At 43.8% G+C, this 144179-nt stretch overlaps 2 protein-coding genes across 3 annotated transcripts; one reads left to right on the forward strand and one right to left on the reverse strand.

The window, feature by feature from the left end:
• Positions 1-1878: 1878 nt before the first annotated feature.
• Positions 1879-8023, forward strand: LOC308325506 (transmembrane 6 superfamily member 2-like; the record flags this gene model as incomplete). The annotated part of the gene is made up of 10 exons (XM_080778024.1): positions 1879-1970; positions 2475-2578; positions 2690-2787; positions 3865-3968; positions 4932-5014; positions 5130-5254; positions 5715-5816; positions 6670-6762; positions 6957-7076; positions 7814-8023. 10 exons carry the CDS (start codon positions 1879-1881, stop codon positions 8021-8023), a joined length of 1131 nt encoding a protein of 376 aa, XP_080634150.1.
• A 2542-nt stretch (positions 8024-10565) lies between these two features.
• On the reverse strand, positions 10566-119131 carry LOC308324979 (neurocan core protein-like). 2 transcript variants are annotated; one of them, XM_080777344.1, is made up of 20 exons: positions 119021-119131; positions 81479-81555; positions 68456-68665; positions 67908-68090; positions 64156-64330; positions 62228-62355; positions 60110-60397; positions 56519-56665; positions 54881-54982; positions 54182-54348; positions 53644-53806; positions 51667-52749; positions 35192-35308; positions 26197-26310; positions 21512-21563; positions 21128-21234; positions 20875-20957; positions 17623-17767; positions 13823-14005; positions 10566-12485 (listed from the first exon to the last, which is right to left on the reverse strand). In XM_080777344.1, the coding sequence occupies exons 2-20, from the start codon at positions 81549-81551 to the stop codon at positions 12370-12372; spliced, it is 3636 nt and encodes a 1211-aa protein (XP_080633470.1). In that variant the 5' UTR covers positions 81552-81555; positions 119021-119131; the 3' UTR covers positions 10566-12369. The 2 variants fall into 2 exon arrangements, with proteins under 2 accessions (XP_080633470.1, XP_080633469.1); XM_080777343.1 differs by lacking the exon at positions 119021-119131 and adding an exon at positions 100819-100914.
• Positions 119132-144179: the final 25048 nt, after the last annotated feature.

Here is a 144179-nt window from a genome sequence, read left to right on the forward strand (position 1 = left end):
CAGGCACAGGGTAGAAGACATGGTTGAAGGGTTCAGATTTGTGGACTGTAGGAAAGCTCAAAGGGAAATACTTGCCATTAATATAGTGGTTGCAAAAGGTATTAATTGATTGCCTGAGTCCCGTGGTGGGAGTTCTGGTCTGGTTTTGGTGAATATTAAGCAGTTCCAGTCATTCGGTGCATCACTAGCGTCATTTGTATTGTAATATTGACTTCTACCATACAGAGCAACTTTCGTTCAAATTTGACCCCTTTGCTCTGTCACACATGGGTTTGTGCTGCTGGCACTGGACACAGTGATACTGGACACATAAAATAGTTCCATGTGAAAGAGGGGTAAAAGTTGAACAAAAGTTGCACTATATGGTTCAAATACAGTAGGTCAACAATATATAGTTTTGTGGATTCATTTATTTCTTATGCGTGTCCCCCAGACCCACACCAAATGACGGGAACTATACTTAATATTCACAAACCCAGACCAGAACTCCCACCCCGGGCAATCCATTAATACCTTTTTGCAACCACTATATTAATGGCATGTATTTCCTACAACAGCTTTAAGTCCAAAAATCAGAACCAACCCTTTAAGCAAATGACAATGGGATTGATATTTAAGGGGACAGCGCCCTCACTACCCTCATACATGTCTGACTACTTCTCCAAAGCCAGTGACGGCAACAATTAACACTAGAGGGAGCCACCATGATGTGGTAACACAGACAATTAGAACAAACATTGGAAAAAAAATCTCATTCTACTACTCTGCCACCAAAATGTGGAACCGATTTGAGTTAAATTTGGATTAAAAAAAATCCAGTGGGACGTGCATCGAGGACTTCCCTAGGGAGACGCTCGAGAGGCATCCTAACCAGATGCCCGAACCACCTAATTCAAAATAATTTTATTCTGAAGGAGGAATATCCAAAAATATGTTTTACATAAGTCTGCCTCCTGGTGGCGGTATAAATATGAGCCGAATGCGAATGAAAATGTACACACACACACACACACACACACACACACACACACACACACACACACACACACACACACACACACACACACACACACACACACACACACACACACACACACACACACACACACACACACACACACACACACACACACACACACACACACACACACACAATAAATACAATCTTGCATGAAATTACCACTAATTATAGTCAGTGGTAACTGTCCACCTGAGGCACAGAGTGAGAAGACAATACTATAGTACCATCTTATAAGTGGGGTGAAGTGTTATTATAATAAACAAACTAATGTATTTATCTCCACTATATAGCCTACTGTTTTCAAATCATTAGAAATAGCCTATCTCTGTCTGCTATACCAGGCCAAAAGAGTGACTGTCAATATGAATGTTTTGCTGTACAGAGTACAGACAGTGAGCAGAGCATTTACATGGCCATGTCAGGCCCTTGATCAGTGACAGGCCTACTGTAGGCCCAATAGCCAACAGCAGTAGCCTAGTAAAGAAATGGCTGTTGTCACTGATGATGCGACGGCCCTGCAGTGACAAACATGAGGAGTGAAATGAGAGAAACTCCCCCGTGTTCAAAGCTGGTGACCTTTGAAACCTGCAGATAGTGAATGCATTGACGCATGCGTCTGCCTGGAGCAAAATGCCCCACAACTAATCACAGAATCTGGAAAGTAGACCTATGGAATACGGCTGACACACCCTTTGCTTTTCAACACCGTCTTGGCTGTATAGAGGAGGATACGAACCTAGTAATATGCTTCTGATCACAACCCGAACTGTTTAAGACGACTGCAGTTCACTCTCGTGTCTGGATATTTTATTTATTTCCCTCGGCTGACAGGTCCAGTGACAGTAAAACTGTGGAAGATGTGGCCACCGGTTGAGCTATTAGTTTTCCTGCTCTCTCCCCTGGCCCCAGGAGTTCTGTACACCATGAACAATGTTCCTCTGCTTCAGGAGTAAGTGAACACTATTTTACACCTTTTCATGTTCTATAGTAGCCACGTGTTTTATGACTATACTTAAGAGGGTAAAAGACCCTTTTAATTTCAAGGACCAGCAATTTGATGTCTTAGGCCCTACACAGACCCAATTTGATTATCATCTCTGCATGGGACCCTAATCTGAGAACAGTTGATTATTTTTATAGACCTAAATAGGTTCCGTTTGGTCTTTTGGTCGGTATAGTAAAGTAAGTAAGTAAGGCAGCTTGATGTACAAGTACACCGGGACTTACCCCCAATCCAAGTCTTTGGTATGACCCGGCCGGGGATTCCGTTCACACAGTGTTAACAAATAAAGTGTGGAAAAGCCACCACAACCAAAGGCATGCACCCCCCTTAACTGTATGAATGAAAGAGGGGGGGGGGGGTTGAACTGTGTAGGTTAAGTTTGCTCATTGATGTCCTTCTGTACAGTGACATAGATGAGTTGTGTTATATTAATTATACTGTATTCCTCAGACCCCTGCCTATCCTGGGAATGGGAATGTTCGTCCTGGGTTCAGTAGTGCTCCTGCTGCTCCTCACTGTACGACACAGGAAGAACGTTGACCCCCTGTTCTATGGTACAGTATAGCTGCAGTGCACAATACAATCATCCGTGTTCATTTAAATAGTGTACAAAATGGATTAAAAAAAGATGGATCCATAACGTTTCCTTCATTCTTGTGGCCCAGTGTTCGCAGCGTTCTCCTTCACCTGCTTAGTGAGCCTCACCAACGCTCTGGAGCAGGATGGGTACATATCTGGTTTCATGGGCTTCTACCTGAAGAAGGTAAATTATAAATCTTTGCCATCGTTTCGCTGACCTCAAGCCCTGATGTCAAAGCTTACAGTAACAGTATATTCCCCGAATGTACAATTATGTCTCTGTCTTTCAAATGTCTGGTGGGCTGCCTTGTGTCTAAAATCACCCGCTTGACCGAGAAACTCAACCTCTCTGTTCACTGTTCGACCCCAATAAAACCAAAATTATCTGGGACTTATTTTAATGAAGAACATTTTCCAATCAGTATGGTAGAGTATGTTAATACAATATGAATGAATACATTTTCAACATTGTCGGATCGTAGCCCTGCCTGGAGCTCATATAAGCGCAGTATCTCCCCTGGACAACTTAAGCCGAGATTGGATGAGCAGTATAGAAATTCCCGTGTAGGACATAGGAGATACGGATTAAAAGATAAAGTTAGATAAAGTATAAAGATAAAGTATATATAGATATATAAGCTCCATAAACCGCCATAAAGAGCGCCTGTCTGCAATTTGGTTGGTAAAGACCTTACTGTATGTGCTGTCTGGCACAACGAGGATTAAGTAGATATTGCAAGTGGTCTGCAATTTGCAACTGGATCTATTACAGACAAGTCTTCTTTGTGTCCGGGTAGCTCAGTCGGTAGAGCTCTCAGCTTTGGACCACAAGTTCACGGGTTCGATCCCGGGTATGAGTAGCACGGCCTGGGTGCGGCAAGTTGGGCGGGAAGTACTGGGAGATGATGGTATGTGGCGCTCCACCTCAGCAATCCATCTCCCAGTGGTCTAGCGGATTGTTACGGGGACAGACGCCCGCGTGTTACCGGCTGATACCGACAATAAGACACTCCTGACCTCCGTCTTCTAGCTTGACAAAATAAATGACCCCCCACATTATTTTTGATGTAAATAAATTATATATTTTTACTGCTCCTAGTATTGATGATCACTCGTATAGTATATGTCTTGAGTAATTGAATACACAGCACAATGGAAACAATTAAGCCCCTCAGGGCCTTTGTGATATTTTTAGCATTATATTGTGTTAACTGTACCTTTTTGAAAACTGTCAATCATCAATCCAAACTGTGTGCCACAGGGGGAGCCTCATCTGAGTTCTGCCTACGCTGTGATGATGTGCTACTGGGAGGGCGTGGTTCACTTCCTCCTCTTCCTCACCATGATCCACCGCATGTTCAGCGGGTAAGCTGTTTATTAACTTTACTTCAAAATAGCTCACGTGTCATGTGCCCCTCCTATGCCCAGCTTTGAGTGTTTGTGTAAACACAAACATTGAAGACAAAAGTGAGGACGCAAATTGTGATTGGCACGGAATGAGGTGATGTATGATGATAAGAGCGCCCCTCACTTCACACGGGTGTGATTTGTCTTTTTCTTGCATGTAGCCTATACACAGGGGGTGTACAATGCACATCAAACTGCCTCACACTACATAAACAGAAGCTAGGCTCCTGCCCTATGGGCCTTCATGGCTCGGCAAGGCTTACTTAATAGAGCACGCACGCACGCACAGTGTAATACTTTTGGTGAGATAGATTGTATTGTATTTTACAGTTACTTGAAGAGCTTGAAGAGATTAAAGAGCTTGTGTATTTTGCAAATCAGAGGCTACACGGTCAATGCCACACAACAAACACACACACACACACACACACACACACACACAATAACACCCCATATCTGCACGGCGGCAGCAGCAGCAATAAACAATAATGTATGTCTTACCTGTATTTGTGAGAAAGTGCTATCCCTTTCCCCATGAATTAATCCAACCGGGCAATAGTTTATTAATTGAGTTTGCAACTCCCTCTCCAGCTCAAAAGTGAACAGCGGTGCAACCATTAAAAGGTTCCTGTGTCACACAGTATACCTGTTACAAAGGTTCCTACTACCTAAGCAACATAGACAACCATATTACTCTAAACAAACCTTTTTCAACATCAATTGTATTAATTCCCCAAAGTTAAATACATTATCGTTGTAATAGATATAAAACTTTAATAACTTTTTATAAATAAACAACCAATCAAACAATCTCCCCCAACCAGTGCTGCATCGACGCCCTCAGCACCCTCTTTCCCTGCAGGTACTACTTGAGTAAATGTACTTCATAATAATAGTTTGTATTCTCTCTTCTCTGCGCAGGAAGTCCTATCGCAGCATGGGACTGTTGTGGGCGGGGTCCTTCATCGCCCAGCAACTCGTCTTCATCCCTGGGGTGGCGATTGGTGAGAGACACACACACACACACACACACACACACACACACACACACAGTGTGCCCCTGCCTGCCATTGATATATGATATATATCAATATATATTGAATATTCTCATTTGTTCAGGTAAATATGGGTCTAACATTCGCCCCGCCTTCTGGAGGAACACCCCCTTCCTGTTGGTGCCCATCTGGGCAGCCTCCCTGCTCTTCAGTAGGCCCAGAGAGATGCCAATCATCACAGCAGACAAGGTGAGTTAGGGCACTGGTTCTCAAACAGTGGGTCGGGACCCATCTGTGGGGCACGGACCAATTGTTATGGGTCACAACACAAAACCTTCTTGTCCTATATCATTTTATTTTACATTAAAAAAAAGAAAAATACATAAACAAAGAATCCCATGAATAAAAATAAACTAAAATTATTAGAAAATAGCTGATCTACAAGCTCGCAACATGACGCGAGGCGCCGTGTTGTGCTCATTTTCACTATATAGGGTCTAATCTCTAGCCGTGTTTCGGCTTTGAGCCCCAATGAAGGCTCATCCATTGATTTGAAATTTTTTGATATACCTTTTGGGGATTTGTTCATTTCCTACTTGTGATATCTATGTACTGTGCTTTTGTCTTGGTTGGGTCTTGGATTTACAGTGTCCCAAAGACACATGAAGCGTGTATGGATTATAACAGGATTTGTGTCTGTGTGGAGCAGGTGGCCGCGGAGCAGAAGAGAGGCCTGCTGTCTCGTCCCGTAGACCTGCTGCTGTCACTGATGCTGTTGGGGGCCATGGCCTTCACCGTGTTCAGAGGTTTGGTGAGTAAACGACACATGAAAGCCTTCTTCGCACCGCTACAGTATTTTACCCACAATAAGCCTTACAGTGAGGTATAGGCAGTTGGCACGCCAGACATTAGGCCTAGTGCAAAGATATAGAGAGAGCCATGGGGAGAGCATTTTTCATCCCAAAAAGTAGCTTTATTCTGAATGTTTCTGTCCAAACTAAAGTACCGGTAAGTCAAAATGCTGTGTTGTTAGAACAATTGGGCCCTAAAAAGTCCACATGGAAGGCTGTTTGAGGAAGAGCTCAAAGCTTGAACCACGTACGCCACATTCACAGCGGCAATCCAATCCCATTTGTCTTCACTGCTTGGTTTATTCAGCACTACACTTGCTAATAAAATAAATCCAATCTTCTTTCCTTTTAGGGGCCCCTTCCCCCCACTGTGAGTCACCAAAAAAAGACTGTTTCAGAAGCATTTCTTTCAGGCAACCTCCCCCGAACAACACGTTTGGTGTTGCTCTGCTCTTCACCATGTTTGCAAAACCCTATTGAACAAACAAATGATGTCGCTGGCTTTCACTCCTATCTGCTTGAACTAATCAAATCAATGATGAGCTCACTGTATGCTTTCTCAGTCAGTCATGCATGTCTCTCGCTCACGCTTTCTTCAATTCAAAGGGGATTCATTGGAAACACATGTTTTGCGTTGCCAAAGTGAAAAAAATAAAACGGATTATTGTACACTACAGTTGAAATATAGAATATAGGCATAATAGAATAAATACATGTAATATATATTTGCAATATACAATGTAGAATACGTAAAAACAAACTTTTTAATACACTCTCTCTCTCCCCCTCTCTCTTGTCCCTCGCCCGCCACAGGTGGTGATGGACTGTCCCCTGGATTACTGCTTCACTTATATCTACCAGTATGAGCCCTATCTCAAAGACCCTGTCGGATTCCCTAAGGTCACGGTGAGTCTGAAGAGACACGCGCGCGCACGCACACACACACACACACACACACACACACACACACACACACACACACACACACACACACACACACACACACACACACACACACACACACACACACACACACACACACACACACACACAGTATCGTACAGTATCCTAACCCTGCTCCTGGTTTATCGTTGCTGTAGATGCTGTTACATCTGTTCTACGCCCTGCCTCTGCTGGCTGTCTTTATCTACGGTCTGAGGACGCCTGGATGCAGCTGGATGCTGGACTGGACCCTCTTCTTTGCTGGTGCAGTGATTCAGGTACATTGTGTTTCTTCAGATCATTTGCTCTTATAGTGTGTTAGATGATGCGTGCTGTGAGCTCGTAAATGAGATAGATTTTCACTATTAGTCGTACCACAAAGTATAGGGCTTACGTGACTAATCGCTGCAGCCCGCATCATCACCAAAACCCCTGCCATCTCCCACATCACCCCCGTTCTTCACCAACTCCACTGGCTACCCATCAAATACCGCATAGATTACAAGATCCTCCTCAACACATTCAATGCCATCCATAACCTCTCCCCCCCCCATACCTGTCTGATCTCATCCATATCAACACTCCCACCCGGTCACTTAGGTCTGCCTCCTCCACCAACCTCACTGTTCCCCCAGCTCGTTTGTCCACCATGGGGGGTAGAGCTTTCAGCCGCTCTGCCCCTCGCCTCTGGAACAGCCTTCCCCCCGACATTCGAAACATGGACTCACTCCCCACCTTCAAATCCCACCTCAAAACTCACCTATTCAGACAAGCTTACTCCCACCTTCAGTAAAAGTCTGCTGCAGGCCTTTGTGTGTATTTTAAACTTGCTTTATTGTATTGTATTTCTTTTCTGTTTTGTTAGGCGACCTTGAGTGACCTGAAAGGCGCCATATAAATAAAATGTATTATTATTATTATTATTATTATTATTATTAATCTTCTCTTCTCTTCTCTTCTCTTCTCTTCTCTTCTCTTCTCTTCTCTTCTCTTCTCTTCTCTTCTCTTCTCTCAGACTCAGTGGTGCCACCTCGGGGGGGCTCTCCACTCTCGAACCCCCTTCACGTACAGGGTCCCTACAGACAAATTGTGGTCGATCGTCACCGTGAACGTCCTGTACGCCGTCGTGCCCGCTCTGCTGGCCCTGCGGTGTCACTTCAGCCCGGCCTACTTCATGAAGGCCGTTCCTAAAGGCCAGACCGGCGACGACAAAAAGAAGAAATAAACCACACTCGCGCACCGCTGGCCCCACAGGATTGTCGAGGCTTCAGCCATGAAGACTGTTGTTCTCGTGCTGTGTGTGACCCAGCTTAAGGTCACAAACTGCCTCAAACAAAACATCCGAGCGCAGAGAAGAAATCTGCTGAACTCTTCAAAAAAAAAATTAAGCGCCGCTTCCTGACTCAACCGTTCCAAATCACTGTCACCTCGCTCAGCACTCCCTGCATGGACTATTGAACCCTGATAAAGGCTGTTTGTGTGGAGTTAAGGACCGTTCCACATGGCATCTAGCCTGGAAGTGCCGTATATACACAGGGACCCATTTGCCATCTAACATCCAATAACTATAAACTTAGATCAAGCACAGCCCAGCGGTACGCTGGGAAAGACAGCCACGCGGTTATTACAGAAATCCATCTGTGAGAGAACAATACTCAGCAATCCTACTGTTTGTGTTTTACACACAACTCGTCTCGTTTGAAATGCTTTACCCCCCCCCCCCCCCCCTCTTTGTTTTTCATTGATCTAAATCTGCCTTGATCGATGAAAACTACTCACTGTATTGGACTTGGAATATGTGAATGTTGGAGATGCTCGGCATAACTTGAAGAATGTATATTGAATGTTTGTGAAGCTGGATGACTGTATGGATTTGCTGATAAGGGAGATGATAAATGCAGTTTCACAACTTGGTTGTGGGTGAGGGGTTGATCAGGGAGAGACCCTCAAATGTATACCCTCTGTACATTCTATAAAATGATTGCTAATATTACATTTCAAGTGTATTGGCAATTTCTGTCTGTTTTCATCTTTTGTTTTGTGTAGTTTTTATGTATACTGTATATGGGATGCATTATATGAGTTGGCTGTTTTTGTTTGATATGTGAGTGAGAAAATAAATCCTATGCCCCTTAATGAACCCTTGCTTTTGGGTTGCTGTATTCAGGTCATGTCGGTCACCTACTGTCCTACTGTACCATGTCCTTACCTTTAGACCTTAACAGACATTATTGATCTGATTGTGAAACACAGCTGGTTTCATTTTCCAGCCAATTTAATGTTCAATCATCTGATTTAAATCCGTTGGTTTGACACGACTTGTTATCTTGAAGATCATTTCTTGTCGGCAGTGGAGGACAGTAACGAATAACCTTTTTTGAGTAGTGTACTTTAAATATTTGAAGATTTGGAGACTTGTCACTCTATGACAAAGACACATATTGTACTTTTTACTCGTAGTTGCCTTGTAGCTGAGCAGTATTGTGCACAGTTGAGTACTTTCTCCACCCCTTTGTCGGCCAGTGTCAGTGATAGTGTTGTGTGACAGAGTATACATTATTAGGCAATAGGACCTGATTCGATGTCACCCTGACCCCTGTGGCCCACAGTAAACTCTGCTCTTCCTGCCTGTGATTGTCACACTGATAAGAGTTGAACCCTGGATAGTGGCAGCCTGTCAGACATAGACATGAAAAGGTATGGCAGGGACCCTAATAAGAGAACGCTGTTTTTATTTTAAACGGTATAGCAGTGATTCTCAAACATTTTCATTCATGGGACCCCCAGTTTGATATGCATTAGGGCTATGGACCTACTATTTTGATCTCTGGGACCCCAATTTGCACTGTATCATCCGTGTTAGGGTCCTATTTTAAAAACTAGAGCGGTGACCGTTGGGCACTGGCCTACTTGGAACGATGCAAGTTGGAAATGCATGCCCCACTGTTATGTCTGTGCCCCTTTTATGCCCATAGATGGTGTCAGTACTCTGGCTGGGGACATTGGAAATAGTTGACAGTAACCACATTTTGTTATGTTCACATTCACCTGCTGGGGGCACACTTTAGCCACATTCACCCTGGCATCAAAAATAGCAAAAGAAATGGAGGAATGGCAGATCTACAAGGTCACAACGTATCGCAATGCAACGTCGTGAGCTTGTAGATCGGCTATTCTCGCCACACAGTAAAACAGGGCCAGTCACATGAGGAAATTGCTCCTTGTACCAGACAGGATAAAGTCATTGTTCACAATCACTGATCACACAGAGCACTATGAAGTGAAAGGCACAGAACAGAAAGCTGGCTGAATAAAGGGCGATCAGATAAAGACTATAGCTTCTGATTGGGTTTCTTGTGCTGGAGTGCCTCAGATAGAGACGATACAAATGTGTATCGTGTGTGTGTCTGCACGTCATCTACTACTTCTCTGCCAAAAGAGAGAAGGATTACAGGCAGGCGTGCGCTTGTGTCCACAAGCAGCTGTAATATACCGTGATACATGCAGCAAAATAAATAATATGTTGTTAACTGACACCAAAGTAAAGACTGAACAACTAACAATGCAAAACTAACTCAAATCCAAAGTAACTAAAATGAAATAGAATTGTAAAATTAGGCTATATTTCTAAGACTAAGACTGAATAAAGTAATCTTAAAACTAGTACTAAACTACAAACCTCATAAAATGATCTAAAGGGAAACTGAAACCAATCACCAAACTGAAAAACTAAATAGAGAAGCGAAATGAATGAATATACGCATATGTGCATTTTATTCCCCCACTTTATTAAGAACGTAACACAACAGCAGGACAGGAAGTCATAAACTAAAGATTCATTTATACTCTGTCGTACGACCGTGACGCTTTGAAAAACATAACCGATTTCCAAAGCTTATACGGTCCTTAAACACATTCCATGTAATTCATTCGCCCAAGGCAAGAACAAATACTTTTGAACCGCTGTTTGAGTACATCCGCACAGAATTTAAATGCTATACACGGAACAACGTGAAACTATTGTTATTTGGAATGAGGTTGATCATTCATCACGAATAAAAGGCATCAACCCGTATATGACTGAGACATATCGACTATTACTTGCCAGCAGTATTTGTATCATTTATTCATCACACCATAAGGCTTGACAATCAGTTGTTGTCAAGGGACACTGTCGTGTGACGGAGTATGACATTAGTCTTCAGAAAACAAAAACAAAAAATATATATCAAAGAGGGCCTAAGACAACAGTTGTGTAGTCTCACCCGTCTGTTAATATAGCCGTGCAAAGACTGAGAGTAGTTAGCGATTCAGATACAATCAAGCAGTTATCTCGGGACAGTATTGAACAGAATCCATCACCACCAGTCTAAAATCAATGGGACTCATTCATTAGCTGAGAGCGCTGCTTACAGTGATGGGAGGGGGGGGTTCTATCTGATTGGAGAAGGTCCAGCTATTAATGAAGAATCAGCCAATAACAAACAAACACCACAATATTTACAGTAACGTTACAGAGATTAGAGACAATCAAAAGGATTAATTCTGTTACCCATTGACTGTACGAATGGGGCCACCGGCATATATAAAAGAGGACGTTTACGCCGGCTGTCTAAAACAGTTAAGTAAAAAAGAAACCAAGCATATTCACTAGCAAATGGGTTGATAATAAATAGTAACATTACACAAAAAAAACATAGCAAATATTAGAAAACAGCATGTACAATATATAGAGCAAAAAACAGACCCGCTAGCCAGGCGTTCTATGGGGAAAGGAACAATTAAAACCCGATTTATAGTTCGTCGGAACCATGCCAAAAAACACAGCCGATGTACAAGCTCACAATGGGTGTGACGCGAGCTTGTAGGTCGGTCGCTTCCGGTACGGGACATAGTCACACGACGGAGTACGAATCATACAAAAAAGCTCAGGGGTTATTAATTTGAGACTGAATGCTATCTTGCATCAATTACATCTGTGCTTTGTAAACAGAATACTAGAAGGAATACCGTTTTCCACGTAGTAGGGCGAAGACTAAATAAAACTGCACCTCACATTTTCCCTCTTACACATCACCTCACGAACGAGAGCGCGCGCGCACACACACACACACACACACACACACACACACACACACACACACACACACACACACACACACACACACACACACACACACACACACACACACACACACACACACACACACACACACACACACACACACACACACACACGCGCAAGGTTATTTATGAATAGGTTGTCGATCTACTGAGATATTACAGACCTTGTTAGTCGGACAAACACGGTTAGTGTTCACATGGACCTGGGCTAAACCGGCCAACCACATATATGAGACCCCCAACACACTAAAGACCAATAAAAGGGGTTATGGTGGTGATATGTGTAAAAATACCTTAAAGAATGCAGTATCCAACCGTAGCGAGCTAAACAGAGACAAAGGTAAGAAGTCGACAGGAACATCATCGGAATGGATCTGTTGAACTATTGTCTTTATTATGGGTCCTGGGTTGGCGCCAGGCATTGTGGGTCTTGTAGTATAATTTGGTTCAGTAGTGGCTGTGTGCGTCGTCCGCGCCCCGGTGTCCTTCCCCGCCGTGTCTCCTGTGGTTCCGGCGTTCCCTGCGCTGGCGGTGGTGGCGCCGGTATCGGTGGGACCGTCGGGCTAAGGAGAGGAAATTAATGAACGCCTGGGTTGATATGATATCGTTGCTGTCGCCGGGCAGAAACCACCATATTCTACCTGTAAGCTGACGGCTGTTCTGCACTGTGTTATTCGTATGCTTCCAATTTTGTTGGGAAACCATTGTTTTTCCTTTAAAGGGATAGTTCACCCTCAAAATGACTTTTTTTGAGGAGACTATTTGTGTCTCCAATAGGGAACAAAGGAGGCTCTTTGTGTCTCCAATAGGGAACAAAGGAGGCTCTTTGTGTCTCCAATAGGGAACAAAGGAGGCTCTTTATGTCTCCATCAAATTACTGGCTTAGTAAAGCGACAAAAACGAATTTGTTTTAAAAACTTTTTTTTTTTTAGGTGAACAAACCATTTAAAGCAAAGCTTTAGGCAGCCACCAATTTGCATGGTTGCAAACTGCATATTTGCTGCCTTACAGATTTGAGGCAGAGAAATAAGGAACCATAATTATGGAACAGAGGTATTGAGAGTGTGACATCTAGTGGCCGGTTGTCTACGACGCCTCATGTTGCGAGGAAGCTTGTAGATCAGCTATTTTCTAAACGTTTGCCTATATTTCTGACAATTAGCCCTTCGCTAAACGCCACCCCAAAAAGCTTGCCATTGCTATGCTGGGAAAACCTTTGTCACCTCATAGTTGTCAGTGTTAATTTGCATGGCTGTGTTGTTGAAGCCATACACAGCTTAACGTCTGGAAAGTTACACGACTGAGCCACCAGGTGATGGCAATAATATTAATCACTGTAGTCTGAACACTGTCAGACGGTTGTTAAAGTTGATTGTTGGACACTGTTTCTCCCTCTGTCATTTCCTCGTATGTATACATTTATCCAGTGCAAAGCCTACTGCAAGCCTGGTTGACTAGATTTAGAATACATTCTGAAGCTCTTTCTACTGAAATGACCGATTATTTATATGGAGATATCCCCGTCATTTAACATGCAGCTCAATGGCGGAGGCCAGCTTGCCATGTCTCCTCAGTGATAACGTGCCTATTGGACATGAACGGGCTGGGGAGGGACTTAGCGAAGGGCTAATTTGGTCAATGTTTGACCAGTTTTTATAGTATAGTCTTTTGATTACTTTTGATGCAGTAATATTTTTTCCCCCACTATCTTTCTCCCCCCCCGGTCTAGTCTAGTGCACCTTTAACACATTCCATACGTAGGGACGTCTGGAAACGTCATAGGGGGGGTTTCAGAGTAAAAGCGGCCATGTCTTTCCGGCACCCCGGAGCTTCTATTTTGAAGGAAATCCCGGCGCTGATTGTGTTGAAGCAGAATATTGCGAGGGGCGGGGCCACTCACACTTAGTACAGATGATCTTGGGATGCTCCCAGCTGCCGTCGGTGCGGCAGCGCGCGGTGGGGATGTGCCGCTGGTAGAAGCCGTCGGCGCACTGGTAGCGCACCACCGCGTGGATGTCATAGTGAGACCTGCGCCGGCCAATCAGATGGGCGTTCTCCACCGCAGGCGGGGTTCCACACAACACTGTCAAAATACGATTGGATCAAAGCACTGTTCCATGTCAGGGTTATACAGACATAATGTGTAGATTGTGTCGAGGAGAAACAACGCACACACATCTATTATCACATTGCTTGGTCGAGTGATCGATTCCGATTGGTCAGTCATGGTATTCTGCACTGCAGCCTTTTGTTTTTTGAGGGGCGCTAGCCCCCCTCAACGTCTGGATTTTGGAAATGAAGACATATGTCAAGTCTATGGACTTTCAATGTTTGTTTAGAGTACGATGTTTGTTTAGTAAGAAGTAAGGGTGCCCCTCACTTCACACATGTGTGATTTTATTCGTCTTTTCATAGCAGACCAGTATGCATTCATAATCAGCTCATTCACAATCACAACGCATGCAACTATAGAATCTAATGGACCATTTCCTTCCTTCCTTTTATTTTAAATCAATACAATATTTTTGTTGTTGTGTCAAATGATTGATTCCTGTATAGAGTAGCCACAGGATAAAGAACAGCGGGGAGGTCATTATTGGTAAATAAAGCCCTTCAGGGTGATTCAAGCCCCCTCTCTGCTTAGCATCGGGGTCCTGCATGCATCACCCTGGCAGGGTTGATTTCTCAATAATGACCCCCCCTCACTGTTCATTATTCCGAACTGGTAAACCACATCATTTAGCTTGTTAGTTACAACAGCTGGTGGTTTATTGTTATACGTAAAGAAATGACAAATGCATTTAGATTAGTTCAAACCTCTCGGTCACATCAGATGCATGATATTATGACACAATGAGAGAAGAGATAGTTAAGCATTTGCAAGGTTGAAGTACTTCACTGCCTAAAGGATTTTCTGATAATACATCCACATACATCAATTTTTTTTTTTCTCCGCTAAAGTGAGTGATAATGTTCTACCAGGGCTAAACATAGCAATAAATAGCCCGACACATGTGACTACACTTACAACAAGACTATACTTTCACCCCGCTATTAACAGAAAGTAATTTCCAAAAGAGCAGATTAGATGAGTACTCGGGGAAAGAGGAGACAGCGGCGCCGTAACACGATTGAGTGCCCTCGTCTGGCTGACATTTCCGGAAAGGGCTGACGAGGGACAAAACACCAGAGGACGGCGATATTACAGCTCAATGTGGCAGCTCTTTATTGCGTCCTTAGAGATGACAGCGTTTTGCTGCTGAATCTCCAGCGAGTCGGGGGGCTGGTACTGTAGCATATAGCCAGAGGGAGCTAATGGGGCTCTGCGGAGGGCCGGGCCCGCAGCCAAACCACGCAGCCATGAGCCCGTTTGCCAGACAGTGCTGAATCCCTTCTCTTCCTGAGCCCTATACTCCACAATACCCTCTCTCGCTGTCTCTCTCTTTCAAGCCCCAATTTATACTTTGAGGCTCCACGGTGGCGCTCGCCGCCATCTCTATTTTCGGCGAGTGAAGTTGTCATACAACGACGGAGCACACATTAAGCGTCATTGTTAAACTGCTATCTTTATTTAGACTCCAGTCTGTTCCTTTCAGATAATATTTTGTTATCCTCTCTTGCCCATAGCACTGAAACTGAGATTTATGGTCTCCGAGACAATGATTCTATGCATTCAAACATCTGGGGTTGCTCCGAGGGAATCCTATATAGTCAAGCTCACATACAGACAAGACTGGGTGGGGCAATTATACTCAACACAAACACCTGCTATAATGCTTCAAGTGGGCATGTCACATCCCGCCAGTGAGCAAGGCACGGGCTGACTATAAATCTAACAACACCCCTATCGCTGCTCTGGTTTAGTTTGTGTAAGGCCTCGAGTGGAAGATACAACACCGGTAGACACTAGAAGGAGACCGATCTTGGTTTCAGAGCCAATACAAGTTTGACAAAGAAGCCGTACTTCATTCAGTTCGTCTGTTCATCAATCTTCAGGACCATCTGGCGTAATGCCATTTTATGGAGGAGAGATTGAACACACAGCTATCAAAGTCTACCCGGCTGTCTATCGACTGACTTCATGGGCGATGTTAGTGGGTTGGACAGAGAACGTTCTTCTCAATAAAAGAGAAGAAAAGGGCGAGAGGCAGACAGAGGGAATGATGCGGCTGGGTGGTCACATGGCCAATAACTCCGGTTCAATCAAGACAATTGCCAATGTTGGCAAAAAGCAATATCTCTACTTGAATTAGAACACTACTCTATTAATACAGTACTTTAGCTCCACTACTGGACGTGTCAAGTCCCGAGTCAAGTGTGCAGTTGGTCCTCATCCTCACTCACACTCAAAACAAAACGATTAGGCACTTGTGGACTAAATACTTTTAGTTTCCACTCCACAAATTAAAATGACCTTCAATGGAACAATTTGCATTTTAACTAAATAACGAATGCATTTTTGAGTGGTGCAACCACTCCAAGGAACAGCAATGTCCGTGTCCGCCTAACTATGTGACGTTAACCCAACTATGTGACTGTGAGCACGAGTATGACTATTGGTACCAGTAGGGGCGCTGTTGTGCCAGAAACAGAGAGAGAGTGCTGCACTGTTGCCTGCTAATGAGAGAGAGGAGGGGGGGGGGGGGGGGGGGGGGTTGCACCACTCAGTTCACACGGGTGTGATTTTAAACAAACAACTGGGTATACTCCATAGACTAGCTGTGTTCTGTGTTTTACCACTGCTAGTCTACTGGATCACCTGACAGTTAGGATCCCTCACAGTAAGGATGTGGCGCCTTCATTCCTTCATCCTTCCATATAGGAGTCACCCTCCCTGCCTTCCTGGCTACCTTTCCCTGAACACGGCCAATCGTGCAACACTCGTCCAAGTCCGATGCACCACCATCACACTGTTGACAGGTACTTTTTGTCCCTGCTTCACCTGAGCACCCAACTGACATATTTTCAACTGAGTGCCGTGGTTTTGTACTTTTTCTGTCACCCCCGGGTGTGGTCTGGTCATAATATTCAAATCTTCCCTGTGTATTTTCGTTTCTTAATGAATGCTGATCGAGTCTTTGAGTCAAAACGCCCAATCGAAATACACCACTTTAGTGAAATCGTCCACTCCCCGTAGCCCCTCATTATCAGGTGGTGCGGTGGTGGCAAGGTTGTCAGTTCAAACCCGGGCTCCCCCAGAGTTAGTGTCGAAGTGTCCTTGAGCAAGACACTGAACCCCTAATTGCTCCTGATGTGCTGGTTGGTGCCTTGCATGGTTTCAGCTGCCATCGGTGTATGAATGTGTGTGTGAATGGGTGAATGTCATGCACATGCGCAAATTGCGCATCTATGTAAAGCGCCTTGGATTGGCCTTTCTGTACACTTTTTTGAAAATAATGTAGTATTATAGTACCTGATTATCATGTTTTAGGGCCGGAAGAATCACGGCACTCCATGATCTTTAAAGTCTTTGCTGGAGTCAGATGTACTCATTTTTGTTATTTAAAAAAAAAGTTGTTCTTTTGTTTTGTATTTGTGCTGCCATGTGGATGTGGGGGGGAATATATGTGAATAATTGCTTTGAAATTACTATGTTGTAAAGAAAAATCAATAAACATATGTTTAAAAAGAAAAATGAGTCATGTGATTTGGGGCACAATAACCCACAGTGGGGCATATTCCGGTAGGCCTTCTACATACCTGTGCCCTTCTTGCATATGTAGGGCAGGTTGTAGTTGCAGGGTACATCGTTCCACTTGCCGTCCTCATGGGCGATGGTCAGGACACAGTCCTCCCCGCCTGCGAAGAAGTTGTCCGGCTGGCTCTCCCTCCAGTTCTCATACACCTGCACAACCACCACAATTCACAGTTCAATTCCACATGGCCATGGACGTAATGTAAATAATACATTTAAGTGCCTCTGTAGACCCGACTATTAAAACAAAACTGAATGACTGGAAAATGGAAATTAAGAGTTTACATAGAACACATGATTATATCTGGTTTCAGTATTTATTTATGACGTATTATCTATTATTAAGGTTATTGTATCATGTGATTTGTATTGGGGGTGGGGAGGGGGCGGGGGTCGCAAGACATGGCCAAAGCATTTCCGGGGGTCCCCAGCCAAAAACGTTGAGAACCCCTGCTTTAGACGATAACTTTTACCTCTTTTTTCCCACAATTTTGTCTTTATGCTAATACATTCCTGCCCACACATTTCCGTGTTGCCACTGCTGTTGTATAGGTCCACCTGTCTATGAGGAGCCCCCACCGGGAGGACGTCATAGTGCCTCCGTCCTAATCCTCCCGCTCAACAACCCCTGCTGACGACCTCAGTCCATAGGAGTCATTGCGTGATGGCAAAGATCGCCCTCCTTGTCGGCGTCCCTTCCCCATAACACGAGCACACATATTGCCCATTGCTTGGCCATGACGGATGCACCGTGGGGGATTCAAATTCCTAGACTGGTGGAAAAGGTACTTTAGCTGTGGCGCCATTATTTCTTAAATGTAATGTCAAGATTTTGCGCTGTACACAACATTGGAGAACAGGCAGACATTAGCTTCAAATAGTCATATTATTCCAACGCATTATAACATCATAACCAATATATTATATAAAAATTTTACATTCTGGACCTATTTATCTCTAGCATCAGACGAGAAACCGCCTCCATCCAGTAAAGTGGCTTGGCAGAAGATGCACAAGATGGATTTCCATGACTTTAAATAAAACAACGACTTGTGAGTGGGTTTCAAAGGGCCATCGGGTTCATCTGTGTAAAATAGACTCTTGAGTTCTCTCGAGTTCACATAAAGTGGTTTTGAAGGGGATGAGCACAACAACGTTGTTTATCAGATGGATGTTCATAAGCATTTGTACAATGAGTAGGTTTCAAAATGCCATTGGGGTCACAGCGGTTCCTCTGCACTTAAAGAAATATGAAAACTTGAAGTTCAATTAAAGCAGAAAAGAACTAGACCTACTGCATAGCGGTTGGATGGTTCTGACAACCGTGTCTGCCCAGATTCATATACAGTATAGCATAATTATGTAGTGAATGAAGACTTTGAAGAAATTTAAACAATCCTGGCAGCCTCGGTATATTGGATATATTAAAACAGTTTAAGAGCCATAAACGTCAAGACGTCTAATTGCCAATTATGTACCGGATGCCACGGACGACAAGACGTCTTCCCTTGGGATTTTTCATTTTTATATATTCTCTTTTTCTTTTTTTCTTTTAATCCATATTTTGAAAATTCCTCTAATCTTGTGTACAGGTGATGACATGCACATTACATGCATAATAGAATTACAAATTATTTCTTTCTTTATAATGGGAGAATTGGCACTCAAAGCCTAAACTGGTGACCACCAGGTGGCGCTGAAAGAGTTAGCCATCAACGTGTTTTAATTAACCCGTTTTAAATTGTGAGGTTCCAGTCTCAGTGACATTGACCTTTGAACCCCTACTTCTGATCAGTTCATCCTTGAGTCCGAGTGGACGTGGCAGAGGCTCAGGGCAGAGTGGCCGCTGCCACAGGGCTCCCCCAGAGTTAGTGTCCAAGTGTCCGTGAGCTTGACGCCGAACCCCTAATTGCTCCCGAAGAGCAGGTTGGTGCCTTGCATGGTTTCCTCTGCCATCGGTGTCTGAATGAATGTGTGTGTGAATGGGTGATCGTAATGCACAACCTATATGTAACGCGCCTTGGATGAAGGCGCAATATAAATGCACCATTTACCAAATGTCATGGAATTCAAGGTGCTCCTGGCATATACCGCGTTCACAAGGTTGGAGTGGACGGACGGACGGACGAGCAGGCGAACGAACGAACAGACAACCTTGAAACAAAGTGCCGCAGGCACGGCTGTCCGCTGGCAGAGGTAGCCCACATCCAATAAACAGAATGTCCATATTGTGCTATTGTAACAATCTCGGACAGTCAAATTGAATTCAATTAAAACACAGAAGGCCGTTTGTCTAATCTGTAAATCAGAGCAACAGGACCTGGATTTATGTCCTCATCAGGTGTGACACTGAGATTCATTCACTGTGACACTGACATTCAGTCACTAATTCCATTGACATTGAATTAATGACCGACTGACAGTCTCTGTGGGCTCGTAAGAATTTATGCTCGCGCAAAAGGGTGTCATTTGAACGCAGGGCTTCCATCTGTGAGTCCCTCATATGATCCCAGTGAGATCGACCAGGGGTTCTGTCACACAGTGGCACAGCGGTCTAGGAGGTGATTCATTATTGTCGCTCTCGGGTGTTAACCTTGTATGTCCAAGACAGTTTTTACTTTTCATGAAATGGACAAAATGAACCTGTGTTCCATTGTAGATTCACTGCAGATATCATTTAGTAGGGATGTAACAAATAGTAACGGCATCGATATATATATAAATCGATTTTAATTAAAGAAAAATCAAAGTATATCAATAGGTAAACAGCAACAAATCGTATCGTTTGACTTTGTATCGTATCATTATTGTTTTGCAATGGAAATAATCGGTATCGAATTGTTTTGCAATGTCAAATAAATAATTTAACTTTTCCATTCAATATAGCTACACGTGGACTAAATGTGTGTATTCTCTGTGTTCATGTCAAGGTGTGGGTTTGTCCATATGTGTTCAAATACAATGTATTTGCCAGAGAATCACTGTATTTACTTAGGCCCCCTTGTGTGCACATAATATGTCACTGACGCAAAACTAAATAAAAACTAAGCTATGATGACAAAAACTACGACTAAATATACTGACGATTTAGTCAACAAATTAAAGCTAGACTAAAATGTTAGTCATTTTAAGTTTGGTTGTGTTTCTCTCTGAAAATAGCAGATCTACAATCTTAGCAAAAAAATACATTTTTGTAGACAAAATCAACCGTATATTTAGTCGACTAAAAACGAGACTAAAACTAAAACATCTCTAACCAGGTCGTTGCTGTCGGTCCACTGGAAGTCGTCCTCCACGGTGCGGTCGTTCAGGCCGATCCAGGCGTTGTCGTGACCCAGGCCTGCCAGGAACACAGGACCTCATTACGTCATTACCAACAGCTGTCTTACATGCATTTACACGTGCACACCAATGCACACATTTGCACATGAATGACATCGAGGGCTGTCGGATGAATAACACGTGCACGCACGCACGCCCGCACGCACACACGGACACACAGACACACACCGTTGATGAACTCCTGCTCGGTGGCGGAGGTGACGCTGCTGAGGTGGGCGCTGTGCTCTCTGCAGTCTTTCTCCGCATCTTCCCAGGTGTGTCTGTGGGTGAAGTACCTGGAAGAAGAACATACAGTACATACATGAATGAATGAATGAATGAATGAATGAATGAATGAATGAATGAATGAATGAATGAATGAATGAATGAATGAACGAATGAACGAACGAACGAACGATCTAACGAATGAACAAATGTTTCCTCTCGGCTTGATTACCGCAAGGCACATTTTTATGGCCTGCCAAAGAAAACAACTTGTTCAAAATGCAACAGCCAGAGTTTTAACTAAAAACTGAGAAAACAGACAGACAGACAGACAATCTTCTGTCCTACCTGTAGCAGTGACCATGGAACTTCCTCCAGCCGTGCTCACATCCTTCGATGTCTATAGACATGGACCGTCAGAGAGAGAGAGAGAGAGAGAGAGAGAGAGAGAGAGAGAGGGAGCAGAACAAGTACAACATGGATGAATAAATGATTGCATTGAGTACGCAGGAACATAATATAAGCTACTGTATAGTGTTGGTCAGTGGTCCCCAACCCGTTCTGGATCTGGGCCCACATGAAAAGCGAAGCGGCCCACTCACCTGACCACTTAAGATTGGGGAGGCCCACTTGCAATACCCTCATGGTCCACCAGTGGGCCCCGACCCACATGTTGGGAATCGCTGGTGTATAGGTATAGAGGGCCTATTATTATTAGTATTATTCTTAGAGAAAAAGGGAGAGACACGTACAACAAAAGAGGTGCTGCCTCACCCACACAAGCCCAGGACGGGGCTACGGGCTACGGGGCTACGGGCTACGGAACTCCGTATATAGAGAATGTAAAGACAATGGAAAGCATAGGAAGGAAAATTGACTATGATTGACCACAAGAAATGAGATAACGTAAGATAAGGTATAGAGATGACGTAATTTACACATCCCCATTCTGAATCCATAGAATTTTTTTTAATATCGCATCAAAACAAATGATCCAGGCCGTTCATTCTTCATATTGAAGAATCAACTGACGCTAATGTTTTTGCTGCCGAATTAGTTACATTTTCGCCAGAAACAGACCGTATCAAATATGAGTGACTGACTGTCGTTATAACGATACAGAGTCAGCTCCCCGACAATACCGCAGAGACAGTTTGTTTATTTTTGGACCACAATGCTACAGCATATGAGACCATTTTAAGATGTTATTCTCCATAGTAAAAACCCTCTGCAACCTGCAGGGGGATGAAGGGGAGACGTCAGGACTTCGGCCCCTAGAACAGCATCAGTTCTACAGCATTCTGTGTCTCTCTCAAAGGCACTCTAACTGCAATTAGTCGGCATGCAGGCTCCCCCTTTCAATGCATGCACACATGGACCTGCCTTTCTCTGCACTGTAAGAGGGCTGCAGATTCATTTATAATAGATAATAGATATTCATTAATCCTCATTACTATTTGTTCAGCGGCATACACAGGGGAGGACAGATGTGAACCTCCAGGTGCCTGGAGCTCAGTGAGCTGAGAAATATGTGTGCGTATCTGCGTGCGTATCTGTGTGTGTGTGTGTGTGTGTGTGTGTGTGTGTGTGTGTGTGTGTGTGTGTGCGCGCGCGTCAGTGTGCGTGTCTGTGTGCGTATCTTTGTGTTGCGTGGCTGTGTGTGTAAATATGTTTTTGTGTGTAAAAAGCTAAGAGACTCTTTGGTTGTACAGTTTGTAGCAAAAAACTAAACAAAAACACATTTACTATAGATATACTGTATATGCACAAAATTAATTGACAAGGGACGAAGGACACTTTATGATTTCAATTTGTTAACTTTAGTTACTATTTGTCTAAACACAATACAGTTTCACTCATCCTTTGTAATGCCTAGTTTAATATTTTTTATTTCAGTTAGCTAAAAATCTTTTTTCTCCCATTACTTTTCATTAATGATAACCTTGGCTTGCACACGTGTCTCTCTGCATGTATGAGCACTGCAGCAAGACAAGATAAGATACAGTATGTGTGTGCAAGAATGCATGCGTTTGTTTGTCTATACTGTATGTGTAGGAATATGAATGTGTGTCTCCATCTGCTGTAGTTGACATGAATGTTCTCAGTCTCCATCTGTAACCCTAACGGCTCGGTGACAGATACAGACACACAGCCCGACAGTCACAACATCCTTGTGAAGTTGGATGTTGTGACAGACTCAGCTGTAACCGATACTACACAACGACCGGGGGTCATGCGTACGACCGCAGCGAGCGAGCATCAGATTACGCAGCACATCAGCAAGGTCAATGCAGACGCTGCGAGCATGAGTCATGCTCCATTTATAGCCTGTTGTACGCCAGTGTCACTCGCCCAAAATAGCTGATTTACAAGCTCAATGTTGTTCGGGCCGTAGCTGAGTAAGTACAATGGCCGTCGGGGACTTGCAAGGTCGCTGGTTTGACCCCCAGTGCGCCCGGTCTATGCTTCGATGTGTACCCGAGCAAGACACCTGACACTTAACAAATGTGATGCGCTCATCTGAGCATCCATCGGCTGGGTGGATACGGGCGGAAATGTCCTGTCCCCTGAGGACCAGTAAATATATCCCTTTCCCTTTCTGTTCATTTAAAGATGTCCTGGTGCATCCACTTGCTAAGAGTGTTCTTTTGTTTCATTTTGGTGGGTGTGTGTGTGTGTGTGTGTGCCTGTTTATTACAATGTGCTTGTCAGGATTGTCATTGGATAAGTTTGTCACAGTAATATGTTTATCCAGTAAATACATGAAACTGGAACAAGAAATGGGAAATGAAATATAACCACAGACATAAATTAATGAATAACAATAATGCATAATGAAGCTGCTCACATGGTTTCCTCTCATTTGAGTACTAATGGGCCTGTTAAAGAACGGTCCACCCTCCCCATTTATCCAACTCAGAAATGTTAAAAGAAAATTGCTCCTACGGTATCTTTTACTTTACAGAATCAGAATCAGATTTAAGGTTTTTGCACACTTCTTTTCAGAAGAATATCGGAGCGAATTTCGGGGGACGTAACAAAAAAATCAACTTGATTGATTTTTGTCAATCACATTTGCGAATATTTCGTGTGTTTTTTCGGACAGTGTTTCTAGTGGGGTCTAGTGGGGTGTTGGTGACAGGCTTATGATATCCACCTACTTACTTTCTGATTCGCAAAATGCAGCAAAAGGCACCAGTGTGCAAACACCTTCATTGTCAGGTCACAGGGTTACAGTGGTAACAAAGTCTGTGAAATTAGTTTTAGTGCGGAAGCTCCATCGTTTTGTTATTTCCAGAATGTAGTGGGCTTCGTTAATTCCAGGTTTTAGTGACCTAGAAAAGGTCAATCATGCTTTTGCCTCCTCAACGTTCAGATGACTCCTTAACCCCCCTTTTGTCCTGGATATAGTAGTCTCTCTCACTCTCTCTCTCTCTCTCTCTCTAGACAGACAGACAGACAGACAGTTGACTAACATCAAAAGAGGGCGCTGTTTTTCCTTTATTTTTTGTCGATGTGTTCTCAGATTGTGGTAAAAACAACAAACAGAAAGCCACAATGCCAGCCGGTACACAAAGCAGCAGCGAGTGCTCTCTAAGTGCTGCTTCATTAGTGCGATCACTGGCCCATTTCCTCAGCCTCTTTGCATTGACTTCCATTTAGTTTCTCAATTGATTTTTCAAGTTCTCACTTATTACTTTGAGGTGCTGCACACGTCTTTCAGACTACCAACGCCCACACTTAACTTAACAAAATACATTGTTCATAATTATACGTTATCTGTTCACACAGACCCACACGACTTAACACAATACATTCCTCATATACAGTATCTGTTTACAAAGTGCAATATCCCACACATTTACAATTAAGAATTATCACAAATTTGTCAGACTTCAAGGTTTAACAAAATACATTGTTCATAATTATACGTTATCTGTTCACACAGACCCACACAACTTAACACAATACATTCCTCATATACAGTAGGCCTATCTGTTTACAAAGACAAGTGCAATATCCCACACATTTACAATTAAGAATTATCACAAATTTGTCAGACTTGAATGATCATTTTGGTCACTTGTGCTGATCGACCCGGCAAAGCTGCTGCTGTATTTCTTACCGTCCTCTCGCAAATCTTTCATTCTCCTCTTCCTCCCCAAATTACCACCAGCCCCCGAACCAATACCGCTCGGTGGCAGACGTAATTACTCTGTGATTGCTTTTCTTTGTGATGACAGACAGCACGCGAGCTTGCCAAGACGAGCCCCTCGCAAAACCGTGTGACCGTATAACTCTCGGGACGGCCGATTCCGATTCTGCAAAAGCCTTGCTTCGTAATTACATCTCGGGACCTTTGAGCCCGCTTTGATGCAAATACACGGCACGTACAAACGGGAGGCGGAACTTTGACCATTCTCAAAAGTCTAGACGGAAGAATCAGAGGACGATCAGAGCCTTGCCATCAGGGCCAATTAGACTCGGGAACAATCTGCCTCCGGGCGCTTAAGGAAGCAAATCAGTGCCCTCCTCTTAAAAAATCTCCACAGACTGATGTAATGGTGTTTGGTATTCTCATCACGTACCTCTGAATGGACCCGCAATTTAATTACCCGCAAATTAACACTCGGGATTCGATTACGTGGGCTTGGCTTTTTATTGTACCGTAGTTTCATCATCATCTATATTTTCCCTGTGTTTTTGTATGCTACGCGTTGCTTTCTTTCATGCAATATTTTATGCAGATTAACATGCACTGCCCAACCCCAGGTAGAGCCAATATGGATACCTGAATGATTTCATTCCACTCACACACACACACACACACACACACACACACACACACACACACACACACACACACACACACACACACACACACACACACACACACACACACACACACACACACACACACACACACACACACACACACACACACACACACACACACACACACACACACACAATTTCACAAAAAGTCAACATAGGGAGGAGTGTAGAAACAGCCAACCCCATCTCTCTCTCACCTTTCTCACAGGTGTCTCCTCCATAGCTGGGCAGACAGAGGCAGATGAATGAGTCAACCTTGTCAATGCAGGTGCCTCCATTATCACATGGATCAGACTGGCAGTCATCGACATCTGAGGGGGGGGGGGGGGGGGGGGGAGCAGGAGAAAAGCACAGCTCATTATGACAAAAAACATAAGGACATATAAGGACTGCTCAATAACTACTGCAGTTAGCAGGAAGTGCTTTAACCGCAAGTCCAAGACAAAGCATCTATTAAAATGAATAGATTTTCAGCCCTGGTCATAAATTAAAACTGTAAAATGCATCGCCATGGGGCCCACTGCGAGACAGTCAGGCACATCCTGTTCCACCTCGTGGAAGTGTAATAGTGTTTTAGCATTTCTCCTGACTTATGATCGTTCTATTAGAAAACAGGACGGCGTTAGAGGACCTTCATTATGCCTCGTGGAGTTTAACGTCTGCTATAGACAGCCATCTATTTCTCTCTTCCTCTCCTTCTCTCTTTCTTTGTTTTTGCTTTTTTCTTTGTTGTAATTCTTTTGCTCTCAGGGCTAATGTATGCGTTGCCGCATGACCACCACGTTGCTCGATGAACATAAGTGGTTTTTCAACCCACTTCCGACACGTCGTACCTTGGCCACGTGACGGAGTTAAAATTAGGCTTCAACTCCTCCGTGACACTCTTTTTAATGACACATAAAATGATGAAGTAGCTTGGCCAGTTGAAGAATGGTATATGTTTTGGCTTTTGTTCACAGCCATTTCCATTCATCCTGGTCTGGTTTGTGCGCAAGCTATTTCCATTTTAACCATTAAGGTCTGTCAGCAGAGTGGATTTGTTCTCCATTTAATCTGTTAAACATTATGTTTATTTTACAATATCTCCGAGACAACAACACATTAAAAGTCACAGAAACAGCATATGGATGAACGCTTTAAGAAGCTCAAAGAACACTCTGCCTTAAGGGTTACTTAAAGACTGGCATAGGAGTCACATGCAGAAATACCTGATCTAAAAGCTCACAATGCCTCGCATTGCTGCACGTTGTGAGCTTGTAGATCTTCAATTTTCGGCGCGCGACTCCCGCCAACCCGGCGGATTATAAATGAGGCTTAACGCTGAGTGACAGCAAAGAGCTTAAAACGCACTCGGCACACAGAATTAACATGGCCGATAGGCCCCCTTATCCAAGTCAATGACAACTCTTTGCACCACAAAGCTCAGTTATTTCAGGGGAGGGGGGGGGGGGGACAGGTTGATTGACAGTGTCTTTGTTCAAATTAGGGGGGTAGTCTAAGTCTAGTCGGCAGTGGCTCAGGGAGTGGAGCAGCTGTCTGTGAACCGAAAGGTTCCTGGTTCGATCCCCGGCTCCTCACAGCCTCGTGTCAAAGTGTCCTTGAGGAAGACACTTATCCCCTGACACAGTGGTGGTTCTCAGGGTCCAGGGAACCCCAGGGGTCCTTAAGCTGGTTCCACGGCGTGGGTCCACAGCTATATTGATAGTTAGGGACCAAATGCACCCGTACGGACGGGCCTGTAACTCTGAGAGTGTAGTGTACGAATGGAACCAAATGGACCCGTTCTCAAAGTGCAAGTAAAGTCCTTTGATATTGAAAAGGTTGAGAAAAGCAGAGCAATTACTGTATGTGGTGGGACACTCACATTCTGTTCAAGGCAGGAAGGTGACATGATTAGGGGACCATTGCCTCTGTGCCGAGAGGCTGAGAGCGGCGGCTTCAAACATTTTAAGTGGCGGATAATGCACCTGAAAATTACTCGCTCCGGTCAATAGACTGACTGGCCTATACTTTGTGCAATGATGGGATGATGAGCTTCACTTCATGTCATGATAGCAGGGTGTGTGATTATAGATTACGGATGATATAATCCCCATCTAGGAGAGTACAGTAACAGTACGTCAACATCATGGAACTTGAAACATGCCATATACTGATAGATACTGTATCTCACAGGCTTTCAAAAGCGGGGGCTGGAGGCCAATTGGGAAAGCAATGTAAAGTAAGAAATAAAAAAACTTGGCTGCTATATGACGTACAGTAAGCCAGACGTTGGAGGGGCTAGTGCCCTTCTAAAATATAGTCGATATATACGCATTCAAATGCTCACAAAATGTCATGTTTTATGATTTGAGACCTTGTAGATGGGAACTATTTAAATCTTTTGTTTACCATTTCGCAAAATCGCAACAGAGGCGAAACGTTTAGGAAGTTTGGGAACCCAAGAGAGATCTTATCAACTGACCTCTCACCTCAGCCTATATACTATAGCATGACCTCATCTCACTGCCCTTCAGTTCACCTTTCCACCCTGGCCTGCACCCACGCCGCCACCACCACATCCACACAGCCCAAAGAAAGGAGATCCTCTCATCCACCTCATCCATTATGCAGGGAGAGAAGAGAGAAGCTGCTCCTCCAGAGACGGCTGTGCAACATTTCTCAACAAATCCATAAAACGGCGCATCAGCTGCTGTCAGTCAGTCAGCGCGTCCCGTCTCCATCAGCGTGTTATCGGGTCGTGTCTGTCTCTCACAGCGCTGCCGTTTCGGTGGCGCTGTACGCCTCCGTTCATCGGCTCCCCTCTCACCTTCCTTGTCGTCTTTGATGAACCTCCCACATATATCCCTCCCCTGCTGTGCCTGGCTGCCGTGTCAGCGTGGCAGGATGAAGTGCCAAGCGCGACGACGCCCGCCTCTGCTTCGACGTGCCCTCCTCCCTCGTGAGTCACGTCGGGGAAAATATGCCCAGAAATATGCTCACTGCATGGAAGTTATAGAGATGCCTCTGACCTTTTGACAGAGACATACAGAGTGACAGAGAGAGATGTGTGAGGACGCTGGCGCTTGTTGGACGCCGCTTCTCCATCTGAGTTTTAGATTATAGTTTTCTACATTATTTAGCAACTCCGTTTTAATACGGTGTCCCCCAGGGCTCAGTATTTGGCCCCCTCCTCGTCATCATATACATCCTCCCTCTCTAGGTCAGATCCTCCGCCATGCCACCATGGACTTCAGTTCCACTCCTACGCAGACACACGGCTGTACCTCTCCACCAAAGCCATCACCAGTCCCCAGCCACCCACTCCACTCTCACTGCCTGCCTCACAGACATAAAAACATGCATGACGCAAAAGAACTTTCTCAAACTAAATTGCAATAAACCGGAAATCATCATCATCGGTCCCAACTCCCTGCACCAATTACACCAGAGGTTTTTCACTAAACATTGACGGATCCACTGTCACACCCTCCTCCACCCGCATCCGCAACCTTGGCATCATTTTTGACCCCACCCTTTCATTCCTCCCCCATGTTAACATAGTCACCAAAACCGCCTTCTTCCACCTCAAGAACATTGCCCGTCTCCGACCCTCTGTCATTTTCCGCAGCTGAAACACTCAATCCACGCCTTTCATCACATCCCGCCTTGATTACTGCAACAGTATCCTCCACGGCACCACCTCCAAAGTCCTCAATAAACTGCAACATGTCCAGAACTCAGCTGCCCGTCTGCTCACCAGTACCCGTTCCAGAGATCATATTACACCAGTCCTCTGTGACCTTCACTGGCTACCGGTTAAACAAAGAATCCACTTCAAAACACTCCTGACCTACAAAGCACTAAACAACCTGGCTCCCCCCCATAATTCTGTGACCTCCTCAAACGTCATGATCCCTCTGGCTCCCTCAGGTCTGGTGATGCAAACCTCCTCAACGTCCCCAAGACCAAACTCCGTACGTGGGGTGACAGAGCTTTTTCTGAGATGGAAAAGTAACAAAGACTTGGGCTGCATCAATTATTTTCTTATCGATGACTTTTTCAAATTGTCAAGAAGCACAGTTTTTTGGAGGGAGAATTTTGTTAGGAACGAATCAACAAGAAAGATTATATAATTCTCCCTATAGCTTTGAATATCTTTGAAAACAAAAAATAAACATTTTATTCCCCCCAAAATGGCCTGTTTCTTTATAGTCAACTAAACAGATACGTTGGCATAACCTCTAATAAAGACAGAGAGAGACGCTAGAGACACGAGACAGAGTGTGGAGTGCACACACTGCAGACTAGGGACAGACATTCCATCACTGTCTCAGTGTCTGTGCACTCTGTCTGTGCTTGCAGCTGTGTGTGTGTGTGTGTGTGTGTGTGTGTGTGTGTGTGTGTGTGCGTGCGTGCGTGCGTGCGTGCGTGCGTGCGTGCGTTGTCATTCACATTGTCCTGACTTTGTCCTATACCCTCATGTCTGTCCTCAAATCTCAGCGTACAAAGATCATACTGGTGGTGGCTGTGCATGTTCAGCCCACTTTCTACGAGTCCTCACGGTGTACTCGACATCCACTGCCAACCATTTTCCAAAGCATACTGACGTTTATAAGTTGAGGGACTTGTGACGACATGTGGCGGCCACAGTAAAAGGTGCCCCGCCTCACTTTTACATTTTTAATTTTATTTAATCTCTGGATACGGTGGGATCCCTATCTATCACTGTACAATCCTGTGTTCATTTAACTCTCTCAGAGTTACAGAACCGTTAGTCATTTAGCAATTTACAGTAAGCAAATGTCAAATGCAGAGAGACAGTGTACTGTAGTGCCTCAGTAAACTAGGATCACAGGTAAAACAAGCATCTAGTATCAGTCGGAACAATTTACTACATTGAACTATCCGTCTAAATATTTAAATATTGCATTTATATAGCGCTTTTATCCACTTTACATAGATTGTGAATTACATTCACCCATTCACACACACACACACACACACACACACACAATGGTAAATGGTAAATGGTGCATTTATATAGCGCCTTTATCCAAGGCGCTTTACATAGATTGTGCATTACATTCACCCATTCATACACCGATGGCAGCGGAAACCATGCAAGGCACCAACTAGCACATCGGGAGCAATTAGGGGTTCAGTGTCTTGCTCAAGGACACTTCGACAGTAACTCTGGGGGAGCCCGGGTTCGAACTGGCAACCTTGCGGTTCCCATCCAGGCACTCTACCCCTGAGCCACCGCCGCCCCTTACACACACACACACACACACACACACACACACACACACACACACACACACACACACACACACACACACACACACACACACACACACACACACACACACACACACACACACACACACACACACACACACACACACACACACACACACACACACACACACACACACACACACACACACACACACACACACACACACACACACACACACACACACACACACACACACACACCCTGAGCCTCTGGCCTCTGAGTGAGCACAACTTGTGTTTTCTCTGTATATTATGTTTTGTATATTTTATTTTTGGCTACAACATAATTATAGAAAATGTACCAGTAACCCCAGTAAAGCAGTAAAGGTGGAATTCTAAATAGTATTATCCTTGGTATAGTCTATCTATGGTACATCACTACTGTTGTTTTAGCACACTCATTAGGTTTTTACACAACGGGTGTGTAAAAAAAGCAATCTGATTGGTAGCAAAATGCTCCGCGTGCTCAAACCAGCATGACAGCACACAAAGCCATTCCCAAATGAAATTATCACAATATAAAAATCTGCTGCGCTGATCAGACTGAGTCTCGGCAGAGCAGAGTAAGTGTCTAGGCTAGCAGTTTGCATGTGAAGTTGGCAGACGTACTGTAGTAGCTAAATCTCACATTATTTTATTGTTTTTATTTCTATCGAATACTTATAATAGGACAGTGTTCAGTTTGCTTGTGCAACTATGCCTAAATAAATAAATACAAACTAGTATGTTAGGGAGAGACTAGTGGAGAAGAGATCCAGTAGAACTACATAGAACTTAAGTCAGTATAAAGTCATTCCGAATTGCATATAAGATTATGCTATTTTAGCTGCTATAGTGGTGTTTTTATGCGTGTGTTTAAAATACAATGCAAGCTAAAGGAACACCCACTGACCTGTATCCTACGGATTAGAGAAGTGTCCCAGAGTTGCTTAGTTTTGTAAATTAAAAGATTGATTGACACTACACTGAATGAGTATACCACTGTCCTCGAATTGAAACAAATATGTGCTAAAAAGAAGAGCGCATCATTTAAAAACAATTTCACTTTAACTAAACCTGTTAAATTTCTTAAAAATCAGATTTTTAGTCAACTAAAAACTAGACTAAAATTAAAATTACTTAGGACTAAAATGTGACTGAAACTAGATGGAATTTTATTCAAAAGACTATGACTAAAAGCAAATGGACATTTTACCTTAAAAGACCTTGTGTACAGTAACGCCAGAGCAGTCCGCTGCTTTTGCAGTTGACAAAATCAGGTCAGTTGGAAAAGGGCCAGCCAGGCTTGGACAGAAGACGAGCAATTTATTGACTTTGGAGGAGCTACAAGAACGATGCCCTGGGAACCTGGCCTCAGCCCTCAGCCTGATAACCTGGCCTCAGCCCTCAGCCTCTGAGAACCTGGCCTCAGCCCTCAGCCTCTGAGAACCTGGCCTCAGCCCTGAGCCTCTGAGAACCTGGCCTCAGCCCTGAGCCTCTGAGAACCTGGCCTCAGCCCTGAGCCTCTGAGAACCTGGCCTCAGCCCTGAGCCTCTGAGAACCTGGCCTCAGCCCTCAGCCTCTGAGAACCTGGCCTCCGCCCTCAGCCTCTGAGAACCTGGCCTCCGCCCTCAGCCTCTGAGAACCTGGCCTCAGCCCTCAGCCTCTGAGAACCTGGCCTCAGCCCTCAGCCTCTGAGAACCTGGCCTCAGCCCTCAGCCTCTGAGAACCTGGCCTCCGCCCTCAGCCTCTGAGAACCTGGCCTCCGCCCTCAGCCTCTGAGAACCTGGCCTCCGCCCTCAGCCTCTGAGAACCTGGCCTCCGCCCTCAGCCTCTGAGAACCTGGCCTCAGCCCTCAGCCTCTGAGAACCTGGCCTCAGCCCTCAGCCTCTGAGAACCTGGCCTCAGCCCTCAGCCTCTGAGAACCTGGCCTCCGCCCTCAGCCTCTGAGAACCTGGCCTCCGCCCTCAGCCTCTGAGAACCTGGCCTCCGCCCTCAGCCTCTGAGAACCTGGCCACAGCCCTGAGCCTCTCTCTGTCTCCGTCTGCTGTGTCAGACTATTGGCATGTCTGACTATTGGGGTGTCGGACCTAGAGGTGTCGGATCACTGTCAAAACTTTTGTCTGGCTAATGTCTTGTTGTTGTCGGACTATTGGGGTAAATAAGACGAATTTCTATGGTCAGAATATTGGATCACCGGACTAATGGTGAGTCGGACTATTGGTTGTCGGACTATTGCCGGTCGGACTGTTAATTGGTATGTCGGAACAAGTGCATGCACACGTCTATTAGTCAGTAGCAGCATGGTAATTATGGTTAGTTCCCACCGTGTGAGCAGATGCACACGCAACTCACTTCACATGGCTTTTTAAATCTTCAGAAGAAAATCTACTCTGTCCAAAAAGGCCTAATGGAGCTTAACAATAATCTTTTCCCCAATTTCATATTCCGTATCTTATGAATTATGCATACATTTTGAGCCTCCAGAATGTCGCTATCCAATGATTATCCACAGAGATCATCCACTGTGCCAAAAACAACAAACCACAGGGTGACGGGGAACCGCAGTGGTTCGTCCCTGCATACTTTATTGCCTTTTTGACTAAGGCTTCAAACGGGTCCATTTGGTTCCATTTCTACACTCTCAGAGTTAAATTAACATTGATTTCACAATATAAATTGGGGTCCCAGAGATAGAAATTAAACAGGTTGAGAATCACTGCTAGAGCCGTACAAATCGTCTCTTATGGCTTATGGCCATAAGAGTCAAATTGTGGGGTCCTTGACATGAAAAAGTTTGGAAACTACTGATTTAGTAAAGGCTGTGTTTTCCATTGGGTGTGTGATGTCGCCCCATGTCTGAGTTGAGAGCCCTGCGCCGGTCATCAGCCTGTGCTACGTGCAGAGAATGCTGCAGAGGCAATGGGCGGAAATTCTCTAAAACTGGCAAAATAGCGGTTCTACAAGCTCACAACACGTCACGCTGTGGCACGTTGAGAGCTTGTAGATCAATTATTTTCGGGGGCATGACCGGCACTTTTTAGCTACTGAAGGGCATACAAGATGGATTTCTACACAATGCTCTCAATGCAAAATGCCATGCGTTCCGAGTTCAGGAGAGTTTGGAAAAAGGCAATTCTCCTGAATGCTGCGTACGGATAAGGTATGGAAATGGAGAATTTGCATTTCTTTCAACATGGTAAATGCTGCATTCATGGTCTGGAGAGGGCAGTTGTTTTAAGAAAAAGTTTCTCCAGCACTTTAGTAAAACAGAAAATACATTTTCAGGTTGGGATACCAATTGTATCCAATCAAGAAGAGAGAACTCCCCAAAACAGTTTTTGTCTATCCCCTGATTGCATAAAATTGATATTCCGAGTCCTATAAATGTATTTGCTGTTCACTACAGCGCCGTAGAGATGCTTCAGATCTGTAAAATATATCACGTAACAAGTGGGACGTGTTCCTCAGTCATGTTGCAGGTCCTTTGGTGTGATCCATAGTCAGGCAATGCCCTCTTGATTGTTTATTGTATTACTACTATACTATACATGATACAGTTGATGATGCTGCGTGTTTGGTCGTGTAAATACTGTAAACTAATTTAAACTTTTGATTTATTTGTATTTTTATTTGTTTATTTTGTCTATCCTTATTTTTTATTATGTTTCTGTGTTCATACTCATATCCATGAATACGTATTCTGTTGTTGCTTGTGTTTGTATTTGATGTTTTCTGTGTTTGTAAAAAATCTAAAATAAAGTACTGATCATAAAAAATATATATATATCACGTAACACACTACACCACCGTTAATGCTTTGAGACACGCAGAGTGCAAAGAACCTTTTCACTCTTCACGGATAAGCTTCAAAAAGACACAAAACAACAAACAGGCTTTGTGGGGAGAGGTGAGTGGGACTTTAACACTTACCAATCTCACAGTTCTCTCCAGTGTATCCCTGTGGACAGTAGCAGCTGTAGCCCGTTCCCTGTGGGAGGCACTTCCCTCCATGCAGACAGGGGTTGGTCACGCACGGCTCCGCTTCCACTGAAAAGAGGAGAATGAGTTCATTAAAGTGCTTCTCAAACATCTCCATGTCAAGGAAATGTATTCAGTTGGCCACAGACCTCCATTTAAAATCACATTTCCGTGCCATGGACCTGCTATGAGAGAAGATTTGTCAACATTAATTTGTCAATCTCTTTCTAAAGAGAGAAATGAAATGGGCCCCAAGTGTTATACTGGTTCCTCACTTTGTTGAGGACCTTCCCCAGACCCCACTTTGAGAATCACTTATTGATGGGCCAATAGCTGATCCCTTTTTTCCCCTGTCAATTTAGTTATGTGGACTCTCACTCGCACGCACGCGCACGCATACACACACAGTCTCTTTTGAATGTGGATCACAAGCAGTGGTGGAAAGTAACTAAGTACATTTACTTAAGTACTGTACTTAAGTATAATTTTGAGTTATTTGTACTTTACTTGGGTATTTCACATTTTCAGTACTTTTATTTCACAAAACATATACAGTATTACCCATTTCAGTCCTATAGGCCTATATACTGTACATTTTGGCCATTTGAAAATAGAAGATCTACAAGCTCACTACTTTTGCTTTGTACTTTTGATACTTTTTAAGTACATTTTTCTACCAATACTTTTGTACTTTTACCCAATTACAAATGTATTTCCTGACTTTTACTTGCAACAGAGTATTTCTATATTGCAGTATTGATACTTTTATTTAAGTAGCTACAAAATGTGAGTACTTTTTCCACCACTGCGGATAGCACGCACGCACGTCAAATGCAAGAATGCACACACACGCGCACACACACACACACACACACACACACACACACACACACACACACACACACACACACACACACACACACACACACACACACACACACACACACACACACACACACACAGAGTCTCCTTTGAACGCGGCGATCACAAGCCCAAAGCGGCCCGACAACCCTCGCCATCAGCCTCGCATGCAGCCCACCGTCACCATGGTTACCGTATGGTAAAGCAAAGCTCCGGGGCTCGCTGCGCTATAGCTATAGCAGCAGCAGCAGCAGCAGCAGCAGCAGCGCTATAAGTGGTCAGTGAGGGGGAACCACCCCGTGGCAGGCCCGGGTCCGCCCCCCCCCCCCCCCCCCGCTAATTCAGCCGTGGACTCGTATGGTTCGTATATATAGCGCACGTGTGTGTGGTCTCCCTCCTAAAGACCCGCAGATTTCCATATGAATGGAGGGGATCCCCCTGAGCCGCTCCTTATGTCACCTTTTTTAAGGGTCTTTGAGAAAGACCTGCACGACCACAAAGGCTCTGCTGTGGGAGTCTTTGTTCGTGGGGATGTGCGTGTAACGTCCGATTTATACTTAGTTGCGCACGGGCGACGCAGAGCGATATTTAGACATCTTAATGTCTAAATATCAAGTATATCAGTATTTACCGCTTACCTATAACCTCCTGTACATGCTGTACCAGATGGATATACTTATGTGGATATCTTAGTATCTTATTCTATTTTTCTTCCTGTTTTTTCCTTGCTCCCCGTCCCCCCTCCTCTTTTTCTCTTTTCTCTCTCTTTGTGGAAAAAACTTTAAAAAAATAAGAGCTTGCACAAAAACTAATTTCGACCCAATGTTTTACACCCGTAAACATGTGATGTGTCAATTAATCCGATTCCGAGTGGTGTGTGCACTGAAAATAGCCAATCAACACAGCCGACGAGATTGTAGATTGGCTACCCCTTTAGGGGGAGAGAGCACACACGCATTAATCACGCGCGTGCATGTGTGTTTGTTTGCGAATGTTTACTCAACCACACACCGAGAGAAAATCAATAGCGTGGCTACGACCAGGCCCAAAGGCAGATTCTGCCCACATCAGCAGATGTCAGCTATAAGCATCCTCCTGATTATCATCACACGGCAAAAATACCCAGCGGTATTGGCACTCGGAGGGTGCAGAAATGGACCCGCTATGAGGGTAGATGAACACTTCTCTGTGTGCCTGATTGCAGCGCTATACCGGGGAACAAGATGTGAACATTGGGAGGAATGTAATAACACTGAAGGGTTTCTATCTCGCCATCTCTGGTGAGGTATACTGCCTGTCTGGATCGCTCATTTCCACTCTATTAGTTTGTGAAGCGCTATACAGTCGAGAGAGAGAGTTGGAGAGCCCACCCGGTGGTTTATTATTCTGCTGAAGTCAGGTGCTTTATAGGCCGCCGGTGCGTTACGTTTATTACTGCTGTAACCGTGACTCGGTTTTGGTTAAAGCGCACCGGCGTTGAATCTTATCGTTCAAGGTCAAGTCATACTGTGTGTATGCAGGAGCGCATACGCAAATATGTGAATATGTGAAAGTATGTGCATATTGTGTGTGAGTATATTTGTTTGTTAGTTTTGTTCTGCGTGCGTGCCTGCGTGCGTGTGCACAGTGCACACCTATGCAAGTGTGCATGTGAAAAGATAAACCTGGTCTGACTGGCCGTTCATTAAAGAGAAAGAGAAGAGGAAAATCAATAAGCTAAAGAATGAGGTGATTGGTAACAGAGTTGACGGTAACAGGCTGTGGCGTTGACGTGCCTGTCTATGTAGAAGGCGATGACAGTGGGGATGGTGCCTGTCTGTGTATGAGGGGACAGAGTTGACGGTGCCTGTCTGTGTAGAATGAGGTGACAGAGGGGATGGGGCCTGTCTGTGTATGAGGTGACAGAGTTGACGGTGCCTGGCTGTGTAGAATGAGGTGACAGAGGGGATGGTGCCTGTCTGTGTATGAGGGGACAGAGTTGACGGTGCCTGTCTGTGTATGAGGGGACAGAGTTGACGGTGCCTGGCTGTGTAGAATGAGGTGACAGAGGGGATGGTGCCTGTCTGTGTATGAGGGGACAGAGTTGACGGTGCCTGTCTGTGTATGAGGGGACAGAGTTGACGGTGCCTGTCTGTGTAGAATGAGGTGACAGAGGGGACGGTTCCTGTCTGTGTAGAATGAGGTGACAGAGGGGACGGTGCCTGTCTGTGTAAAATGAGGTGACAGAGGGGACGGTGCCTGTCTGTGTAGAATGAGGTGACAGAGGGGACGGTGCCTGTCTGTGTAAAATGAGGTGACAGAGGGGACGGTGCCTGTCTGTGTAGAATGAGGTGACAGAGGGGACGGTGCCTGTCTGTGTAGAATGAGGGGACAGAGGGGATGGTGCCCGTCTACTCTGTGCACAGCGTCTAATGACACAGCGACACGGCAGTAGCCGGACTCAGAGCTTAACTAAGCTGAAGTTATGTTTCGTAGTGTGACAATGTCGCTCTGTCATGCTGTGTCACTCTATGCTGCTGAGTCACTCTGTATACCAGTGCTGCTCCGTGTGAATCTGTTACTCTCTAATGCCCTGTGTTACTCTCTTTCACTCTCTATCACTCTACGCTGCTCTGGTATGACTCTATGTTACTCTCTATCACTCTATACTGCTGAGTCACTCTGTACCAGTATCACTCATTGCTGCTCAGTATGAATCTGTGTTACTCTCTTTCACTCTATGCTGCTCTGGTATTTACTCTATGTTACTCTGTATCACTGTCACTCTGTGTCACTATAGTCTGTGTTGCTTGAGCAGACCATACAGTACAAGCTCACGAGTCGCAATGCGCTTGCCTTATGAGCTTGTGTACATCATCATTTTGTCTGCAAGACACAGTACTTTGTACAATTATAGATCGGGGCTTCAGAGGCAGGGACTCTACGTTTTAATTCTCTCCAGTAAAGGGCAGCCGGGGCAGGGACAGCGGGGAATATTATGCCGCAGCCCCGCGGCAGCTGTGAATGTGAACCCAAAGCGGTCGATGCCTGTGCTGCTGCCAGCGGCGAGAGATCAAGAGAGATAGAGGAGGATGTCAGAGGAAGAGGGTATAGCAATGAACAGAAGGAATAGAATGGTGGCACGAAGGAATAAATGAAGCAAGACCGTGAAACAAATAGGTAAGACTGTGCGTGTGTGTGTGTGTGTGTGTGTGTGTGTGTGTGTGTGTGTGTGTGTGTGTGTGCGGGCGCGCACGTGCGTGCGTGCATGTGTGTGTGATGTATAGAATGAGTAACGTCGTCCAGGGCCCGGGAGGATTGCAGAGCCAGCATGGGGCCTCTTTCTCTTCCATTCTCTCATTGATTGGACAGCCTGATGAGGTACTCTGTGACCCAGTCAACAGAGCAAACACTGAAACACCAACACACACACACACACACACACACACACACACACACACATGCCCACGCACACACATACGCAGAGACAAAGACAAAAGAGTGAGAAATAATAAAAAGAAAGCTGTATGGAGAGAGAAAGAGAGACAAACAGAGAGAGCGAGAAGATATAGATATATAGATACTGTATATAGCTAGAAGGAGAGACTGTGGTCGAGGAGAGAGAGAGAGGATGTCTCGAGCGAAGATCAATTATCGAGATCCAATCTCCTGTGACCTGCTCGATCGACTTCCGCTGCTCCAGTCGCGCTTTCATCAACGCCGTCGCTGTGCGTGTGTTTATTGTTTATCAGGATCCCCATTATCTTTTTGCTAGGACAAAAGCTAAGTCTTCCCCATGGGGTCTGACATTTTTTACATTTTCTTTTGTGGCTTTTGCCTTTATTTTATATTTTTTATGGAGGGACAGACAGTAGGCTGACAGGAAATGGGAGAGAGATGGGGTGTGACATGCAGTAAATGCCGGGAGTCGAACCCGCGGCACATTGCCAGACTGGATTACCAGCCAAGGTGCCTGGACCGCTGAGCCACGGCCCAGGCCCACAAATCATTTCTGTACATTACATTAGGGATGAGACATTTTGGCCGATATCGATATCAGATATAAATAATTGCTGTTATGGCCGATAAAACCGATATTACCGATGTCGATATGATCTCATTCTGTATTGAAAAAATATATAATAATTTTGTCCATTCTGAAAAATACATGTAACAGGGTGTCTGCACTGCAGGCTTAGGCAAGTCAGATTTAACTTAAATACCTTCAGAGTCCATAGGTGTCTGAGGTAACTGATAATAACTAGCTTTAACTGGGATAACAAATCTCAGAGAATTAGTATAATCATCTTACAGAGAAGGAAGGTCAGCCCTTACAAAAATATATATTACTGGGGAGCTAATATTCATACTGGTTACACGCACCTGAGATAGACTGGTGCTCTTTGGAGCTTCAATCTTGTCAACCATCCTCTCTACCTGCTCTAGTGTACTCCTCTCTTCCTCTATCTCCTTCCCGATACTCACTTAACCCCATAGTATTGTCAACTTTAAAAATGTGGATCCAATTTCTTTCACCTTCTATATACGCTACCATCAAAATGAATCATCTATTCACGCCATCTACTATAGACTCAGCATTCAATAGATGGTACGATGTGGGAATTAGGTGCTTTAAGGACTTGCATTCCATAGTATTCCCTCCTCTATGCCACATTTCATCTTTCCCGTAACAACTTCTTTAGATTTCTCCAGATCCGTCAGTTTGTATAAGACAGGTATTCAGCTCATTCCCACATCGCCCTAATGACCAGAAATGGGAAAAACTGCTCCTAATGCTACCAACTGAAAATGGGTTTGTTTCAGACTCTTACACATTTATCTCATCTCTTACTGATACCAATTACACAAGGTTTACAAAACAAATGGGAAAGAGAATTAACTGAGTACTGTATTGACAGATGAGTGGTGGGCAGACGCACACTATACAGAGTCAACTCAAACACCTCATGTGCATGCCATTCAACTGAAAGCAGTACATAGAGCTCATCTTAGTAAAGCCAGGGTGGCTGAAATGTATCATGAGGCAGACTCGAAGTGCGACCGCTGTGCCCAGACACAAGCAAATCTCACACATATGTATTGGTCTTGTCCCCAGTTACAGCGATTCTGGTCACTTTGTCACACTGTCAGACGTGCTGGAAATTGCGCTACAACCCTGTCCATTGATAGCTATATTCAGGCACACCGTCAAACCCCTTACAGTACACGAATCAGAAGTTAGAGATTATTGCTTTTGCAACACTGTTAGCTAGAAGAAGAATATTACTATCTTGAAAGTCGCCAAAACCACCCTCTCACTCAATCTGGCTCAACGATGTGATGTACTTCTTAAGCTTAGAAAAAATGAAATTATCTCTCAGAGGAACCTCCTATAAGGCTTCGCTAAGGTATGGAGACGCTTTATAGAATACTTACAATATTCGTACCTCTCTGGATTAGACTGCTCGGTGTGACCCAGTGCCTCTCTCACACGTGTACAATACTTTGACTGTGACCCATGATGTGACCTGTGACTGTCCCCAATAAAAATAAACTATAAATGAAAATTGAATAGAGAAAAGAGAGAGAGAAAGAGATATTGGGGGGCTGTTTCTACACTCCTCCCTACTGTATATGTTGACTTTGACAGAGAATGGAGAATCATATATTGTATGCTATAAATAATATAAATTGTACTGCTATTGTGGAAGAGTGTTCTGAGTGAGTGTTTGTGTGTGTGCGTGAGTTCGTGCATGTAAGATAATGTGTTTGGTTGTGTAAAGGATGTCATGGTAATACTATATAGCTGGCGATATGCAAGACCTTGTGACTCCACAGGGTCCTCTGCGGTCAATCTATAAATCAGCTCTGCTATAAATCAGCCTCCCAGGTGCTAGTCATTAGCTCCCTGTTGTTACACTCTGCGGTCCACTCTCTCACTCTGCGGCTCAGTGCCTTCCAGTCAACATCTCAATCAGCCGTCCCCTCTGCTCTGCACACACACCACTGGTGGACTGTAGTAACTACGTACATTTACTTGAGTACTACAGTGTACATAAGTCAAGTCAAATGTATTTATTTTTGGCAAGCACATGACATTTCTTTTTTTTTGAACTTTGTTTTTATTCAAAAGTTTCTCTCTTTTTTTTTTACACCAAATAATAATAATGAACAGTCAAACAACAATGAAACATATCCATGAAAACAAAAAACAGAAGAGACAAAAAATACAGTACATGAAAAGAAAAGAAAAGAAAAATAAATAAAATAAAAACAGCTTAATATAACTATAGTTCAGCATTTTCCAAGTTGAGTTAGGCATGAGGAGACTAGCTGGAGACATGACTCACAATACAGTACATACATAAAAGCATTTTTTTTTTTTTTTTTTTTTCAGACACAACAACCACTACACAACTCTTTTCCAGACCCAACAACCTCTACACCTCTACACAAATATTGAAACACCCAGATACAGTATCACAGAAGTCCATTTAAGTATGAAACTGTCCATTTTTAATTGTAGCCTTGCGGTCATTTCTTCCATTATATAAACCTGCTTCAGTCTCTGCTTCCATTGGGTTATAGTAGGTGGCTTTATTTCCTTCCAATTTACTGTTATCATTTTCTTAGCAATCAGTAAAAGTATCCTTAATATGTAACTCCATGCACGCACGTCCTTTGGTATAATACCAAGCAGACATAACTCAGGACCAAAAGGAATATTCAACCCCAGACATTTTTCGATTTCCTTATTAACCTTTTTCCAAAACCCTGCAATTATTGGACAGTCCCAAAAAATGTGTGTATGGTCCCCGATCTCGCCACAATTTCGCCAACACAGTTCTATGGATGGTGTTTTCACATACGAGGAGATGACCAGAGGAGTGTTGAAATACCTAGTTTTGAGTTTCCAATCGAATTCCTTCCACATCTGGCTATTTATTCCCTTGTGGCAACTTTCACACATATCCTCCCAGGTTTTGTCTTCAATGATTATATTTAGTTCCAATTCCCATTTATCCTTAATGTACCATGTGTTTTGAGAAATATCATCCAACGCCTTATATAAATTGGAAACATGTTTTTTGGTAGGGAATCTTTTTTCTGCAATACCAATGAAGTACATCTCAATATCATTTGGGATCTTACTAACCAGCTCTCTCTCTCTATGATCTGTGATATAATGTCTTATTTGGAAATACCTGAATAAATCACTTGAAGGGAGTTTAAATTGCGTCTGGAGTTGAGCAAAGGATTTAAAGATCGTTCCTTCAAATAACTGATTTATGGTTTTAAGCCCCTTGTCAGCCCAACGACTGAATCCAGTATCGCTTATGGATGGCAAGAAATCAATATTACCCTCTATTGGCATTGCCCTTGAAACTGACCCTGGTCCCCACAATGTTTTCTTAACTGCTTCCCACACCTTTAATGTATGTTTTATCCATTCATTTCCTATTTTAATTTTGTTTTTATCAATTGTTTTTTTATCAAGGAAGGGTAATGTTGACAGAGACACCCCTTTCATTGTGCTCTGTTCTATTTGGTTCCAAATTGTCTCTTCATCATTACTTATCCATGCTACAATTGCAGTCAACTGAGCCGCCCAATAGTAGTGCTTTAGATTGGGAAGGCCTAGGCCTCCCCTATTTTTTGGCAAGAGAAGTGTTTTGAGCCTTATTCTGGGCTTTTTATTTTGCCAAATAAATTTTGAAATCATTCGGTCAAGCGCCTTGAAGGTGGAGATGGGAACTCTGACAGGCAAGGACTGAAACAAGAACAGAAGTCTAGGCAATACATTCATTTTCACCGTTTCAACTCTACCCAATAAGGAGAGAGGAAGGACATCCCATCTCCCCAGGTCATTTTTAATGGCTCTAATTAATTTTGTATAGTTTGCCTCAAATAATTGTGTAGGATTTGGTGTAATTACAATTCCCAAATATCTAAACCCTTGTTTAGACCAACGAAATGATACATCATTGTTTAATTGTGTAGGCCAGGACCCAGAAATCATCATAGCCTCTGATTTGCTTTCGTTAATTTTATAACCTGAGACAGAACCATAACTTTGCAGGCACTGCATGAGTGGGGGGATAGAGAGGATTGGATTTTTTATGAAGAGCAAAACATCATCGGCGAATAGCGCCACCTTGTGGACGAACCCTCCATCATCTGGAATGCCTTGTATCTGAGTATTTCGGCGTATAGCTTCAGCTAAACATTCTATGCTGATTGCGTAGAGAATCGGGGATAATGAATCCCCCTGTTTTACGCCCCTCTCCACCCTGAAAAATTCTGAACAATGACCATTAACTCTAATTCTTGATTTGGAATTATTATATAGCAAATTAATCCAAGAAACAAATTCTTCTCTGAAACCCATTTCTTTCAAAGTCTCTTCTAAGAAGAGCCAATCTAATCTATCGAATGCTTTAATCCCATCAAGGCTAAGAAGCATCGAAGGGTCCTTATCCCTTGCAGCTATTGACTGTATGTTTAATGCTCTCCTGATATTATTTGTCCCCTGTCTTTTCCATATGAAGCCCGTTTGCTGGGGGGAAATCAATCGTTTAATGTACTTTTGAATTCTGTTCGCTAATATAGAGGTTAGTATCTTGTAGTCCACGCACAGAAGACTGATTGGGCGGTAACTAGAACACTGTATGGGGTCTTTTCCTTCTTTATGTAATACCGTTATGATGGCCTCTGACCATGATTTTGGGGGGTCCCCTGTTGATAATACAGAATTATATAATTTGCATAGCCTGGGAGAAAGTTCGTTTGCAAAAACCTTGTAATATTCCCCTGAAAAACCGTCTGCTCCTGGAGATTTATTATTTTTTAAGTTGGAAATGGTTTCCCTTATTTCCTCCTCAGTGATGCGTTTTATTAGTTTGGATGCTTCCCCCTCTGCCAATTTATTTAATTCAAGGGGTCTCAAGAATTCAATAATCTTTTCTCTTTTAAATTCTTGTTCTTGGCCCTTGTATAATTGTTCGTAAAATTTTGCAAAGGCATCCGAGATCTGTTTAGGCTGCGTTTCAACCAGGTTGGTTTCGGGGTGTCTGATTTTAGCCACGGCACGACCAGATTGGGCCTTCCGGAGTTGAAAGGCCAACAACCTGCTCGCCCTATTCCCCATCTCATAATATTTTCTATTAGTATACCTAAGTGCCCCCTCGGCCTTGTATGTTAATAGCTCATCTAATTGTTGTCTGGTTTCTTTTAATTCTTCCAGTGTTTTCCCATTCCCAAACTGCTTGTGTTCTTTTTCTAGTCTTTTTATTTTGTTTTCCAATTCTTGTTGTTTTGCAAGCCTTTGCTTTTTTATTCTTGCCCCTATAGAAATAATCTTCCCTCTGATTGTGGCTTTACCCGCATCCCAGACTACTGAGGGTGAAACAATCCCATCATCATTTATAGCGAAGTACTCCAAAATGGCACCCTTTATTTCCTCCTTAATACTGGCATCTGATAATAATGAGGCATTAAGCCTCCAGTACTTTAAGTGGTTAACTGACTCAAAGCCAACTTTCATAGAAACTGGGGCATGGTCTGAAATAGTGATCTGTCCAATAGTGCATTCTCTGATACGAAAAAGATCCATCTTTGACACACAAAAGTAATCCAACCTAGAATAACTGCCATGTACTTGGGACATAAACGAAAAATCCCTTTCATTTGGGTGAAGATGTCGCCATGCATCTACCAAGCCTAACTCTCTCATCATGTTTGTTAAAGCCATGGCCTTTTTGGATAAAGTTTTTGTTGATGACGGTAGTTTATCCCACTTATTGCTCAAAGTACAATTCTGATCTCCTCCCATGATTATAAACCCCTCTCCTTTGTCTGCAATTAATGCAGCAATCTTTTTACTAAACAGAGGGCAATCTTCATTCGGGGCATACACATTCAAAATGGTGACCTTTATGCCTCCCAGTGTCCCAACTACCATTACATACCTGCCCTCTTTATCCTGGAAGGTTTGCTCATTGCTGTAATATACGGATTTACTGAATAAAATAGCCACCCCTCTCTTCTTTCCACCCGCATACGACGCTCCATACACTTGATCTACCCACTCTCTTTTAAGTTTTGTGTGTTCGATCTCAGACAAATGAGTTTCCTGAATCAAAGCCACGGAGCACTGCATTTTCTTCAATTGACTAAGTATCTTTTTCCTTTTTATAGGGTTGTTGAGACCCTTTATATTATAGCTAATAAAATTTAAACCTGCCATATTTTTTGCTTTTCATTTTGACATGCCTCCCCTCCTCACCACACAAGCCCAACTCTGCCCCATAAACACACACAATGAATTTAAGCTGTATAAACACTGAGTCCCAACAGTATGTCAGGAAAAAATTAACACAACAAACAAAATTCCCCATAGAATGCTCCAACCCAAAAACCAAAACACACAATAACACCCCTTGGAACATCCTGGGTTGAGAGTAGCTCTCAGGTTTTGCACAGAGTGCAGCTGCAACGGGCCACCTCCTGGTGTCGCCCTCGTCCCATTGCTCGATTCGCATATCTCCTAGAGCATGCATAGGTCCCCCTCCTCTACCCCCCCTAAAACCTATCTGAAATCAAGAAAAGAGGAATACTAGGGATACTCAGCCCCCCCCCCCCCCCCCTCCCTCGGCAGGCACCCCCCTTGATGATACTGAAAATAAAACCATATTGAGGATATTCCCATGTCTCTCTGTCCCCAAAATACACTTGTTATCCAACATATATTTGCATGATTGTTATTAATAACCAAACCTAAATAATACCTCAGTATTTAGCCTGCCCCCCCCCCCTTTCATATTCTCAAATTCCACTTATATCAAAATAAAACAAACAAAAAAAACAACTTAACAAATCCTTGTGGACTTACTTCCATTTTTATGCATTTCTATCTGCCCCCCCCCCCCCCCCCTTCTCCCAAAGCATTCCCCTATATTCAAATAATAACCATTGCCTTAGTTTTCTTTTTTTTTACCTTAAGTTCTTATTACACTAACAAATGTTTCACTTCGTCGCAACATTCCTTCAGATGATACTGACCTCCTGGACGTTCATAGATGTGATTCAGAATATCTGGATACCTCTCTGTCCTAGACGTCCCTGGCTGGAATACTTTAATGTCTGTTGCTATTCTTGGTCGTCGTCCTGAATGGTGGGTCTGTTGTCATCTGGATTCAATGGACTGCTTTTTTTTATGGCTCTGATGTCCTCCAGGTTCAGCTGACGGCTTCTTCTTTTCCCTCCTTGTGTCTTCCACCCGTCTTGCGCCAGCTCCCTGTCGAACATGTCTTGTTCCTCTGCATCCACGATGATTTCAAACTGCTTCAGTGTCTCTCTAGCATCCAGTAATGATGGGAAAACCTTCTCTCCGGTGTCCAAAAAGATCTTTATTTGGGCCGGGTAGATGGTGCGGGCTTTGATTTTCTTATCTTTCAGCTTTTTAATCACTTCCCACACTGCCTTTCGCTTTCTTTGTAGATTCTGTGAATAGTCATGGTCAAATACCACTCTTCTTCCCTCATACTGGATGTTTCCCTGTGACCACGCTTGCGCCAGGACTGTCTGTTTTACCCCATAGTCAAGGAAGCGAATGATTATGGATCTCGGGGGTGCTGTCGGCTCTTTCGGTTTGGGTACAGTGGCCCTGTGCACTCTCACCACCCTTACAGACAGTTCTTCTTCTAATTGCAAATTTTCACACAGGAATCCTTGAATAAAGCCAGGCATATCATTCTTTTCTGCGTTTTCTTTTATGCCATACACGCGGATGTTGTTTCGACGTGACATATTTTCCATTTGGTCACACTTAGCAGCTAGGCTGGACTCTCTTTTTAGCAAGTAAGCTAATGCTCTGTCATGTAGCATGCTCCGGTCTTCTGCGTCACTTACTCTTTGCTCTGCCGTAGCGACTCTCTGGTCCAACATGTCCATCCGTTGTTTTATTTCAGTCATGGATGCCTCCAGTCTGCCCAATGAAGTCTTTGTGTCTCTATAAAAGTCACTGTTTTCAGCTCGTAGCTTCCGCAGCTCTGTTAGCATCTCCGACTCCACGTTCCCTCCAGCAGCCATGGCTTGCGATGGTTCACCCGTTAGCTTTAGCTGCGTTAGCTTCAGCTGCCTTGTATTTGGTCTTAATTCGGACTCTTCTGTGTTTCCTTTGCCCGAACTTTTCGTAGTCTTGCCTTTCACCATTCTTTGACGACCATTTCAGTATATTTTCGTTCTCATTTGTTAGGTTTGGATTAGTTTTAAGGCTATTTTGTAAATAGGTTCAGCGGAGCTGTCTTTCACACGTCTGCCTCGGTCATGACGTCACCGGAACCTCAGCACATGACATTTCAATGTAACTTTTTATCCTCAATTCTGTGGTACACACAGACACAGAAAGCTGGCTATAGGCGGGGCTATAGCGCCACTTATCAACAAAAGCCCCGGGGACTTGATTCCATTGTGGTCCATTCTTGTGTGTCCATTAAATTTTTTAGGGGAAAGGTTCTAAATATCAATACAACGCATCGACATGGACAAGGGACATGCACTTCTTCGCGATTTGCACTTTTGAATACTTGAGTATTTACAGTACTTGAGTATATATATATACGAATGTACTTTGTCCACCATGCGCTGCCTGGAAATCAGCCATCCCCGTCCCCTCTGCAAACACCACACAACTGCTCGCCAAGCGGAGCAAAGGAAATAAATCACCATAGTAATGCAATGATAGCGTGATGCGATGCCCGGAGGGGGGGCTCCCTCTGCCGCCCTGCCTGCCTCGGCGAGAGGATGCATCCTATTCGGACTCCCATTATCATGAAGAGAAAAATAAATCACAGCAAAACCTGGGCGGCCCGCGACGCCAGCCCGGGGAGCCATGGCTGGCGCGCCGCTGGAGCTGTGATCTTATATGATTTGATTTGATGTGAATCTAATCTACAGAGCTTGTGTGTTAACTGTACGGAGACGTGAGCCGCGCGAAGTGCGTCCACCATGTGGGAATACTGTGCAGACGGATGGCTGAACACACAAAGAAGCACATGATGGCTGTGAGATCAAACTGGATCCTCCAAGTGAAATCTGCTATAGCGGCAAAGTCAGGAGAGGAGACACTATGAAGGATATGTTTCTACTCATTCAAATGGATATGATTTTAACGTACACAGTATCAATGTAATGCATCCATTGGTAAAGTGACGTGTGTAGTATGGTGCAGTGTAGATTATGCAGTATAGATTATTATGTACTGGGTAGTTTTGTTGTCTGAGGCTAGTTTCTTCAGTGTTGTAGTCTAGGCATTTCCAGATACCATAACGCGTGGTGTATATAGTGGGTATAGCGCTACTATTAACTGTAATGTTAATTACCAAATTCTTGTTACAGAGTGTGTACCATATTTTTTGGAGTATACTGTGCATATATCGCCTACTGGCACCGCTGATTTTCTTGTCTGGCTGCTTTCATAAATCCAGCCTGCCGGTCTGTCTGCAGTGGGATCAAAGTGCTGTCACCAGAGCGTGGCAGAGCACACAGAATTATTTTGTCACGTTCCAACAAGATTTCCGTGAGCCAGAGTGACAAGATGGTACGCATGGCAACGAGCCTATAGGTTATATAGTACGTTAGCCAATCTGTTGGCGAGTTGCCCTACTTCACACAATGACAAATAATACCTCTTATTATTTCCGACAGACCAAAAGACCAGAGAAAATATGTTCTCAGACCCGTCCGATGGTCTGGAGCTACTGTAATCTCACAAACTACTAGACGGATTGGTGGCCCATTTCTAGTGAATGCTGCCAGTGTAGGCCATGGGAAGTCAGGAAGTGGTATATTTCCTGGGCTCATGGTGGTGCTATGGCAGCCTCATTTTACATTTCACTGTTAAAGCAATTTCTTTCTCCATGGATTCCTTTCATCATGCTCTCCTCATATAAACTGTAGGCCATGCCCATTTTGTTTCCACCTAACAAGATTTTCCGCCATTTTGGCGATCATCCCCGAATGTGAAATATAAACAACGGAGGAGGAAAAGGCTATTACACTTTGGCAGAAATGTGGCCGTCCATTGCAGACATTCTGCCACTCTATAGCTCTTTGTGCTCCATTACTCAAGCAGTCCCGCTATCATAGGCCCACAGCTCCACCATAACCTAAAACAAAAAAAACACAAAAACACTTAAAGGAGCATTCAGTGATTTGGGTGATTTGGAAAAAACCCCGGTCCGCCCCGGTAACAAGATGTGCACATGCACGCACTACAGTGGGGAGACACGCAACAGGCCAACAGCACGCTCACCAAGGCCCGCCCCCGCTCAATCAGGATTGGCGGAAGGCCCCTCTCTAACCTGATTGGATGACGGCTGGGCCACCAAGCCAAAAACGAAACTCTTTTAACCCAGGGGTTAACTGGGGACAGGGAGGAACTCCTTATATGGTCAGCACACTCTATAGTAGGCAGGATTATCACAACAAAACAAAAAAATCACACCCGTGTGAACCGAGTGGTGCAACTCCCCTCTCTCTCTCTCTCTCTCTCCCCCCTCCTCTCTCTCTCTCTCTCATTAGCAGGCAACAGTGCAGCACTGTCTCTCTCTCTCTCTCTGTTTCTGGCACAACAGCGCCCATACTGGTACTCATACTGGTGCTCATTAACCAACACATAGGTGAACACGGACATTGCTGTTCCTTGGAGTGGTTGCACCACTCAAAAACAAGTGATATTTGAAATCACTGAATATACCTTTAAAGTAAACAGTACACCTTCATCTAGTACAGTTGACGTGATGCCACACATCGTCCCTGCAATGTCACATTCTGCCTCTTACACAGGCCGGGGTATAGATAATAGATCACCCTGCCTGGCAGAGATAGGCGGTTCTCGTTTTAAACAGCCGTGTGCTTGATAAGTGATAACGATACCAAACAAAGCCAATTATTGTCTTGCACCCTCCACTTATAGCACCAAATGCATTTAGCTTGTCTCTAACGCTGTTATCTTGCTGTCCTTTACCGCATACAATCTCTGCTACTATCTGCACAGGCATTCCCGGTTCAGTTTAATGCGCTGAACAAACAGAGACGATTGCTATTCTGATGCACAAACAGGTATGAAGGTGTTTATGAAGCATTCTGTCACTGATTGAGGTGGATAGAGGGCGGATGGATGTCACAGCACCCCGATGCCTGATTTATACTCGGGTGACGACGTGACGTGCAAACTCTCTCTGTCAGCTCGTACATCCAATATTAGGTCAAAGTATTTGTTGTGGCTTTCGCCATATTTTGATTGTTTTGTAGAGGGATAGAATCACAGTAGGCTGACAGTAAAAGGGGAGAGAGATGGGTTGGGGGTGACATGCAGTAAAGGCCGTCGGGATCGGGAGTCTAACCCGCGGCACACTGCCAGACTGGGTTAGCAGCCAAGGTGCCTGGACCGCTGAGCCACGGCCCAGGCCTTGAAATTCTTAATTGCACAGGCTTTCACTGTTGCGAGAATAAAAGGGAGGTACTGTGTGTTCAAATCAATTAAAGTCAGGCAATAAACAGAACACAGAGACGAACAGACTCACCCGATAGAGTGGCGTTGGTGCGGTTCAATCCTCGCCGGCTGCCCTCCTCATCCATGTTGCCAGGCAACGGTGCCCCCGACCCCAGAGAGTGAGACCAGGCGGGTTCCTCCTCCTCCGAGGGGGGTCCAGAGGGTGGAGGAGGGGGGTAATCCGGGGAGTAAGCCCGCTCGGCCGCTCCTCCTCTTCGGACAGCTTTCTCTAAAGGTTGAAACACCGCTTCCCAGGGGACGGGACTGGGGTCACTGGAGCCTCCTTGGTGCTCGTCGGGTCGCGGCGGCGGAGCGGGGGCCTCCGCGGGGCCAGGGGCCGGGGACTGGGATGAGGCGGGGGGAGGTGATCCGGAACGGGACGGGGCCGAAGGGGACGGGGACGATGGGGACGATGGGGACAGCGACGGGGACGGAGATAGAGACGGGGAGGAAGACGTAGCGGGGGATGAGGATGAGGATGAGGTTGAGGTTGAGCCTACACCGACCGGCCCCGCGGTGGAGTGCGTATCTGTGGGCTGAGCCGAATCCGTGGGGGTGGGGGTGGGACCGGCAGTGGTGGTGGTGGTGGTCTGCCCTCTCCGGTGACCCCTCTCTCTAGACCTTTCCCTGGATCTTTCCCTGGGCTTGCTGGTGCCGGACGGACGGCGAGACACCTGTATCTCGCCTTTGGCCTCGGCGAGATCCCCGCTGCCCTCCTCCTCCGCGCTAACCCTGCTCTTGTCGGCCCCCCTCGCCTTATCCTCCTTCTTCTTGTTGCCCCTCCCCCGGCCTCTGCCACCGGCTCTGGAGGTGGCCGTCTCGTCTCTCCTGTCGCCCGGCTGGGTCGTGGTGGCGGCGGCCTGCGAGGGGTCGAGGCGGGCCCCGGCGCCGTCCGCGGACGAGGTGGTTTCCGACACAGGGCTGGAGGCGGCAAAGGAGGAGGAGGAGGAGGAGGAGGAGGTGGTGGTCTGGCGCTCGTCGTGGCCCTCCGTGGTCAGGGCAGGGTGGGCGGAGGAGGATATCTGCCCCGTGGTGGTGGGCGATTCCTCACCGGCTGGCGGCGGACTCTGCCTGGAGGTGCCCAGGAGCCATGAACGCCCCCAGGAGAATAAATCTGCGGGGCCCGGAAGAGAGAGAAAGAACGGATGGAATGAAAAAAGAGGAGGATGGGAGCGAGTTCAGTTTGAGGTAGACAGGATTAAGGCAGCCCAGAAAAACAAAGCACACAGCACTGTATGAATTCTCTTCCCCGCTTCCTCCTAGACGGCACAAAGCAAACTCCTGCTCCTTGTCTAAAAGCTCCTTGTCTAACGATTTGTCAGCCCTGCGCCAGCAAATCATACATTGCTTTAGCTCTGTGCCGCCGTCATATAGGAGAATGTTGACTTGAAGGAAAATGTTAATGATGCAGACGCAACACGACAAAGAATGAGCGTAAAAGGATTCATAACCCGATATTAATGAATTAAGACTCCACTTCTGGAAAAGGCTAAGCTTGATTGAATTACGTCTTATGTAGTTTATTCCCCTTTATTTCTCTTCGTGGTTCTTTATGGGGTCTATCCTGTTTAGATCTTTACCTACATATCGTCACTATCGTCACTGGTGGAAATGAATGAATGATTCTGTTTGTATGTTACTTTTGACTCATATGTAACCTGAAAATATTAATAAAGAAAGAAAATATTAATAAAGAAACATTGATAAAAAAGCCCTAATACGTCGATTTAATATAAATATTTATAAAACCAAAAGATAGAATTTGCCACTTTAGCTTTCCAAATCTTTCTTGTGTCGCATTGTGAGCCTGTTTTCACGTGACACTCACTACGATATCCTCTCCCTCCCTCTCTCTCTCTCTCTCTCCCCCCCCCCCCTTGGCTTTCATTCCCAAATGCTACTCTATTGATCGACATTGTGAAGGAATAAATCCCGGCTGTTCCTCTATATTAGCTCATTGATTCTAGGTAAGTAGATTAATAGCGTAGATGATATCATATCCACTTGCCTGGAGCCGCTGTGCTTGAGAGATTGGACTGTACACTGGCCCAGGTCCCCGCCGTGGGCCTCTCTCCACCCCCCTCGGGGTCACTCTGCCCTGCGGTCGAGTCCTCGTCACCGGTTAGGTAGTTCCAGGGCTTCCACATGGACTTCACGATCTTTGACATCACCTAAAATAACAGGACAGGCGGACGAATGGATGGAGGAATTAATTGATGGGAAAGTAGAAACTTGCAAGCTTAATGCACCAAAGATTGTCTGAGTAATCCCTCCCTGGGGCACTATACGAACCCAACACAACATGACAATTAATACATGGAGTGAGAGATAGCACACACTTTCTCTGCTATGTGTCTTGCCCGGGAGGAATTGTGATATCTCCTCTAGACTAAATTATGTGGCAAGTGGAAACAAACAGTGTGTGGATCTAGGTATGAATATCACCGGGTGCGTATAGGCGCATTGCGTAAAAAATAAATAACAAAATATATGTTTTTGTTATATGAAAACGAAACATGTGCGAGCAGCGAGAATCACACAGCGACCTTCTTCTGACTTGTAGGAGCTGGGGGGGACGTGGCCGGCACCAGGGGTCTCAGGAACTCTTCAGAGTCCAGCTCCAGAGGCTCTCCCCAGTCAAAGGAGCTGGATCCTGGCCTTCGCTGCAGGGTCACATACCACTGTGCAGACTCTGAGGACCAGGGGTCCGAGGCTGTGGAAGACATTCATTATTTCTGTCTGTCTGGGCACTGTTGGGATCAATATGTCATTATTTTCAGTGGTGGAAAGTGAGTATACATTTACTCAAGTACTGTACTGTTGAGGTGCTTTTACTTTATTACCATTTTTTTATACTTTATACCTCTACTCTGCTACATGTCAAGAGGCAAATATTGTCCTTTTTACTTCTTTACAATTATTTTTGCTTTAGTTACAGATTTAGTTACTAGTTACTTACAAATACAAAACATACATTAATTATTACAAAACATACATTGTAGATCCAAAAGTACTTTCACTTTTACTATATTTTAATGCCGATACTTTTGAACTTCTACAAAATTTTGCATACAGGCCTTTTACTTTTACAAGGCAGTATTTATACACTGTGCATGGCGCTGCTACGTCTACTTAAGCGAAACATCCGAGTACTTCTTCCACCATTGATTATTTTGGCTCTTTAAGTGCAACCGAAGACGGTGGCTTGCGGTTGTTATAATTGGCCGTTATGAGGGCGTCCTTACAAGCGCCATCATTGTGCAGGGTAGCCTCTTCCTCCAGGTCAACCAATCCAGTCCAATTAGACGGCGAAAGGTCGTAGTCATCTGCGGAGCTCGTCCTTGTCCCTGTGTGCAGAATATTGTTTTAAGTAGGTAGTGTTAAAGTGTTAAACAGATCAACTTGTCAAAGTGCTATACCACAATGTCTTTCTGTCTTTGTCCTGCATCATGTACTGTGCGTTTATTTGAAACACACAGTCTGCGAAAGAGTGGTGTTGTTGTGAGAGACTGGTTGTCGCCCCAAGCATGCCACACTTTTCTTCCCCTCTTGGGTCCCAAGCTGCGGAATGACCTCCTCCCCTCGGTCAGGACTGCAGAATCACCACACTCTACCGCAGCCTGAATACTCTGCGTGTCTGCCCCCCCTATAGCACCCCTCAGTCCTTGTATCTTCAGTTTACTGCAGATGCCAGTTACTGTTTGAATATCGTTGCTGTCGGGCAGAAACCTTGCATTTAAACCTTTTCAAGAGTCTCATGCAATAGTAGCAGAAATATCCTCACAAATTATGCCATGATGCAATGCACTGTGAGCTTGTAGAATAGCTTTCGAAGTGGAATTTAAAGTGGTCTGTCTGTGGGTTTTATGCATTTTGAACCAATGGAAAGTATTAACAAGACCTTGCGACACAATTACTACATTGGGTCCATTCAAGGGTTCTTTTGTTTCTCCATTTCTTTAAAAACTGTTATAAATATACAAGATTTCCACCCAACAGTGACGATATGCTATATAGTATGTACTGTATGTTATTTAGATAGGCGTGCTTTGATGTTTACCAGGTATGCTTATAGCACTAAATAGTTTTCTCTGTAAATTGCACTCTATTTACGGGACCATTTTCCCTGACCTTTGTTGACTAGACTTTCTAAATCGCAGTGTATTAAGAGTGATTTATTTACAGGCATTTAACTCTGCTAAATGCCCGAATTGCAATTTGTAATTGTGTTGTGGAGCTGTGCATCGCTTTATTTAAGAGACGGAACCAGTAGAGAATTACTGTCTGCAGATGGAGCTTCAAGACAATCCTGTCTGCTGTTTGAAATGATTCATATAGAAGTCTTTATCTTTTTAATTCCCTCTTACATATTTTTAAACAGTGCCGTTTTGTTCAGTCTCTCCTAACTTTTTAATTGTGTTTCTTTGTTTTTGATTTCATCGTGTTTTTATTGTGATTTATGCATGTTTACATTTTATAGTCTTGATTATTATTTATCATTGTGTGTTTTTGTTTGGTCGTCCTCGATTGGCAAACACTTTGGGTCAGCTCATGTTATTTTTTTAAATATACTACATAAATAAATATGACTTGAATACGATTTGAATTTGACTTGCATGTCAACTTGCATAATTAGGCTATCTTAGCTTAGAATCCATGCACACACAAATCTGCTCTGCTGCTGCAAACACTTTTGAGTATTTCAAGTAAGCCCTGATCCAGAAAAGTTTGTATTGGGAACCAATGGCCTATTATATTTGTCGTAGCGGCGAATAGCAGAACCGAGAAAGCCGGATGTGGCGCATCTGGTTTAGTCGTATAGCGACTATACAAACACAATTATTTGGCATAACGACTAAATTGGGGATAAAAAAGCGCCAGACCTGCTGTGGTGCCGGGCGTCTCTGTGGCTTGGTCAGGACTGTCTGTCCGTGAGGAGGGCTCATGGTCACCGGAGCCGGCCAGGTAGCTCCACGGCCTCCACAGGGAGCTGTAGATCTTCTTGATGGGACCCGACTTCTTCACGTTGCCTGAAAGAGACACCAGAGTCGCTCGTGAGACACGTGGTTGTGTTCAAATCGATCAGCCGGTCCTATAGAGTAGTGGTGAGTGAGTGACTGGTTTTGAATAGAGGGAGTCAGATGTAGAGCACTATAAAGTGAACTCATCTGCAAAAACAAATTGGGACACTACTCAGGGTCGCCATCAATGAAGTCATGGCCGTGGGACAACAATTAGAACATGATGACCAGATGAGCGTCAGCTGGGGTGATAAATACACGGCCACGGATGTGTTAGAATAACCGGTGTACGCACCGTTGTGTGATAAATACTTATCATTACATGTTATTATTATATCATTAAATATGCAAATAATTAACCTATACAGGTTCTCTCATTCTTCGTTTTTTCTTCTTCCTTTGAGCGGAACCAGCGCAATGCATTCTGGGATTGGTATAGAGCTTGGCTAGTGACCACCGCCTGTACCTTACATTTCATGGTGCATATGGGATAAAAAAAAGTGTCCACTAGGGTATAAAAAATGAATGATCACTATACACTCGAACGCCACACCACACCACTGTTTAAGAGACAAGACACAGTTCAAAGGTCGACAGACCAGAGACGGGGACTTGTGTTTGAGACTCAGACTCTATAGTCACACTCGAGTCACACATACACGTGTATAATACAAGTGACTTCAGACTCGACTCAGACTTGCCCCTAAAAGACTTGTGAACAATCTTTATTTTTGTATCTGGTGCTTTGATGAATGAAATCACTGTCCTTGCCAATCGGCCTCGGTCTCTGCAATGTGAACATGGTAAGCACAACAGCTGCTGTGCGTGGTGCCTTTCATCATAACATGTAATACCTACCGCGCTGCGCTCATTAAAACCAGAAAGGAATTCAAAAATGAATGCAGCCTCTGATAAACATTAATTCTGTGCATTTTATTATTTTCCTCTATAAGCTGCAGTATATGAGTGGCTGTTGAAATGTATTTTACCCATCGTCTGTCAAAGTCAAGATCACAAAGTGAATACATGATGGCTCCCGGTTTTCTAAATGCTTCAACCTAACAGCCTGTGTCCTTGAAACCAAATTAGTTGAAGCCTAGCCCAATAGCTTTAAAGACATTTAAATTATTGCGTGAACATGGTGTGATGATTGGCCAGATAACCTAAAGGCTGGTCTGAAAAGAGCAGGTACACACAGCTTGCTCTTCTTAACTTTTTATCGAGTGGAATTACAGAATTTGTGGCATTTGATGATTGTGGAAGAGAAACTCGAAAGGAAATTACTTCTTTCCTTCCTAAATACTGTCCACCACACCGTCTGTCTGAGACTATCGGTAAATATTTTCAGGCAAAACTTAGACTAGGACTAAGACTAAACCAAAATTCAAACATTTCAGAAGAAGAACAACACTGCCGTTTCTTCTTACCTCTCCTGCTCTAGCCTACTGTACCGCTATATGCTGTCTCTTTTCACGAAAACAACAAATGATGGATTTCACCCACTTCTTTACACCTGTAAACCTGCTATGTGACAATAACCCATTTTGGGCGGGAACCCCTTTTGGTGTTTTAAACATTATGTTATAATTTAGCTATTGAAAAATAGCAGATCTACAAGCTCGGTGGCGCGCTACGAGCTTGTAGGTCTGCTATTTTAGAAAAATCGTGGAAATATTTATTTCAGAAAACTGGAGGATTTAGAAGATTTCTTTTAAATTTCGAGGTCAGGCCTGAATGGGATGGAGGATTCAGGTTTTCTTTGTTCCGTCATCTGTGTAGAGTTCCCAGACCTGTGTGCACTCCCCCCCCCCCCCCCTTATACACTCCACCAATCCAATGGTTTCACAGATGTACAACAGTGTGGGACAGGCTAGCATGAGCAAAATCTGTGTTGCCATAGCTACTCCAGTGGCAACGGCATTTGTAGTCATGGTTACTGCCTCGCCAGGCATGCAGTGGGTTATGGCAGCACTTTGTAGTGGAATGGAGGTTATCTATGGATAGGTTTGGTCTATGCTTCCACAACGATCTACGTCTGAACCACGCAAGCCCCTATAGGGCAGGCTATATACGTCGTCACACGACACATGGAGAAAATGTTTCACAGTGAAAAACAGCACAAATACCCTAACCCTATAGGAATGTCATTAGAGGTGAGTCTTTGAAACAACTATTCATTTCAGGTTACTGCAGGTTACACTGCTGTGTGTCTTACTGTAGATCTTCAAAGCAACTGGCACCAAGTCTCTTACACATCCTCCCCCGGATCGGTTAGATGCGACATGCGGTCGGCCTTTTTAACGTTTTGTCATTTTCTGCCATTTGTAACCCATAATCGCATGCCCCAAAATAGGAGCGGCACATTGAAAGTAGTTAAAGGCCTAAAAAGCGGTTCCCACAGTTTCCAGGTTAACGCCATTCCCTAAAATCAACAGGAGAAACCAAATGAAAGCATGCATTTATTTAGCTGTGCTGCGCAGATGAGGGGGCGGCTGTCACAAACTACAAGTTAATTTCCCCTCCGCTTCACAAGTTGACACTAAGTGGTGGTTCCCTGTATAAATACAGGCCCGTCTCCAAACACACGACGTCAGCTGTATCATGTGTGTGTGTTGATGTTTGCCATGTGACTTTTAAATTGCTTTTAATGTACGGTAAGTCAGTTTTCTTTTGTATTGTGTTACAAAACATGGCAGTCATCATGGAAATCAATGTCACCATCATTCTGATACTCAAAAGAAATGAATTAACTCCATGAATTCCATGAAAAATACGTTTTAAGAAATCGTGGAAATAGCCTGATCCGCAAGCTCACAACATGGCCCAATGTGACACGTTGTAAGCTTGTAGATCTGCTATTTTCACTGGACTGTTATACGTTCCTACTCTCACCTATGGTCATGAAGTATGTGGGTCATGACCAAAAGAATAAGGTTTGCAAATTTGCAAAGTTTTCTTCGTCGGGTGGCTGGCTGGCACCTCCCTTAGATGTGAGTTCTCACAGTCATGTGAGAGAGACTCGGAGTAGAGTCGCTGCTTCTTCGCCTGGAAAGGCAAAACCCCCGGTACCAGACCAAGGATGAGATGGAGGGATTACATCGACTCACTGGCCTTGGAACGCCTCAGGATCCCCCAGGATCCCCCAGGAGGAGGTTACTAATGCTGCTCTGCAGAGGAAAATCTGAAGCTCTCTGTTGCCCCCGCGACCCGACTACGGATAAGCGGTTGAAGATGGATGGATGTATGTATGTGATACAGTTACCACTGTAGCAGTAAGCGACGTAGAGGCTTGTGGTTCTGTGTTACAGTTACCTTAGCATTAAGCGTCATAGAGGCTTGTGGTTCTGTGTTACAGTTACCTTAGCATTAAGCGTCATAGAGGCTTGTGGTTCTGTGTTACAGTTACCTTAGCATTAAGCGTCATAGAGGCGTGTGGTTCTATGTTACAGTTACCTCTGTAGCAGTAAGCGTCGTAGAGGCCAGAGGTCTGGTCCGCCGTGCTGTTGAACGCCACCGTGTAGACTCCGGGCCGGTCTCCTCCGCAGTCCTCGCGGCGAGGCTGGCTGACCGGGTAGCGGACGCTGCCGTCGGACAGCCAGCCCGGCTGGCAGCTGTCCAGGCCGGCCTTCCACGCCAGGTAGAGCTGGCCCACCGTCGCCAGCTGTCCTCCCAAGGACACGCAGCGGTCCGAGGCCGACGACAGCGCCAGCCTCCCTGGGACGGAGTAATGGAACACCTCGCCTACAGACAGAGGAGAGACGGACACAGCAGGGCAGCGTGTCTGAGCGTGAGGGAGTGGATTCAACCGTAGCAGCACACGCATCGTCGCTGCCGGCTGGAAAGCTTAATACTGGATGTAGGGACGTTAATTTGTATTGATAATGAGCACCATATTGATCCTACTTATTTGACCCGAGCTTTTATCGAGCCCGCTATTTCCTATGATAAAATCAACCATTAATGAATGTGCAATAACTGTGTAAATGGCTTCATATTATGAATAGTACTGTAATAATTACGATACAATCTTCATGTCTCTTCAGCTCTTTATAAACAGCAAATGCATATTTATTTACCGGTAACCAAAAGATATCACATTTTACTAGGGCAAAAAAAGCAGATTAGATAGATTTATTTCTTGATCGCCTCTTGTCTTGATTGTTTAAACACGACGCCATGGGTGGCTATGCTCGATAACTGGCTCGATAAGCCCAAACCTTATTGATACCAGAGTACTCAATAGTTTTGTAATTGAGTTTGTACTTAATAACAATAACAATAATAATACAACTATATTATCAGTGGTCCATGCAGTGACTAAGCATTATTTTGTTCTCCACTAAAAGCGAGGTGGAAACAGCAACATTGTCAGCTGCGTTGCAAATTACTCGGGCACATATTAATATGGATCACAAGACTATAATTTTACATTTTAATTATCTCAAAAACAGGTTGGCCTAAAGTCGAAAATTATTTCATCATTGTAATCTCCCAAGACATCTTCATCTTTGCTCCAGATTCTGCACAAAAACAAAAACAAACTTGTGTGACTTTTGATTTAATTTGCTCGTTATGCCTCCAACCTGTGTTGTATCTTGGAGTTAAAGAAATGAAGGCCACATGATAACATTGTTACATATCATTAACCCATTTAGGCCTGACCTAAATCTAAATCTAAATCTTCTAAAATATTTTCACGATTTTTCAAAAATAGCAGACCTACAAGCTCATAGCGCGCCACTCGGTGGCGCGCTATGAGCTTGTAGATCTGCTATTTTTCAATAGCTAAATTATAACATAATGTTTAAAACACCAAAAGGGGTTAAGATACTGACTCTCATTGACATCAGTGAAGTACGGAAATAAGACTGACAGCTGTGCTGTCCTGATGGTCTTTTTATGTACTTATTTTATATTATTAGTGGAACAAGTATTGTAATACAGTACATGTCTCTAACTGTCAGGTCACCAAGTGTGTATGTGTGTGTGTGTGTGTGTGTGTGTGTGTGTGTGTGTGTGTGTGTGTGTGTGTGTGTGTGTGCGCGCGTGTGTGTGTGTGTGTGTGTGTGTGCGTGCGTGCGTGCGTGCGTGCGTGCGTGCGTTTGCGAGCACCACCTGTTTTTGCCCATCTGTTGAGAGTGACCATGCACTTGTGGTTTAAAAGTCAACAATATAAAGTCAGTGTATAAAGTCGACAATATACTGCCCTGCCCTGCTGTGCTGTAAAGTATGTGCACACATTTTGTTGTCTACTAATAATACTCAACAACAAAAGGATGTTTTAAGATCAAGTAGGTTATATAATCTTCAAAGTTAGAATTAGGAAAAGATACAGGTTGGGTTCGGGGGTTAGGATTACAGTAGATATTTTGAGGTTAGGTTTAGGGTTAGAGTTATGCCTGAATTATACTTAATTGTGACACATTGTGAGCTTGTAGATCTGCTATTTTCCAGCTTTAGGCTTACAATAATATTGGCAAGTCTTTTTTAAATGCCATTCATATACAATCAATATCCTAAAATGTTCATGTCCGAAAAAATTATAATGCAACATGTTCACAATTCACATACCATCCATTTCTGTGGCAAAGCAGTACACATCGAACATCTCGTTGGGGTCTTTCTTCCCATAGCTCAGCAGTCCAGCGTAGTACTCCTTGTGTCCATAGCAACCAGTCTCTGGTGAGTGGACCAGATATCTGTAGAGAGAGGGGACAGCCATCAACACCATCACCATCATGATGGCTACTGCTTTGATCTTTTATGCCTCTAGTACAAATGGATCCATAAGGGTCCATTTGTACCCCCTTTTCTTCTTCTTCTTCTTATTTCTTTTTTGTTTGGGGTCTGAAACGTTTGCAGCAAGGTCATGATTTCCACTGAGGTTACCCAGTAAAATCCCAACTCTGAAAGTGTACGAATGGAACCATTCGTACACCACTGGGGTCCATTTGTACACTTTCAGAGTTACAAATGCATAAATTAACACTATAGATTTGACTGTGTACTAACACAGTAGTAATTTAATGTACCATTATGTACCATTCTCCATTATGCATAAAGACATTCAGAGAGAAAGGAGCGTGTCTGTTTGGCAAAAAGAAAAATCCCCAATAAGATGCTATTTGGTACAAATGGGGGACAAAATTACATGGCACAAAAAGGAAGACACCAAGGCACTCTTGTGGAAAAATTATAAAAGCCTATAATAGTATGGCTAGCGTGGAAATAATTCAATAAATAAATACACCTCGGGCTACAATGCCTTCATCAGGGTGACTAAACCATTCATACTATCAAAGGCTTTTTTCCCACAAGAGTGCCTTGATGTTCTCTTCCCTTTTTGCCATTATCCTGCAGAGTTTATGCATTTATTTTCAATTTAAACTGTTACTGTATTTATTCAGGCAGGTTGAAAAACATAATTAATTAAACATAATTAAAGATTTCATATTTAGACCATTTAGGTAAGGAGGACTAGCAGAACATCGGTGGACAATACAAATAAAGGCGCATACGTGATGTTTTAATAACCCTGTTAATGAACAGACACTCAGAAGATAGAGCTAGTTTTAACCAAAGCAATATCACTTATACACTAACTTTAAAATCAGGTTATAAAGTACAGCAGCAATAAGCCAGTGTCCGTGGCCCACCCATCTGACCACTTAAGTGGGCAGATGGGTGGATGTTATTTTTATGATGAGTCAATCGCTTGAGAATAAATGAATGTGATATTATCATTCAAAACCTTAGTGTGTTAAATGTATTTGGGCGCCCACTTGCAATATTGTCACGTGCACCAGTGGGGCCCGGGCCACAGGTTGATAACCACCAATCGAAGCAATTCATGAGCATTATAGCGTGAAGCCTGACTTATGACTTGACTGACTTATGCTAGAAGGCTTTCTTACCTTTATTTGTAGTTGTTACGTCCCCGCCAAAGAGGTCCAGGTGTTATTTTGTGCAAAAGCTCCTTATTGGCTATTTCCCCTATCATAAGCCCTAAATGAATTGCATTGAATTGAATGGGAATTGAATGGGGCTATGGAATGTTGTGCTAATTCGCTTATTTCCATCGCTCAAAATAAATAAATAAAAATGTATATATCCTCTCTTCATAATGTAAATAATATCCCAAGCGGCACACTTTACTTATTTCGATGCAAATAAGCGAATTAGCACAACACCTCATAGCCCTATTCAATTCCCATTCAATTCAATGCAATTCATTGAGGGCTTATTATGGTAGGGGAAATAGCCAATAAGGAGTTTTTGCACAAAAAACCCCCTGGACCTCTTTGGTGGGGACGTAACAACTACAAAGAAAGGTAAGAAAGCCTTCTAGCATGGAATTGTCCTTTAACGGAAAACAAACTTGATACAGTATACTGAAATAAAGTACAAAAAAGAGCTTCAAGATTGTACTTAAGTTGCAGCACTTGAGTAAACACACAGTTTTCACAGCAGTTCGGGAGTGACACCGCCGCAGGCCTTACCGTACGGTCTGGTCCGCCAACCAGCTGGCCGCACAGCTGGTGTAGCCGTCGTAGAACGCCGCCCAGAGCTGTGGCGGGGTGGCGATCTGCGCCGAGTTTTCCTGACAGGCCCGCTGGGCGTCGGCGAAGGAGAGAGCGTAGCGCGTGCCAGGGGTCTGATAGTGGAACACCACACCTAGACACACACACACACACACACACACACACACACACACACACACACACACACACACAGTTGATCAGGTGTCTGATAGTGGAACACCACAGCTAGACACACACACACACACACACACACACACACACACACACACACAGTGGGAGGTGGGGGGTGATGGACCGGTGAGGGTACAAATGCAACCAAATTGATCCGTGGCCATTTTTGGTTACATTTGTTCGCTTTTTTTTGTTTGGTGACGGCAAGATAACCCGTGTCCACTGTGGACACTGGACAGTATAAAACGGAAAGCATTATGGAACCAAAGGGGTTCCATGCATTTGCAGCATCTCAGACTTACGAATGGATAAATATTGGGGGCGATGTTGGGCCGGTGAGTTCTGCGACTGCTAGCGCTCTAATTTCAAAGACGTGGCGGACACAAACTAGCAATGAATTGTACCTCAAATCCCTAAAGCCTCCCTATTTTGGAGCCGAACATTCAGCAAAGATAGCTGCAGATCCACAAGTGTAGTGGATCTTGCAGATCGGCGATTTTTCGCGAAGATGTTTAGTGTACGCAAAAACAGGAGGGGACCTATAGTATAGACCCCCGGGGGACTCCAGTCAACTAGCTGTTTCTTTCTACTTGTTAATACTTTTCATTCCTTGGTACAATATCTATCTATAAATGCACCACGTCTGATCTGTCTGTCTGTAATGCACGTAACTCGGGAACCGTTCGCCCCATCGTTCCACACCCCCACAGGGAGTGCAATGCCCGGTGTCGAGTCGGTTGGACCCGCGGTTGTCCAGAAGCTCCATATATGGAGCCCAGGCCTGTTCTGACATCACAACACTCCATATTTGGGCATACCTGACATCACAACACTCCATATTTGGGCATGCCTAACACAGAACTCCATATGAAAAAAGAGTGACAGATAGGGAAATCTCCATATATGGGCATAAAGGGGACACAGACAGAATGGGTACGGGTATTGCAGAATGGGTACGGGTGGGGCATGAATCTCCAACTTCCATCGTTACAGACTCAGAGCTCTACAGCTGGGCTCCAGTCTAGTATTTTATAATACCCACAGACATAGGCCTACGTAACCACTTGTCACCTAATTTGGGCATGTCACATCGCGATGCGTATAGTGAGCTTGTAGAGGGGCAATTTGGCGTACTTTAGCACAGTGGTTTTCAACCAGTGGTCCGGGGACCACCAGTGGTCTTTGAAGGGGGTCCAGGTGGTCCCCAGCTAAATGACGGAGAGTTGGTAACCAAATGGACCCTTAGATCTTTAACTCTTGAGAGTGTAAGATGAATCCTTTGGTTTTATTTTACGCTCTCAGTACATCTGCATTACTTAATTTACAAGAATTCTACACAATAGAGAAAGCAAAAGAATATTGTTATTTTGATCATTTGCCTGTTATCTCTCATAATGGTACCAACATCAATACAACATGGAATTGTGGACAAAACAATATCCAACGATAACAAAACATTGTTTAGTTTCCTCAAATGGCGGTTCGTAGCTCAAATGCCAAATAAATAATGGACCTTGATGTGAAAAGGGTTGAATACCACTGCTGTAAGCATAACACTGTCATAAGATGAAGTGTAACGTAGGCCATTCTCTTCACTGAAGAAGAAAAATAATAATAATAACAATTAAATGTGGAGTCATAAGGTTTCTGGCCGACAGCAAGGATCTAGGGTTTAAGTGGTTAATTGATCCATGGATGCCTTTCAGAATCAATAGATGCCCGCGCGGTGCACGATGACCAATGGATTGGGCCTTTTAACTCTAGGATTTCATGGTCGGCCGACCGCGGCCAGAAACTGTCATTGGTATTCAGCTGCGGATAATTAGTCACAGATAATGGAAATACAAACGCAGACAGCAGCAGGGAATGTTGTGATTAATGTAATTAAAGATAATATTACACGATATTGAAAAGATGAAGCGTATAGGCGATAGCGGCGGCGCTTTCACACACACAGAGAACACCAAATGGAAATTCATGCGAGGAAGAATCCCCCCCCCCCTCCCCCCGCCCCCTGGTTTCCAAACCCTATACACTTTATCTATATCTCCATCTACAGTGTATGATGGTACAGCCAACCCTGAGAGTGAAAAGGCCTGTAAATCAATTTATTTTCCAGTCCGTTTCGCTTCCACACAGGCTTTTCTCTCGGTCTATCTGAAGCACTTTCAATTATCTGTTCTTTGGGGGTCGAAAATAGCTGATCTATACAAGCTCAAAACAACTATGTGCGTGCGTGCGTGACCTTGTATATAGGCTATTTTCGGTGCACAACACTAAAGCTTTTCAATCTTGCCTGAAATTGTTTGTCCAATAATTGACGGCAACAAACAACCTTAAGGTTGGTTAAACAGTGAAGGCTCCACAAAATTAGTCCCATGCAGCCTATACATACAGTAAGTAAGTAAGCCCATAGGGCAGGAGCCCATCTCCTGTTTCTGTAGCATGAGGCAGCTTAATGTACAAGTACACCCCCTGGACATGACGCTAGAATGTCACAGGGACTTACCCCCAATATTATTTTTTGGGGGGTCTTTGGTACGACCCGGCCGGGGATCGAACCCCAACCTCCCAGTCTCAGGGCGGACACTCTAACCACAAGGCCACTGAGCCCTGGCTGTATACAGTGCAGGCCTGGAATTAAATTATTATCAACAGAACAAACACATACTGAAAGGCAAAAGGAAAACCGCAGGTGCTAAATATTAGGTTATGCCATTCCAGGAAGAGCCCTGACAGCTCTATATCACCCTTGCAGGTTGTTCAATACTTCCAGCTTTGGATAGCAGGTGGACACAAGCCGTCTGAATCAACAACACAATTACATTGTACTTCAAGTTCATTTTCCGGGCACCAATTAATTGACAAAATCTTTCAAATAGCTCATAAACACCCCTCCTCCTCTGATGTACTTGGTATCCTCCCAATCAATTGCCAGCAGCACTGCAGAGGATAAAGACCGGTGGTGACCAATAATCAATAAACTTTTTTCACTGTTTCAATAAACCGCCATTGTTTAAAACCATTGCAGTGTCCTTGTTATATTGTTTCTGAATGCATTCAGATAATATTATGTTTAAACAAGTAACAGACGCTACTTAAAGATGGTGATTAACTATTGAAGGCAGCTGTGCAGTGTGCGTGCGTGTGCATGCAAAGTTTCTCATTACTGTGACACTCCTCATTATATATTGTACTATATGTTCTATATAGGATTGTATATTCATTCTGCCTTTGCCCCAACTGTCTTCATTTCTGAAAACTATACAGAAATGTACAAATGAAAGCCCTGGATCACAGCAGGATTCAAAAATAGCATAGCTACACAAAGTGACATGCTACGGGGCTTGTATATCTGCTATTTTTGAATAGTCAGTCAGCGCATAAAATAATGGTTAAAGTGGTTAATATCTAAAATAACACAGATGCTTTCACGGCCTTCATGGGTTAATGCATATCAAACTGGGGGGTCCTTGACAAGAAGAAGATGAAGAAGTAGAAGAACACCTATGTTTGTTTATGTCATGGTTCGTACTCACCAGTGACTGCCAGGGCTACCGTGTCTCTCTCGTAGTCGTTCCCCATGGCAACCTGACAGCGGTAAGTGCCCGAGTCGTTGGTCCGGAGGCGCTGGATCTCCATGGTAGCGTTCAGGGCGTTGGCAGCGTAGCCTGGCAGCCTGACGCGCCCGATGAAGGCCTTGTTCACCTTGATGACATCACCTATGGCACCGAGAGGCGTCCTTCGTTAGCGAAATTCACATTTAACACGTTTATTTGTGTTCACATTTAACAAGAAATTCTTGAACACAAACGATAGTATAGCTAATGTTCAGAAACTCAACAAGTACTTCAGGATACAGATCACGGGTACAGGAAGCATATCGCCTCCTCCATATATATGGTGACTGCCAATTATCGCAGACACTGAACAGAATTTATGGACATTACCAGGGCTTCCAAATAATATGAACAGAAGCAGTTTACATTTGTACCTGCTACAGCACTGTGCATACCATACTGGGAGTTCTTGAAATGAAAAGGTTGGAGAACCATCGGAAAAAGAAAAAGGATTTGATCTGTCTTACCCCGTGCAGAGAGAACGGTCTGCTCCAGAGGGAGCCCCTGGTGGCCCCTGGCCGGTCGCCAGGACCGGGTCCAGAGGATGCGTGGTGGTGGTGGTGCTGGGCTGTCGGAGCGGGGCTGGAGGGTGAAGGCACAGGGCAGCAGAGCCCTGCCGGCCAGGGTCTCTCGCACCGTGGGGTGGGTGACCTTACGCATGGTCACTGCAGAGGAGGCTGCGGATGGAAACACAATGTGTCGTACGTGCAGGGGGAGAATGGGTTAGACACGCGGTTAGTGCACCTAAGCTGCTGTATAGTGTCAAACAAAACTAAGTATAGTGGAAAGATGTGATCTAAAAGCTTTTTTTCTTTTTCTTTTTTTTAAATTATTTTCCCCTAAAATGACATGCCCAAAATAGTTTATTTTTTAATTCTTTGGAATTCCTTTCACCTAAAATGACATCTAAAACATCTAAACATCTAAACATCTAAAATAGGGACATCATTCTGAAAGTGGCCAACAGGCACACTTGTGTAATAAATCCTACACAGTTATTCCTCGTCAGAGTCCTTGAAAGCTAAGTGTTTCCATGGTTTTTTTGACCTTCCTCATTGACCAACCAGTGTGCAGTGGTTCTCAAACCTAATTTCAAGGACCCTCATAACTCTGAGAGCGTACAAATGAAACCAAATTGACCTGTAAGGGTCCATTTGGTTCCATTTGTATACACTCTCAGAGTTACACACCTGTATGGGGGCCATTTGGAACCCAAGGACACTCTATGAGACCCACTGGCATAGCACAGTGTTCCCAGTAAGCCAAGTACGCACAATATAAGCAGCACACTGACTCTGTTTTGACATGAATGGAACAGAGCCTCCATTAGTATCAGCAGTAACACCTGTGAAAGAAGTAAGGAAGGGGCTCAATGTCTTTCCTAAATGGCGTGTACATGTGCTCCATGCTCCATCGCACCATGGTATCGCGCGTCGACAACAGCAGGCCGACTAAGCTCACAACGTACCGCACGCTTGTATACGTTGTAAGACACAGTCGCGTGACGAATAATAAACTGGTAGTAACAGAGTGAGTTTTATTTTATTTCTTTTAGGCGACTGTAAAGGAACAGGACAAAACGAATAAAACAAAAAACATTCACCGGCACAGCAATGGTTTCATCTGTAATCTCATTTTCATTCTTTTATGTTCATCGTTGGAAGGCAAAATCATAACTGGAACAAAAACATGATTAAGCGAACAGACTTATTTTACTAAGGTGAAAATTAGGAGGAAAGGAGAAGAAAGTATGATCCGTTATTATTGTTTTCCTGGCAGGGAAGCTCCATTCCTTGGCTGCGCCGGGCTAATGGCTTCACGTGACTTTGTCTGTCATGTGCAGTGGAGGAGGTGCTCCTCTCCCACTGAGGAGGAGGTGCACGGAGGCTCTACTCCTCTCCCACTGAGGAGGTGCACAGAGGCTCTGCTCCTCTCCCACTGAGGAGGTGCACAGAGGCTCTGCTTCTCTCCCACTGAGGAGGTGCACGGAGGCTCTGCTCCTCTCCCACTGAGGAGGAGGTGCACGGAGGCTCTGCTCCTCTCCCACTGAGGAGGTGCACAGAGGCTCTGCTTTTCTCCCACTGAGGAGGTGCACGGAGGCTCTGCTCCTCTCCCACTGAGGAGGAGGTGCACGGAGGCTCTGCTCCTCTCCCACGGAGGAGGAGGTGCACAGAGGTTCTGCTCCTCTCCCACTGAGGAGGAGGAGGCTCTGCTCCTCTCCCACTGAGGAGGAGGTGCATGGAGGCTCTGCTCCTCTCCCACTGAGGAGGAGGAGGCTCTGCTCCTCTCCCACTGAGGAGGAGGAGGCTCTGCTCCTCTCCCACTGAGGAGGACATGGAGGCTCTGCTCCTCTCCCACTGAGGAGGAGGTGCACAGAGGTTCTGCTCCTCTCCCACTGAGGAGGACATGGAGGCTCTGCTCCTCTCCCACTGAGGAGGAGGTGCACAGAGGTTCTGCTCCTCTCCCACTGAGGAGGAGGTGCACGGAGGCTCTGCTCCTCTCCCACTGAGGAGGAGGTGCACGGAAGCTCTGCTCCTCTCCCACTGAGGAGGAGGAGGTGCACTGAGGCTCTGCTCCTCTCCCACTGAGGAGGAGGTGCATGGAGGCTCTGCTCCTCTCCCACTGAGGAGGAGGAGGCTCTGCTCCCTGCTCCTCTCCCACTGAGGAGGAGGAGGCTCTGCTCCTCTCCCACTGAGGAGGAGGTGCACGGAGGCTCTGCTCCTCTCCCAATGAGGAGGAGGAGGCTCTGCTCCTCTCCCACTGAGGAGGAGGTGCACGGAGGCTCTGCTCCTCTCCCACTGAGGAGGAGGAGGCTCTGCTCCTCTCCCACTGAGGCATCTGCTAACAAGACCACAGGGATTCATTAGAGACTTCACACGCACAGTTTGTCGCAGTAAACCCAGAAATAATTCCCCCATTCCTGCAATGGAACGCCGCACCGGCCAATAATGAGGCTGCCACAAACTCAGGCGAAATGCGCACGCACGTACACACACAATGACTAATGACTAATAATAACTAATATCGCACTTTGAACCTGGGGAGATGATTCACTTTAATCACTTTAGGTCTCACACACACACACACACACACACACACACACACACACACACACACACACACACACACACACACACACACACATACACATACGTGTATATACATAGATTTAACCAATATTTATTATAGAATGAGAATACAAGTGTATGATATATTATTTATCTTGGTGTATCTTGGTGTTCGGCTCTGCTGCATTTTCTCCCTGCTCGGCACAATTAAACACCATCATAAAACATTAAGAGCAGGGAGATAAATATACAATAAAACCCCCCATGGGGAACATAAATAACAAAGCATAACAAACAAGGACTAGGACTATTAAAAGAGGACGGGAAGCGAAGACCGTACGGTGGACTCCATGTTGCTATACCTGGAAGGAAAGAAACATGCGCAATTGAGACCAAGGAAGCTGAACGCGGAAGTGTTGGCTGCATATAGTCCATTGTGCATGTTTCTTTCCTTCCAGGGAGCAACATGGAGTCCACCGTACGGTCTTCGCTTCCTGTCCTCTTTCAATAGTCCTTGATATCAACCAGGAACCATAAGCTGAGGAAGGCAGGAAGAGCGTGCAGTCTAGTGAACTTCAGTAGCCCGCCCAATTGGACAGCTGACTGCCACATCAGCGAATGACGTGTGGGACTTGCACACACTTATACACCCACATACTGTAGTAAAGCAGCATATTAAGCCCTTGAGTATATGTATGCACCCTTGAGCACGGCATGAAACCCCTCGAGTATATCTGACTGAACTATAACTCCGCAAGCTCAATTCTATAATGTTGTGACACCATGGTGAAAGCTCCAGTCCTGAGCACCGTGGAGTGACGAATATGGCTATCAGAGACGCTGCTGAGTGACATTCTTGCTGTATCATAAGTTTGTGATTGTATAACATAACTGCAGGCAGGGGGGGGTGGGGGGTGGAGAGGGCTCAGTAGATAGATATCAGTAATTAATTCATGCCTGATTGCCAATGATATACAGTCCTGGGGTAGTAACCATGGCAACAGCACCATCACCTGTAAAAAGCTAGCACCCTATGCATCCCATGCCTCTCTAAAGCCTGACGTATACTTCATCGCACGGTGGTGTCGCGCGCCACCGCCATGCGATCATAATGGGATCAACATGAGGCTTAACACCTCTCAATGGAAAGAAGCAGCTTCTTTTATTATGTCTTTTTTATGTAACTACTCCTTCAAAACCGCTCTCAAAGAGCGGTCTTCTATACTGTAGGCCTACACATTTCCCATTTACTCTATGATTTCGTTTTTAGCATATAAGTGTCTTTAAATGTTCTGATTAATTGAAAATGGAGGACCCTTATGTAAACAAGTCTTTTTCTGGTTGTATCCTCTTAGCAGATTGTGTATTGACCTGTACCTTCCTTGAACTGTATACCCATTCTACAAACTGTTAATACAATTTTCAATCAAACCACTTTAAACCTGGTTTCCCGGTTGTGTGCAAGGAATTATAATAGGAAATTTGTGTATTTTATTTATTAAGGTATTATTATTGTGTGTTTTCTGTGAACATGTAGATTACGGCTATTTCCACTATTGCGCAACACCATTGCACAATTTAGCATAAAATAGGGCTTTGGTTAATCCTTTTGGTTATGATTGTTTTGTTTGTTTTGTTCCCTTTTGAGAAGACACACCGGAACTCATTTAAATTCCACAGTGATAACAGTCGTGTTAAAGCATGGAAATTCCATAGGGCCGAGCAGCAGCAGCAGCACGCGCCACACACGCCACACACACCCCACACGCCACACACGCCGCGCTCCGTAAATAGATGATCAAGGGACGCCTGTTTGTGCCGGTCGGTCGCCGAGAACAACTCTCTCATTTCTAATTGAATTACAACTTCAGGTTGAAAATCAGTTCACTTTGGGTGAGTGACGCGGCCGTGCAATGGAATACTGATGAGCCATGCATGCGCCGGTCTGTAATCAGCTCGGCTGGAATGTGTTGGCAATTTGCTTCTTCCGCCCCTCCCTTACACAACCTCCCCTCTGTAGAATTCCACTGTCTGTGATAGTCACGGTTCCAATTGTAAAAGAAAATAAAAATAAGAGAAAATAAATTACTTTGTTGTGTGACAAAAAGCTCATACATATATTGCCATTCGGGCTATAAATATAGGTACCAGCGGGGTTAATGTAGTTTGTAATGAAAATGTTACATTGTGACATTGGCAAACATAAGTATCTAACATATATCAGACAGTCTACAAATATTTAATTCAGTCTGACCTACAGTATGAAGCACGGATAAAACATTATCTCCACCGGCCAAAATAAACAAATGCCCGAAAGGGGGGGGATCTAAAACTCTGAGGCAGACACTCCCCCCCCCCCCCCCCCCCCCCATTGCACGCACACACTCACTCACACACACGCGCAAACACCACACACACACACACACACACACACACGCACACACATCAATCAATTTGTGGAAAACTAACATGGGCTTACAGAGTGGTACTGGCAAAAGAATGAAGGAAAGAAGAAGAAAAAAAAGTCAGAAGCTTTCTTTCCAACCGATGTGGAATAATGGAGCTAAGCTGCACAGTGTGGCGTGGAACCCCCAAAGATGTCTCCATCATCTGCATTTAGATTGGAAATGTTTTCACCGCACAACCCCGTGGGACCCTCCCTACTCTGTGCTCAGGAATACCCGACACCCCATCGCGCACGCGCACACACACAGACACACACAGACACACACACACACACACACACACACACCCACACAGACACACACACGCACGCACGCACACACACACTCCCCCAAATCAGAGGTAATCGCAAAATCACATCTACCGGGAAAAGACAGGGAGAAAGTGTGGGGGGGGGGGGGTGGCGGGGGGGAGTGTATTTATACCACAGGGCATATAAAACACTTTGTATTTTGTATTGGAGTTACGAGAGGCTGATGAGACAGACAGCGACACAAAGACACACAGGGGGGGGGGGGGGTGGAAGAGAGGGAGAGAGATAGAAAGAGAGGTAACAACAAAGAGAGAGGGAAAAAGAGGGACAGATTGAGAACAACAAAAACAAAGAGAGAGAGAGAGAGAGAGAGAGACAGAGACAGAGACAGAGACAGAGACAGAGACAGAGACAGAGACAGACAGACAGACAGACAGACAGACAGACAGACTCAGAGGCAGCGGGATGGGATGACACACAACTGAACGCACCCTAGTGGCACATGCGGAGCTGACAGACCAAACAAAAGAACAACAGACAGTGTGACAAGCATATGGCTGGGAGTGACATGAAGGACTCTCAGTGGCATTAACACACTGTCTGTCTGTCTGTCTGCAGTGTCCTCCTCAGTCCAGTCAGTCCACCTCAGGTGGTGGAAGAAGTACAATCTATACTTTAATAAGTAAACTTTAACAAGTAAAAGTCCGGAATTCCAAATGTACTTGAGTAAGTAAGTACAAAAGTATTGGCATCAAATCATTTCAAAAAGCACAAAATGCATTTACCCCCCCCAGCCCAAAACGTTGAGAACCCCTGCTCTACAGCACAGCATCTGTAGCCACCCTCTCCCATCCTCAACCAGTCAGCCAGTCAGGGATATCCATGGCAACCGTCTCCGGAGAGAGAGAGAGAGAGAGAGAGAGAGAGAGAGGCTGGAGACTGCATGTGACGTGTACATACTGTACATACAGTACTGTATGTGTGAGAGGGTTAAAGCTACCAGTCCGTAAGTTTTACGTCCTCTCTCCATGCGGACCTGCCGATGTGCTGCTGCTTTTTGCACCTCACGTCTAACCTCATGTACAGTATACGTATACAGTAGGTGTAACGATGCACTTTAACAGCGATACCGTACGTATCACGATACATATTGACGATATGATATGATGGACGATATTGGTTCATTGTGGCAATACGATACGATTCAATGATTTAAAAGTCGATAAAAAAATGGATCTTAAAATTGATAAATACAACGCAACGTATTTAGTATTGATGCAATCGATTATTTGCATTGCAAAACGATTCAATACCGATTAGTTGCGTGTTGCAAAACCATACGATACGATACAAAGTCAATGTGGATCATATAGACAGAGAAGTGATGAAGAGTCTGTGGCAAATGTGGTGGCAGGTGGAGTGCTGAGCTGACACACAGTGATGGAGGCAGGTGGAGTGCTGAGCTGACACACAGTGATGGAGGCAGGTGGAGTGCTGAGCTGACACACAGTGATGGAGGCAGGTGGAGTGCTGAGCTGACACACAGTGATGGAGGCAGGTGGAGTGCTGAGCTGACACACAGTGATGGAGGCAGGTGGAGTGCTGAGCTGACACACAGTGATGGAGGCAGGTGGAGTGCTGAGCTGACACACAGTGATGGAGGCAGGTGGAGTGCTGAGCTGACACACAGTGATGGAGGCAGGTGGAGTGCTGAGCTGACACACAGTGATGGAGGCAGGTGGAGTGCTGAGCTGACACACAGTGATGGAGTTCTGGTGATCCCGTGCTGAGCTGACACACACGCAGCGACGTTGCCTCTCTGATTCTGGTAGTGGGATGAGGACACCTGGGAACTGTCCGGTGCTGAAAGCTTGGTATAGTTGTAAAACAAGTCTGTTTTTCTAAGACTACAGTGACTAACACTATAGAGTGGTAAACATACTCTGCCATACTGATTGGTTAAAAGCTTTTCTTCCATAATAATAAGTCCTGGACTGACAGTAATTATGTACGCTGTTTTCCTTCAAAGTGCACTTCCTCCTCGCTCTCGGTGATGCTCTGTGCAAATACAGTAGGCCTACAGTAGGTGTTATTTCGGTATGGCAGGTCACGTGTGCATAGCCTCCAAGGACAGTTGTCTAAAAGTACACTTGCGATGTGATTATTTGACGCCACCGCTACTGTCTGCATGACTCATTCTCAATGTGCAGTGAAGATCTGTCATACGAGAGCGACACACAAAAGTCATGCAAATCTATTTTTCACTATATATTTTTTTTTAAACTGGAACGTTTTTTGGACAAGGCTTCCACCCGGCCGACAGTGACGAAATCTACTTAGTTACTGTACTTGCACCACTACTATAGCTATAGGTTCAACATAATGCGTTTTATAGATTCAACATAATGCGGTTTTATAGATTCAACATAATGCGTTTTATAATGGAATGACTGATTGATGCTTTCAAGGTTGATTTACTAAATTTTCCAGCTGGAAACTAATTATTTTCCAAATGTGATGTGCCGTATTGGATATTGCTTTCAATTCAAACTATGCGTTATGTAACCATATTACTTTCGGTGCCAATCAAGAAGTTTGTATTGCCTTTGTGTTTCTTTGACAAAAAAAAAACACTCACATGAAGTTCAAAGGGCTAATAGTAATATCAAATAGAAGAATGGAGGTGTAGGATGAATGGAATAGAGACAAATGAATGCCTCAGCAGAGGCGTAATTTCAGGAAAATAGTTAGCGTGGCAAAAATAAGTTTATGATCGTTCGCCGTTCCAATGCCGTGCCAAAAATGCCAGGGATGCCAGGTTGAAAGTGGTTCATAAATATAGTTCCAGACAAGAAATCACAGGTCTATAACATGATACACGTCTCATGTTAATGGACAGGCATGGGTTGAGTTGCATTGTGTGTTGATCTGGAATCAGATTCATCTGTACTGTTCAGAGTTGGGGACAATATTGTCTAAAATAACTGAATTTGAGGTTAACGAACACCAGGGGGTATGGTATTATAATGACATGTTAACAGCCAACATTTAAAGGTATATTCAGTGATTTCACTCAAAAAACCTTAGGTTTTCGTTTTTGGCTGGGACCTAAGCCTTTCATCCAATCAGGATAGAGAGCCAAAAACGAAACCTAAGGTTTTTTGACCCCCAGGGGTTAACTGGGGACAGGGAGGAACTCCTTATATGGTCAGCACACTCTATAGTAGAGAGGATTATCACAACAAAACAAAAAAATAAGTGATATTTGAATTAAGTGAAATCACTGAATATACCTTTAAATGGCATGACGATACCTATCATTAAAGGGATATTTCACTTTCCCAAACAATTTATAAACATAACTTAAAAATCGTATTGAAAAAACACAGCGCCCTCACGCATTAGGACAATCATCATTTTTCGACCGCAGTCGAGATCATGGATTTCACAATGCCATTCCAGACTTCCCGGTCCTTCATTGCCATCCCCAGTTCCTGCCTACTGATGCATGTGTCCCTATAGTGATGACCTCAGGGAACGACCTCTGGTCTGCTTTGAGGCAGGATTCCAGGGAAGAAGGGAAGATATAACCTCATTGTCAGCTCTGCAGTGGCCGGCAAACTGTGTTGTCCTGGATCGGACTAGTGAAGAAACACGGGGAAGGTTGCCGTATATTAGATTAGTCGATGGGTGGCTCGTCCAACAGAGATTCTGCGCTCTCATTAGAAGGCGTGTGTATAAGTGCCATCCAGCCGTTTCTCCAATTTCTTCAATGTTGTCCAATTGGGACAATAGTCAGTCACCAGAAACAAGGACAGGTGTTTTCGATGAATCTAACATGGTTAAAACGGGGCGTGATTCATGAAATGAATATCAAGTATCTGTTGAATCAAGCACCATTAAAACTGTCCGGGTTGCTCACAAAAGCCAGAGTAGACGGTAAAAAGAACCAAAAATGTTTCAAAGTGAAATATCCCTTAAAGTAATCCCGTACATCACGCTTAGCGTGGTAAACCACGCATCCCAGTCGTGGGAATTCACATTTTCTGCAGGAGACAGATGAAAATATGAATGCACACGGTCGGGATGACCCTACCCTATAGCACCTCTATCAGCCCAGGGCGGTGAGAAAGAAATCTAATCCAAAAAGAGACTGCCGAATGCACTTTACTGACTCAGAGATTCAGGGATTGCCAAAAGCACTTTATAGACTAGTTGCACTTTATCAAGGGAATGTATGCAATATCTCTGTTTTGTGTATGAGTTTCATGGTGTTTTTTCCTTTTCATATGTGAACGTGTCTGTTATTTGTATGCAGCTGTGACTCTGTCTCCAAGACCAATTTCTCCCAAGGGAGACAAATAAAGACAACCTTGAACCTTGAACACCGTTTTAGTCAACAAACCCTATACAGTATTTTAAACTTCCATGTCAAACGCACATACCTGACCTGACCACCTGACGTATAACTATAAGTACATTTACCAAAGTAACGTATACCCCAAGTAACATTTTGAGTACTTTTTCCACCACTGCATGCGGCGCAGCTGTACCCGCCACCACGCATACATACATATATTTAACCCATTCTGACCTGAGATCAGATTCATACGAGGTTTCCACTGGACACACACTGGTCTGATTATAACCCATTCTGACCTGAGATCAGATTCTAAAAATGTCAGTCGTTCTTCGATTTTTCAAAAAATAGCAGACCTACAAGCTCGTAGCGCGCCACTCGGTGGCGCGCTATGAGCTTGTAGATCTGCTATTTTTCAATAGCTAAAGCATAACATGATGCCAACACCAAAACGGGTTCCCGTTCAGAATGGGTTAACACGAGGGAATCGAGGGAACCGGGAGAAGAGACTCAAACTCTGCAGCAATCAGCAGCCTTTGTGTGGGCTTCCCAACAAACCTCTGACACGTTCCACAGGAGACCCAGCGGCCCGCCAATGTTTTGTCCTTCCCCGTCCATAATTGCAAATTTTATGCATTATTGTAATTGAACAGATGGTTGACTAAACTTTCCACTAAACGGACTTGGGAAGGGTCCAAGCTCCATCCCACAGAGCAGGCATGTCTGCAAACAACCACAGCGTGTGTGTGTGTGTGTGGCGCTCTCTCTCTCTATCTCTCTCTCTCACTTACACCAGCTCTCACTTAATCCAGTTTGGGCGGGAACCCCTTTTGGTGTTTTAAACATTATGTTATAATTTAGCTATTGAAAAATAGCAGATCTACAGGCTCGAGCTTATAGGTCTGCTATTTTTGAAAAATCGTTAAAATGTGGCGCAAATCATTGAATATATATTTCAGAGCGAACATTTTTAACTAAAATATTTTCTTCTGGGGGGTCCCTGGAACTACATATTTTGAGATGGGGGTCCGTGGCCCAATAGAGATAATTCTGGGATTTTTAAGCCATTTTTTTATCGACCTCAGTCCAAAATGGGTTAACACAGTTACTCACTTTCTTGGATGACAAGTAACCCCAATCTGTCGTGTGTGTGTGTGTGTGTTTGATTCCTCTGGAAAGCAGACAAACCGGACAGTGGTAATGCTGGCAGTGCCGTCGTTTGTGGCGTCAACTGTCATTTCCCCCGCTTTGGTCCCGTCTTCTCCCTTTGTTCCTGGCCTCTCTCCGCTTCCTCTGTCGTCTTTTCTTCTTGTCACACTTTCTCCCCGTCATCTTTCTATTCCTCCATTCTTTTGTTCCTTCGTGACTTCCTCTCCTTTTGTCCCTTTTCCCCTCCTCCCGACAGTATAAAACGTTAACTGCGGTGATTGTCAGTGAGGGAGACAGTGTCTGCCTACGTCGTATCGTTATACGTTCTTGAATCGGTTGGAATTCGGGGCAGGGATCTAGAGGTGGTCAATTAACCCAAAATATATCGAAAACCAATATTTGGAATGACTTTTTTTGGGTGTGGATCTTTTTCTTTTTTATAGCAAACATAGCCGTTCTACAAGCTCATACTGTATGTCACAGACGACAGGTCTATATAAACTGGTCTTGCAGAGCCAGGCTGTTAAAAGGTGTAAGGATGCCTGCCAGCCACGCCATAAACAAAACAGACAGTAAGAAAAATGGGCAGCGCAATCACTGACCCATTGACTTCCATTATAATACTACGTTAAATATTTCAAACAAAAAAATGATGGAGGTATACTTTTGTGGCAGCGTGTGTGTTATAACTACAGGCCTACATGGCCATTTTATGAGGTTATAATGGTACAATATTTTCCTCTGAGACGTGGTGGGGGAGGACTTGGAGTAAAAGTATAGAAAATTGTAAATAATGAAGAAGGTAAAAAGAATACCTCAAAATTGTACTTAACCCATTCTGACCGGGAACCCATTTTGGTGTTAGCATCATGTTATGCTTTAGCTATTTTTGAAAAATCGAAGAACGACTGACATTTTTAGAATCTGATCTCAGGTCAGAATGGGTTCATCAGACCAGTGTGTGTCCAGGTGGAAACCTCGTATGAATCTGATCTCAGGTCAGAATGGGTTCATCAGACCAGTGTGTGTCCAGGTGGAAACCTCGTATGAATCTGATCTCAGGTCAGAATGGGTTAAGTACAGTACTTGAGTACGTGTACTTCGTCACAAGGTCACATGAACGCTCTTCTAGACGCGCTTGTACCTTAGGTGACACGTCGTAAAATGTGTCAAACGACCTTTTCCAGTTGACATATGATTTTGTCAAGCAATGTGTCACAGGACTGAAGTATAATGGTCGACCCCATAATTCCATAACGAATACTATGATCCAATGTTAAACTGTCACTGGCTGATTCTGAGATTCTGTCTGTGACACCTTTAGGCTTTTTGGCAGGCATAGTGGTGGCCATTGTTCTATATCTACTCTGTTTCTGAGAGCTGATGAATATCTTCTCTAGTGTCCTTTCTGGAGACACCTTTAGGACAAAGGGGGTCTGCACTCTGCAGACATGATCAGGAACAAACGGCTGATCAAAAGGGTTAATCTAATCAAGCTGTCTGTTTGGTCTCTCACCTCCCAGAGAGCCACTGACCGTGCCTCTGGACATGCATGGACTACTAGTATTTAAACAAGTCAAATGGAATGTGAGGTGTGTGTGTGTGTGTTTGTGTGTGTGTGTGTGTGTGTGTGTGTGTGTGTGTGTGTGTCTGTCTGTGTGTGTGTCACTCCCTGCGCTGTGAGGCTAATGGAGTGGTGGAGGAGTTGGCGGCTGGCTTCGTGTTAAACATATTTACCTGGACCTTCAAAACGTTAAGCTTTTACCAGAACTCTTCTTATAATATACTTCAGGACAGAGCTGGACACCTTTTCGTTGAAATATGCAGATTGCAGAGGCATGACTCTAAATCCCTATAGGGCATAGGCCATAGCAGTGGCGGCCGTTTTCTGGTTCCATTAAAAGTAAAGGTTATTCATTTTTCACATAGAAATCTCCAAAAAATATTTACATCCATTATTGTCAGCCTATAGGATCAAGCCATCCAAGAAAGAAAGAAAGAAAAAGAAAAACGCTAAACAAAGAATATTTATAGTAGGCTAAATTAAAATGATAATCAAAAAGGTGGCCATGACTCACCAGGATCCTGGATTGCTTGATTATACAGTAGGCTTACAATAATTGAAAAAGCTTTTTTTAGTGGAACCACAAAATGGCCGCCACTGCTATGTCTTATTGTCAGAAGACAGAGGACTCACCCAGGCCAAAGTACAGCAGCAGCATCAGAGTCATGAAGACCTGCCGCCCAGCCACACCAAGAGGCACCATCATAGACCTGGAGAGAGAGAGAGAGAGATGCAGTATATTCAAATACAGAATCCACACAGTCAAATACTAATAGATTGTTTTATATAATTTCCTAAATATCTGACAAATCATTCAATCCCTGTATTAAACTTGTATAGGCACAAGTTTGAAATAATCGCCATATTGATTTTAAGTCTCGCTCAGCCATACTCTGGAACCCCAAGTCTCAGCGTTTAACTCAGAGAGAGTACAAATGAAACCAAGTCTCAGCGTTTAACTCAGAGAGAGTACAAATGAAACCAAGTCTCAGCGTTTAACTCAGAGAGAGTACAAATGAAACCAAGTCTCAGCGTTTAACTCAGAGAGAGTACAAATGAAACCAAGTCTCAGCGTGTAACTCAGAGAGAGTACAAATGAAACCAAGTCTCAGCGTTTAACTCAGAGAGAGTACAAATGAAACCAAGTCTCAGCGTTTAACTCAGAGAGAGTACAAATGAAACCAAGTCTCAGCGTTTAACTCAGAGAGAGTACAAATGAAACAAGTCTCAGCGTTTAACTCAGAGAGAGTACAAATGAAACCAAGTCTCAGCGTTTAACTCAGAGAGAGTACAAATGAAACCAAGTCTCAGCGTTTAACTCAGAGAGAGTACAAATGAAACCAAGTCTCAGCGTTTAACTCAGAGAGAGTACAAATGAAACCAAATGGCCCCTCGTGGTTTGCCTGTAAAGAGTCCCCACGTTGAGGAACAGAGAGAGAGAGAGAGAGAGCGAAAAAAGATTGAGATGACAAGCAAATGTACAGTATAAGGTCCAGTATATTGTGTGTATTGGATTTGTCCACCCACCGCTACGCTAGCATTATGGCGCTAGCAGGCTGACTCAGCATGTCAGGCAGTGATATGTGGGCTTACACAGCTCGCTAAAATTCTGTGATCTATAAGGTTTTGTTAAAAGATTCCATAAAGGTGATGGATAGCCTGTGTGTGTGCAAGTCTGTACTTGTGTGTGCGTGCTCGCGTGTGTATGTGTGCGTGCGTGTGTGTAGCCTATAATCCACACATTTGCTTCCCCTGCACAAGGCCGGGAGCTGCATGGACAATTGAGATGAACTACTCTGTTTTGGTTTGGTCGACATTAATACTATAATTGTATTTAAGTACATTTTTATTTTATTGCTTTCTTTGTGCAGTGAGGCATCTGCTTCTATTTATTCTTTCTTATGAAGCCCCTTTTGCTTTTAAAAACGTGCTATACAAGCCAATACTATTGGAAGGGATGCACGCTGCCACGGCTAATAGTTTTGTCAAATACATCAGGCCGGTGTTTGGCTAAAGTTTGCAGATTCTCCCTATCGCTGCAATAAAAAAGGTGGTTCCAAGGGACAGATCCCTAATGGGGATAAACGGATCACATCTTTACCACTTCTGTCCAACCATCCAAAACTAATGGCCTTCGGCGACATGGTTTAATAAAAGTAATGGCTTGAATCGGAGCTCGCCGTCAGCCGTGGCTTAAAGTTTGAGAAGTCAGTCGGAACACTGTCAAATCCTCAGTGTTATTTTATCCCAATTTGTAAGACTGAGAGGGTACAAAAATGGAACCAAATGGACCCTTACAGGTCGGTAACTCTGTACAACTTTCAGAGCATATTTGTGTGAATCCGCAGTGGACAGGGTGATCTTGCCGCATCGTTTCAGACCACGAAACAAAAAGGGAAAAAAAACAAATCCTCCAACCCCACATGAGAAATGAGCCGCAGTGGGGTTGCCAGAACCGCTGGCTCTGGTCCCAAAAGCTTCTTGGCTGGCAGAGAAGAACGGGTGCAACAGACAGCCGGTTCACTACGCAGCGGGCCCTGCCAGAGGACCGCCGTTGAAGAGGAGGAGGCGAGGTCAGGAGATCTAACAGTACACTGCAAAATCCATCCGTTTGTGGCGCGTATACTGTACAGTACCATCCGTGCACTCGGTTATGAAACGCAGGCGCGTATGGTCAAAGTTTGACATCGATTGACATTGGGGGAGATGTCAAGAATAATCGTCATTATCGTTTATCGTGAAATAAATAATCAGATATAATAATTAGATTTTGTTGAGCTGCAAATTCAGTACCACTTGGACCCTCTACTTGATTTGGTAACGCTCTTATTTTACTTTTGGAAAAACTCCACTAAAGTAAAAATACCTCAGAATTGTACTCAAGCACAGTACTTAACCCATTTTGACCTGAGATCAGATTAAAAAATGTCTTCTACATCCTGACAGTTTTCTGAAAAAGCTATGTTTCTATGTCAGTCGTTCTTCGAATTTTCAAAAATAGCAGACCTACAAGCTCTGCTATTTTTCAATAGCTAAAGCATAACATAATGCTAACACCAAAAGGGGTTCCCGTCTAGAATGGGTTAAAGGAGCATTCAGTGATTTGGGTGATTTGGAAAGAAACCCGGTCCTCCCCGGTAACAAGACGTGCACATGCACACACTACAGTGGGGGGAGACGCAACAGGCCAACAGCATGCACACCAAGGCCCGCCCCGCTCAATCCTGATTGGAGGAAGGCCCCCTCTATCCTGATTGGTTGAAGGCTTTCTCACCCACCACCAAAACCGAAACTAGGGTTTTTTGACCCCTGCGGTTCACTGGGGACAGGGAGGAACTAATTATGGTCAGCACACTCTAGAGTAGGGAAGAGTGAAATCACTGAATATACCTTTAAGTAAAGGCACTTACTTCACACCACCTGCATAGTACAGTGGAAGCTGTGAGATGCGACGAGCGAAGCGTGTAGGTTGATGTAAGGTTTATTCATCTGTACATGAATCCAATATAACGGGAGAGAGATTTGATGTTATCACAAAGAGTGCAGGTGGCTTTTTAGTGTTTCTTTTTGGTTTTTTTAACCACCTCTCAGCTTATAGTGTGAGAAAAAGAGCATGGGCTCCAATTCCTGACAGCGAGTCCCCGGTTCGATTGCTTCATGTCACTCCTGGCTCTACCATGTGACTACCAGTAAGACAAATTAAACTAAATAATTATCAACTCTCCACCTGGCGTCCCTATTTTGCGCATGTTTAAATTGCAACATGCGCAAAATAGCACATCTATACAAGCTACAACGTGTCACTGTCACATCACATTGTCACAGCTTGAAGATCTGTTGTTTTCACAATTGTGCTACAAACCGAGCACCAAAGACATCATTTCTTTATACTTAGTTGACATGTGATCAAATGCTGTATAGTGTATGTAGGGGCTTTTTAAGTGGTTAATACGACGAAAAGAAAAAGACTGGAAGTGGTTTGTGGAGTCTACAGATGCACTTCCAGACAGGGGGAGGGGGGAGGAGGGGGTGAACAAGCCTCTTTGCATCTTCCGAGGCAACGGCGACTCCTGCCAATGGCATCTCTGACAATTATGCAAGACCATACTGGTACAGATCAGGCCTTTTATGAGCACAGAGAAAGGCAAATAATGGTGGATTTCTGTCCCGGCTATATAGAAGACTTGTGAAAAGTCCACTATGGTATAAAATTGGAAACCGTGTGACACAAAGCGCAGCCGCATTCCTCCGGGATTGTAAAGCATTGTATTATGTCGGCTGACGCCAGCCAAACCCAACTGTCATTAGAAAGCAATTTGTGCTGCGTTATTTTTATTTTTTTCATATATGGGAGGGTAGGGGGCACGCCACGGTGGTCCCAGGACTCCTGATTAAGCGGGGCCTTTCTGGCATGGGGCGAGACCCTGCCGGCGCCACGCACGAACCCTGACACGTCCCTTCTGTTGAAAGGTGGGTCGGGACCCGGTGATGGTCTGTGACAGATTGGGGTCGGTGCCGTTTTGGAAGCGGGGCGCGGGGGGGGGCTCGGAGGCTTGAACCGTTGGCCGCGCTCGCTGGGTGGGTGACAAGCTGTTTCTAAAGGGTTGGAGAGGGTCGCCGACACGGTGGGGTTTTAGCCCAGCTTCGCTATATAGCAGGGCCGAGAGGGTGAGAGCCTTGTGTTGGAGAGGGCATGGGACTGGCACGGCCCCAAGCAGCCACCGAGGAGAAGACACGGCCGGAATATAGAACAGGAGGACCGCCTCACAGGCTATCACGGCCATCGCTAGAGGCGCCATACGAACCGGATTCCTAGACTGTAGCTATTCAGCGTTTTAGAAGAAGGGGATTTATACACATACAGTACAGTAGAGACCACCCAGTAGCCAGCAGAATAGCAACCAGTCACACACCTATTGTTCAGAACGAGTCATTTGGATGTCGTGAAACGCCCCCTTTTCCCTGACCAAAAAGGCACCAGAAGCTTCTTCTACACCCCAGTGCATGATTTCAATGGGGTTTGTGTGTCGTCCATTCTATACTCGGGGCTGGCCTCCTCGTCGCCTGAATAGGCCACATTCTACGTCGCCTTCTAAGAGCCCAGAGAATGACAGAGATCCAAAGAGACCGAGCAGACCCGCGGCTGGCAGACCTACAGTGTGGCTCAGCGCTGTGAGCTGTCAATCTGGCAAAAGCACGGGAACACAAGTGGGCCTCCTCGCTATCGTGGCGGTGCAGGCAGCGTGTGTGTGTGTGTGTGTGTGTGTGTGTGTGTGTGTGTGTGTGTGTGTGTGTGTGTGAGTGTGTGTGTGTGTGTGTGTGTGGAGTGGGCTCTGGACAAATCTCCTCCAGTGCCGATGAGCCGGTGTGCTGTGGGGTGAAGACTGTATACTACTCAGCTGCGTCTCACGCATTGAAACTAGATCTTCGAGCTCAGCTGACCTTGTAGATCTTTGTTGGTTGCTATGATTAAAAAGCATTGACTATTTTTGAATATTATGTATATTTGTATGTACCTTTTATTTCAATTAACTATTTTTGTATGCTATTTTTGACTCATATGTGACTTGAAAAATGAATAAAGAAACTTTGATCAAAAAAAAAAAAGCATTGACTGAGATCATTATGGCTTTCTCTCTCTGACACCCAACAAAGTATAAATTAGGCGTGAGTTGCTTGTGAGAAGGAGAGATGTGTGCCGCGTGCAAAATGTTGGCTACTGTAGTACAGTAGCTGCATGATGATTCACGCTTTGATGTTTTTCGTCGTCGCCGTTGTTTTTTGTTTGTGTAGTACTGTATAGGCCTAGAGCTCTCTCTTTACAGACAGGTTTTCATATACTGTTAAGATGACAGTGACTGCCCTGCTGCCAAATCCACCCAGCTCCATTCAGACGAAACCTCATAAAATGGCCTGGGGTTTGGCTGGAGAGCTATTAAACTCTTTTAGTTAATCAGGCCGATGGCTGCTCCTCCCGTTGATTCATGACATGCCCCCCCCCACACACACACACACGCACGCACGCACACACACACACACACGCACACACACACACACACAGTCACATTAGAATGGCTTGAGAATCCATGACTATTGGACTATTCCAAAGCCTCTAGTTGCTAACCTCAATATTCACGCACGCGCGGCACGTGTTTGTGTGTGTGTGTCTGTATTTCCATACACGTCTGTGTGCGTGTGCCCACATAAATATCACAGCAATTTCCCTACAGACATACCGTAGTTCAACTATACCAAATCTTACATTCATCTCATGAGTCACGACTATGGGGCGTGACTTGAATCGTGAGCGTGTCCAATTTCATCATGTTAAGAATGTTAACGTTTACTTTCTCTATGCGGCCAAGTTATCTCAGACATCTGTCTTTATTCCCCTTCTATACTCTGGCCTGGCAAAAAGAGCATTTATCCACTACTATTTATCCACTAGGAAAAAAGCAGCTCTGCTTTTTTAATCCCAGGGGCCAATCGTCCCTGCAGGACACATACTGTATAGGACAGCAGGTGTTAAGTAGTGAAAAGTGGATTCTGAAGGACAGGCGACAGCCCAGCGAGGGATTGATTGCACCGACAGTTGCAGGGAAGACCTCTGCGGTGAAACGGCGACTGAAACATGACAAATGACGAGAGGTCGCCGGCAAACTTTTCTTGTGCGGTAGTGCGGTACCCTTTTTTTAAGACTAGACACAAACGACAAGTGGCTACAATGAGATGAACAGAGAGAGAGAGAGAGAGAGAGAGAGAGAGCGCCAAGAGAGGGATAATATGGAAGCGACTCCATATGCATCTGTGATATTATATGCTCGGGTGCTTGAAGCAGAATTCAATTTATACGAGTCGACCTGTCAGCCTGCGTTTATTCCCTGCTGAGACTCTGGCGAGTCTGGCGGGGAGAATGCGATCCATAAAACAATTACTACGCCCGGGGAGTGACGGACCGGGCGAGAGGAAGAACTAGCTCCAGATGAGTGGCAGACTAAGTGGGAGGCGGACAGGGCGAGAGAGAGAGAGAGAGAGAGAGAGAGAGAGAGAGCCGTGGACAAGAACGAGGAAGTGGAGGATGTGAGAGAAAAATGGAGAAAAGGGAGTGTGGGGATGTCGCTAGGCAACAGGCCGCCAGGTGAGCATGGGGCCCGAGAGAGCCAGTGGGGGAGGAGGCAGAGCGCAGCCTAGAAGACCACGCCCACCGCTCCGCCCATTACGTCCCCGCCTACGTAATGTCTCAAGTTCAAGCCTATACTCATCAAGTCCACCTGCGGCCACCAGACAAACAAGATCAAATGCAGACGAGGCTGCCTCTGCTCTCACTTCCTCACAGACACTCCGAGGCGACAGATCGGGCCATGCTCTGGCGGTATAAGCGAATCCCCATACGCACTCTGCCACACATCAGAATAATGACAATGTTGATATATGAAGATAGTGCTAATACTCGCATCTCTCTTTTACAGGTAACCCGCTCCCGATCGAATCTCTGAACGGAGAACACTTACCTGGCTGGAAACGACATGGTAACGAAGTATCTGTCACAGCTAGGAAAGAAATGTGTTAGAAATGTAGACACTTACAGCTGCTATAAGCAATAATATGGCCTTTTTTTATTTTTTGGTATTCAGACAGCCTGCAGCAATGTGTAAAACGCTCCCACAAAAAAAGTAGTCTCTGTGACACATCTAGGGGCCGCAATCTGCATTCAAAGATTTTCCTAGAAGCTTTGTCACCGGTCGATTTGCCTGTCCACTTCCTGATTGGTTACTAATTTCGACCAAAGACAAAGCTTCTAGGAACATCTTTGAATGCAGATTGTGGCCCCTAGATGTGTCACAGAGACTACATTATTTTCGGGAGAGTTTTACTCATTGCTGGCTGTCTGAATACCAAAAAATAAATGAAAAACAAAGTCATTAAATAGTTTGACATATTATTGCTTATAGTGGTTGCACACTGGACGCGTTTACCGCGGCACTCCTGTTAGGGAAAGAAAGGCTACCTACCTCACCACCTACCTCCTGGTCCGGGTTTGTGTCCGCGGGCGCCACCTGTAGGGAGAGAAAGGAAAGACTGGAAACCTGCAGAGAAAAACATTTAAGCTAATATTGCTGCTTTTTGATTTTGCACTCCCGTTAACCAAGACCAAGGCCACGGGTCTGTGAACAATAAACGGCCGTACTGGTAGAGAGGGGCAGAGAGGAGCAGAGAGGGGCAGAGAGGAGCAGAGAGGGACAGAGAGGAGCAGAGAGGGACAGAGAGGGACAGAGAGGAGCAGAGAGGGGCAGAGAGGGGCAGAGAGGAGCAGAGAGGGGCAGAGAGGGCCATCCTCAAGCCATGTTGTGAACTTGTAGATGGGCCTGTTTGTCGTTGCGTGAGGCAAACGCACAACTATATTTAGAAAAGAGGCATATAAGCTTGTTTGGGAGACACAGCACTACTGGTGGAATGATAGGGCAGTTTAGTCCCTTGCTGTGTCGGCTGGGAGACAATGACTGTGGCTAACACACACACACACACACACACACACACACACACACACACACACACACACAGCTGCAACCATGGTGCTGCTGTTTGTGTAATAAAGATGCAGAGGTCTCGGAACAGAGCACGTTAATTGCTCTGGAAATTGAAACAAGCGGGTGAAAATAAACCTATATATTGAGCTGAATCAGGTGTCCTTCATATGCATTATATGGCCTATACTCTCTCTCTCACACGCACACACACCTATACAAATACACACACCCATAAACACAAGCACACATCCATAAACTCATAAACAAACAAAAGCACGTATACACACACAAACAAAATACTGTCAACACACCCTTCCCTACCCTTCCCTCGCACACTGACACACACACACACATACTGACATACACACACACACACACACGCAACCGAACGTATACTTTGTGGTGTGTTCATGCGTCATGGCAGCTAATGACTCATGCAGATCCATTGGCCCGGGTCTCACACAGAACACACAGAGAGAGAGAGAGAGAGAGAGAGAGAGAGAGAGAGAGAGAGAGAGAGAGAGAGAGAGAGACGGGGGAGTGCTCCTCGTTTAGTCTCCCTCAAATCACATTTACATGTAGATACTAGATTCCACGTCTTTCTCCAACTAATCTCACACTCTGGCTGTAGGCGAATGGATGGTGTGTGTGTGTGTGTGTGTGTGTGGGGGGGGGGGGTTCTGTTATTTAAATAAACACACATCCGCTTGACAACAACGCGCTTGAGGGAGAAGACAAATTTAGACTTGGGCCCGTTGTCACGAAGGCAGCGAGTGTAGGATGGATTGTTACTTGACTGGTACACAAAGAATCATCTACTAGTACTACACACACACACACACACACACACACACACACACACACACACTCTAATGGGTCTGGTGAGAGAGAGAGAAAGAGAGAGAGAGATAAATAGTGAGACAGAGTATAGTATATCACATGTATTCATATTATGTATTTGTTGAATTACTATGTGTTGTTCTTGCTTAATGTAAATCGCTCTAAATTGTAAATTGGAGAGAGAGAGAGAGAGAGAGAGAGAGAGAGAGAGAGAGAGAGAGAGAGAGAGAGAGAGAGAGAGAGAGAGAGAGAGCGAGAGAGAGATCAGTGATTTTCAACCTTTTTCATTTCAAGGACCCTCTGTTTGTTTGGTATGCATTAAATACGGGCACAGATCCAAATCAAAAGTGATATTTAGAACCACTGACACCTTAATCGTGTTCACATACAGTATAGGCTCATCGAATTATCAAGAAGTACGTTGTTTTGTTTTTACAGTATATTCAGTATAATCAAATTGACACAGAAAAATACAAATGTAGAGAGAGACATAGAGACATAGAGAGAGAGAGAGAGAGACAGAGAGAGAGAGAGAGAGAGAGAGAGAGAGAGAGAGAGAGAGAGAGAGATAATGATCCGAGTCTCTGCTAGGTCTTCACAAGCAGCTTCATAATCATTGTGCAAATATTATACTTTCTTTTTATACTTTGAAAGTAATTTGATTTTTATAATACTTTTGTACTTTTACTTCAAGCATACATTTTGAATTCCGGACTTTTTACTTGTGACTTTTACTTTACTTTTACTAGTATTTAGTATTAGTTTTATGTGAGCTCGTATGCTGTATAGATTTAGGGCCATTTCCCCACGCAACACCGGCAATAACAAAGTACAGACTGAGCCTATAGGAAAATGCAGACGCAAGCTCTGCTTGTTGGTTTTTAATTTGCTGTTCAACATTCCACCTGGGGTTCTATAACACTCGTTCTAATGGGAGTCTGACGTTCAATCTCCAGCACACATGTCATAAATGATTACATATCGATTACTCCCCCCCCCCCCCGTGTACCGGAGAGCGGGAAAGACAACTTCACACCCCACATGTGCTTCGTGTTCATTCATCACCTTTATTATGAAGTGCGCAACGGTAAAATCCTGAGGGCTTATTTAACCGAGCTGCGGAAAAGATTGGACCCGCGAGGGTCTGAGTTAAATCCGCAGCGAGGATTTTGCGGCGATGATGAGCAAGCGCAGCAAAGCAAGTTTATTTTGCACTGGCGTTCGCGTTCTGTCATATCCCTCCCTCCCCCCCCCCCAGGCGTGCCTGCAGTGGGGTAAAGTAACTAAGTACATTTACTTAAGTACTGTACTACAATTCAGGGGCAAATATTGTACTTTTACTCCACTACGGTTATTTGATAAAAAGTCGTTTAATTGTAGATTTTGATTATTACAAAACACACAAAAAATATACATTTTGGGGCATTGCGACACATTGTGAGCTTGTAGATCTGCTATTTTCAAAAGATTTTTTGACATTTAATTTAAAACCAAAAGTTTAAAGTACTCATTATGCCATATAAGGCAGTGAATGCTGGACCCTGAAGTCAACACCAGAATGTTACGTGTAGTGCTCAACAACAGCAAGAGTGTACACATGTTACCAACAAGAATCTGTTTGCTGGAGTATTCAGGGTGAGCGACAAAATAGCAGCCAGCAGAATGAGACTTGCAGGACACTGCCAGAGACACCAGGAGCTACCAGCCAGCAAACTGGTGCTGTGGGAACCAAACCATGGGCACCGGTCACGAGCAGGGACGTGCACACATAAGACATCAACGGGGGCTTCAGCCCCTGCCCTTTCCAGACCATGAATGCAGCATTTACTATGGTGAAAGAAATGCAAATGCCACTCCTTTCCATGCCATGCCGGAAGGCCGCATTCAGGAGAATTGCTCCTGAACTTGAACACAGTATTTTTGCGTTGAACAAATGTGTTTAGAAATCCATGTCGTATATACAACGCATCTCTATAGCTAAAGAGTGCTGGGTTGCGCCTGGAAAATAGCTGATCTACAAGCTTGTAGATCTGCTATTTTCGCAATCTTTTGTCCAAAAGTATGCCCTCTTATGGGATTTTAGCCCCTTGTCCCTCTAACAATCTCGAGGACGTCCCATACTAACATATGTGGATGTACTCAAGAAAGATGCAGGAGCGCAATTAAAGCACCAACGAGCTGGCCGGATGTATGGAGAACCGGGATGACTGGAAGAGACGATGGAAGGCTCGTCTGAGGACGCCCTAGAGAGATTCCGCAGAAGGTCCACAGAAGGTAAGGTTTCACAGACCTTCTGCAGAATGAGTATACTTTATAGTTTTGGGACTTTATAAGTACCCAGGGGTAGGGCCAGACAAGCCTATGGCTTCTCCCTAACCCTTTTTCGGAACGGACAGGACATGAGCTACGGACACTATAAAAAGTGTCGGAAACTGTGTGGAAACTGTGTGGAAACTGTGTGCAATGTATGAATGTATGTCCTCCTTCCGAAAATAAACTGAACTGAACTGAACTGAACATTTTTATACCAGTACCTTTGTAGTTTTACTCAAGTAAAATTATTATTTCAGACTTTTTTTTTAAACTTGTAACAGAGTACTTCTACATTACAATATTGATTCACTTAAGTACTTTTTTCCACCACAGCATGCGTGTTTGAGCGAAGCTTTAAAAGAAAAGACACTGTATATATGCAGAGGTGGTGGTATAGAAACATCCATACCGGAGGTCAGGGGTCAAACGAGCCGGCGGCATTCCACCCTGAATGGATCGCTCCTCCAGCTGTGTACCGACACACCCCGGGGGGGAAGGTCGGAGGTGAGGGTTCAGAGGTCATCCGTCCGGTAACAGAGCCAATAGACGTGGGGATCAGGTGTGCGTGAGGGACGTGACAGTCATCTGGGGCTGAGTGGTTAACCACATATAAACCCTATATACACTCTGTCCACCGCACCCCCCCCCCCCCCCAAGGCGAGGGTCTGTCCTTGGCCCACTCCTCCTCCTCCTCTATACGCCAAATCACTTTGCCCCGAAAATTGCTTGTCTGCAAGCTTGTGAGCTTTGCAAGACAGTCTATGTTTGCCGAATGTTTGCCTATTATGACGTGCGCAGAATACAGGGTTCAAGTCTGTCGTTCCACGGACATGCTGCTGCAGAGGGGCTAGATAAGGACATGTCCAACTGGTCTGGAAACGGGGACGGTGGTGCACAGATAAAAATGGAATAATTAGCCGCAGACAAAGCTGAGAGTTCATCGCAGAGTTCACCCTCTGTGTTTAACCCATTCTGGACGGGAACCCGTTTTGGTGTTTTAACTATTAAGCATTATTTAGCTATTGGAAAAAATAGCAGATCTACAAGCTCATAGCGCGCCACTGAGTGGCGCGTAAAAAGCTTGTAGGTCTGCTATTTTTGATAAATCGTGAAAATGTGCGGCACACATCTGGGGTTAACGGCCCCCCGCTCTGTCGTCGGGAATATCAACCAGGCGTGGAGATAAAACAAATAAGAACCGACTATATAATGCCCTTCGATGATGTTTTATCGCCAGCCACCGGCGCCGAGGGACAGGGAAAACAAACTACTGCTGAGGAGGGACGGGGAAAACCAACTACTGCTGAGCGACCGCTGTGCTCAGCAATAAGAAAACCATAATGTAACAGTCGCTCTCTCTCTCTCTCGGAGCTACATCAAACAAAAAACTATGACCTTTGTGAAACAGCATGTTCCAATGAGTCGTGATCACAGTACGTTTTACGAGCTTCCCCTTTGAATGTGAGCGATCGTACGGATCTATAACGATGCAGAAGCGCATGCTACACGCGGAGTGCATCATTTTGGCGTATAGCCTTCAGCCAGAATCACTCTTAAAAACAAATGGAACGCGTTCTCTGGTATAGTGGAGCTGGAGGGGGACCGCTCTTAAGCGACCGTGCTGGCCCTGCATCTGTCTTCCTCCCGTTCAATAACGGAGAGAAGAAGAGGCTCCATTCTAGTCAAAGACAAAGAGGGAGACCTTTCTCTTTGTGTGGGTGAGCTGTTTAGCTGTGGTCTCATCTACGCCGGTAATGATTGGCCTGGACGGGCGCTCTTAGTCCCTCCCAGGGTGTGCACGGTGAACTTGATTGATGGATCGGTTTGTCCAACCCCCCCGCTGGGGGTTTTGGCCACTGGAGGGTTTCTCGACAAGGGGTTTCAATATGCTTAAGAGAGGTTTGGACGGGAGAGAGAGAGAGAGAGAGAGAGAGAGAGAGAGAGAGAGAGAGAGAGAGAGAGAGAGAGAGAGAGAATTAGATGTTCAACCTCTCCTCCAAGGCTCTGTTCAAAGCAGCAGTGTTGAATGGATGTAACGCTTTCATTTTGAAGGCTCTTGCTGGTGGTCTGGCCTGTTGTTTACTAAATTGATTCCAACTCACCGTATACTTTATACTGCTGTGGTTTTCTGGAACTTTCGCGTGCATTATAGGCCACGGGCCTCCATATCCCATGTTTATCTCTGGGACCCCAATCTACACATAATGAGAAGGTGTATTAAGCACGCGTGGAGGTTTAACAAATGTTGACTCCGAAATGTGGTTACATTGGGAATTGTTTTAATGACTATGGAGAAAATGTAATCTAAATCTAACAAATAAAGAACACTGACAGACAATATGGTTGTTTATGTCTGACATAGTATTAGGTATAGTCCTTATACGAATACTTTATTAGCAGGGTTTTCTAACAATAATAGTTTTTTTGTCGAGAACCAATGCTTTCCGCATGGAAGCCACTGGGTTCCATTCACTTGTATCTCACTTGAGATAAGTAATCCAGCACACTAACATTCACCGCGCCTTTAGTCTTCAATAAATTTGCAAACGCTTTAATACCTTTAATGTGAGAATTGAATTGAGAAGTCTAGACGTATATGCGGTGCGGTGCCTGAGAGAAGAGATTGATTTAAAAGCCAAATTCAACCGTTCATGGCTTGTTAAGCACACGCTGAGGGTTAGCAAACATATTGACTCAGAAATTCAGTTAAGTTCAGTAACGTTTTAATGACTATACGGAGAAGATATAAGCACACTAAATCTAAACATAAAGACAGTAATTTCCCAAATTTCAATACTTTTACTTCTAAATTTCAGATGCAAATATTGTAGCTTACTTTCACTCCACTATTATACTAGTATGTGAAAAAAGTAGTTACTAGTTACTTTGTAGTAGGGATGTTAATAGTTAATCGTTAAAGGACCACTTCACCACTTTTCAACCTATCTTCATATAATAGTTCCAAAATCACGGAAAGTGATAGGCTCCCCTACTATGTGGGCAGTTCAGAAACCGTCCTCCAGTGACATCATCGATGGGGAATGCAAGCTAATAGAAACTGCAGGCTTTCTAGTCCTGAAAAGTTGCAATGCGAAAATGGAAGCCATCGTTCTCGCGTGGTGAAGTGGTCCTTTAATCGATTAATCGCCGTTAAGAGATGAATCAATTAAAATTCCCATCCCTACTTTGTAGATTTTGATTATAATTACAACACACACTAACCACTTCAGCCCTATAAATTCCGGGCATTTGAAATGATCCGATCTACAAGCTCCACTACATGTACACCTATATGTACAGTTTAGTCCTTTATAAGCATGAAGTACATACAGTATCTAAAATATGGAGGGAACATTAACCAAGTATACCAGATCTACAAGTTGTGAGCTTGTAGACCGGCTGTTTTTTGTCTAAGAGAATTAGTATGGACTGTGTGGAGTAGACTGAAAAAGTACAGAGTCAACTCAGGTCCAATTTACTGAGTCTAAAGAGGTTAAAACAGCTTTCCAATTTCATATCGGGACATCTGGGAACTGTCCGGTGCTGAAAGCGTGGTCAGTTTTAGCTCCACAGATGACAGCCCACTGTTAAGCCCCCGTTTTTTTTTATAAAGCTCAGCTATTTTCCCTCCTTCTGGTAAATGGATCACAAACTTCAGAGAGAACATTACCCCCCTCCCCAGGTCAGGCGTGACGCGAGAAGAGTTTTTGTAAAGTTCACCGCGTTCCCTGAACTTCCCAACAATATTTCGCCGGCACAGCCCAAGTGTAATCAAAAGCAATTTGAAAGAACACAAAGCCAACAACTGCACCCCCTCCAGCAGAGAGAGAGAGAGAGAGAGAGAGAGAGAGAGAGAGAGAGAGAGTCCATAGGTGTCTGAGCGCCGTGTGACGCTTATTAAAGATCTATCTTTAAGCTACCGGTAGTTGAGACATTTGCATTTATATAGCGCTTGTTCTCTGAGCCCGAGGCCATTAACACGGCATGAGGAGAATGCAGCCCTTCATCATCAGAGGTGCAATATTACAGCCGGCACTTTTCACACCAGAAAGGGAACATTATGAAAAACCTGCAGTAAGACCTATCTATACCCCACTGTACATTTCACTGCACATTAGCAGCAGCTCACAGTTCAGTCCATAAAACGCGGTGATAAAAAGGGGGGGACCCTGTTGCGCATTACGTTGTCTGCAGCTATCATAACAACCTCCCCAAAGCGCTCATATCGGAAAAATGGGATGTAATGTCTGACTGCATTATCGTTGCCGGGCGCTCATCCGAGTGGCATGCGTCCAAAGAGCAATGAACAATCCTATCCGTTTTGGTAGTATAGTATACACCATATATAAGCTCCATCTAACCAAGAAACCCCATGATGACACCTGGCCTCATGACCGACTGAGAGAATCAGTCTCCGGGTTTGCATTAGGACTCTCCTCCTCCTCAGATCTCCATCTGTGAGACTGGTGCAAAGGGGGCCCTACGGAGTCAGAGGCGCTGAGAGCTGAGGGCGCAGGCCGTGCAGTAATTAGAGTTTTCCTTATCGCTCTGCAGCCGCGCGCGGATGCTGGAGCGGTTGGCGTGTGTGTGTGTTTACCAGCACCCTATTGAACCTCCCCCCTGCCAGACAGAGGGAAGAGCCACCCCCCACACCACCCTCAACACACTCGCGTGCACACAGTCACACAGTCACACACACACACACACACACTTCTCCACAGCCCCAATCTAGCTCTCTCTGATCCCGCACCGGCAGTCTCAGGGTGGTCCTCTATGCTGCTGGCAGACTGCCAAGGACCGCTAAGACTGAGGTGAACATACGCTCACACAGGCACAGGCGTGCACGTGCACGCTCTCGCCCCCACACATTCGCAGGCACACACACACACACACAAAATGAAAAATGCATGCAGCAAACTTGGGTTGCTGAGCCCCTCCACTTCTCCCTTGCTCGCTATCTCTGTCTGTCCCACCCACACGCACACGCACGCGCACACACACACACACGCGTGCGCGTGTGCACACACACACTCGCGCACGCACACACACGCTCGCGTGCACACACACACGTCTCCTCATCCTCCTCGCCTGCCGTAAATAGCAGATCTATAATTCAGCCAGACACTTTTGTCAAGATAAACCATTTATCGCAGTGATATTGCATTAAATATGGCCGTGTGACTCCGCTCCTGTGAAACTACAGATTTATGTGCCACAAGGCCAGATCTATAAGCTCACATAGCGTCGCATCCGAGACATGTTGTGAGCTTATGGATCAGCTATTTTCAGCGTGCCACCCGGTCATATGATGAAGTATAACTACGGCATCACTCTCTCTCTCTCGAACACTTTTACAGATGCCAGGAACTAGGGCTCGGCGACATGCCATCAAATCAACATCACTATTATGTCAAGCTTTTGCCTCGATTATGATTAATGAGCGATTATTTTAAAAGTTAAAATAGCCAATCTATAAGCTCACACTGTGCTATATTCTCTATTTTTGTATGCCACCATAATTGCACGAAGAGGTATAACAAAGGATTAAGACTAATCAATTTAGTTGATTATTTAAAGAAAACATAGATTTTAGAATTGTTTTGTATCGATTCGAAGGAATAAAACAAAGATCGTTAAATAAATGTTGCTTTTTGGTTAAACGTTTAAACTACGTGAGCAAGATTACGTCGGTTATTGCTTCTGAATATCGGTTTCGGTTTATTTTTCGGGTAATTGCCCAAGGCCAGCTGCACTATAGCAGCGATTTTCAGCTGGGGGCTTTATACTCTCTCTCTCTCACACACTTTTAGATTTCCGCTGCTGGAACTGTGTCTAACGGCGTGAAGTATCCTAGTTAACCTCGCCAGGCTAATTCCCACTTTATGGCACAAATACTCAGCTGGTGGTATGCTCGCTCATATAACGAGGCCAAAGAAAGGGAAAGAAAGGGAAAGAACCTTTTTGGACTCCTCCGCACTAGAAGGGTGAATAGAGCGAGGCCGGGCTATATTGAACTACCGGAGGGGGGGGGGGGGGGGGGCGCTTCTCATATTCTCAAACAATACAGCTCATTTGTCAAGGTGGTCCCAAACTGGTCTGCTCCTTTCACTGTGATTTGTACATGATGTCAGTGTGTTTGTTTATAAAGCAGGCGGGCCGGGCCGGGCGGGCAGGCACCATTTCATGGCCAAAGCTGAGCACCGTTTAACCCCAGAACAGCTTGCATGGATTTCCGTTAGCGTTCTTCTATATACACAAACAGAATGGTGGGTCTTCAGCAGGTCTTTTGGGGTGAGGTGCTATGTAGCACCGCTGCCTTGTAAAGAACCTGCTCAGCCCTTGTATGGTTGTTCCTTAGTGCAGTGGTTCTAAACAACTTCACGTCAAAGGACCCCATAAGGCCAATTTCGTGTAATTCGTGTATGCCTGATTTTGACAAAATGCTTAAATAGCAGATCTAACAGGCTCACAATTTCGTCGCATCACACAATGCGGTGTGAACTTGTAGATGTGTTATTTTTGAACAGCCAAACTGTTCCTCATTTTGCTGGAGACTGCTATTTTGTGGGTGGCCCACTGGAAAGCCTTCAGGCGTCCCTGGGCCACACTTTGAGAACCACTGCTTAAAGCCCAAACCACACCAAAGGGTCGGGTCGGGACAAAAGGGTTTTTAAGGTCAACCACATGCACCAATGCAACTCATTGCAAATGAGTTGCATTGGTGTGCAAGGTTGACCTTAAAAAAAAACGTTTTGTCCCGACCCGACCCTTTGGTGTGGTTTGGGCTTTAGAGGTGATTTAGAAGCTCTCAACTGGTTCATTACCTTATACTTTAGGTACCTCTATAGGTTCGTCTATACATACTGCAGTAGCACCATTTGTTTAAAATATGGTGTGTACATACATAAACACATTACACTATATGTGAAGCCGTTATATATACGATATATACCACAAGCTCAAATCGGGACACAAGTGTGAGCTTGTAGATCGGCTCTTTTCACCATATCTTTGCACGCCACCATTGTACTAACAAAGTAGCCTAATATACATTATACACTAAGTGGTGAGAATGCTTTGCATGTCGCCTATTCATCGATATAGGCGACATGAACCAAGACTGTATAGCCGCTTTACTGATTCTAGAAATGGCGTTTTATATGTTTTGCCCTGCAAGCATTGGTAAACCACTGTCTGTGTTGATGTTACGCCCATCGACCTGGGCTCTGGAACAGACAGACAGACAGACAGACAGACACCAACACATGCGGTTTGCCCACCAATGGAGACTGGTTTACATAATAAGAGACTGGACAGCTGCTGCACCCCCCCCCCTCCACCTGTCAGTCAGGCAAAGGTAATGTTTTCCCCATCTTTTCTTTTCACAGTATGATTATTGACAATCTCAGAGACAGTACAGAGGGAGAGAGAGAGCGAGAGAGAGAGAGAGAGAGAGAGAGAGAGAGAGAGAGAGAGAGAGAGATTTTGAGGGAAAGAGAGTATAGGGAGGGGGAAAAAACAAGAACCAGTCATTTATCATCCTCTTATCAGCACAGCAGACCACAGAGTTGCACTTATACAAAGAGAGCATGCCTGCCCTGCAAAGCCTGCATGGGAGAAGATGCACTGAACAGGTCACCTCGAGTTAGCCTATGTTTTATTCATGTCACTACACACGAGCCGTGGTAAATACCTAAAAATACTCACAGCGTCTATGCATAACTGCAGAAATCACAAAAAAGTGCGCGAGATTTGCGCGCTGAGGACGCGTCGACATGCACTGACGGTCCAGGCGGATTTTATCCTAATTATGACTTTTTTCTCTCTCTCTCTGTCTCTCTCTCTCTCTCTCAACACACAAATAATAATAATAACAGCCTAATAATAATAACAACAACAACAACAACAACAACAACTCTATTTTAGTCAAATATAGATAGAATATGAAATAACCGTCCACATGGAAATTGCATCGATAGCCTATACACGACATGAGCAGGACTTTGAAGTTCCCTTTCAAATGAGTAGCCGCACATTACCCATATAGCCATATGCGCCCAAGACAGCATGCATTTCACATTAGCCAATGCAATTAACTTAAACACACTTATTAAAACCGAATTCGTAAAAAAATCTCAATTCTTAGAGCTGGCGTGACTCGCCAAATTGCTAATTTCAAATATGCCGCTATATATAAACATGTCAAATTGACTGTAATAGTCAATACCAAATTCTAGCATTCTGTAAAATTGCGCTTCTACAGTCAAAGCACATTGCGTTTCTCAGTCTTACCTAATGAGATGCGTCTTGCTGGTGTGATTCTGTGGAATGTGAATGAACGGTGCAGGTGCTCTCTCTCTCTCTCTCTCTCTCTCTCTCTCTCGCTCTCTCTCTGACGAAACCAAACGGGGTGAAACAGCACTTTGCAGAGGAGGAGGAGAAAAAAGAAAAAGGAGGAAAAAAGCTGAGAACCGGCAAGTATGTGCAAGCACGTCCCACGTTTCTAATTCTTCCGAGACTTTTTTCTCAACGCCAGCTCGCGTATCCTCCTCCTCCTCTCCCCATTAAATATGCAGCGTTCATATTCAATTCCAGATCTATCTGCTGATTGGGAACGGATGCACGCGGCTGTGCAAGGTGGCGCTCTCTCTCTATCCCCATTCGCCAGTAGCGACGCTCATGGGGGAGACAGAACCGAAATAATCAGTTTTGAACAAAGGGGGCGAGCATGCGTTGACGGGCAGACGGGGAGTCCAGCGCCCCCCCCCCCACCATTAAAAAGAGGAGGAGGGTGCTATTGGAGGTGGTGGTGCATAATGTGTGGGGCTGTGTGTGGTAGGTGGGAGGAGGAGGAGGGGGGTAAAAAAAAGAGAGGAAGGGGGTTGCTTTGCCATAATCCGATTCCATAAACCTCCAAGAGGTTTGATCCGATGTCTGTGAATTAAATTAGAATTTGCACGAGAGCTTATAGGGACTGAGACCCTTAGTTAAAAGCCTCTTTTGCACCACATCCACACCCCTATATTATTATCCTACACATTTCTTAACATTTCCATTATAGGCTATAGGCCTATATACAGCCTAACAGAGATTTATATAAGTCCATTTTGTTTAAGGCTTAAACCATCCCCAAATGGGATGCCAAATAGTTTTTGTGAAAAGTTGTGCAGTCAGCTTTTCTTTTAAAACCAACACATGGCTCTGTTACCAATACCCCATTTGTGACGATGATTCCAAATTGCTAGTCTGTTATAGCAATGTCCCATAAAAAAGGGCATCGTGTTTAAATGGCGAAAATGTCTGTAGTAAATGCAAAAATGTGGCTGGGACAGCAGTGACATCTGTCATTATATGAATGTACAAAAATAACACTTGTTTTCCAGTAAAGTGAAAAAAGAAAGAAAGAAAAATCCTTTCACAGAAAGATTTTGTATTATTGTGCGTGTGTGTGTGTGTGTGTGTGTGTGCGCGTGTGCGTGAGTGTGTGCGAGCGTGCATGCGTGCGTGCATGTGCGTCGTTGTGCTTGCGTGTGTATGGCTGTGCTGTTGTTTATTTTGTCTTTGGGGGGGGGGGGGTTGCTATTCTCCTCTACACGCCTACAATGGTCAAATAGCACGCGTGACCACTTCTCAGCACCGGGAATCAAATGCTTTGTGAAAGCACAGCTGTCATAGATGCATCTGTTGGCTAACTGGACCTGGCAGCAGCCAACCTTTCAGCACTGCAGTGGGGTCAATATAAACTAAGCAGCATCCATCCTCATTAGCACAATATGGAGAACAAAGCAGTAAGTATAGTGTTGTGTTTGTTGTTGATGTCGGTGTGGCGCTCCCACCAAGGTCACCTGACCGCACCACGCCAGCAGTAGGCAGTCTAGGCACATGGTTATTCATCATTAGCGTATAGACTGCCTGCTTATAGTCACTTTCAACTTGGCATCCCTGCTTGTCATATTTAAAATAAAATAAAAAGCCTTTCAATAATTTCCCAGAGCGGGCCAAGCTTCCTACATTTCATAGCCCATATTCGAGCCAGGATTCGAACCGCCTTGGACGACCTGCTCTATACCTCCTGAGCCACAGCCCAACTGCTCTTAAATGAGTCAACCTTGTCAGAGAATCAAACTGTTTACCTCATTGTGTTGAAGTTCAAACTGTTCATGTATGAAATATGGAGATGCAGGTTTTGTGCCGAGCAGACATGATTATATGAACTGGTAGATGGTGCAGTTTTATATTAGCGCTCTTATACAAAAGGCTTTACATAGATTACATTCACCCATTCACACACCGATGGCAGAGGAAACCATGCAAGGTACCAACCTGCTCATCGGGAGCAATTAGGGGTTCAGAGTCTTGCTCAAGGACTGGGAACCTCACGTTCCCTTCCGGCCTCTACCGGCCACTCTACCGCTGAACCACTGCCGCCCCATAAATCACCTTCAAGAGGCTCACTTACTGTAGGTGTTGACACCACCATACAGGACTAGACCCATGGTGTAATTGAGCTGGGAATTTAACTCGCAACATTTTACCTCTCAGGGCAGAAGCTCTGATCACAGGGTTAGGGAGTGGTGCAAAGTCATCATCATCATTCGAGTGCCCTCGAGATCTGCGACACAAGCTGCTTCCACTGGTCTCTGTTGGTCATCGCCACACCAAGTTCATTCACAGTCAGTCCTGTGTCCCGACTCAGAACATCTGGAAATGTGAGAGGTGCAAAGTAATTAAGTACATTTACTCAAGCACTGTACTTAAGTACAAGTTTGACTAATTGACTTACTTTTACTTTTACGATACTTTATACTCCTACTCCAATACATCTCTGGAGCATTGTATACTTTTCGCTTCACTACAATTATTTGGCGTCTTTAGTTAATAGCAGTAGTTACTTTGCAGATTCAGATTATTAATACACAACATAATATTAACCACTTAATGAGCCCTAAATTGCATACTTCAGTACTTTTACTTTGGTTCTGTAGCCCAAGTAATTTTGAAACCAATACTTTGTTACTTTTACTCAACTAACATTTTGAATACAGGCCTTTCACAGAATACATTATGTTTATATTGTCATATTCATATAGCTACTTTTAATTAAAAAAATTAAATTAATCTGAGTAGCTTAGTTCTTCCACCACTGAACAGAGAGAGAGAGGTTCAGGTCAACTTCAACTTTGTCACATCACAGGTGTACAAATTTGCCATACATAATGAGTGAAATTATTTGTCACACAATAAGCTCCCAACATCCTTTGCCGTTCCAAGAACGGGGCAAAGAATAAAGAATGAAAGAAACATGAAAACCGGTCGCATGTGTCAATATGAGCAGTGTAAAAATATACATACTGTACCACAAGGCTACAAATAGCCGAGATGATGAGGTACATCATGAAAGGACCAGCAGATATAATAGCAGATATATACATAAGGTGTGTGGTTAAAAATAGCAGTGGAACGAGGCAGCTTAAAAATAGAAGCACATATATAGTAATAACATCATTTATATTGTCTCTGTTGAGTGGAAACCAAAACGTCCAAAACTGTTACTTTTCAGGAAATTCAAAAATAGCAGATCTACATTCAAGCTTCAAGGTTGTACTTTATTGTTACATCTATAGGTACATATGAGTCAAACTTATTTTAGTTTGGCTTCCTTTAGATAGACAATGCAGCAGCATAGGCATAATAATAACGACCACAGCCAACAAAACCTAAAAGAGTATCATCAGATGTACATGTGCATGTTTTCCCTCTAGTAGCAAAGTTAGGTGAACTTTGTGTAAACAACTTCACAGTAGGCTATGTTCTATATACAAAGTCAATTTAGGACGGTGCAGTTCAAGCCTAAGGGTCGATTCATACTCCTATTTTAGAGCCGAATAAAAGTCGGTTCGGCGCTGTAGAGCCTACAATTTGACGTCATTTGAGGTTCGGGGGGGCGGGTACCGTCCTAAAGTCGGCTCTTCGGTGCTACTGAAATTTTCTGACGAGCCGAAATCATTTCGGCACTACAGCGCCGAAACAGGAGTATGAATCGGCCCTAATAGTGCAAGAAAAGGAGGGAGGAGGGAGGTGTGAGGGAATACATGCTCAGAACGGGTCGCATTTCGAGCTTGGGAATCTGCTACTTGTGATGCTTTCGTGTGACGCTGTAGTACAAGTAGGGTATTGTTTTTGGTGAACTGTACTCCTTCAAGGGAGGATGGGCGAACGCAGCTACGCCCAAATATGGAGTGTGATGTGTAACCTCAATGTGTCGCCATGGCCTCAGGCCGCAAATTAATCAGTCAGCTCATATATGGGCATATACTGATGATATGAGGGATCTCCATATCATGTGCATAAAAGGGACATGGACTGACAGATACAGAGATCTCCAGATCTCCATATATGGGCATAAAAGGGACAGACAGGGCTGTGTAGCGGCTGTGCATGCGTTTGGTCCTACAGTCATGACTGAGTCCGACAATCCTACCCAAAACCCAACTCTAAACCTCCAAAAGCAATTGAATATGATGGAATATGACTAAAGCTCACATTTCACATCACACACTAGCCCCCCTAAAAATTTAAGAAATTAAAAATATATATTTTTAAATCTTTTCTTTTAATTTCAATGAATCGATTCAAATCGTCGGGATTAATATTGATATATATCAATATACGATATATCGTTACATGCCTAGTTAATGTGGGATGTCCCCTTGACCGATGCCCATGTGTTGGTTCCCACGGCACTGCTTTGCTGGCTGGCAGTCCTTGATGTCTTTGGCAGTGTCCTGCTAGTCTCCATACATCTGGCCAGCTCATTGGGGCTTTGCGCTCCTGCGACTTTCTTGAGTACATCCACATAAGTTAATGTGGGATGTCCCCTTGATCGATGCCCATGTGTTGGTTCCCACAGCACTACTTTGCTGGCTGGCAGTTCTTGATGTCTTTGGCAGTGTCCTGCTATAGTCTCATTCTCCTATTTTCTGGCTCACCCCTTGGTATTCCCTCATACAGGGTTGGTAACATGTACACTCTTGCTGATGTTAAGTACTGCACGCAGCATTCTGGTGTAGCACCCGTCGAGAGACTTCTGCAGGATTCCACACAGAAAGCCACGGGTTCGTTTTAACCTGCCACGAGTTCGTTGTAACGTGCCACGGCATGCATGTCGGGAGCCACGGGTTAGTTTTAACCTGCCACAGGCTAGTTTTAACCTGTGTTGGTGTTGTCGGACTGTTTGTAGTAAATGTATGCACCCTGTGTAGCGGAAAACAGACCTGAGTTGCAATTGGACATAGTATGCTCTTTTTTCACACTACACTAAATCTCTTTGCCAAGAATAGCCGATCTTCAAACTCACAATGTGTGCTTGTAGATCAACTATTTTTGGCGAACGTTCCCCCCCAGAATAGGGATGGTGGGGATCATGTGGTTAGTTGTTGTACATCAGATAGCAAAAATAGTCAATCTACAAGCTCACAGCACACACCGTGAGCTTTTAGATCTGCTATGTTTGGGGAATGTTCGATCGGCCATTGTTGACGAATGTTTGCATATTATGACATGCCCAGAATAGGGCCGCTATGTGGTGAAGGCCAAGAGTGTTCTTTAATACAACATTATAGCCTGTTCTGGCCATAATATCTGATACCAAATACCAATGTCAACATGTATACATCCTTAAACACAAGTATCAACCAATAAAGATGTCTGGACCATCTGTAAACATAAACTGTAGAACCTTTTATAGTCTAGCTTTAACTTCTCCTTGCCAGGACATAAAAATACAGTGGGCATTCGATTATAAAGACCGGTAGGAAAGATAATACGGTAGGAGTCAAACTCAGATTTATGGATACATGCTCTAAGGCAGCACACCGTTTCCCTGGCTTTAATGCTAGTGTATTTCAAACAAAAATAACTGCTATAAGGCCTTGCCAAATAGCCATTATAAAAATGTATATGCTAAAAACAAGACCCATTTCCAATCTCATTTAGAACACTTGGCCCTGGGTTCAGCATTAATCACATTGCAAATATTATTGCAGAGTATATGATCATTGTGTTTTGTAACGTTATGGGGACATTTACTGCATGCAACTTGAAGCCATTTGCACAAAAACATGGACACAAATGCACACACTGTGCACAGTACACATCACACAGCACACACACACATGTTGACATGTTATGAGCTACTTCCTGTCGAGAAATTCCTTGCGGATGATTATTTTTGTTTGGAAACAAAATCAAATCAGTAAAGCAACCTCCTGCATTATGTGCAAATTCTAAACAGGTGCAGTGATAATCAACGAGCACTTCCAAACTCCAGCACTTAGAAAATAATCATCTGCAAGGAATTAATTCTTGACTCATAACATGTCTACAGTGGATTTTTATTAAAGAAATACATTGCAGATAAGAGGATAATTCAAGCTTTCCGTACAGCTGCAAGTTGGTGAGTTTGACGTTATTTAATACAATTATATAGGACTGTTCTGTTTGGATGAATCTCCCCCCTTCTCCGCTCCCTCCATTGGCTCCCGGTCGCTGCCCGCACAGAATACAAAACTCTGATGCTGGCATTCAAAGCAATCAAAGGCATGGCTCCCCCATATCTCACAAGTATGATCGTTCCCCACAAACCCTCCCACGCATCAGCCAACGCAGGGAAGCTGGAGGTACCTTCACTAAAAACGCCGGGACAACGCTCCACACGCCCCAAACCCTTCTGGCTCCAAAACTATGGAATGTACTTCCCATCACAGTCAGAACTGCAGCCTCACTCCCAATACAGACTTATAGCTTGTTACGTAGAAAGCACTAGAATTGCATTTTATGTAGTCATACGTAGCACTTTATAGTACACATGTATATTGTATAATATATAATATAGTATAGTATGTATAGTTGACATAGATACTCCACTATTACCTTCTTAGTTTATATGCGATTCATGATAACTACTTTTTATATACAGTATGTGATGTATGACATGCTTTTGTTTTTGCTTAAATGTAAGTCGCTCTGGATCAAGAGCGTCTGCTAAATGCCTAAATTGTAAATGGGCTGTCTATAGGAAGTTGCACCTAGGTTACGTAGCACCTTACTGGCAAGATGGCAGCCGTGTGCATATCATCAATACCCGTTATCACTCTGCATTAAGTATCTAGTTTGTTTTCCCCAGAATGGGGAGATATGGTTAAAGTGGCTAAACTCTTTAACTCTTGGCACGTTGAAGATTTTCAAAGCATGTGTGGTCACGCAGATAAACAAACGGCCGCCGATACAGGCTTGTTGATCATTCATGCATTTGAGATGGGCAAGGCAGCCACATGCAGAGCGTCTGTTCATCTCGGCTGTTTGCCTCAACAATTCCTTCAGAACACGGGACGGCTAGACGAGGGGGTAGTAGCGAGAGACTCAACAGCACTTATCAATTCACCCAGAACTTTCCTGCAAAGGCCTCGGGGAACTGCCCCACGGCGCGCAGCTAAGGCCTTGGGGAACTGCCGCTAAATCCACGAAAGCGGCACTAAGATCCTTTAGTTCCTCAACCGAACTATAATCAGACATTTGAAGTTTGTTTTCTGTTTACATAACTGCCACGGAGAAGATCCTAATATATTCTAAACCAGTGTGTTTCTCAACCTTGTTTGAGCTCTGGACCACTAACTAGCATATTTCAAACAATCCGACCCAACCACATCTCCCGCAACTAGATACATTTATTATACATTTAAGGGAACAACCTTTCATAATTTACCTTTTTCTTCTTTTAAATTAATATTAATGATAGTTCAGGCAGTCGGGCCGTTACCCACTGGCTGGCTCAGTCACCGATGCTTGGTTTGTGCATGGTTGTCTAGCACTGAAAACATAAGCTCACAACGCGGCACAACGATGTTTGACACCAACACCCAACCAATATATAAATACGGGTTTTAGCATCCAATCTCATTCACATAAATCCTATAATGGTTCATTCCAGGGCTAGGCTGACGACATGCTCACTCAATAGGTCACAGCACCTCATCTGCATCTTGCCCGTGATCAAACCCCCCCCGGCTTCCTCCTTGTATGGACTTCTGTGTATTTCATCATGTTATAATCTGTGCATCTTAAATCATGTTCAATGCTACTGTATGTCCATGTTATAACTCTGTGTCTTATAAGGCTCTGCTTCAGGATGGTTTGTGGTCTTAGATTCTGCGTATCATACTTGTGAAGTTAAATCGGTAGTAGCACACGAGCAGCGTCACCCCCTTCCCACAAATGGAAATGGAAATGTCATTGCAATAAATTCTTGAACTAAGTATATCAAGCCCTTAACAGTCATTATTTCATCCCATATATAAAGACTTTGTTCCAAACAGACACCATACAACAAGGTACCAGTGTATGCAAGCTTTATGAGGTCATTTATGTCTCCTTGTATGATCTTTACAACAAGTGTGGCTTGACAGAAACATATTTTCAACAGATGTTCAGGCAATTATTGCTTTATTTAGAACGGAGGCTGCAGAGACTCAGGAAGCCGCGGGCAGAGACGTGCAACACATGGCTCTGGCTGGAATCAACCATATGGTCCGCACAACATCCATCACTACCACCGGTCGGCGCACCACAAAAAAAGAAGAAGAAATTACATATCTTTCTATACTTTTTCCAGCACATCATTTTTTGTCTATAGCGTGTAGCAATGGAATGTAAATTAGCCTGTAGGATCCAGTTTTTTATTTTGTACTGAGATTTACACACATGCACGGCACGCACACAGTGACACACACACGCACACGCACACACAGAGATGATAGCTCAGCCTTGGCATGCGTGGTGATTTTTTGGAAATGTCAAACGATGTCAATCACTCTTCAGTTGGGGAGCAGCTAGGCATGAACAATAGAGAACATGGAATACCAAATAGGTTTAGTGGGTAGAGGACATGGAATACAAACGGGGTTAGTGGGAATAGGGCAGACAAAACGCAGCACTGTCTGCTGGGAAGCTCTTGAGTCATCTAAATGGGAGCAAAATGAACAAAGGGCATGACAGGAGACACTACAAGCTCACAACGTGTCGCAGCGCAACGGCGCGTTGCTTGTAGCTATTTGTGGAATGCGACACCGCCGCGCAACGGAGCGTGAATTAAGCGTTACTTTCCAGAGAGGCTCCTATAGCTTCTACATGACTCAGTTTAATGTTAGGAGGACATCAAACAGGCGAGGATCCAAGCCACATAAAAAAGGAGGGGAAAGATGCTAATAGTGCCAGTAGCCCAGGCCACATGTGTGCTGGAGTCTCTCTCTACAGTGGAATGTCCAAAGGAACAGTGGCTTTGGGGAAGAAGTGATGGAGGTCTGATGACGTCCATCGTGTGTGTGTGTGTGTGTGTGTGTGTGTGTGTGTTTGTGTGTGTGTGTGTGTGTGTGGGGTGCATGGTGGTGGTGGTGGTGGTGGGGGGGTCTTTGTGCTCACAAGAGCATGATGATCAGATGAGGTCTCGGGCCGCCGCACTGTGTCCAAGTGTTCCCATGCCAACCGGCCCCATCTGGAGGAAACGGCAGAGACGCGGTGGGCCTCCGTGCTAACCACACACTGCCAACCAGAAGGCCTATAACTATACAGCCCTTGTGGTTTCTCCCCTACGTTTGCTTTGGCCTCATGCAGTTTCACTTCACCGGCAACTCTGAGGGGGCTATTTAAATGTCTCTTCATATATATACAGTATGAGGAGATCATGGGACTGGCATGGACGGACCGTAGACTGGCGGGACTTCCCACGGCTCCCAGAGTTCCTTTCTCCTCCTCCCTTCTCGCCTACATATGTACTCGTGCATGTCCCATCAGTGCATGTTGCTAACCCTTTAGGCCCTCTGTACTTATAGCCTATACATTAGTAAACTTGACCCGAGTTGGCTCTGTACTTGATTTGCTCCGTTTCCCCTCTCTTTGACGAAAATAGAAGCTCTACAATTTCACATTGTGCCGTGTTGTGAGGTGTTGTGACTCTGAGCTCATAGATCTGCTATTTCCAGCGAGCTCTTCCCCCAAGAATAGGGATGCTAGGTTTCAAGTGTTGATCGAGTTCCTGGGACTCGATCTCTCGATCTCGCTGGTTCCCACATGGATTGTGATTACGGACCCCTTGGCTGTGAATCAAGGGTTTCCATGCGGAATAGATACTGTTAGCTGCTATTATTGCTGTTTATTATTCTATAGTTCTTTTTCTACCCGTCTCACCCTCTTTCTCGCTCCCTTCCCCTCTCTCAACTCAAGGCAGATGACAACTCAAGACTGGTGAGTAACTGGCACAGAGACTCCGGGTGGGGCCGGGTAGCCTCAGGCAATGATTGCAGATGTCCCTCAGGTGTGGAGATAGGAGCTGGGGAACACCTGCGTTGATCGCTGAGGCGTGCTGTGAAATGCTCTGGGAGCCTATAGTGGCGCTGGCTGGCACAGAGCAATCACAGCACACGGATGTGGAGGTGATGGAGAGCGAACCGTAACAGGTTGTTGGATAAAATAACATCAGATTACGGTATGGGTGGGCGGTATGGAAAAATATATCACGATACATATACCTTTAAGTCCATAATGATTATCCATCATTTATAATTTATGTATACGGGGTCAATACAGATGAGACTTTTGGGGGAGGGGTCATAAAAAATGGACTTAAATGGCTCTTCGTCTCAACTCTTAATTTAGGATGAAAAGTGTTGCTTCAGGGCACACCGCTGTTTTATTCCGTTAGGACAGTAAAGAGAGGTGAGGTGAGATGAGGGTATATATGGCAACAACTGTTTTTATTCTTATTTTTCTTTTTAAATATTTCTGCTTGTACCACTTTGAGATTTGTTTCAAATATAAAGTGCGTTTTAAATAAAATGTTTTATGGGACAGGTTTGGGAACCATTATTGGTAGACTAAAAACAGTAACACAAATGAAAAAAGAGAGCAGGGGAGGAAGGAGGAGAACAGTCAGAATACAGTACTAATTGTAGAGTTGTGTGTGTCGCCGCCTAGACGCCTCTGGGTGGGAACATGGCAAAGTATTTTCACATGAAACAAAAGGGAAATTAGTTTTCTCGTTCCTCAAAGCTCTTACACTGTATTAGTCAGTATGTGTGTTGTTGTTTTCTCCCTTCCAGTAGCTGTGTGTGGGTTTTATTGTACATCTGTGAGTGTTTAACCACTTGTGCTCTGTATACTTTTTCGTAGGGAATGCTAGTGAAAATAGCCGATCTACAAGCTCACCGTGCATTGCGTGTCATGAGCTGGTAGATTAAAGCTATTTTTTTCCATTTTAGGGAATGACAAAAATAGCTAATAAAAAATGGAAAATGTTTAGAAACCCTTTTTTTGGTTTTGTGGGGGGGGGGTTCTTTGTCGGAAATTGTGGTCTACAATGCCCGAGTATTAAATGCGGTGCATGTATACACAGTCATGTGTTGTGACTTGTGAGATTGTAGATCAGCTATTTTTTGCTAATTTTCAGACATTTCTGACATGTGATGGATATCTTCATGGCAGATTGTTTAACAGGGTGGATGTATCAAAGTGAGTGAAAACACTCAAACCAAAAAAAGAAAACCTACAACTACGTGCTCAATTAAACAGTGCTCATTCAAATTAAGGTCAAACAGTTACAGGTGTGGGTCAAACACACACAGGTGCATGTGGGTCAGGCTCTAACCAGATCCCCTGTGCAGAAACTGCAATTACACACACGCACGCACACACACGCAATTGCACACACACACACACACGCAATTACACACACGCAATTACACACACACACACACACACACACACACCCCCCTGTACAGTACACAGATGACAGCTGAGATGGATCAAAGGAACATAGCGCCTCTCACTTTTAACAGAAGGAAAGAGCCAATGGTGCTTTTGATTGAATGCACACGCACGCACAATCAAACACACACACACACACACACACACACACACACGCATAACACTCACTCACGCACGGAACACAGAGGAACAGAGAGAGAGATGTTTTGATCAGTACCTTCACCCCACATGTACTGTAATGTATGACAGTGGAATGCGACATATACCACATTATCGCAGTCTGGCAGATACCTTGTAGTAACTATATATTTCATTGTTTTAGGTTATTCATATTTATGAAAGATACCTTGTATAGTATCTCTATATTCATTGTTTTATGTTATGCATAAATTATAAATGACAAATTATTACTGTCATACTTCCAGTGTTGATTTTGACAGCAGATTTAGATTTGGCTTTAGTCGTAGTCTTGTGAATAAAGTTTGAGGGGCGCTAGCCCCTCCTATGCCCAGCTATCCCGGTTTGTGTAAACACAAACTTTGGCTCGTGATTGGCTGATCACCCCATAGTGATGATTTGATTGGCTGAGCAAAGTACATTCTGAAGATAAAAGTGAGGGCAGAAAAGTGAAGACGAAAAAGCGAGGACACAAATTGTGATGAGATGAGATGAGATGATGTATGATGATAAGAGCGTCCCTCACTTCACACTGGTGTGATTTTTTTCATTTAGTGTTCAACAATGGCTTCGTCGTCATTTACTACAGTGGTTCTTAACCTTTCGTCAATCATATTTTAACTGCCACCCCCCCCCCCCCCCCATGCAGGGATCTCCATATATGGGCATAAAGAGACACAGAGAAGAAAGAGAAGTCAGGTGACAGTGTCACCAGATGAAGGCCAGCTATGGCCGAAACGTTGTGTCTTTGAATTGAATGTCTGTGTTTTAAATCAATAAAACACTGGAGCTGAGCAGTGTGCGGACTTCTCTTTCTGGCCTGTATCGACCTTTTGTCCATGCACCAGCGAGGGACTCGATGTGCGCAACCCACTTGTTTTTTGAGGGGCTGTAATGGAGTATGGTGGGTGGTTTGGATAATTTCACCAGTATGGGGTGTCGTGGATCAGAACACTGACAGGACTTGAAATAATGACGTACTTTACAGGAGTTGCAGAGTATATGGGCACAACATTGGTGTGTGTGTGTGGCTGGAGAGTGACTGAGGGAGATTGGATACAGCATACAGGTGTATGGAATTCCCATAATCAAGCCTAGGCTGGGCGTCTGATCAATTGGCTCATTTCATTTCCACTGCCAGAGCCTTTTCTACAGGGCACTAGCCACTAGGCCCTCCTCCTATGTCCAGCTTTGAGGGTTTGTGTAAAAGTGACCGTTTTTAAGATGTTTTGGCCATTATCTCTGGAATGCGAAGTCCAATCTGCTCGTTTCAAAGCTTGTTTGATGCATGACTTTGAGGACATCATCAGGGGTGGCTCTAGCAAACCCAATGACCCTAGGCAGTCGCGTAGTTCATGTACACGGAGGCGGATATTACATGTTCTGCTGCAGCTACATGAACACACATAGTACGAAAAATCGTAGCACTAAAGGTTTTCAAAGAGATATACCTGCCAGACGATTAGGATACAAAGGCTGAAAGGCATTCATTTACATTCCAATGGGTGATTGAGGGTCGCGCTCTACCGCGACGGCCAATCAGCTGTCCACTAATAGTTCTCATGTCTTGTTTTTGTCCTTTTCATTGTATGGATTTTGGCCAGAAATGTATTTGGACAGGCGGACGGACACCTGCCCTTGTTTTATTGCAGATACGTCTCTGGGCTGAAGCCTTGCCCAAATTTGGAGTCACACGTCATAGATACTATGACATCATAACCCGCAACTGATGTCACCGGTTTGGCGACAGGAAGTCCGTGATCCACATTGGAGCCACGACGTCTCCATGTGGATCCTGAGAGATCCGCTTGATTTCCTTTTGTCTTAGCGGTGCAGCCACTCCTATGCACAGCTTTGTATGCATGTCTGTCTGTCCGTTTGAGCACGGAATGTGCTGATATGATTGGACATCATGTTGATGTTTTTTGAGCGGTGCTATACTGGCTCCAACATGTGACTTTGTATGTATACAGTACGTGCGTCTATTCCTTATTATTCCGCCCCTTCTCCCGCAGCTGCGTAATACCCACCTCCAGTTGGGCACTATGTGTCTTCATGTAGGCCGCAGCAGAACATTTAATATCTGCCTCCAGTTGGGCATGTGGGCTCCATCTTGCGCCACCCTTATCCCTTATCCTTATCTTATTTTAAATAGTGAGAAATGGCAAATAAGTTTAGTGATAAGGGTTAGGGGGGTGGCGCAAGATATAGCATTTATCCCCACCGCTCCCAGAAGAAGACTTTACCGCTCTTTTTGCGGGGCGCTAGCCCCTCCTATATATAGCTTTTGTCCCCACACCTCTCAATATTTGCCATTGACGATGAAAGGAGAAATTAGGTCAATGTCCACCAAATATGATGTAAATTTGTAGCAACACAAACATTAAAGGCCATTTTACAATGAAGGGAAAATGTACGTCACATGTAGACGAGCAAATCGGCTAACCAATCACATACATTCAGTTCAATGAAAGGAGAAATTGGGTCATGTGCCTCAAATATGACATAAATCTATGGCAACACAAACATTAAATCACTATACTGTACGTGCATGTACGCAGAATTTACAGAAAAAGGACGCCAACGGGGCTCTGATCGGGCTGAAGCCTTGCCCAAATATGGTGTCACACGTGTCATACATCATAACCCATAACTGATCACCCGTCTGGTGACAGGAATTTCGTGATCGACATTGGAGCCACGACGTTTCTATGTGGGTCCTGAGAGATCTACATGTTTTCCTTTTTGAGCGGCGCTAGCCACTCCTATACTCAGCTATTAGTGTAGATTTATACACTAAGCAAATCGGCTTAGTGTCTATTGTTGTCTTACACAAACATTAAATTCCCATTGACAATGAATGGTCTGAGCAAATATTCATAGTGTCTATTTCAGGTCATGACGATGCGCTATGATAAGAGCGCCCCTCACTTCACACGGGTGTGATTGTTCCCCTTTTTTACGTTTTTTTCTGTTTGTTTATTATGTGGGTCAATGCATCATCATCAGACATCATCATCAAGGCAGTGCTCACTTAACACTGGGTGTGATTTCTTTTTTAATTTTTTATCTTTTTTTTACCTTGGGATCGGGCTGAAACCTTGCCCAAACATGGAGTTCATATGTAACGCTATGTACGATGACATCAGACTGGCAACGTGAAGTCCGAGATCCACATGAGATCCAGTTCAATGTTGAGACCCCAGTTCTTGGGTTTAATGCACAAGACAGGTCCTGGGGGTCCAGTGAGTAGGGACCCCCCCTCAGAGGTCCGAATGGTCTCTAACTGTGACGTAAATAAGGCCTTCACAGTGCAGTTTGGGGTTCCAGAGTAGTTTATTTCAGTGATTCTCTGGGTTACCCGGGTTTGAAGAGCCTTCATTTAGACCACGGATCCCCATTGATTTGAGACGATGTTTCTGGGACCCCGGTCCATTTTGCACACCATTAATTAACCCATTAACACCGGGAAAGCATCTGTGTAATTTCAGCTAAAAATAATTACTTTATACTTTGGCTATTCAAAAAATAGCCATGAGCTTGTAGGTTTGTGAAGATTTTTGTGCACATTTTTAATAGTATCGGCCTGAGGTCTCAATGGGTCTACAAGTCGACCCAAAAGCGTCCAGTTGGATCCCTGGTGCTCATGATGTGGTCCCAATGTCCATAGTGCAGTGGAGGTGGGCATGGGACACTCGTCCATTTTTAAATGTTGCACAAAATCATGTCTTAAGTGTTGTCAGAAATAGTCAAACATGATTCAACTTTTTTATTTTTTTCACCAAATCAATAGCTCACGACGCAGGTCACATCGTGTGTCACGATGTCATGATGCATCCGGGACCACGCGTCACGACACGTGATGCGTTCTTTAAGCGAGAAGTACAATATATAGACTGCGTGACCTGCGTGCGGGCATGCGCACACACACTACTGCCCGCCGTACGAAGGGAGCAGCGCGTGTTGAACGTTGCTGTACACATTAGGCTGTGTCAAGTACGACAGGCTCGACAGCCTCTCCCGCAACATCTTGTTATCTGCCTCGAGTTCGCTGAGGCGCACCTTAATGATCTCATGATAGTGCTTCTTCCTGGCCCGGGACTGTTTGGCGGCTTCGCGGTTCTTCAGCAGCCGCTGCGCCCTCTTGCCCTGGTCGTCGGTGGGCCTCCGGGAGACGAGCGCGCTTCTGCTGGGTGTCATCACCCCCATCACCCCCTGGGGATGGCCCGGGCCGGGGTTGGGCGGCAGTTGTTGGTAGGAGTAGTCTACGTAGTACGGCGGCTGAATGAACTGAAACATGTGCGCGTCACCTTGCAAGATGTTGGAGGGCATGTACTGCACCTGTTGGTCATTGTTGGCGACGGGCATGGGGAGCTGCTGTCCCGCCGGAATGACGTTGCATTGGCGTTGGTAGGTCTGCGCAGCTCCGGTGGTCTCCTCCGCATTCATCTCCACCGCCGCGTCCAGTTCTTCCTTGATTGGCACTTCGCTCATGTCTGTTTGCTGGCTAGTCAAACGATGCTGCTGCTGCTGCTGCTCTGTCAGGGTCACGATTCTCTTCCGTCTCCTATATATGCACTCGTGGTCAAAGGGTGGGGTTATTCCTTAAATAGGGGAGGCGGCTTGACATCACACACAACAATCCATACGCCATGGATACCATGACGTCATAACCTTGTGACGTCACGATGACATGACGTCCGAGATCCACATTGGAGCCACACAGTTTCTATGTGGATCCTGAGAACCACATTGGAGCCACGCAGTTTCTATGTGGATCCTGAGAACCACATTGGAGACACGCAGTTTCTATGTGGATCCTGAGATCCACATGATTTCCTTTGGGGAACGGGTCTGGGTCTGTAACTCTGAGAGTGTGCAAACTGTGTCCAAACCTGCGTCCTATACAGGTTTATCCAGAATGGCCAGAAGCGCCACTGCCTCCTCCCAAATTCTTTTTTGTATGGCGTGGCTCTGTAGGAGGTGACCAGCTCCCTGGCCTCGTGGTTAGAGTGTCCGCCCTGAGATTGGGAAGTCGGTGTTCAATCAATCCCTGCCCGAGTCACACCAAATACTACCCAATGCTTCCATGCTTCCCACTTGGTTGGATTTAGGCGGGGTAAGTACAGCCGGCAAGCTGTCTCTGCTAGATTTGAAGCCCACTTCCTGAATCTCTTAAAAGGATAGTTCACCACAACAAAAATCCCTTTTTTTCCCACAGAGACTTGAATTCATTAAGGATATAGTTTTGTTTTTGTCGCATTCCCAACACAATAATTTGATGACCAGCACGTGGTTCCTTATGGAGACACAAAGAGTCTCCATATCCAGGGGGTGTACATCATGGCATGTACATGTAGGCTACTTCAAGCCGCCCGCCTCAGGCTACAGAAACAGGAGATAGTCTCCTGACCTACATACATGGCTCGGGAACTACTTACTGAATTACTCTGTAGGAGATGAGCCATCCAGAAATGAGTCTTAATCTGTTACGGCCAATATATGTTTGTAGTGACGAGTGTTGAGTGATGCGTCGCACGACAAACGTGATGTCAAAATGACAAAATAAATATGTCACAGAGGATGTCCGCCGACGCTGTCGCGTGTCGCAGACGCTTTCATAAAATGCATCATGAAATTGTTTTTCATTACACTATAGCACTAATGAGCACAGAACAAGTTTGACACTTTTATGGCCCAAACAATCAACCACTTTGAAGTTCAAAGGGATCAATTTAGAGCTCTGGCCGAGCTCCCCCTCCCCTCACAGAAAAGCACTGCAAGGGATGAATGTCAATCAATAATAAATAGTGGAAATGTCAACATAAACAGTGGAACAAAACCAAAATATAGCCAGAGGCATGTGTCTTTCTGCAAGGAAACACACGAGCACAATAATGGCGTCATGGCAGTCATGGCGGCAAGACTAACTGTTCAGGAGAGGAGAAAAACTGATTTGCGTGCGTGCGTGCGTGCGTGCGTGCGTGCGTGCGTGCGTGCGTGCGTAAATGAAATTACCCATGTACTTTGGTTCTGCTAATTACATACATTTGGTTTGTCATCAAATTAAAGCTGAAATGTGTCCTGCATGTTCCCTAACGTACATACAGTATACACTTGCAAATTATGTACACATTTGTATAGTTAAATTCTAGAAATTCTAGGAATTGATAGCTGTTATGAAGCCCAAAACCTCTAGCTCAAACCAAATAGCAAATTCACTCATAGGATTATTGAAGTGATCAACAGCCACACATACTGTTCCCTACAACTCACACCTGGCTTCAACTGCAGATACAACACAAACAATACAATACAAACTGTAGATTCACATCGGCTTGCAATCCCAGAGACAGAAACAGTCACTGAACATGTTTTTGGGCCCAGTCATTAGGTCCCAAAATTACAGTAATTGTACACCAGCTTGAATCACACTAGTATACACACAGCATACAACACAAGCAGGGGAAGCAGCAGCAGCAAAGAAGAAAAAAAGATCTACCTTGAGCCTTCTACTTGACTTCATCAGTTGTGTGAGTGATGTTCGGGGGTCAACCTTTGGAACCCATGGATAGAGAGATCTTTCTAGTTCATGATGAGCCCTCCAGTGGTGTCTGCAGTCATCTCCATCCTCCATACTTATGGCTAGCTGGCCAGCACTTTCCTCACAGTATCACAAAGGCACCGACCAGCCTCATTATCCTGGCTGCCATCTTCCAGGGTCCAGCATTCACAGCATGTCACATGCAGGAGAATGCTGAGCTTGGTCTGGGGTCATCACCCTGGCTTGTGTACCTGTGGAGCAGGTTGAGAGAGACACCATAAGCTTTGAGTATAAGTATCTAAGTAAGGTAGAAAGAAAGAAAGTGAGATGACCAAGAGCCACATACTGTTCACACTGACTGCACCATGCCACAACTCACTAGCAACTTGGACCACTTTTTTCCATCAACACTAAAATGTTGTTAAAATAGCCACAATGTGTCACAATGAAATAAATAACCACATTTAAAGGCCAGTTTTTTTAAACTCTGGACGTTAGTTCCCTTCCCTCCTTCATTCTCTTGCCAAAGTAATAAAAAAGTCTTATTGTTTCATCTTACACACAACAAGCACCTCAGAGAACCTGATAAAAGAGAAGGTGGGAGGGGGGACAAACTCCAGAAAATTATGTTTTAGCGCCATCTGGTGGATATAACCGGTGGCACATAAATCTAGGAGGCTATTTCACATGTATCTATGTAGATCCCAAATATTTTCAAGCTGCATTTCATCATCACTTAAGATCTGCGGTAGGAACTCTATATGTGCGGGCCGGTTAGCGACCCAGACTTCTATGTGGGGGTGAAAAAAAGACTCAAAAGACATAATGTAGGGTAGGCTATCAGTAGTATCTACTATCTAGCATCTAGGATTAGTGTTAAAATAAAATATGAGGAAGAATAATGCATTGAAATGGACTCAAGTAATTATGTACCTTATTAAAAGGATAAACCCCTTGAAATGTAGGCCTATCATCTCGTTTTCGAGGGGTCCTTGATAAATGGTGCATTTAGGCGCTTTACAGAGATTGTGCATTACATTCACCCATTCACACACATTCATACACCGATGGCGGCGGAAACCTGCACATCAGGAGCAATTAGGGGTTCAGTGTCTTGCTCATGAAACAGCTGTGAAAGACGGCTCATGCACGCCAGACAAACCAGGCACAAATTAAACTGCAACGGGATCGAACTGGCAACCTCGCGGTTACCATGTCTACAAAGAGTAGGCCTACAGTAAAAAGAACAATACAGAGTAGCCCTAGAACGGCTCTTGTTGTTACATACAGTATGTACAGTACGAAGTATAATTAAATGATCACAGGCATTCTAGGTCTAAATACAGGGCAGATAGGCTACATCACACACACACACACACACACACACACACACACACACACACACACACACACACACACACACACACAAATAAATTGCTGCAAAGTTGAGTGAAGTTGAGTGAATGGTTCCATCATGTCAACACACACACACACACACACACACACACACACACACACACACACACACACACACACACACACACACACACACACTATTACGAATATATTGCATAGCATAACAGCAGACAACATGGGGCACAAATGCACAATCAATGATTCAAATATCCATTCGGCAAAAATTACAACTATGTATGCCCGTTGTATGGGGTATAACTTAGCCCCGCAAGCAGAACCCGAATGTAGTAAAGTTTCTGATAAAAGCTTTATGTAGGGTTCCGAGAGGGGCTAGGTATAACTATGACCTAAGATTTAGACTCTCGTAGAGTCGTAGGCTACTCCTGTGTATTTATCGAGTCTGACATTTTCAATCTATGAGAAATACATCTACGAGAGTCTAAATCTTAGGCTAGTGAACTCAGGTCAGGTCAGGATATAGCCCCACATGAATGTGCCCTCTCCCTACGCACATTCTGGAGCTACAGAATGAGGGCTAGTCAGGATACAATTTTGTAGCTCCTACACTACAGGCACTGCTTACTTTCATATTGTGAGGCTTTCGTTTGTATCCAATCAATCATGAACAAACAAAGACGCGAGTTCTTCTTCTTCTCTCGGGTTTTATGCCGGTTGGCAAACATAAATGTTGCAAAGACGCGAGTTTCCGGGAAAAAGAAAAACAAATGTGCCGCATTCTAGAAACAGCAAATAACAACACAATCACGTGATAGTGTCAGGCATCAGGCATGACCAATCGATCCCTAATTCACTATACAAGCAGGCAGTGCCAGTGGATATGGAAAGCCAAATAGGATAAGGCGAATCCCAAACACCCCAGAGAATTACCTGCAGGAAAGTGAAGGCTCGTTTGAGAAATATTAAGAACAATCAAATTAAGCATTGATGTCCATTTATTGGAAACACCCAAGTTGAGCTCTTCTATGATTAAAGCGCCATTGGAAAATGGTCACAGGAAAAATGGAGAGACTGAATGAAGGACTATAGTTGCACTGGAAAGTGTACATGAAATAAATGCATTCTGAGAAGAAAGACATGGCAGTGTATCCCTTAAGCCGTGCATATCCCATTGGCCTCATGGTGGCGCTACAACAGGTCAAGTTGCGTCTCACACACACACACACACACACACACACACACACACACACACATTTTAATCATTTATTTATGTCCACATAAGAGATACAAATACAAGGACACAAATATTTACAAGGTGCCGCACAGAATGCAGTGAGCAAATCCCGAACAAATAAATACCCACACACCCTTCAGGGGTACAGGTAACAGCGTCTTCGCCATATTTGGCGGCTACCGATAGTGGAAGATATTGCACAGAATTTCGCAAGACACACACACACACACACACACACACACACACACACACACACACACACACACACACACACACACACACACAAACATGTTTAAATTACTCCTAAACATTTTGCGTTGAATATGTATGTGTTTGGTTCCAGGCTACCCACTCATATACCCAATCATGCCCAGTGTTGCCCACTGCCATATTTCGCAAAATTTTAATGCAGTGATTGTATCCACATTGTGTTATATATTATGTTATGACGCTACTGTTATCAAAATCGGTTAATCCAGGCCCAATTAATCAAAATCTACAAAGTAACAAGTAGGCTATAAGGTTTTCTAGTTGTAGTTGTACAAACAAAGTACAATGTTTGGCTAGTCTGAGATGTATTGCAAAAGTATTGCAAACTGGAAATACTCCAGTAAAGTAAAAAAAAAAAAAAAAATACATCTATTGTACTTAGGCTGCAGTCCTTGAGTAAATGTACTTACTACTCAGTTACTTTACAACACTGCGACCTTTTCTGGAGTAGGGCCCCCTTGAACATCTTTATATTTTAACGATTATATGCCATGTCATTTTAACACATTAATGTAGCCTAATATCGTCAATACAAATCGTAGTGTAGAAGTGACTACTTTCAGGACCATGGACAGCGTTCCTGATATATCGCTGTCCATGGTTGGAATTGTTCTCATGCATTACTTGCTTATCTGCTAAAGGTAGAACTGCCGACTGCGCCTTGGAATTAACTATAATATAATAATATAACTATACCGGTGCAATTAGTTTGAATATTAAAACGGAATCCTTCTGGCCGAATCAGGCCGACATTGAACAAATCGTGCAAATGTGTTTCTTCTATTATATTAAAGTAGCCTATCCCTGCTTGCTTGCTGTTCGCATATTTGTCCACAAGGTGTCGCTGCTTACCTTACCACTTTAGCTAGAGGCTGATTGTGTGAGTCTCTCGGAATGGCATGCCGCTCAGCTCTCATTCATCAATCTTTCTTTTATTCACACTGACAAAAGAGACATCAAATGGAGAGGCGTGGGAACACACAACAATGCAGTTTTTTTTTAGAGCAGTCAATAGCTAATATATGTAAAGTGGGGGTGCCGAGAAATCTACGGAGTGTTTGAGTGTGTCAGTGTCAGTGTGTGTGTGTGTGTGTGTGTGTGTGTGTGTGTGTGTGTGTGTGTGTGTGTGTGTGTGTGTGTGTGTGTGTGTGTGTGTGTGTGTGTGCGTGTGTGTGCGTGTGTGTGCGTGCGTGTGCGTGCGTGCGTTCGTTCTTAAACAGCTATCCATCAGTTTTATTATTCTAATATTTTTTCAAAAACTATGCAAATATTGAAATATAGCTCTACGTGGAATGCACTTCCCATTTACAATCAGAACTGCAGACTCACTCACTCCGCCGTAGTCTAAAAACCCACCTCTTCAGACTCCATCTTGGCCCGTAGCACTTGCTGTAGCACTCGCCCTAGCCCTGCAACGACCTTACAGGCGAATGTAAATTGGCCAAAATTGGCATTTTATGTAGACATAGCACTATATAGTATTAGTACTAGGCCTATATGCATAGATTCAGATTCATATTCCACTGTTATGTTTGTAGTTTACGGATGATTCATGATAACTAGTCTTTATGTAGGCTAATGTATCGCCATGTTTTTGTTCTTGCTTAATGTAAGTCGCTCTGTCTAAATGCCTAGCAGCACGTTCTTCTTCATTTAAATAACAAACATGCAGCCTCAGTGACAGTGACACGTCGTATACGGTCGCAGGCTAATTTCTGTTGTGTTTAACGCAGCCTTCTATTTCTCTCTCCACGAAATCCGTGCATATAGTCGTCAAAAATGAATCAAAGATGATCTGTCTCTCCGCCGGTTTGTCTGCCCGGTGTTTTCCCACCCAAATCAAAAGGGGTGAATCACGGGGGGTCATGTCTGGCCACCCCTCAGGAGAATAGCGGGGTCTCTGTCTGCACCCCCCCCCCCCCACACACACACACACACACACCCAAAGCCACCAACGGCCCTCCGCCGTCCCTATAGCAACAGCCAAGGACCCTAGAAGGCCCCAGTCTGGGGCGTCCGAGCAGATGCCCATAATTAATGTTATTATACGGAGGTGTCAGCCCTGCCAGTCTCCCCTTCCAATGCAGGCAGACCCTCTCTCCCAGACCTGTCAAAGGCCTATAGGGCTGGGTGAAAAATGACTTGCCCTGCGGTGTGTGTGTGTGTGTGTGTGTGTGTGTGTGTGTGTGTGTGTGTGTGTATACCCGCGCCTGCCCACCACCAGTGTCTGCACCTTCCTGCCGAAGGCTATATACTATTGCGACCATCATGCATGAGAAATTTAAGCCATATACCACCAGGGTCTATTTGATTTCTCTCTGCTTCTTCTTTTATATATCCAGAACCTGATTAATGGGACATTTTTATATCACTCCAAGGCGATCAACAGCAGCCACAAGATAAATTCCATTCACAAATCTGACTCACACACTTTTCATCACAAAAAAAAGGTAGCAATTTCATTTCCAACATTTTCTGAATCAGAGCCCATTCGAATATCCATCCTCAATGTGTTTGCGGCCCACCCAACATAGCTGCTGTGTGAAGTGGTCACATGGGTTCAGAGCATGTTTTCTGATTGTGTTTAATATTAAAGTTGTATTATCATTAAGTGTTTTGACGATTATTATTTGGGCCCACATGCAATATCATCACTGCCCAAACAGCAGTCCCTGACCCACAGGTTTGGACTTGCTATATGTTATTGTCAAAATGTCATAGGATTTTAAAAAGTCCCATCTTTTTTTTTCCTCATCGCACAGCAGACCTCCAGAGTCCATCGTGAATGTTATCTTAACAAAACACTGGTTCTCGTTGTAGAGTCATGACCCTGCCTGGGTGGCTGGCTGGCTGGCTGGCTGGCTAGCTGGCTGACTGACTGACTGACTGACTGACTGACTGTCGACTGACTGACTGAGCTTTTCTATGGTCGGCTGACGCAGGGCCATGCTGTGATGTGATGTCCCACCCTGCAGTGAATGCATCCAACACCAACCTGCACCCTGCATCCAACACGATGTCATGTCTCACCCGCATCCAACACAGATCTGCTGAAACATCGACTCCACCAACCAAAACAAAATTTGGAACAAGTTACAAATGCTTTGAGGATTTTACTGTACAGCCTATTCAGTTTCATTTGAGTACAAAATCACCCCAAGGAGTCTCTGCACTTTGCAACAGAAAATACATAAAAAAACATATCAAAAGTCAAAACACAAAACATATAGCAATAAGAAAACATATAGTAAAACATAGTAAAATGTACATAAATCACAGTATTTTAAAAACACAGGCCGGACACAGTGAACAAATGGTTTCAATGAAACTATAGGGGGAACCGTAGTGCAGGGAGAAAAGATGGGTTTTTAACCTAGATTTAAAAGTGTCCAGAGAGTTGGCATCTCTGACAGCTTGAGGGAGAGCGTTCCAGAGACAGGTGGCACGATGTGTGAATGCTCTGCCCCCGACTGTTATTTTATTGTGTGTTGTGACTGTACGTTTGTACATGTCCCGGCATCCTGAGAGCGTAATGATCTTGAAGGGAGTTATATGTCTACTAAACTGGACATGTATGGGTGGAGCGAGTTCATTTAGGCCCTTTATAGGTCAGGAGGAGCACGTTGAAGTGGGCTCTGGCCTGTATGGGCAGCCCGTGTAGTGCTATGAGTGTTGGTGTGATGTGGTCAAATTTCCTTTTCCTGGTGAGTACTCTAGCTGCTGCATTTCTGCTATTCACGATTCAGACCTTTTTAGTAATATTTTACAATGTCAATAATGTCAACTTGAGCTCAAAATAATATCTTAATACGTTACCAGATTAATGACTGCACCGGGATTTGTAGGCTACTGGTCTCCCGTGCTGTTATTGTTGAAATTAATTTAGTTTATCAACTAATTAGTGCCTCATTAGAATGTGTGACTGCATGGTCAGAAGACCTGCTAACCATCCATAGAGACAGGCTATACCATTGCCTTCATTGCAGCGACACCGTCATACTACGAGGTATAAATTACCCCCCCCCCAGTGTTTCCTCCTGAGGACCTGCCCTTGACCCTGATCAGTTGGACCGGGGGGTCAACCGATCAGCAATGATTGGGTTAAAGACACATCCGTCGCCGCCTGTCCGGCCATTCACGGCAGAGGTCATCCCAATGCACTGTCCATGACTTCATAAACAGGCCTCGGTCAGCGGCACACTCCTCGACTCAGGCAGGGTCAGGGGTGGGTTCAGAGGGGTCAGGGTGGAGGGGGGTTACGACCCCTGACCTGGCCAGCCCTCTCTGTCATTGTTACATAACAAGACGTTTCCACAATGCTGATCGACACCGTTTAGCAGCAGTTGTAACTACATTGATGGACATGTTTTAGCAGCATTCTAACACAGGATTTTACTGTGTGAGACTGTCTGGTCAATTTAAACAGTATAGGCTATTACGTCTGTTTTAATAGGAACCTGTAATCGATATTTATTGAATTATTTGAAAAAGACGGTAACATTATATCTGCTGAATATGTTGACCTATAGCTGTGAGGATATGTTGTACTATATGCACATTATTTAATCAAATGTCGCCAGTTTGGTCATGACACTGGGTGAGGCTGGGTTGGAGTCACTATGGTACGGCTTGAGAGTGAGACGGTGTTGTTGGTCCATCATCAGTGTTGTTAGCAGAGTTTTTACTGTACTGTTGGACACTGTTTAGCAGCAGTTCTACGGAGAGTTTAAAACTACACCGATGGTTCTCCATCAGTATAGCAGCAGTGCTACACACAAGAGTTTTACTGTAACTAGACACGCGTCGCTGATGGACACCGTTTAGCAGCAGTGCTGCACAGAGTTTTAAGTAACTGTGTGTCTTTATGAGCCAGTTGAGGCCATAAAGCTGAATTCAGGAGGTCTGTGTATAAAAGCTTGTGGGGGGAAAGGAAGTATATGAGCTTGTAAAAATCATTGGATGCTTTGACGGCCCGCTGGTTATATGTTATTTAGTTTTGTGTGTGTACAGTTATCACAGGATAAATGTTATGTTTTCTAAGAGTTGAGACCATGGCTATCGAGTTCTTAGCAATGCGACACTTGTTTAAAGTTGTTTAATTCATTATTAATAATACAGATACAGAATAACACAGAAGGTAGGCTATACATTAATTGAACACTTGAACCCCAGCATGCTCCTTATATTCTGGGGGGGGGTTCACCAAAAATAGCCGATCTACATGCTCACAGCGTGTCAAAATGTGTTGTGAGCTTGTAGATCACCATCAGCTCACCATCAGTGAGCTATACTTTTGGCAAGAAGATTTGGTGTTGACAGAAACCAAGTTACATGCTGCAACTCAGGTCTGTCGTTTTGCTATAATAGAAGCGAGGGTTTAAGTCGTTCAAAGTGAAATGAATGGATAATGTCCCGTGTAGTCGAATAGACGTTGTGACTCCCAGACATGAATACCCAGTAAAAGGGGGTTTAACTCCTCTGGGGGTCATAGGTTCACGGAGCCCAGACACAGTTTTTATGGGACCTCAAATCCAACAATATGTGGAGGAGGGGGAGCATGGCTGTCTGGGACATGGACCAGCCAATTATAGGCTGGCTAGACACCTCACACTTCCATGCCATGTCCCTCTATATGTTAACAGCGGCCTCCTAGACGTGTGGACAGATAGCCTGCCAGGGGAGCAGACTGTGACCGACCACAGAACATTTGCAGATAGCTAAATATAATCCAGACACAAAAAAGAATCAACCACATTCAACCTGGCGTTGGGCATGTCATTAGGTGGACATTTAAATAAATTCATAAATAAATAAGTAAGTAAAAAAAATCTAAATAAACCAAAATAGAATTTCAACTAGTTTTTTTCTTTTTACATTGTTTCTTTGATCGATTGTTTCTTTGAACCTTATTAGACATACATGTAAACAGCATGAGGTATACTATAGGCTACAGTTAGACATTTGGGCTAAAAGATAACCTGGCGACTTGCTTCCATTGTGGTCCTATGTATTCAATTCATCAAGATAGCATCAGAAATAACACCAAAATACAATATCACCAACCTAATCATCTGCCCCCCAAACCCACTGGTTTAGATTATATATTGTTTAGACAGATTATCGGTTTACCTTTGATCCTAGTTTACTGAGGACACTACACTGTCTCTCTACATTTTATAACAATTGTGATTACCCTGCCCTGCATGCTTATTAATGTAAGTTGCTCTGGATAAATGCCTACATTGTAAACTGTTGAGACAACTGCCGCATCAGAGATTAAAGTGTAAGATGTGGTGTAATACGTAATTTACCTATTCTATAATCTATACCCTCTCCGAGCTAAATGAACCACCCAGATGTTAGCCTACTACAGTATGAAGAAGTGTGTATTTATGTGATTTCTGTGAAGGATGTTCTTGTGCATGTACAATTTAAAAATTGGAACACGTTCTTCCTGTGCACAGCACAGCACGTTCTTTATCATTTCTTTGTTAGCGTCATGATTGCTGCTACAATGACGAACAACCAAAAGCACCTTTGTAACAATGAAGCCTTGAATCCTGAGCCTTGTATCTGTAGGTTTAGACTACAGCTTTGGCATGCGACTCACGTGTCCCTGTATAAAAGAGAGCTTCATCTCTCAAACCTTAGCATTTCAAGGACCCCCAAATGAGCATGAATTTGGCTGCGGACCCCCCATCTGAAAATCTACAAGCTGATCTCACTGATCAAGAAGGTCTCTGCGACATGTTATGAGGTTGTGCTGTTGAGCCAAACTAGACATTTTGTTGAGCTGGTCGAGTCATCATTGAGATGTCGGAACATCATTGTGATGGTCAGAACAGGCCAGCTCCATATATGGAGATCTAGGGGTTTGATGAGTTGAGATCAACATTATGGAAGGAATTCTGTACTGGCCATATATGGAGCATGTCTTGAGTGTACAGGGTTATGATGACGTCAGATCAACATATGGAATTAAGTCTGTATTGGCCATATATGGAGTGTGTCACAAACTCACATGACTGACGGACTGACGGACTGACTGACGGGAGATGCAGATTTTATGGTCGCAATTAACACATTTTTCTGGGAACCCCCTGGAACTTCCTCAAGGACCCCTGGGTGGCCCCAGACCCCACTTTGAGAACCAACTCAAAAATCTAACGTAATGCAAGAATAGGAATCTTGAATGTTGATGTGTGTTTTAAAATGTGAGTACCTGATGCTCTGTATTTATATTTTTCCATGCATTTCACGTTATATAAAACTATATATTTTTGTTTATATACCAATAGTACCACTACTATATTCTATCAGATTTCATGTCTGCCTTCCTTAATGCCATGATCTATCCTTTTTTTTTGGTAATAATGCATCTTATTGGACTTATTGCCATCCTGTTATATCAACCTGTTCTGTGTTCCTTTTCTCTATATTCTCTATTCCAGGGGTTCCCAAACTGTGGTGCGTGCACCCCTTGTGGTGCGTGAACGCCCTCTAGGCGGGGGTGCGTGACATGAAATAATGTAATGGCGGTTTTATGGTGTTATTTAGCACAAAATCTGCACTGTTGTAACTAAGGAGATGTGTCGAGCAGCTGCGGGAGTATACAGAAGCTGCATGTCTCTCAGTGCAGTGACATTCTGCGATTATTTGCCATAATCATATTGAAAAATGTATCATTTTTGACCAAATACAACTTAGCATTGGGGGTGCGTCAGCTATACAGTAGGTCAGAAGGTAACAGTGCAGGGGGTGCACGGCCCAAAAAGTTTGAGGATCGCTGCAGTCTATTCTGTATTATCTGTTCTAACTTTTCCTGTAACTGCTGTTATGGACTGGCCCCTGCCCGGCCCCCATCTCAAACATTTCAAGCCCCCAAATAATCATATTTTAAATGGGAACTCCCCAAAATAATCATATTTGAACTGTCAATATTGTGGAAATAGCAGACCTATATATTGCAGATGTGCTACTTTCACATCCTCATGCTATAATCAGTTAATGAGGGACAGTGTGTAACATCCTTGTTACCCAAAACAATCGGTCAATTTAACTCTGAAAGTGTAAAATAAATGAAAAAAGAAAAGAGAAGAGAAGAAAGGGGGGGGAAAGGGTCCATCCAAGTTTGTGGACAGCAAAACTCCTGAGGATGAAATTACAAATGAAATCCCCAAGAATCCAGATGACCTGATTTCACCCTGTGTTGAATCGTAACTTTTACCAGCAAATAAAACTATAGATTGTTGATTTTATGAAGATGATACATGCTGTGCATTCTGGTTGCATAACAATAACAAAGGTATACTAACAATATAGGAAGGTATAGGAATCATGCTTTCAATGCAGTATAAAATGCGGGCCCCCTGGTAAGAAGGATTATCTTGCATTTTTATATTCATGATATTAATCCTATAACAACAGTCTCTTGAATGTTAAGTTAATCTATAATATCTATCTATTATTTGCATTTGATCATGCTATAGATTGTAGTCATCCTGCTGTGTACTGGTGACATGTATTTTATTTTCTTGTGTTATTTGTCTTTCCAGGGAAACTGTTGACTTTACTGGTATTTGTACACTCAGTTAAATACACTATATACATGCAGCCATAATATGTGATTACGCTCAAATAGTAACTCTTTTGGCCCAAGCATTGGGTCAAAATTACTATACGTTATCAATTTATGGAGCGGGACCCCAAGGGGGAACTTGTAAGACTTTAATACCCAATTTAAAAGAAAGAAAGAAAAGAAAGAAAAAGACCATTACTGTATCAAAAGTATAGAAACTGCATGGTCAAATTGGCCAAATTGTCAAATAATATATAAGAAAGAGGCTACATTTGTGAAAATAGCTGATTTACAAGCTTGAGGAACGCAACTTTCTGTGGCACAGAGTTATATGTAATGCATCCAGTGCTTGTCAGGGGGGGGGGGGGGGTCCAAAAGATTGAGAACCAATGGTGTTTAACTCCTGTTAAACACCATTTGAAACTATATTGGCAAGATTGGTCAATCTTACCATAAAAAAATGTTTAAATCATAATGGTCCATGCAACAGTTACCTATATAGCAGAAATAACCCATTTTGTGGGCTTTGGTTTTAATCTCTGCAGTCTAGATTAACTTTGAACAGCATTGCATAAACTCATTTTAAGATATGTATTGAATTCCAGTAAAATATGTTGACAGTTTGTCTATTGCATTGTGGAAAAGAAAGTTCTTCTTGGACTTTAGTTTTGAATCTCTGGCTCTGCAGTCATGCATGGATTAAATTCGACAGCATATATGCATAGCCTATACAGTGGGATGGTGGGGACTCATTTGAAATATTTTGACTGTTTAGTCTATTAGATTGTGGCAAGTGAGGATATAAAAAAAAACATACTTTTTAGTGGGGTTTCCTCGATTTTGGACACAGAATATATAATGTGTTTATGATGGCAGCAGCAGTCCTGTCGGCTGGAGTGACATTGACACATTATCTATTCCAGTCAGTCTGAAAAGAGGTGGCGAACTCTCCCACGGACAGGGAGCGCGCGCGCCTTTTTTCCCGGAGGGGGGGTGGGGGTGTATTGGGTTGGGGGGAATTAGCCACGCGACACGCCTTGCATAGTAATGTAATGGGGTGGGGGTAGTAGGGGGTGGGTGGGGGGGGGGTGGGGGGACTCACGCGCTTTGAGCTTGAACTTGACCGTCGGAATGTCGCCGCGTGGGAACCGGGGGTCCACAGAGTGGCCCCTCTTTTCACCGCGCGCAAGTTGGTGTCAACTGTGATTATCATAAGACCCAGCCTGCTTACAATTAACGGGACAAGAGCTTTTTAGGGCCGTTCGTTTGTCGCTCGCGAGTCGCCCCCCCCCAACAAAACACACACAGTTTCTATTTGGCCGACACCGCCGTACTGCGCAATATATAAATTATTAGACTTTTCAGAGGAGCCCTCTCTTTTCACGCCGGACCCGAGCAAGAATGCACACAACAATTCTCTGGTAGGCTAAAAAGAACCTTTATTTGTATGGGCCTAATAACGTTGTTATCCTATTTAATTCGCATAAATTGTAAATTGAATTTAATATATTCGATACATTGGATGTAAATGTTTGGATTTGTTTATTTATTCCTTTTTTTGGCCCTATTTTAAAACAGGTGGTCTTTATAAACCAGCACTTTATAGTTGATGAGTGGACGATTTTGTTATTCCTCCGTTCTGCCTGTTAATTTGTAATGGCTACATTATTATTGTGTGCTGGCCTGCAGGGTGGAACTATTTGCCGTTGGACTATAGCTGATGCTATTGTTTGCTAAAGGCTATTGTCGTTAATTAATGTATACGTGCATTAAAGTATAGCCTTCATTTTAAGCAAATTTTGCTTAAAATTTACATTTTATTTCAATAACCATGTTGCCATTTGTCTCACCACTTCTCTGCACAAAAGTATAGCTGATATAGGCCAAATTCTGTGAAAACGTGCATTTTGGTATATATATATATATATATATACTTTTCTTTTTTTATTGTCAGCCATAAACGTTTATTTATGCTATACTTCAAATTACAAATGCCTAATTCGTTAATGGTTATTTTTATAATGACAATTATATTTAATTATATTTAAAAAAACTATTAACTATTATTATATACTTATTTATATTAAGCTGTTAAATATGAAGGGGAAGTATCAATTGTATGATACAGTCAGTATAGCTCAATGTAAATGATAATGTTTTATTCATGACAAAATAAATATTAAATAAAACATTTTAAACAGATTTAGCACTGATTATAGAGATCCAGTTTTGCAATATAGAATTAGATTAGGCCTACAGATCATTGTTTTGTTTTGAAATAGACATTGGATCGACTTTTACTCCATTTAGGCTAGGCTATATTATAAAATGTAGTACTAGCAATAGTTCAACAATTTTTTTTTCCACTTTGCATACCTAAATCACTTCCCACAATTATGTAATTCTGCATTGTGTGTGTGTGTGTGTGTGTGTGTGTGTGTGTGTGTGTGTGTGTGTGTGTGTGAGAGAGAGAGAGAGAGAGAGAGAGAGAGCAACAGTTGGTTTCATGTGCAGGCCAATTCCAATGTTAGTGCATGAGCTTTTTGTGCTGCAGTGCAGAGGTCAGAAATCATACATTCAGCTTTTATTTCAGTTTAATTTCACCACTCTCTGGTTGAAATCACATGTTAAAATCCTGCAGTGTTCATCTAAATCTGATCATAGCGTACACATTTAATGTACACATGTGTACACTATCAAATGGTTGAATTAATTTTGAGGAATCTTCAGTTAGATTGTGTTGAGTTAAATGTACCATCCAGATTTTTTATTCATTGGTGGAACAAGGTACTCAACCCATGCAGTAATAACTCCTGGTCAAATTACTTGACTACTATAGTGAAAGTTGCTTAGTCAAATTTGTACTTCAGATAAAGTATACTGGAGTCCGTCCGTGCTTTTAAAAAGTAGGCTACATTTTCACTTTCATATATGCCATCACTGATCCTGCATGCATTTGGTGACATTTCAGCAGTGTGAAGTCTATATGACCTATTTCTTAACATGTTCTATTGTGGCATTGTAAAAAATAGATATTATGCAAAGAGAATCAGAAAGAAAGAAAGAAAGAAAGAAAGAAAGAAAGAAAGAAAGAAAGAAAGAAAGAAAGAAAGAAAGAAAAATAAACTTTATTTCTTTCTTAGAAAGAAAGAGCTATTTTATCCCACAAGGGTCCATTTGGTTACATTTGTACGCTCCGAGTTAGAAATGGTTTTTGAGGATAAGGATTTGTACTGTATAGCAAGTAAAGGACAAAAATAATTAAAGAATATCCTAAATTATATTGATAAAAAAGTGCACACTTTAGCTGCAATTGGTTGCTGTAAATTGCAAGGATATCTGATCATCCATGGCTACACTTTGTGACTTTGACAAAGTGTTTGTAAAAGTGTAAGACATTAGCCAAATGGAATCTTTTATAATGTAAAAATCATAAAAATATCAATTCATTAAATCAATATTTACTTAAGCAACCACAACATTTCACAAATATCACCCCCTAATTCACAAACACAGGACAAAAAAAGGACAGCACATGCCATTGGTAAATATTTGAAAATAAACACACTTGTGTGTCGACTTAAGTTGAAAAATGTTTTCCATTCATGTCCTATAAATAAAGTAGACTATATATTACAGTATATGCTGTATAATATAACCTGATTGTCATTGAAGACAAGCCGAAACATGTGAAGGTTGATTTATTGTTAAACAAACAAGAAGTTGAGCCAAACAAAAGCTGAATTTTATGTACATGTGTTAGTACCTATACAAATGTCTATATATTTGCTACTATAGCCTATACCTATACAGTATATGTGAGACAGTTGTGTCATAGGAATTGTAGTTGTCACATGTTTTAAAAACCTCAAGAGAATGACATGTGTTAGTATACCTACAGTATAGAATATTTATATATTTGCTACTGTATAAAAAATATAAGACAGTGGACAGTGCAGACAGTGCAACATTCTTTAGGTGTGATGTGTGTGTGTGTGTGTGTGTGTGTGTGTGTGTGTGTGTGTGTGTGTGTGTGTGTGTGTGTGTGTGTGAGCATGCCTATGCTGCCAGACTAGCTATAGTCTCCCAAAATAGGGCTTTAAACTATAGTACATTTTATTTCATTTAATACACTATATGTTTTGTAGCATCCATTTCAGTACACTGGTATATGATCATTTCTATTCCAAGAGTTACAGAGCAGTGTTTTAACATGCATGTACACTGTATATGTGTATAGGCTATTATATTATATTAGACTGCTTCATCATCAAATAACGCTTCTGCATACAGCAAGAGTCCTCACTGTAGAATGTTCTAATTTTTGTATTGTCCAGCAAAACATAAATTCCCTCTTGAACTGAGCAAATGAGCTTGTAGATTGGATATTTTTGAATACATGGTCAAAGTATAAAATATGGGCCTTACGTGATATAATCAACTATAAGAATTATAAATGTCAGGACAGTTTGAATAGGCTATACCGGTCTTAACGAACACCTTTATTTTGCAGAATAAATAACTGCACACTTCTTCCACATCCATAGAACAATGCTGAACATATATAGCTTACAGCTTAATGTTCAGCTATAACATTCATTCAACAAAGATATATTGTATTAGGCATTAGAGAAGGGCACTTGCTTTAACTGGGATAATGGTTTATTTTGGCTAATGAAGAGCACATCTCTTCATGGCAAAGAAATATATTCCAATGTTTGTCATAACACATATTACATCATTTCCCGTATAACACCATCCTTAAGCCTCCCATAATATTTTTATCTGGAAAGATTTTTAAAAGACTATACATTCTAGTCTAATCAATGTAGTCTGTATGGGAGGCTTAAAACAGAATACTGTTTGCCATTTGTGGATAATGGCTATATGCCATCCCTGCCTTTATGATCAACAGTCCAATGCTACCGGTATGCCACTTTGTAGGCTAATACGTCACCCAGTAAAAGTACACAGTTGTGTTTGACAGTTTAGTAACAAATAGAGAAAAAAGGAAAACAAATCATGAAACATTGATAGGCAAAGATCATTGATTGATATAGCATCCCAAATGTTCATTTGGTCAGATTGAATATATGTTCCATATTGTTGCTATAGTAGTATGTAGTCTTAGGCCTAATAGTATAGTGGTAGTATAGTAGCAGCAGTAAACACATTTCAATTATTAAAAACAGATTAATATTCACTCTGGCCTGGACAGCTACTTGTAACTCTTCTTCCTAAAAGTTTTATCCGAACGATTTTGAAACCCATTCTTTTTCACCCAGTGTCAATTATCTAATGTAATCCTGGGCGCTATACACTTCCTCTGCCAACCTTGGGGGGCAGCGGACTGACCTCATGCTTCCTTCAATGCATGAGGAGTCCAAGCTGACGGGGGGGATTTTCCTGGCCGGACGTAACATGTGGAAGGAACAGGGATGGCCAGCTACCATAACTCTTGTGGATGTGATGGCTTGTATGTTTTCTAACATTGCCATTATGGCTATATGTCTAAGAGTTTGGACTAGTATAGTTTATTGGCCCTATATCATGGGCACGCCTTACACTTTATCCCTAAACTTATTTTCCATGTTTTACTATCTTGAAGACATTTTAAAATAGTTCACCCAATCTACATCGACAGGTTGTGAGCTTAATCAGCTATTTGAACCATTTAAAAAAAAGAAAAAAAGGCAAATAGGTTCAGGGAAGTGAGTGAGGGATCTTATAAACACATTAACCTTATAGACCTTATGCTGCAGGACAATGTAACTGAACAAGGTTCAGAAGGAACAGAAACAGAGGGTGATGTATAAAAAGTGTCAAGTTTAGTAGAGAAATATCTACAGAAGGGAAGAGGGGTTATTATAGCTGGGAATCAAATCATGATCCTAAAAGTGGGACTGAGCCCATGAAGGGCAGGTGATAGAGATAGAGATATAGATAGAGATATGGTTCAGGTCCTACTGGGTCCTCCATATAAACATACACAACTAATCAAATCAAAATAATATACGCAAGCAAATAGTCATTAAAGTAATCACAGGAAACAAAATCCAAACCATGCAATAGTTAATGGCCCAGTACAGCTACCACTCAACAGCACTATGGCACATGCATGGCCCATGCTAGCCCCGCAAGCAGAACCCGAATGTAGTAAAGTTTCTGATACTTTGTTTACTTTACCCATTGGGTCCTGCTTCACGCTGGGCTGTCGCCAGTTACGCACAAACAAATACAATGTAAACACGCCATGAGACGGACTTCTGCGCGCTTTTACCATGTTTATTCATGTATTGACTTACGAATGTGCGAACTATAAGTACCTTACATACCATACCGACACATCTCCTGTGTCGCGGAAGCCGTTAAGTATTTTTAATCCATGATTGATTAAAAATGTCGCTTCTTCCTACCTTGTTTATTGACACCTCATTGTACCGCCTATCTGGCTAGCTAGTGGTGCTACAGCTATGACGGAGCAGATCAGAGGCAGGGACATAGCCCGCAAAGCCAACCGCACATCGAGAGGCGGTACAATAAACGGTAAATAAACAAGAAGAAATCAAAGCGACATTTTTAATCAAACATGGATTAAAAATACTTAACGGCTTCCGCGACACAGGAGATTTTATCAGAGGTATGTAAGGTACTTATAGTTCGCACACCCGTAAACAAACACAATAAAAAGCGTCGTAATACCGCGCCGATCGACTAAACGATGAGTTTGTGTATATCCGCGTCCCAACAATCGCATTGAAAAATCTTAGCATGACCAGGAACCCTACGTATAAAGCGCCCATCAAATTTCATAAAAGCTTTATGTAGGGTTCCGAGAGGGGCTAGGCCCATGCAACAAACACTGACAAAGCCCAGTCTCAAATACAACTATGGCACGGTGGGAAAACCAGTGAAATGTAGGCTGTTGTCCTCAATAGATCACATACATCTGGTTACCCCACAAATTCATTACATTAAACAAAATATTATATAGCAAAAATGACTCAAATAGAACAATACCAAAACCTACCAAGTCACTATACTCAAGGCTCCCACTGAAGCCACATGCACACACACAAAACATCACACCTGCCAAACAAATAAATGTCATAAATTAAAACAAGTCCCCATATAATGAAAATGAATTATCAAAGAATCAATATTTGTTTGAGGTTTTCGTACTGTACACGTACCGCATGCCTCCAGGTCGCCAACAAACACTCAAGTCAGGCTTCTGGCCAAACATTAGGCCTCAAACCTGGTCACCCCTTTTATGCATATATACCCTTAAAGGGGCAGTGCTACATGAAGGCAGAGAACTCAGAAAGTTGTGGGACAGCTCAGTGGATGCGCGCGCGCGCGCGTGTGTGTGTTAGGCTCACAAATTGCTTTGACGAGGCTATAACGTTTCCCACCGAAGGGTGTCGCTGTTTTAGCCTATTCTGAAAGCAGGTCTGTGAACACATTGGTGGTACGATAGATCATGCATTAATGTCAGCCAACTGAGCCGAGCTTGAACTTGTATAGCCACTTTAATGTTGAAATCCTTTAAATACATAGCCTAAATCATTATGTTTTTTTTTTTAAGATTTTGAGTGCTGTCCCGTTGATTTGGAAGCTGGACTAGCTTGCTGAGATATAGGCCTGCTCTGAGTTGAAGATAACATCAGACTCAAGTCCACCATTTGAAATATTTGTCTTGAAAATGTGCTGATTTCCTTATAATATATGGCTCCAATTGAGGCACCTGCATCTTGAAATTGATTAGCAAGGGGTTCTCAACTTGGGGTGCACTGGTGCAGGCATCTCATCTCAGGGGGTCATTGGATGATTGGGTATAGGCTACAGGCTATGATGTATTGTCCCAGACATAAAATAAAATAAAAATGGGGTGTAGCAAAATGCATATCAATAATCAATCAAACTGGGGTTCTTTGAAATAAATTCCAGAAATTCTGCTAAAATATAGTGGCCAACATGTGTGTTTGTCAATTAATGCCAGATTGATAGCCTAAAACAGCTAGCAATTAAGAGCAATGCGATTCCTCCGAAATAGGATATTTATATTGTTAATATAGACCGACTTGCTAGCCGTGAAAGTATACACTGCAGCAGTTGTGCATGGCTTAATTTGAGATATCAAAACAATAAGTATAGCCTAACCTATAGGCTATACTTTCAAATGATTTGATCCGCGCATGTAGCCTATTTGGCCAAATATCATAGGGCTGTGTAGGGATTTGATAGGCGGTCCCCCCCTCCTCCCCCCTCTCTGTCTCTCTCTCGCGTTCCTCATCCTCGCTATCTCCTCTCTCTTTCTGTGTGAGTGTGACGGTATATACACGCATCATCCCTTCTGCTTCATTGTATGGTAAGAGTTCTTTATTTACACCTCCTAAGGCTCCTATAGCGTCATCTGGGCAACTGTCGCTGCTAGATAGCCTATAGCCTGCTGCCTATACGAGTCATTATTTAGAAACAAATTCCTTATAACTGCGGGATGTGCAGGGCGATCACATTTGCTGCATGGTCTCTCTCTCTCTCTCCCTCTCCCTCCCTCTCTGTCTCTCTCTCTCTCTCTCTCTCTCTCTCTCTGAGTCTCTCATATTTGTATATTTGAGTATTTCTAAGAGAACATGCATGAGGCGCAAAATTAACAAAATTAACCGGAAAAATGACTTTAGGATGTTTCTGATCAGTTTGGGATTTAATAGGCCTAATGTGACTTTTTTGTAGTAGTAGTTTATTACCTATAGCCTATATACTTTTTGACACTAAAGATAGGCACTGTCTCTGTCTGTGTTGTATATAATATGCATCTGTTTGAGCTGTTTGTTCAAGAGACATGCATGCAGGGCTATTGTTTGTATGCATTTGTCTCATAGGTCTAGTTTAACAGTGAATCAAAACACTAATAATAATATTATTATTATTATTATTATTATTATTATTAATAATAATAAGCTGATTATTGATACAGCAAAAAAAAAAAAAAACATATATTGTAGACCTAAAAGAAAGTCAGCATAGAGCTCTATTCAGGTGCACGTCAGTCAAAATCCAGCATATTTTACGAGACGTCCTTTATAGCGGCCATGTGCTCGTACATGTCAGAGGCAGCCATATATTAGTGTCCCCCCCCCCCCCAGGGGTTCTTGAAGGAGTTACATGCGGGTCCCCAAGTTCCCAACTAAATGTGTTCAATGTTTTTCATCTCTTTAACGCTATACTATTTTATACTTTATCAATAAATTACTATAGCCTATATTTGTAAAATGTAGAAAAAATCTTGAAACCCCTTCTTAAAATGTGGACATAGAATCATTATAATTTTGAAATTATTTTCTAAGGGGGGGGGGGGGGGGCATCTTTTCAGATGGGGGTCCGTGGCTGGTTGAGAACCACTGTGCCATGCATATATTATTGCTGCAGAGAGAGAGAGAGAGAGAGAGAGAGAGAGAGGCCCCATGCCGTCTTGCAGTCCTACAGAGTTGGGGAGATATTGTTGTAAAGCCTGGGAAAGTGTCGCGGGGATGACGCCAGCCTCTGTTGTTCGGGGGACCTCGGGGGAGACCAGACTTTATTCTTATGCTAATGTTGAACTTGATGTTGACTTCTTTCTTTGGGGGGCTAATTTTTCTCGGTCACTTGTTTGTGGGAAAGTCTACCCGAGGTCTGCGGGCTATATGGGGGGGAGGGAAGGAGGGAGGGAAAGTGTGTGTGTGCGTGTGTGTGTGTGTGTGTGTGTGTGTGTGTGTGTGTGTGTGTGTGTGTGTGTGTGTGTGTGTGTGTGTGTGTGTGCGTGCGTGCGTGCGTGCGTGCGTGCGTGCGTGTGTGTGTGTGTGTGTGTGTGTGTGTGTGTGTGTGTGTGTGTGCACGTGCATGCATGCGTATAAAAAGGAACAGAATAAATAGGCTAAATACAGTAGGCTATATATAGGCTGCATAGTGCATAACATTGAAGTTTAAGATGGATTTTTGATGCATTCTTTTTGGGGGGTTAACCTCTAAATGCAGCACACACTCCCAACTCCAGAGTTACAAATGGTTAAATAAATTGTGATCATTTATGGGAAACAGGCGCCATTTTTACAGTTGAATTACACTAGCACGTGCTTGTGAGAACTGAATAGACGTTTATCAAAGTGTCTATTTCTGCTAAACGTAAACATAGCTTATAGCCATAGGTTTTAATGGGAACCTTTAGTCGATATTTTGTTAAATAATTATAGCCTATTCTGGCTCGCTCTATTTAGGCTAATAAGCTACGAGCATATACAATAGTGCAGCCTATTTCCCTTTCAAGTTGAGTATTGTGTTATTTGATGTTCAAATTAGGCGTATAATACATTGTATTGCATTATCCTCATATTGTATTGAAAATGTATAGGCCTAACTAGCATAATATTAATATTTATAATTATATTAATATTATGTAATAATGTGTCTAGTGCGACAATGATGTTATCCAAGATGGCAACAACAGTGCAGGATTAGATCTGGTTTATACTATATACATTGCTTTCAAAGGAATATACAGTCAGCCATGCACCGATACTAACAGATTGCCCATGGCCATGGGCAATAATCAGATATGCTATATGCTACAATCTGCCCCCCCCCCCCCCACATACGCGCGCGCGCACACACAAACACACACGCACGCACACAACAATTGCGCATTTTCAGCATGTTTTTATATATATATATTTTTTCGAACTTTATAGGGAGACTAGAGATACTGCAACTTACCTGCCAACATATAGGCTTTATTTATTTTTTATCAAAAGATGTGATTTTTATCACACCTGATAATCTCATCTCCTCAGCCAATATCACTCATATCATGGCCCCCGATAATGCATGTGCACAGCCTCCTCAATATGCTATCAGGGTTTGACCAATAGGCTACAAGTGCAGGCTTCTCCAATTTACACATAACTGCGCAAGGGCGGCTGTGCTTACAAGCAGTCGTATAACTAGATACACACGTGCATATATGTAACTAAATGGACCGGCAAGGGTCCGTTACATTTGTGCACGTCTCGAGATACAAATGGATACATTTAGTGATGATTTGACTGACTGTGCATTCCATGCACTGACACATCGCCGTGCATATACTGTATCTTATATCTTATATTGTATCTTATCTATATTTTCCTCTGTATAATAATAACATTATGTTTTTGCATGTTGTATTGTTTGTTTATCGTATATGTTTCGATTAATTGAGTATAGCCTACAAAGGACCCCAATGGAAACAAGCAGTGTGCTTTCTTGGGTTTACTTTACATCCTCTTCTAACTGCATTGAACTGTAGGGGCTATAGGCCTATACGAATCCTACACGTGCTTGTCTTTGCAAGCTGTATTCAATAAGGCAATCATGAACATGCACGCATGCCTATAGCCCCAAAACACCACCCACATCGTCCAAATATTCACTATAGCACAGCCTGCATGGTTGGCTATATGATTGAATCTTATTGGACGATTTGGGCCGGGGTAATTAAATAATTAAATTTGCTATTTTGAACACATGCAGCTACCGACCGTAAACACAACACACATCAACAAGTTAAGGAGAAAGTGGGGCAGATCGTTGACCTAATTTCGCTATACTAGAGCATTATAGAGAAATGAGGCATGTTGACCTATATATTATCAGCTAAAAATATGAACAGAAGAAGAAGTTAGCCGAGCATAGATTAATTCTAACTCATAATTCATATCTGTTTCTGCCTGTCCCTCATTTCCTCTGTGGTAAAGTTGTCGATTTGCATGCTGATGATCATAACGAAAATTCAGCTACAAACTTCTCTGTTTATTGCAATAAACGTCTTCTTATGCTCATCAAAAATAGGTGAGGCTAATTTCATATAGGCTATACATGAGCCCTCTAAATGAATACCTTTAAAATAATATATTTTGAAATATTTTACTATAGCCTATAATCTTCACCAATACTATTATAGTTTTCTGCAACGTGCATCATTCACGTGGAATCCAAATTAAGTGAGTGTTTATAAGTTTATTATTAGTAGGCCTAATAATTACACAATCGAGTTAAATTATAACGCCCAGGATCTTAACAACAGTGTCTGTCTGCTATAGCTATGTAGCACTAAGCGCAGCACCCTTTCCTATAATTTCATATTCCCGCCTCTGGATGTGTGTCTCTCTCTCACACACACACACACACACACACACACACACACACACACACACACACACAATGTGTGTGTGCGTGCGTGTGTGTGTGTGTGTGTGTGTGTGTGTGTGTGTGTGTGTGTGTGTGTGTGTGTGTGTGTGTGTGTGTGTGTCAGGACGGTTAGTGATTGGTAGCTATAAGCTTTGGGAGGGGGGGGGAGGGGGGGGGCGGGGGGGTTCAGCACTGCGCTCGTTGTGAGCTCGCGCCACGCCAGTCAGTCGCAGCTCGCACGTGAACGAGACGACAGCGCGTGCTGTTCACACAACTGTATAGATGAGAGACTGCATGGTCTATAGTCTAGAGATATAGAAGTAACCGTTCTACTTTCTGATAAATATAAGAGAGGAAAAACCCTGCAGTGTGCACTGTGAGGACCAATTAGCACATATCTACAGAACATCTTTAAATGTACATTTCAGGAGGACAATAAACACTGCTGTGCAAGTAAGTGGATGGTTTATTAGTTTATAATTGGTCATTGCAGGTGTATATCTGGCGTATTGGCGTTGTTATACTTTGATAGGCTAACATATTATTAAGGTGGGTGTGTCTGTGTGATCCTTTTAGTTTATAGCCTATACGCAGATAGGCTATAGGCTACATGCAGCAGTCCTATAACATGTTTCAAGTCTCACAGTATATAGCTTTAGCTTATTAGCCTACAAAATAGTTCAAATATAATATGAAATCGTCAAATAGAAAAGACAAATAAAGAACAGGCCTATAGCCAAATATATAGGCCTATAGGATATAGCCTAAATCTACATGCTAAAATGTATAGGCTATATATTGTTTTAATAAAAGTTGACCGGGAAGCCTCCTTGAATTGTGTGATCCTATTAGGCCTATGGTGTATAGTGAGTGAGCACGACTGAGTCAGTTGGTGAACTTGTGTGGGTGTGTGAGGGGGTGAGTGCATGCGCGAGCGCGCGCACGTCCGTGCTCGTGTTCTTTGGGCTTGTTCCATTGACGAACATGATGTGGTAAGGAACAAGCAGCCTTTCCCCTGCACGTGTGAGTATACATGTAGGCCTGCACCTATATGTATGATCGCTATAGGCTATACTATAGTAACGCGTGGATAAGTGGGTTCTCGTGTACGTTTAGCCTTCTACACTATGCCGTGTGTGTGTGTGTGTGTGTGTGTGTGTGTGTGTGTGTGTGTGTGTGTGTGTGTGTGTGTGTGTCACAGTGTGGGTGAACGGGGGAGCCGCTCTCTCCCTCTCTCCCTCTGAAGGCAGTGCCAGTGCGACCACGTCTCTCTCTCTCTCTCCCTGCCTGGCTGCCCCTCTCCAGAAAAGACACGACGGGTTAGTTTGTGTCTTTGGTTATCTAGCTGTATGAGTTTTAATTTCATAAAGCTAGAGAACCGAAAGTATAAACTAATTCCCAAGGACTTCGGGCTGCTGCTGCTGCTGCTGCTATACTACTGTGGATGATCTCCTGCA

Source organism: Protomyctophum bolini (assembly GCF_963924005.1).
Source record: "Protomyctophum bolini genome assembly, chromosome: 12".
NCBI classification, from domain to species: Eukaryota; Metazoa; Chordata; class Actinopteri; order Myctophiformes; family Myctophidae; genus Protomyctophum; species Protomyctophum bolini.

Bases quoted from the DNA above. Each gene is read 5' to 3' on its own strand.
- LOC308324979 (XM_080777344.1), bottom strand. From the start codon at position 81,551: ATGATGGTGCCTCTTGGTGTGGCTGGGCGGCAGGTCTTCATGACTCTG. The intron at 54,983-56,518 runs GTCTGGCGCTTT...TTCTGCACACAG, and splicing joins GACGCCCGGCACCACAGCAG to GGACAAGGACGAGCTCCGCA. The intron at 54,349-54,880 runs GTAAGGACGCCC...TGTCTTCCACAG, and splicing joins CCTGCACAATGATGGCGCTT to CCTCGGACCCCTGGTCCTCA.